At 37.3% G+C, this 142,689-nt stretch overlaps 3 protein-coding genes and 1 long non-coding RNA gene across 7 annotated transcripts; 3 read left to right on the top strand and 1 right to left on the bottom strand.

The window, feature by feature from the left end:
* The first annotated feature begins 19,308 nt into the window (after positions 1 to 19,308).
* ACSS2 (acyl-CoA synthetase short chain family member 2) lies at positions 19,309 to 75,691 on the top strand. Of its 2 annotated transcripts, XM_058175544.1 has the most exons (19): positions 19,309 to 19,562; positions 24,139 to 24,334; positions 38,126 to 38,217; positions 44,712 to 44,815; positions 45,806 to 45,878; positions 47,197 to 47,272; positions 48,204 to 48,318; positions 52,998 to 53,036; positions 58,667 to 58,804; positions 62,097 to 62,267; positions 62,665 to 62,798; positions 63,889 to 64,021; positions 64,539 to 64,595; positions 67,752 to 67,832; positions 69,087 to 69,195; positions 70,160 to 70,228; positions 71,254 to 71,430; positions 73,109 to 73,183; positions 73,803 to 75,691. In XM_058175544.1, exons 1-19 carry the CDS (start codon positions 19,433 to 19,435, stop codon positions 73,928 to 73,930), a joined length of 2,097 nt encoding a protein of 698 aa, XP_058031527.1. In that variant the 5' UTR covers positions 19,309 to 19,432; the 3' UTR covers positions 73,931 to 75,691. The 2 variants fall into 2 exon arrangements, with proteins under 2 accessions (XP_058031527.1, XP_058031528.1); XM_058175545.1 differs by lacking the exon at positions 52,998 to 53,036 and having other exon boundaries at positions 19,310 to 19,562.
* A 2,023-nt stretch (positions 75,692 to 77,714) lies between these two features.
* Positions 77,715 to 96,581, bottom strand: GSS (glutathione synthetase). Of its 2 annotated transcripts, none has more exons than XM_058175547.1 (13): positions 96,485 to 96,581; positions 94,081 to 94,217; positions 93,226 to 93,371; positions 91,871 to 91,946; positions 90,136 to 90,275; positions 88,633 to 88,749; positions 86,950 to 87,030; positions 85,268 to 85,345; positions 84,197 to 84,263; positions 83,115 to 83,309; positions 82,776 to 82,857; positions 81,156 to 81,345; positions 77,715 to 78,320 (listed from the first exon to the last, which is right to left on the bottom strand). In XM_058175547.1, exons 2-13 carry the CDS (start codon positions 94,207 to 94,209, stop codon positions 78,197 to 78,199), a joined length of 1,425 nt encoding a protein of 474 aa, XP_058031530.1. In that variant the 5' UTR covers positions 94,210 to 94,217; positions 96,485 to 96,581; the 3' UTR covers positions 77,715 to 78,196. The 2 variants fall into 2 exon arrangements, with proteins under 2 accessions (XP_058031530.1, XP_058031529.1); XM_058175546.1 differs by lacking the exon at positions 96,485 to 96,581 and adding an exon at positions 96,267 to 96,475.
* Positions 96,582 to 96,808: 227 nt separating this feature from the next.
* Positions 96,809 to 109,987, top strand: LOC131196036 (uncharacterized). Of its 2 annotated transcripts, none has more exons than XM_058178430.1 (4): positions 96,809 to 97,215; positions 101,401 to 101,496; positions 101,650 to 104,444; positions 108,062 to 109,987. In XM_058178430.1, the coding sequence occupies exons 2-4, from the start codon at positions 101,406 to 101,408 to the stop codon at positions 108,131 to 108,133; spliced, it is 2,958 nt and encodes a 985-aa protein (XP_058034413.1). In that variant the 5' UTR covers positions 96,809 to 97,215; positions 101,401 to 101,405; the 3' UTR covers positions 108,134 to 109,987. The 2 variants fall into 2 exon arrangements, with proteins under 2 accessions (XP_058034413.1, XP_058034412.1); XM_058178429.1 differs by having other exon boundaries at positions 96,809 to 97,104.
* Positions 109,988 to 138,604: 28,617 nt separating this feature from the next.
* LOC131196296 (uncharacterized) lies at positions 138,605 to 139,900 on the top strand. The gene is made up of 2 exons (XR_009154691.1): positions 138,605 to 138,735; positions 139,744 to 139,900. It is a non-coding gene; the product is annotated as an uncharacterized LOC131196296 (long non-coding RNA).
* The last annotated feature ends 2,789 nt before the right edge of the window (positions 139,901 to 142,689 follow it).

A 142,689-nucleotide genomic window follows, 5' to 3' on the forward strand; every position in this document is an offset into this window, starting at 1 on the left:
CCATAATAAGTCATTTTAGATTGAGTTCAGTCTTCCTTTTGCTTTAACAAATAGATTTGGAAAGGGCTACCTTACACATCATTCAGCTTAAATAGTTACTGTAGTTTGTTACATAGCCAACTATTTAAAGATTTTGGAGACCATAAAGCTCCTATTCATATTTATTTGAACTGATTTATTGCCTCCCGGCTGGAATATATGTAAGAAAGGCTTGTGCTAGACTAGGGAGGATTCCTTGATTACATGAATATATGCTTTCTTTCTTCTTTTGATTGATTATGACATAAGCCATCATGAGACCATGAGAAAGATGGGGAAGAAATGGGAGACAACATCTGGAAAACCTTCAGAGGCTGTACAAAACCTTGGAGGTTGTTTATTTATTTATTTATTTATTATTCAAATTTATATACCGCCCTATCTCCCAAAGGACTCAGGGCGGTTGTTGTATGGCCTGCAGGTCGTAACTTGTGCACTTTGATTTGAGCATCTTCTTGGGTGCATGCATTCCATGTACTCTAATTCAGTGCACAATAGGTTGTGTAGTTTAAGCTGCAAATGTACAATTTTATCATGTATTTTATAGGTACTATAAAAGTTTTATTTTCAGTGTTTATGCTACTTTCCTAAAAGAGACATATTTCATAATACATTCAATTAGATAAAAGTTATATACACCCCTAATTTTGTTCAGTAATTAGACTGTTTTCAAAGGCAAACAAATATTTTAACAGATCTTAGTGCAAGATAGGTGTGAAAGGCTTCCTTTGAAGCTACACCACAATCCACCAAACCTTTTGTCTTTCAATTAAAGGAAAGCAATACTGCAGGCTACTTCTGCTGCCTACTGGCTGCCTGCAATTTAACAGTTCGAATCTCACCAGGCTCAAGGTTGACTCAGCCTTCCATCCTTCTGAGGTCGGTAAAATGAGGACCCAGATTGTTGGGGGCAAATTCTGACTCTGTAAACCATTTAAAGAGGGCTGTAAAGCACTGTGAAGCAGTATATAAGTCTAAGTTTAAGTGCTATTCCTATTAGCTAAAGTATGCTTATATAAACAAGACCAGTACTTCTCAACTTGTCCTGTAGAGAACCTATCTATTCATTTAATTAACCTTTCCAAGTTTATTTATCTTTGGATATGTAGGATTAGAAGCTGCAGATTGGAAATTATGGGACACATATTTGAAAACTTGTGGAGACCACCAGGGTAAGGAAAACAGAATTACACATCATAGAAGCCTATCACAGTTTATTAAATCTGAATGTTCAAGTTTCACAAATAGTCACACATCGTCTTCATGCCAACTGATCATAAGTGAATATTCACTCTTTGGTGAAAACTATTTCAGTCCTGCCAGAAACTTGCCTCTCTGGTATTAAAGAATAGAATGGCTGGCTTTGCACATCAGGCTATTTTATAGGGGAGGGGAGAGTGGCTTTGAGTCACCCTTGACTCCTGGTGACTACATGCACAAATCTATGGACTTCTCTTGGCAACATTTTCAGAAGTGGCTTTCCGTTGCTTCCAAACTGAGAGAAAGTGACTGACCCAAAATCACCCAGTTGGGCTTTGTGTCTACGGTGTCAGGGTTCCAGAAAACCCCCTCCCCAAGTAAAAACTCCGAAGCAGGCATCTTTCAAAGTTCTTTTTACGAGGATAGATAAACTGGCATATCTGGGAAAATCCGAATCTGAGAGATCTGGGTTTTCCCTCAGGAAATCAAAACTCCAAAACCAACCCCTAACTTCTCTGCCAATCACATGCTCCAATCGCCAACTGTCTCATCTTGAGACATCACTCCGACCACTCCTTCTCCAGATGTAGGACCAGCCTGACCTTGACCGACAGGAAGAATGTTATAATGGGCCCCTCTTCTAAATCCCCCCACCCTCCTACTTTCCCACACATGAGAAAGTGGCAGCAGGGAAGCTTCTGGCCTAGTATGGCTTCCAAAGCTGACAGGCAGGACTACAAACTCTGTTTTCTAGTTTCCAGTCTGATGATTTTAATTACTGCACCAGACTGGTTCTTAAGTCATTGTTTGATCACATTTATTGAAATAAATCATAATAGGTGATGGGTACAAATAATATTCTAAGCCTTAAATAAGGATTTACAAACTATAATGCTTGGAATCATACAACGTACTACAGATAAGACATACAACATTTGAATCCAGTCAAACTATCAGTTGAACTACAAATGTGATTAAATAAACTTCCACCATCTAAATACAATATCAGAAAATAGTTTGAGAAGAAATGGTTGTTTTTCTATGCTACTCTCAGGGATAGAAGAAAAGAGACTGAATGTAGCACCCAACTATTCAGAGGGAAAAGGTAAAATCTCAGAGTACAGAGGAAAATGAATTCACCTGCTGGGTTTTTTCTGAGTGTGAGATGTTGCTTTGAGGGCTCACACACAAGTTCATTCAGTTCTATGACTAGAGATGCTACATCTGTATTTTTCCAGTCTCCCAGTTTTTTCTTCAGGTTCTAGAGACAAGAAGGTTGGGTTGTCAAAAACACACATTGTTAAATACTTTTCCTTCCTGGCCAATAAAATACCTCCCATTATATAGTTGGGTATCCTAGTCTGCCATTAGAAAAAATAATTCTAATAAGTTAATGAAGATACACAGCTGCACAAATGAGTAATTTGCCCAGAGCAAGCCATTTTTTAAAAATGGGAATATTAGTGCAATGAACCAGCCTAAGGAGTCCTTTGTTCAACTAAGTCTTTGATCATTTCTTAAGAGAAAAAGATTATGATTCATGTAACACTTCAATAATGCATTTTTCATTTCTGTGGTCATGATGTTTTCAAAGGCAACTTAAAATTGGAATCACTATATGAATTCTTAAGGATTAAAAGATTTGCGGATAATAACTTTTGAATATTAATTTGTTTCCATTTATTCAACCCTAAAGCTAGATTTCTGAATGTTATCAAAGTTTCTGTGTAAATACAGTATTACATGTGCATAAACTGTAGCGATGCTGAAAAGCTTGATTAACTTCTCAGATCCACTGACTTCAGCTCAATTGTTTGGTTTCAGGCTCTATGTTAGTAAACCAATACACAATAACGCGCTAGACAAATTTCTTATGAACTAATTCTGTATTTGTGTGGTATTTTGTACTGTCTGAATACAACTTGCATTTAGTGCATTTGTTATTGTTGTTAGTTGCGAAGTCATGTCCGACCCATTGCAACCCCATGGACAACGTTTCTCCAGGCCTTCCTATCCTCTACCAACCTCTGGAGTCCACTTAAGCTCACGCCTACTGCTTCAGTGACTCCATCCAGCCACCTCGTTCTCTGTCGTCTCGTTCTTCTTTTGCCCTCAATCTTTCCTAGCATTAGGTTCTTCTCCAGTGAGTCCTTTAGTGCATAGCCCAATCCATATTTTGCCATTTCCTCTACTGGGATTTTGTAAGGGGCTTTGCTAAAATCTACATATACTATCTGCTTTGTATTCCATTATTACTGTTTCACATTCCTAGAAATGTTGTAACCTGGTTGTGAATCTTTGCAGTCTCTCCTCCATCCCCCCCCCCCGCCACCCCTAATTTCATTGCTGTTTCCTCTTCATTTATTCCTAGCCATATGCTCTGGGCTGGATTTCTGTCCTCCATTTTCTTGACTTCTACGATACCATTTTTTCCTTCCTTTTGTCTGATCTATTCTTTTGCAAGATCTATTCTTTTGCAATAAGTTGTGCCCTTCAGCAGTTTCATTCCTTTCAGAAATTTTGCTTCACTAGATTTCAGTAATGCCTTTTAAATCATATATGGCAAACTCTCCTGCATTAAGACTTCTAGTTCTTCTTGCAACAAAAAATAGTAGAGTTGGAAGTGATCTCAAAGGTCATCTAGTACAATGTTCTACTTTACTATAGTAGTGAATTTATTGTAAGTTGGTGACTATTAATAAATAGATCCCCCCTTTTTTCTTAATAGGTTTTTTGGGGTGCTCTTGAGACTGCTTATGACTCCTGGTGATTGCCTGGACTTGTCCCTGAAATTTTCTTGACAAAGTTTTTTTGGAAGCAGTTTGCTATTGTCTCTTTCCTAAGACTGAGAGTCCAATATTCACCCAGTTGGCTTCATGCCAAGAAGTCATGTTCTCCTGTATTCTAGCCTGATGCCTTAACCACTACATTAAACTGTCTCTCTTTGTATTTTTAGTTTCTATTTTTTCCTTTAAGCTTAAAGATTGTTTAGTTAAAAATAATATTATAACTTTTTAAAAATCTAGTGCAATATCCTGCTCAGTGCAAGATTTGTTAAAGTACTTTCGATAGATGCTATCCAACTTCTCTTTGAAGACCTCCAATGAAGGGAAACCTAGCAACTTCTTCCACTGAATCACAGCTCTTACCATCAGGAAATTCCTCTTGAAGTGACCTCTCTGCTACTTTTCAAACCAATGGTTCTAGTTCTACTCTCCAAGATAACAGAAGCCTAATCCATTCACTCTTCTAAGTGATAGTCATACCGTTATTTGTACACTGCTATAGTATGTCATCTCAAATAATTTTTCTGTAGTCTAAATATATTGGGATGCTTTAATGTAGTTAATTTATTAATTAGTTTGATTTATATGGCTGCCCATCTCACTATAGTGACTCTAGGTGGCTTATATCAAATAAAAAAAATACAGTATAAAATAGCCAACAACCAAGAGCAAACCTAATCAACAAGATCAATCAGTGGAAGAGACCTTGGGAACCACAACTTCTGAAAGCAAGCTGTTCTATTGGTTAATTGTTCTCACTGTTAGGAAGTTTCTCCTCAATTCCAGGTTGCTTCTCTCCTTGATTAGTTTCCAGCTATTGTTTCTTGTCTTGCCTTCTGGTGATTTGGAAAATAAGTTGTCCTCCTCTTCTTTGTGGCAGCCCCTCAAATACTGGAATACTGCTACCATGTCACCCTAGTCCTTTTTTTCTCTAGACTGGCTATACCCAGTTCCTGGAACTATTCTTCATATGTTTTTTTGTCTCCAGGCCTTTAATCATCTTAATTGCTCTTCTTTGTACTTTTTCCAAAGTCTCAACATCTTTTTGTAATGTGGTGAACAAAACTGGATGCAGTATTCCAGGTGTGGTCTCACTAAGGCTTTATAAAGCGCTACTAATACTTCATGTGATTTTGACTCTATGCCTCTATTTATACAACCAAGGATTGTGTTAGCTTTTTTGGCTGCTACCACATCTCATGTTTATCATAAGGCTTGGTTTTCAGAAACCCACACCATTTTGGTACCCCTCTTCTAAATTATCTCCAATTTGTCACTATGCTTTTTGAATTAGAATAACCAGGGCAGAATAGATTGTGTTTTTGCAGCCCAGGTTACCTGTTTCTACATGAGTCTTTGCTTGTCAGACTACACGACTTTATGCTTATCTCTCTTTAAATTCATCTTGTTTATTCTTGCCTACTTTCTAAACTGTCTAGACATTTTTGAAACATACTGTGTACCAGTCTCTGGCATGTCACTATTCTCCTTCTAGTACAGGGTTCAGTTTTGAGAGGTTTCCAAAGAAACTTTCTAAATGCATTCTTCCCAGAAAATATATTCTTCTCCCAGCTCTTGCATTTTTCCTCAACACAATCCCATTTAGCTATCTGTCTGTACCTCCCCCACTGATTAATTTTCAAATCTGTCAAGGACCTTGGATTACTCATATCAAATGATCTAAGTGCCAAAGCCCACTGTAACAACATTGCCAAAAAGGCATTAAGAGTTGTAAACCTAATCTTGCGTAGCTTCTTCTCTGGTAATATTACAATACTAACCAGAGCATACAAAACATTTGCTAGACCAATTCTCGAATACAGCTCATCTGTCTGGAACCCACACTGCATAGCGGACATTAATACAATTGAGCGCGTCCAGAAATATTTCACAAGAAAAGTTCTCCACTCCTCTGCTCGCAACAAAATACCAGACAAACAAAATTCACCAGACTTAGAAAATTTAGAACTACGCTGCCTTCGGTATCACCTGAGCATAGCTCATAAAATCATCTGCTACAATGTCCTACCTGACAATGACTACTTCAGCTTCAATCACCACAATACACGAACGCACAATAGATTCAAACTTAAAGTAAACCTCTCCAAACTCGATTGCAGAAAATATGACTTCAGTAATAGAGTTGTTAATGCCTGGAATGCACTACCAGACTCTGTGGTCTCATCCCAAAACCCCCAAAACTTTAACCTAAGACTGTCAACTGTTGACCTCACCCCATTCCTAAGAGGTCTGTAAGGGGCGTGCATAAGAACATCCGCCTTCCTACCGTCTCTGTCCTAATGTTCCCTTTAATTGTATTCATTTTATTATTCAATTCATGCTTATACTTATATATATTACCTAATATGTACTCAACAAAAAAATAAAGAAAAGAAAGAAAAAGAAAAATCTCCAAACACTATCCCAACAGTCACACCAATGATAGCTGGGGGTGCAATTCACCATTAGCATTACAAGAGCTTTACTTTATGCATAATAAGAAATTGGAGAAACAAATGGCACTAACAGGAAATATTTCAGAAGAGCACTTGCCCCTCCTTGGAGTCATTGTTGCCTCAAAAGCACCCTTTATTTTTTTTAAAAAAAATAATTTTTATGAAACAGTTTGTCTTTAAAAACAACACAAAAACCAATCACACATATATAAAAACAAAACACATCAAGACATAACGTATTGAACATTACATAATATTAATGGTAATTTTACAGCATTCCTTTTCGACATACGTATTTTGCTTTTGTAGTTCTCTATTTTATCATTTCTATTTGCTACTCAATAGTAGGATAATCGCATTACTCCAACATATACCACCTTTTCTATTTAACATGGTATAGTCCTAGAAAATCTTCCGGTTCCAGAACTTGCCTGAAATACGATTCATTTCTTTAATAGTCATAACACACAGCTATAAAATCTTTATGTAAAAAAATATCTTTCATGAGCTCATGTCCTCTAAACCTGTTGACTACCATTTAAAATGTCCTCACATTGTTGGAACAGGAATCCATAAGCCATGCTAGACTACATCATACTGGGAGGAGGATCATCTACAACTTGTTGGGTAGGTGCTTACTGTGTATTTTGGCTTTTAGTCAACAGCCTGGCCTCTGCTAAGGTCCATGGATCAACAGAACAGCCACAATTGCCCAGCTGACAATACAGTAGTGACCCTTCTGAACTGATAGTCTCCCATACTATCCTTTTTTTCCCCAAGAGCCCAAAAGTTGAAAAAAAATATGACTACTGATGGAATACAATGCAAATGGATCTGGAAGGCAGGGCAGTGCTAAATTATATTCTGTATTATGCAGGAGTTGAACGGGCCATTCTTACCTTATGGGCAACATGCTGCTCCACCTTGATCCCTTCTTCTGCTTCTTCAAGGCTGTGATACTAATCTTTGGTAGCAATAATTTAGGATGGGCAATGTAGTTTTTCACTGAGTCCCAACAGGAAATAAATTAAATTGGTGTGTTCTGTTCTGGATCAGCTTAGGACAAGTAGAGCAGGTGTATGCGAGCAGAAATACAATCACCCAGAACTAGGAACATTGGTCCAGAACTAGGAACATTGACTTTATTTATTTATTTATTTTGTCACAACAGTATACACAAACATCGTCATAAATAAAAACAACACATCATGAAAGAAATATATATATATATACAGTATAAGTAAAAGTATGCAGCAGCTATGTTAATTTGATATAATGAAAGGAACAATAGGACAGGAACGGTAGGCACTTTTGTGCTCTTATGCACGCCTTATGACTTATGACTCTTATGACTTGTCCCTCAATATACATAATTATATGTAATTATGTCACCATCATAGCAATTTCATTCTTTGCCCTCTAAAAATTGTTAAAATTATAATTGTGTCTCTTTTCAGTGTGTAATGAACATTGTTAGACTGAAAAAGTTCCAAAATTAAATATGAATATTTATTTTCATTTAATGTGAACAGTCTTATCAATGTGCTATTCATTAATTTACTGTATCTTTTTTTTTATTTTGTCACAACAGTATACGCAAACATTGGCATAGAAACAACAACATATCATATAAACATATATATAGGCTAAAATATATATAAAATATAAAATAAAGGCTAAAATATGTATATATATAAACAAAAGTATTAATTTCATATAATGAAAGGGAACAATAGGATAGGAATGGTAGGCACTTTTGTGCTCTTATGCACGCCCCTTAGGAATGGGGTGAGGTCAATAGTAGACAGTTTTTGGTTGAAGATTTTGGGATTTTGAGAAGAGACCACAGAGTCAGGTAGTGAGTTCCAAGCGTTAACAACTCTGTTACAAAAGTCATATTTTCTGCAATCAAGATTGAAGCGGTTAACATTAAGTTTGAATCTATTGTATGCTCTTGTATTATTGCGATTGAAGCTGAAGTACTGAGGACCCAGATTGTTGGGGGCAATAAGTTGACTTTGTATATAAATATACAAATAGAATGAAGATTATTGCTAACATAGTGTAAGCCGCCCTGAGTCTTCGGAGAAGGGCGGGATATAAATGCAAATTAAAAAAAAGTAGTCTTTAACAGGAAGGACATTGCAATAGATGATTTTGTGTGTTAAACACAGGTCTTGTCGGAGTCGGCGGAGTTCTAAGTTTTCTAATCCCAGGATTTCAAGTCTGGTGGTATAAGGTATTTTGTTGTTTTTTGTTGAACTACTATTCAGAACGGATTAATTGCACCATTTCACTTATAACCTTATACTGAAAAAGAATATAGATTTGCACATGCAGGAGTCTGTCTGAGTTGCCTTCTCTGCCTTTTAAGAGAGAGACAACTCCTGCATGTGCAAATCTATATTCTATCTGAAAAGGGCCATTTTATATAAATGCTAGAAATATTGGCTTAGTGTCATTATCCAAATGTCCTTACATTACACAGTATCTCCTTATACTGCATCCTGGATTTCCACTTTGGAGGGATGCTCTGAGCATTCTGTATTCTGAGCATCCTTTCAGAATGCTCAGAGCATCCCTCCAAAGTGGAAATCCAGGATGCAGTATAAGGAGATACTGTGTAATGTAAGGACATTTGGATAATGACACTAAGCCAATATTTCTAGCATTTATATAAAATGGCCCTTTTCAGATACAGCCAGGCAAAATGTACAGCCCGGATATCCATCCGCAACTGTTGTCAGACTGTAATGCCCTTAAATAATCAGGTCACCTTATATTGCTTATTAGTGGTATCTGGCATCACAGCAGTTCATCAATTCATTCAGAGTTTTTGTCTACACTGTGGGTGGGAGTTATTCCAAAAGCTGGGACTCTGCAGGGGTTCTTCCTTCACGTCTGTTTCCATAGGAGCCACTAAATCTGTTTCCATGGAGATTGTGATGATTGTTTTGAGTTCAACTGTAGTGAACACAAATGAGGAAAGGAACCGAACTGAAAAGCCGTGTGAATGGGAAGCATGTAGCAGAGGCAAAACATTGGAAGAACCCAGGCCAGCCTGAGATAATAGTGCCACACTGGCGAGGTGCAAAGAAAGCCAAGGGAGCAGGGCCAATATCTTCCTGTTCCTTTGTCTCTTCCATCACGCCGAAGGGTTACAAACCGAACAGTAAATTGCTCATTTGTTGCGACTTCTTTGCAACATGATTTTAATCTGAAAAACAAAATAAACCTCCAGGCAATTGGGTAAAAAGGAAAAAAAAGCGGTCCCACTAAGACAAAGAGCTGAGATTCCACAAGGACAAAATAGCCACAAGCCTTGTAGAGAAGTATGATTTGGCAATAGAGAGGGCACATCAACCCAGCACGGATCTCGGAGGCACCTCTTTTATTTGCTTGCTTACTTCCTTGTTTTATAATTCTTGCTCTTGAACTCTGGGGTTTTCAACTGCAAGAAAGTACAGAAACAGAATAAAGCTTGAAATGTGCCCTTGATGTAAAACCAACGGCCACAAAAAAGATAAGGCTACAGACAGGAGGTGGACAGATTCTGCCAAAGTGTAATCCAGAAAAGGGCAGAAAGGGGTAACCAATCCAGATGCTATGACTTGGTGGCAAGGCAGATAACTATTTCCATGCTGTATTTTTGATCTTCCTGTTAGGTTGATGGGCATTTTGGTTGCTTGAATTGTTAGGATATAATTTTGCAGTCAACTAAAAATCTGTCTGCATTTAGAAGTGGGTATTTTGACTTACAGCCACTGTGTTTATTCTTCATAGTAAGGACACTGTCTGACAAAGAATTGAACAGCTGCAACCTGCAGCCCTGTGCACATCTGCTGCAGTATCCTAAGAAACCACACTCCACACTATTATTTTAACAGAAGTTGTTTTTAACTAATTCACCAGTTTAATAGATCTTGAAAGTTTCTTCATTAAAGAGAAATATTATAGGTCTGACTTCAGACAAGGCTTGGATGGAAATAGAAAATATACATGGAAATACTGACAGATAAAAAGGCTAATTGTGTTTTCACGTTATTTTCTTTTTAAGACATCCATTTGAAAAGAGCTACATACAAACCTGATCTCTAGCTCTATACTGCCCCCTGGTGCCCAAGGTTGTTTTGTGTTTTGGTTTTCTGAAGGTTGGCTAAATTCTATGAAGAATTGTAAAGACATTGTAATGTACATATGACCTCATGGAAAACACCTTGCTTATATTAATATCCACTCATGAAGTGAGCAGGCACAGACATACCATTACCTTACCATTACCAAAGACAACACATTTGCTTCAGGCAACATGTTTTCTGCATCTAATTTCTATCTTCTTAAAAATTAAAAAGCTACCCAGAGGAATGGATGTTTTTCAGTTTGCTTTTAAAATGTCTTTTTAAATATTTGACCATTTTTAGACTTTAGGGAGACAAAATTATTAAAGAAACAGAAAACAATAAAAACCTTCCATCTATGCTGAGAACATTCTTTCCTTTGTTCAGGTTTGAACAAATTTGTTCCAAATTTTGTTCCAAATCCAGCTATTATTGTTGCTTCAGCAAAATATGTTTGAACAATCATACCTGATTTGTCAGAGAATATACAGTGGACGTGCAGAGATGTCACAATTATTGCTTTGGAGAGACAGTGTAGGTAAAAAAGAGTGTCACTGCAGGAGAAGTGAAGTAATTTTATTCTAGCTTACTTCAAACTGATGGTCTCTGGATGCATTTGTCTGAAATTGTATAGTGTTTCCTGTCTGAGCAGGGGGTTGGACTAGAACAGGGGTCACCAATCTTTTGGACCTCAGGGACCACTAAATTCATAATTTTAAATCCCGCAGACCACTAATATGATTTTTAAAAAAAAGATAAATAATATTTAGTGCAATATAAAAAATGCAAATAATTTTTCTGTGGACCACCAACAATTTCTCACGGTTGGTGACCACTGGACTAGAAGGCTTCCAAGGTCCCTTCCAACTCTGTTATTCTGTTATTCATTGGGAGAGGCCATACTAAGTAGAACTTCTGGGATCAGTCATCTAGCATAGGGGTCTCCAACCTTGGCAGCTTTAAGCCTGGAGGACTTCAACTCCCAGAATTCCCCAGCCACCTTTGCTGGCTGGGGAATTCTGGGAGTTGAAGTCTTCCAGGCTTAGGGTTGCCAAGGTTGGAGACCCCTGTGCTAGCATATCTGGAAGCAGCTGAGGAAGGCAAGCTGGGCCCGTTGCCACACTTGAGATTTAATGGGTAATTCAGGTTTATATTATGGCTGCATAACATGCATCAAGCACAATTACTTTCTTTTGCATTCTTCTTTAAATTTCAGCCACATCTAAATAGCACAGAATAACTCTGAACTAATGTAGGCTTCATTCTGGAGAGGTTCCAGGGCTCATATTAACCTTACTGCTAATTAATCATTTTTGTTGCCTTATCAGAGGGCAGTAGAACATATTTTTGAATCAGCTGAATCAGCCTGATTCTTCTCACAGAGACATTATCTTTCTGCACACCTTTTTTGTGAGTTACTCTGCTTCCATGATAGCCATTCTATGACTATACCCACTTTTTAAAGTATTTTAGAGCCCCAATATTTAGGATTTCATTCTAGAGAATTAAGATCACAATATGTTTTCTCAAATGCTTTTCTGCTAAAGAGAAAGAATGGAAATTTACTAGAAGGGAGAGAATACAAGAGTTACATTTAACTAACCTTGGCAGTGTCCTTTTATCTTCACTATCCCAATGGTAAGTGGATACCATCTCAGAGAGACTCAGCTTGGCCTTTCAGTAGCTCATAACTGCCCAGTGTGCCAAGCATTGCTAATGTCAGCCTGAATTCCTTCCTCTTCCTTGGATATTTTTCATTTACTCATGTAGAATAGAATAGAATTCGTTATCGGTCAAATGTGATTGGACACACAAGGAATTTGTCTTGGTGCATACACTCTCAGTATACATAAAAGAAAAGATACATTTATCAAGAATCATAAGGTACAAACTTAATAATAGTCATAGAGAAACAGTCAATATAAATTTTAAAGATACCAACAAGGTTACAGTCATACAGTCATAAGTGGGAGGAGATGGGTGATAGGAACAATGAGAAGATTAATACTAATGCAGACTTAGTAACTAGTTTGACAGTGTTGGGGAATTATTTGTTTAGCAGAGTGATGGCGTTCGGGAAAAAACTGTTCTTGTGTCTAGTTGTTCTGGTGTGCAGTGTTCTATAGTGTCCTTTTGAGGGTAGGATTTGAAACAGTTTATGTCCAGGATGTGAGGGGTCTGTAAATATTTTCACAGCCCTCTTTATGACTCGTGCAGTATACAGGTCCTCAATGGAAGGCAGGTTGGTAGTCATTGTTTTTTAATGTGTGCTGCTTTCCCTGTGGTATTTGGGTTCAAAGTAGTATATTTCTTCATAACATGCAGTTTGTAGAGGTTCTTGTAGAATAGAACAGAACAGAATAGAATAGAATAGAATAGAATAGTATTGTATTGTATTGTAAGCATCTCATAGGCAGATTGAGGTCTACAGCAGATGTTCTGCCCGTTAAATATTGAAGTCATCTTTAAATAGTGTTTGCTAGTATCCAACATATTAAGTGACAGTTATTAGTGCAGGTTTTGCAGAAGAAAAAAGATCAGTGAAGTGACAAGCAGCAGCTTTCACATCAAAACCACAGAGACTGAAGACTCCAAAGACTACCTATTACAAAAAACTAAGGTATTTCCATTTGATGTTTTTTTAAAAAAATAATTATTTTTTTTATAATCTCCATAATAATCAATGTTGATGAAATAGCTTGCCAAAAATTTAAAATATTATAAAGCAATTGAGATGACAGAGTTTATTATAGATCAGCGCACAGGATTTCAAATCACAGACCTGCTCCCTAAAGGACGGTGCCACCCTTCTGAGAGTAACAGTGACACTAATAGAGAACCATGGTGTGCACACAGCATTCTTTCTTTGGTTCTGTCTCTGCGTGTTTTTCCCAGTTCCTAACAGCCACTAGAGGGTAGGACAAGACTGGTAGCATCTCCAGATGGGCCTGTGATGACAATATAAAGCTCAATATCAGCCTATTGGTGATATCTCACCTTTAATGATTGGACAATGTCTCCTAGGTATTTCGTGTACATATGAAACAATAAAGGACTGATCACTATGGCATCCAAAAAAGGAATAGTAATGGGGAAACCTTTTCTTTCCTATTAGAATAGCCCAATACTGTTCAGTAAGAATGAAACAATTATAGAACCATACCTTTGAATCTTCAACACACATGGGCAACCTAGAAAGATAACACAATCCATTGTATCTAAAGCTACTAAGATATCTGATAGGACCAAGAGAGATAGACTAACCTCATTTAGTTCCCAATACAAGTCATTCACTGCAGCACCTAATGCTACATTCACACCATGCTGAGGCAAAACCTTAATAGGTTCGTCTTATAAAGGCCTTGGACAGCAATTCTTAACTGGATCAGGCTACAGCTAGATATAATACCTCTATGTTAAGATCACCACACAATTTATCTAAGACAAACACAGGGTCTAACACAGGGGTGTCAAACTCGTGTCGTCACATCATTGTCACATGATGTATGATGTATGTATGTCCCCCTTAGCTAAACCGGGGAGTGAGGCATGTGACGCATCCTGCCCACAGGCTGTGAGTTTGATACCCCTGGTCTAACATATGATTAGCAGGATGTACTAAGCCAGAGAGGTTGCCAAAAAGGCAGTGAACACTTTAGCTTTCTCTGACTGACCTCCATAGACTCTATCACCAGCTGAAAACTAGCTGGTGAGTAGGTGGCCATAAAAAATGAATAAATAATGAAGAGCTCAAGTCAAGTTCAGGAAGCCTGAAGAAAAATACAAATGTGTAGCAGGATTGTTGCTACACTAGAAATATACTCTTTATCTCTAAAGCCCAACTTAACACAAGAGATATTCATATCCTGCCACCTTAGAAGTAGTGTCCCTGATAACAATTTTTTCCTTAAGATCAGTACCTCTTGCCCTTCTGACTTTAAGTTTATGATTGCTCCAAGATCCAAAACCCTGAAAAGAAAGATCTCCAGAAGATAATATCACTACTTTTACCCAACTAGATCTTGGTAATATATGATACAGATCATTAGGAATAGATCCAGTATTGCTACCACCAGGCTGAAAATAGAGTTCAACACCATGTTGCTGATCTCCCATCCCCTAGAACAGGGGTCTCCAATCTTGGCAACTTTAAGCCTGGCGGACTTCAACTCCCAGAATTCCCCAGCCAGCAAACCAAAGCTGGCTGAGGAATTCTGGGAGCTGAAGTGTGCCAGGCTTAAAGTTGTCAAGGTTGGAGACCCCTGCCCCAGAATGTCCCCTCTATCCTGTGACCAAATTTTGCTATTAATATAAACAGTCAAAATGTCAACAGCAAAACCTTTCATTTGGCCTGTATCCAATCCAGTGGTTTTAAATTTAAGGAATAAATCTGCTAAATAAGATAATAAATTCAGACAAATTTATGGGCTGATTTAAGCTTCATGGGAGAAAGTTCATTACAGTACATTCCCTCCCCAATCCTGAGGGAAGGATATTGCAAAATCCTCATTCCCACCCCACTCTGGGGCCAGCCAGAGTTGGTATTTGCCGTTTCTCCGAACTACTCAAAATTTCCACTACCGGTTCACCAAACTGCTCAAAAGTTCCGCTACCAGTTCTCCAGAACCTGTCAGAACCCCTGGTTCTATTTACCTTTACTATCGGTTTGCATCGTGCCCGCGCGCGATGCTTCTGAAGCTTCTGCACATGCACAGAAGAGTTTTGATGACATTTGGGTCAATAGGTGAAGTTTCCCGCCGGTTTTACTACCGGTTTTATAGAACCAGTCTGAACTGGGGGGCAACCCACCACTGATATGTATTAATAGACCATGGCTGATTAAATCATTTTCTGATCATCTGATACTGTGAGATGTAATGCTTGCTAATTAACTCTGTTCACATGTTCAATTTTCAGATAGCAACTGCAGAGCTATGAGACATGGAAACATCATGTGGTCTACCATGTCTGCATATACCATATTTTTTGGAGTATAAATTACACTCCCCACCCCAAAGTGGATGGAAATATCTGTGCATCTTATACACCAAGTGTTGCTGAAGCCCTGCCCACCTGCTGGCCCCCTCCCTTCGGCCGTTTTCATGTTTTCGGCCTCCACACACCCTGTTTTAGACCTGTTCCAGGCTGCAGGGATCACCAGAGCACATTGTTGCCAATCACTGCCTCTGGGTGTCGCGTTTTCGGCCTCTGCACACCCCATTTTTTGTCTCTGCATGTCGTGTTTTCGGCCAATCCCCGCTGCCTGGAACTGGCCGAAATTACGATGCGCAGAGGCTAAAAATGTGACATGTGGAGGCCAAAAATGTGACGTGTGGAGGCCAAAAACGTGATGTGCGAAGGCTCTTTTTATGCTATTCCAGTCTTTTTTGAGATACTATTAACAAATGCCTATTTGTATTTCTATTTGGAATTTTAGACAAGAAGTGATGGTTATGCACAAATAGGACCAGGAAATTTCTAGTTGTTGCATTCCTTCCCCATCACAATTTTTCAGGTTGATTTTTTTTACTGTAGCTTGATTTATTTTCCTGGGGGAAAAATGGGTTGTTTCTACAGCAGAATAATAGGGAGTTTAAAGAAATGTGTTTTTTTTGATATTGTTATCAATGTATTTTCCAGCTTGGCATTTATGAGCTGTGCTTATTTATTGGCCCTGATTTGTAAATGGGTTATGCTGATTAATATCTTATACTTGAATCAGGGAGACCTAAAGTCTGTTTCAATCCAACCATGTACTCATTGAGTGACTTTGTGCCAGTCACTTCCTCATAGCCCGAGGATTCTGGGGGAGACCCCATTGTGCACCCAGAGAAAGGCAGGATATAATTGCATTGCGCATGCGCAGTGAACCGGTAGCAGACCTCGGAGGATTTCATCACTGCATTATACCCACTATCTTTAACAGCCCCCAAACATGCTTTACTTTCCTGAATGTGTATGTGTATATGTGTATTGTTCAAAATCAAAACCCAACAATTTCAGTCTAGAGACAATTTATAATTTTATTTATTTAGCAAATTTATATAGCTGCCCACCTAGGATCATACATGACCCTAGGTGGCATACAACAAAACAGAATTAAAACAAGTATAAACCATTATTAAAAACAATTAAACAAATAGAACTATGACTATGGGAGAATGGATCAACATCCTTAACACAACATCCTACAGGCGCCCCAGGCTATTGGGGAAAAATGTTTTAAAAGCTTTCTGGAAGGCTAATAGGGACTGGGATCATTTCAGTTTGAGCGGAAAGATATTTCAGAATGTGAGAACCATGGTACAAAGGCTCATCTTGCAATTTATCAGTCTTTATGATTCCAAAATTATCTTTTTAATGCTCCTATCGTGAGCAATGGACTGAAACAATGGACACTATCAAATTAATATTCTTCAACTTTGGCAACTTTAACTTGTGGCCTTCAAGACCCAGAATTTCCCAGCCAGCATGGTGACTGGGAGATTCTGGGAGTTGACGTTTACAGGTCTTAAAGTTGCCAAGGTTGAGAAGAAACACTGATTCTAGCTCAAGAAGAAGGATTTACTAATTTTGCATTTTGATAGGGAGTGCCCTATCAAATCCTGCACTTGTTAATAGCGGTGTCCCCTAAGGCAGCCTTCTAGGACCAACACTCTTCATCTATACATAAATGACCTTTGTGATCATATAAGTAACTGTATTCTCTTCGCCAATGATGTAAAATGATTTAACACCATCAACAATGCTGCTACCCTTCAAAAAGACCTTGACTTTGTGTTAGAATGGTAAAAAAATTGGCAACGCCAAATCTCAACCAACAAATGCACTGTCTTACACATTGGCAAAAGGAATCAGAACACAAAATACAAACTGAGTGGACATGACCTTGTAGATGGCCTTCACTCTGTCAAGGACTTTGGAGTACTCATTTCAAATGATCTAAGTGCCAAAGCCGACTGTAACAACATCACCAAAAAGGCATTAAGGGTTGTTAACCTAATCTCGCGTAGCCTTTTCTCCGGTAATATTACACTACTAACCTGTTGTGCCTCACCCGCCCTCCTCTCCTCAGCTGGGCCCCTCCCATCTCCTGCTATCTGAGCCAGAGACTGATAGTGAAGAAAAATGGCCTGGCATGCCTCCAGCCCCCAGCCCTGGCACCATGCCTGGACAGACTGAGCAAACACACCTCCCTACAGCGTGTGAGCATGAAGCCAGCCACAAGCTAGAATTGCTGGCAGCTGAGCAGGAGGACGAAAAGTGGACAGATCCCCGCTTTCGGAGAATGGAGAGGCGACGTCAGCAAAAGGGAGGGGCAGGCCTGGATAAGTGCTGAGTCATGGAGCCACACCCTATGGCCTATATAAAGGATCTGCTTTTTGGCATTCCTTGAGTCAGGCAAAGTCTCATCTGGTTGCTGAAGTCACACCTTGGATTCCTGCCTGCCCTGAGAACTTTGACAGGAATTTGGCAAAGCTGCAGAGGCTTCGTGGCCATGCTTGATACAGACTTCCCAGACCCGGCCGTCAGAGGAGGAGTGGGACACGACATCACCATTTGCTAGACCAATTCTAGAGCATACAAAACATTTGCTAGACCAATTCTCAAATACAGCTCATCTGTCTGGAACCCGCACCGCATATCAGACATTAATACAATTGAATGTGTCCAGAAATATTTTACAAGAAGTGTCCTCCATTCCTCTGCTCACAACAAAATAGTTTATGCCACCAGACTTGAAATTTTGGGCTTAGAAAATTTAGAACTACGCTGCCTTCAGTATGACCTCAGCGTAACTCATAAAATTATCTGCTACAATATCCTACCTGTCAATGACTACTTCAGCTTCAACCATAACAATACACAAGTACACAATAGATACAAACTTAAAGTGAAACACTCCAAACTCGATTGCAGAAAACAGGACTTCAGCAACAGAGTTGTTAATACCTGGAATGCACTACCTGATTCTGTGGTTTCATCCCAAAACCCCCAAAAGACCTTAGACTGTTTACTGTTGAGCTCACCCCATTCCTAAGAGATCTGTAAAGGCGTAAGACAGTGGTGGGATTCAGCCAGTTCGCACCACTTCGGGAGAACCGGTTAACTTTCTGAGCAGTTTGGTGAACTGGTTGTTGGAAAAAATCATTAGGGCAAAGCACCGGTAGTTAAATTATTTGAATCCCACCACTGGCATAAGAGCACTAGCGTGCCTAATGTTCCCTTAATTGTATTTCGCAGACCATGACCCACTGACCCTCTGAGTCAGTGAAACGTCAAATCAGACTCTAACGCAAATGAGCAGGATTGGGCCGAGTAACCAAACTGGATCGAGATAAACTCAAGTGTGACTTTCTCTTGATTTGAGACCAAGGACTTCCCGGGCATAAATCCAGGGCTCCGTGGAGCAGAAAGACTAAGAGGAACGCCAAATGCCATCAGAGTTCAGTGAAGCAAGTGTGAAGTAACACGCGTTACCGCCTAAAGAGGACGGAGGCATTAAGTCCAGAGTCTAAAATTACCCAATTGCACCACCCATTAGGGGAAAAGAATAGGCGGCCGCGACGCGCTTGAGGGCCGCCGTAAGCGAGAAGAGGCGGCCGGGCCAGCCCAGCTCAAGCAGCCGCTCTTCCCTCCTATTCACCCAGCAGTGGCCTTAGGCCTGGGCGGAGCTTGGCCGGGTTTCCTCCCGCCCCGGCTCCTCCCAGAAGCCGGAGCCTGGTAAAGACAGCTCCGCCGGGGTGTTTCCTAGTTCAGCGCTCGCCACTCGCTCGCTGCTTGTCAGGCGCGGCTTAGCGTTCCGCTCCTTCTCGTGCTTGGAGCCCGGAGGATGGTGCTGCCCAAAGCAGAGCACGCCGCCAGGCTTTACCGGGCGCCGCCGGAGCTGGCGCGGGAGGCGCATGTGTCTTCCTTGGAAAAATACCGCGAGCTTTACCGCCGCTCGGTGGAGGAGCCCCAGGGTGAGTGCCAGGCCGTGGTGGGCGAGGTTGGCGCGCCTTTCCCTGTCAGCCTCGGGGCAAGCTTCCAGGCCGCTCGCGGTTGCCTGACTTCCTGACCGTGGCAGGCGGGATGGGAGGCGGACCGTGGCTGGGGCCGGAGGGCGCGAGAAGGACGCTTGGAAGCAAGAAGCCTCCGTCCCAAGGGCGCCACGATCCAGCTTCTCTCCTCTCCTCTGCTACCATGTGCTCGCATAGCTGTCCTCTTCCTGCTCCTCCTATAACAGGGTCGGATACTGGTGGTTGCCGATCCTTTCGATCGGATGCATCAGGGTCCCGAAGGCGAACCAGCCACTGCCCCGGAACCCATCCGTTAGCCGCAGGTGGGCAGTCCGGGCTTCGAAGCGGGTTTCTCTGTTCTAGTGTGTGTGAGCAACAAGTGTCTCCTAGCATCTCTGCTAGAATTACTTTGCTAGGTTGTATCGAGGAGGGGGTGTGTAGGGAGGGGACGATGCTTCCCGTGTCTGGCTCCAAGTTAAGTTTCTGAAGTTACAACCAGCTACATGCTAATTGTTTGTCCAAATAGAAGAAAAATAATCTCTTGTTGATCTAAAAAGTAAACACCACCTCACCAACCTAGACCATAAAAATACCCAACTCTCTATTGTTTAGCTTCTTATGCTAAAACAAAGAGAAGTTGAATAGTTCAATTAGACATGTATAAATGTGGGCTTACTGTAATCCACAAATGTGTTTTCTTCTGGGAATAGGTTATATCAGATTATGAAATGGGACCAGCACTTTGGAAGCTTCTATACTTGCGCATAGGTTTTTCCATGCACAATATTTAATACTAATCTCATTAGACTTCTCCCCCCATAATTTATAACAATAACGATAACAATTTATAACAATGGTCTCTTCTCATAATCCTAAAAGCTTTAACCAAAAACTTTCTACTATTGACCTCACCCCATTCCTAAGAGGACCATAAGGGGCGTGCATAAGTGCACAAACGTGCCTACCGTTCCTGTCCTATTGTTTTTCTTTTCTTCTTCCTATATATATATATATATGCTTATACCTCCTAATATTTACTCATATATGTGTTTATATGCTATATAATCTTTTTGTATGATACCTACATATATTGTGACAAAATAAATAAATAAATAAATAAATATGTAATTATGTGTCATTGGCTTTCTTACACAGTTGTTTATCTAAATGAGCATGAGTGTATTTATGTGCTAAATACACAAAACTGGATAGGAGAGGGATAATGTGATTAGATGATGTTGCATATTGAAGTAATATCCAAATGAAAGATGACAATACACTTTTAGCTGAGCAGCAGAAATGGGGGAAGGACTTCAGTCAATCTAGAGTATACCCTATATACATTAGTCCTCCAGTAGTTAGCTCAAAACCGTGCCTAGATTATACATTGTCAGTTCTAGGCTGTCAAAGATTTGGCTGAGGTTAGTAACATTCTCCTGGTTGTAGCAAGTTTTGCAGGAGTGTTTTTGAGTAAGTTTTTGACTCCTGTTTGCTGTTTGGACAAGTTCTTTCAGTTTTCTTGGCAAGGATTTTTGGAAATGATTTGCCATTGCTTGCTTCCTATGTCTGAGAGAAAGAATGCTCAAGGTCACCCAACAGGCTTTGTGCCTAAAATGGGACTAGAACTGACACTCTCCCAGTTTTTGTCTGAAGCCTTAATCACTATACTAAACTGACTTGTAGCAAGATACTGACTACAGTTGGGTGCCAACCTTTTAGCAATAGGTAAGCAGAGAAACCAAGCAGCCAGATTTTAATATTTAGATCAGTGTTTCTCAACCTTAGCAGGGTTTTTAAACCTTTTTAAGATTTGTGGGTTTTAACTGGAGGAGTTCTCCTGATCTATGGAAGCCCCCGCCCAAGATATTTTGTTGCACTGTTTCTACCATGTTGTCTATGAGGGCTGTGTTTGCAACAGGTAGTCCTTGTTTAGTGGCTGCTTCATTTAGCACCACTCACAGTTGTATGGTTTTGGACGAACATAAAGGGATGAACACAAATGAAGTTCATTGAGACTAGCAAGAGCTATAGGTCTGTAAAGTTATGTTTCTAAGTATGAGAGATATTTAAAGAAGATAACACATTCTTTATTATTTTATCATAAAATATACACTCATAATATGCTGTTCTACACCCCATTGGTACATAAGGAAGAGATTATATTAGACTTTTCTGCTTCCAGAAGAAGTTGTAAAATATAAGTTTATTGAATTCAACACCCATTATGTAGAAGGAAATAAGTAGCATCCAGAGAGAGATACAAGTGAAACACTTAACCTGACTAGGTGGCTCAGTGGTTAAGACACTGAACTTGTCAATCAGAAAGGCCGGCAGTTCGGCGGTTCGAATCCTAGTACAGGTCTCCTGCATGAGCAGGGGGTTGGACTAGATAACCTCGAAGGTCCCTTCCAACTCTCTTACTGTTAAATTAAAAAACTCATCCATATTACTTAACTCATTGTACCAAAAGAAATATTCAAAACTACTAACATACACTTCTCAATGAAGGACAAAAAAAATAAGCAGTAGCTAAAAACATTTGGTAGAAAATACTCTATTTCTTCCCTTCCAACCTCCCATTCTACCATGGTCCTCTGAACTTTTTCCCCTCCTCTGGCCCTGCTTTTTAATCTCCAAAAATGTCTTTGGGATTCATTTGAAGCCCAGTGGCATACTTGGAAATCAAGATGACTTTACAGACCACCATTTTTCATTTTCAGCATGTCAGCCTTTCAGCTGATTTGATTATAGTAATGTTTTTTATAGTCAGGAAGATGGCAGGGAGTTTGATAAGCTTCAAGGAAAAAATTGTGTTAAGGCTCCAAAATATATTGATTTTAACACTAGAATCCTGAAAGAAGCTGGTGGTCTGCGAGAAAATTTTGGTGGTCCGCAGAAAAATTATTTGCATTTTTTATATTGCACTAAATACTAGTTTTCTTTTAAAAAATTCATATTAGTGGTCCTCGAGATTTAAAATTATGAATTTAGTGGTCCCTGAGGTCCGAAAGGTTGGTGACCCCTGTTCTATAGAACATCACTTGAAGCTGAAAAGAGAGAATCTAAGGCACAGTTTTGCAGCAGTTGTAGGCCCTCTACAAAATGAACAGGGTGAATCTGGCAAATGATTTAAGGCATGCACTTATTGTTCTGTTGTATAGGGGCAGAAGTTGGTTTCAGCAGGTTCTGACCAGTTCTGGAAAACTGGTAGCAGAAATTTTGAGTAGTTTGGAGAACTGGTAGTAAAAATTCTGATTAGCCCTACCCACATCTATTCTCTGCCTCCCGAGTCCCAGCTGATCGGGAGGAAATGGGGATTTTGTAGTAACCTTCCCCTGGATTGGGGAGGGAATGGAGATTTTACAGTATCCTTCCCCTGCCACGCCCACCAAGCCATGCCCACCAAGCCACACCCACAGAACTGGTAAAGTTTTTTTGAAACCCATCACTGTATAGGGGGGAAAGCCTTTTAATTTCCATGACATTTATATTTCCTTTTTTATTGATTGGGAAAGTAGTTCACAATTTCAAAACAGTATAACTTAAAAGGACCATCAGTAATTCTAATCCCATTATAATTAAGATGCTGGTTTAGAGCAGTTATGTAGGACTGCTTTTCTGTGGAAAGGCTTAGGACACAGAACTGAAAACAAAGTATGCAATTAAGAATTAAATGAACATGATTTTGCCAACATGTTTATTGATATTAAACAGTAAACTTATGCATTGGTTTGGATTTGAAAGTAAAAAATTGCATTGGACTGTTTAAAGACCCAGACATAGAATTACAGAATGCAGGATTATTGGCAGCTGTGGGAAAAAAGCATGGCTACTTTAAGGAGTTGCTGACAAGTACTATATTGGCTCCCCTACAGTTTGAATCCAAAATACTGCAGAGCCAGTACAAATTACAGAACTAAGTATATAAAGTATAGCTAGTCCTCAACTTATAAACACAAGTGAGTAACATTTAATATTGTGTTAAATAAAAGGAAATTTAAACAATTTTTGTAATATTTAAAATTGGGAGAAAGAAGATAATTGGCTATATTATATAATTGGTGCATTTATGAACATATAATGTAGGTTCTACTCAATATATGGGCAGTATATATTTTCAGTTATAATGATAGTATGTAGTTAAGTAGGAAATTATGATTGAATTCAAAATATTAACTTCCTGCTTTCTGCTTGTGAATGTACCCAGAAAAACCAGATTAGTTGCTATGGAAAACAGGATGCTAGCTAGAAGAATTTTAATCTCTCTTTGCCAAATTCTCTTATCTTGCCTCTGAATAAATGGCACGTGAATGAAATTCTATAATAAAAAAAATCTTGCTTGTGGATCTTTTTTTTTTGCTAAGAATGACTGTTAATATAAGCTTCAGAATACAGCCAATATCTAGCAAAAATTAGACCTGCCTGCTTACTCCTTAGTAAGTATTCATAAAATTGCATGGTAGGCCTTTAGATACTGATATCTAACAGTATTTATGAATACCTTGTGTTTGAAAAGGTTTTTTTTTTTACTTTTTTGCAGAATTTTGGGGTGATATAGCCAAAGAATTTTACTGGAGAAACCAACACACTGGACCATTCCTGCAGTACAATTTTGATGTTACCAAAGGGAAAATCTTTATTGAATGGATGAAAGGAGCTACAACCAACATTTGCTACAATGTTTTGGACAGAAATGTTTACGAGAATAAACTTGGAGACAAGATAGCATTTTATTGGTAATGTTCTGCTTCTTACTTTGTTCTAGAGAGTTCCAATATAAATTTAATATTAAATTGTGGTTGTGAGATGAAATATTGGAGATGATGGTAAATGATGAATAAGTATTGTGTCTTTAGAAACTGTCTTGCAAGATGCATGAGAAAGTAAAGGGAATTAGCCTCAGATATTATGGATTTCTCAGTTTTCATGCTCTGTCTAAAATGCAAATTGCAAAAAACCCACTCTTCATTTAGTGATTACCTGTCAACCATTCACTAATACAACAGTAATGCAAAATTCATTTTCTGACCTATGCATGCATTTGCAACCATATTTTACTAAACAACACATGGGTATACTCTCTAAAGTATTTTTTAAATCTTTGTAATGCTGCTCTTATTTATTTTATTATTTCTGTTTAACAGGCTTCAGTTTGTTAAAACAATGCTTTATGGCAGGACTGTCAAACTCGCTGCCCGCGGGCCAAATGCATCACGTGCTGGCCACACCCATGCCCAGTTTAGCAAAGGGGGAAAAAGTCACGATACGTCACGTGACACCATTGTGACGCCATGAGTTAGACACCCCTGCTTTATAGTACTTTCAAACTATCACATTTCTTCCAGCTGTAGGCTAATCTTAGTCAAATGATAGAGCTTAAAAACAACAGTAAACTAAAGTTTGGCTGTGTGTAGTAGCCATAAAAGCAAATATTTTATGATACTTGTTGAAAAAACAAAGTTTATTACCATCTATCCATTAGCATATATTCCTTTTTCACAGTGATCTACATATGCAGTTTTGTTTTTTTTTTGCATATTTACCTATTTAAATATATGGCCTTCCCCTTGCTTCTGTAACCCTGAGTGAAAATCAATAAATTAAAACCATAACACTGAAAACCTAACATTTTAAAAAAGTAACTGCCATGTAATAGCATTGTTTCTTGTATTCAAGGATATTAATATCACTTATTTCCTCTTTCTGATAGCTCTAGTTTCTAGTTCCCTTTTGCTTTATGGAGCAAAAGAAGAATCAGGAAATGTGACACGAATCCTGTCAATGCTTAGTAGGACGTAAGTCCAACTGATTTCACTCAGGTTATATTCCTGAATGTTTCCATTTTTGCAGCTATAATAGTATTGGTGTTTATAAAGCTGACTTATTGTTAACATTTATTTAGCCAATTACTATAATTAAAAATAATTCCTACAGCAATGCAAATCGATAAAACCATATAAAGCTGCAAAAATTAAAACCATAAAACAACAGCAAATAAATGGCAATACTGTTGTTACAATATAGTAACTGGCACACCAATGCAAAGTAGCTTAAAGGTTGTATAAATAACCTGATAATAAGCTCATAATAAAAGTAAACTATGACAACCATAATTGTGAAAGGAATTCCACAAGTGCTCCACCACCTATATCTGGAATGATCTTTCTTTTGAGTGGCCATATACAGAAAATAATGTAAAATAATATGTTTATATTTTTATATTATTTTTAATAAAAATATATTTTTAATTAAAAAAATTAGGGACGCGGTGGCTTAGTGGGTAAGACGCTGAGCTTGTTGATCAAAAGGTCGGCAGTTCAGCAGTTCAAATCCCTAGTGCCGCGTAACGGGGTGAGCTCCCATTACTTGTCCCAGCTTCTCCTAACCTAGCAGTTCGAAAGCATGTAAAAAATGCAAGTAGAAAAATAGAGAACACCTTTGGTGGGAAGGTAACAGTGTTCCGTGCGCGTTTGGTGTTTAGTCATGCCGGCCACATGACCACAGAGATGTCTTCAGACAGCCCTGGCTCTTCGGCTTTGAAACGGAGATGAGCACTTCCCCCTAGAGTCGGGAACAACTAGCACGTATGTGTGAGGGGAACCTTTACTTTTACCTTATAGAGAAAATCTGGAAAATATGATATAACCGAGAGGGTATCCCTTCTTGATCCTTTGCTAGAGAAAACTGCCTATCAGATATCCAAATCCTAAACCATATAATAGAAATCTTGATTTTACTATATATTGCTTATAGAGATATAGAAATTATGTGCAGCAAAGGATTGGAATTTGCCATCATGATTGTATAGATAGAAGCTTTTGTACACTGAAGATTATATAAGAGTGTGCATTTTATTTTAGCTTGAGGGAAATTGTCCGTGAAAAGGGATGCTATTGGAATGAATTTTTTTTTTTTTTTAGCTAAGGAACAAAGCCATCCAGAGTCACAGGGGCGATAGATGGCATAAACATTCAATAAAATAAATAAATAAAAAATATTCTTAGTATATGAAATTGAAAGTTACTCTGCTCACAGCTTCTAATTTAGAAAGTCATTGGGTATTCTAGCTCAGCAAAGTGACTTTTATCTGTTTTCTCTGATCTGGTTTTAGGGCTTGATGTTTGCTCTGCAAACATGAAAAGATATTGCATACCTTTAAAGTAGAGTTTCCTTATGCTAAAGTTAGAAAATAATATGGACAAACCTCTCCCTTTCTGGACTTTAGAAATTCAGAGCTATCCTCCCTAAATTGCTTCCCTGCAGATGGGAGAAAAGATACTGTATTCATCAAGCAGTATAAGAAAAGCAGATTGAGAAAGGCCACTTTTCTTCTCATGTTTTTCCTTTGGGAAAAGTAGAATCCGCTCTTTTGCCTGGACTCCTATTCCCATGGATCTTTTAGTAGGCTTTTGGAGATAGCATTAGTGGTAGTTTAAAAAGGGTTGAGGAAAGGGAAAGAATATTTTATTGAGTATGCCTAATGTAGAGTCAGTCTTTTTATAATTCTCCTCCTTCATCCTTTAATCTTTCTGTTCTTTGTTGAAGTATGCATGTTTGAAACTCTATTCTCTAAAACAGGGGTCTCCAACCTTGGCAACTTTAAGACTTGTGAAACTTCAACTCCCAGAATCCCTCAGCCAGCAAAGCTAAGGTTGGAGACCCCTGCTCTAAAACAGTCCAACCTCAGTCCCTTTAAGACTTGTGGACTTCAACTCCCAGAGTTCCTGTGCTGTGCTGGCTGAGGGACTCTGAGAGTTGAAGTCCACAAGTCTTAAAGGGACCGAGGTTGGAGACCCCTGCTCTAAAATACATATGGATTCTATGTAAAATGGTGGGTGTGTAGGATTCCTTTATGTAGGGATTTTTTCTTAAGTTTGTTGGTGTTACTGAAAAAATGGATTTATGACTTATGACCATTTTTTCACATAACAGCTCCATGGTCACATGATCAGCTCCATGGTCACATGATCAAAATCAAATTCTTGGCAACTGACTCATATTTATGACAGTTACAGTGACCCAGAGTTATGTGAAAACCTTTTGTAACCTGACAAACAAAGTCAATGGGGAAGCCATGTTACTAACTTAACAACTTCAGTGATTCATTCAACAGCTGTGGCAGAAAATGTCTTAAAGGTTATAAAATGGGGCAAAAGTCACTTAACTTGTCTTGCTTAGCGACATAAATTTTGGGCTCAGTTATGATTGTAAGTCGAGGACTACCTGTATACTCATTCAGACTGCTTTTCCGTTTTGTAGATAGCTTTACATATTGCTCAGTGATTTGATAGTTTGGATTTAGTGTAGGGGATAAATTCAGTCTTGTGATTTTGTAGACCATAGTTTTATGGCTTGGCATAATCTATGAACCTCACCAATTGTGGTTTTATAGTAATTTATGGCTAAGCTAACCATGATTTAACAAGATAGGTAAAGCAGATTCATCTTATGATTTTTAAAGAAATGAAATAGTGTTGATATTGGGCTACTACCAAAGATCACAAAGAATGGTGTATTGCAGATTTGTGTTATTTTCAAATGTTAAGTATTAGGCTGAGGCCTCAGTCATCAGGTCTGCAAGGGCAAATAATGGTTATGCTCCTTTTCTTGCCATGGGGATATTGCAGAAGTTCATTGGAAAACGTCAAATTGATCCTTCTTTTTCTAGTTACTCTGCCATATGTCTCAAAAAGTTTCACCAACACTCTTCAACTCCTTTTCATATAAGAATTTTTAATGAACCATTTTTTCTGTATTAAGAATTAAGTGTATGTGTGTGCGCACATGTACAAATTACAAGATTTCTGTCTTAAAATAACATTTCTAATATACGTGCTTATTGAGAATTTTCTCTTTCTACTTGGCTGTGGTTATAGTTTTGCAAGACTTCATTTCAGAAATTGCATTTCACCAATGCTGGTACCTTGCCAGGATGGTAGTTGAGTAAGAAAACCAGATAGACAGATGCCATAATATCTGAAAGATGATTGCTCATACTCTATAATTACGCAGGAGGTATTGCTTAATGACTAGATATAAGAACTGCTGTTTGTGTAGAAACAAGCTATTGAACAATTTTCCTTAAATATACTTAATAATTTAAAATAATATTGACCGGATTTTTGATAATTCTGTTAATTCTATTAAAACATGCTTGGGCTGTAGTTTGCTTCAGATTCAAAGTCAGAAAGATGCTTTAGCATCTGATTCTTGAAACTCCTTAAAGCAAAAGTGCTTTAAACTCTAAACAAAACTCTTTAAGGAGGCAAAAAAATAAATAAATAAATCCATATTGTTTTCCTGCAAGAAAGATGACACAGTTACTGCATGCACTCTGATTTGGATGGTTTATATTCAAAACTGAAAGTGGTAGTGCTTAATAATGTTTCATATTTTTCAAATGTTCTTGGGATTGTCTCTTCAAGCTATGCTTATCTAAACTAAAATTATTAAAAGTAGGAACACATAGTAGGTTTTTCAAAGATTATGCAAATCTTTTGATTTTTAAAATTTAGAATATGAAAGAAAGCGGACTCATAATGCTACTTTAAAGGAATACTTTTTAGAGGAGATAGACTGATATAAATCTACTACTGTCACTCCTGTTTTTTGTCACAGTTGGTTTTGCATTAATCAGTACATTCAGTAGTTCGGGACTGGGCATAGAAAAGCTTTCTTAAATGTGCAAAAACATAACCTCTAGGATTTAAGTTCGAGTTGTTCTAGATTGGATGTAAGGAAGTGATGGATGCTGTTCACAATTGCCAATAAATGAACTCAATTGTGAGAATTGCTACTCAGCAACATTATATAATCAACCCCAGAATATATACCAATCAATTCCACAAGAAGACAAACTATTTTTTATTAAGATTGGTTATAATATAGAATCTTGCAAATCTGACTGTGATTTATCCCTTCTTACACTCCTGAGAATTAGGGAGGTGGCTTTCTGAGAGATTTTTACATACCTTCTGCATGACTTGCGCCTAGGCCATATTTTTCACCTTGTTGCTTTGATAACAAATTATGCTTATCTGTGCTAAGATCATCTTCTTTACTCTCTGCGTATCCGGAGGATCAGAAATGGTTTTATGTCATGGTAGAGGAACTCTTATGAAGAATTTCCTTGTCCATGTTTTGACTATCAGGAATTCTACTGGTATGGTGTCATATCTACCTATAGTTCAGGGGTCTCCAACCTTGGCAACTTTAAGACTTGTGGACTTCAGCTCTCAGAGTTCCTCAGCCAGCAAAACTCTGGGAGTTGAAGTCCACAAGTCTTAAAGTTGCCAAGGTTGGAGACCCCTACAGCAGGGGAGACAGCATCAGGAAAATCACTTTCTTATTTTCAGGGGACTTAATCAACAGTGTATATTGCTTGCTTTAGCTATTTTGAAATAAATTTGAAATTGCATAAGAATGAATTTAACCCTTAGATAACTCACATTACTCATTTCTAAATCTGCATAGGAAAGATTCTTAGTGTGATAGTTACTAGGTAGGTATTGTTAATATTAACAGATGCAGAACCATTAATTGCAGATAAAATAGAGGATTCCTTCCATGTCAATTAAGTAACAGTAACAGAGTTGGAAGGGACCTTGGAGGTCATCTAGTCCAACCCCCTGCTCACGCAGGAGACCTGTACTAGGGATTCGAATCGCCAAACTGCCGACCTTTCTGACTGAGAAGCTCAGTGTCTTAGCTACTGAGCCACGAGAAATAATACTTTTTATTATAAAAAATTAAAGATAAAATGTTACTTTTCACTATATGGTTATGATTGTGGAGTGGGGGAGACATACAGCTTTTCAAATGCTGGTGGGCTGCAACTCCCACATTCTTTACAGTTAGTTATAGTTGCTGAACTATAATCCTGACAGTAGCTGAATAACCTTAGTTTTTCCAACTCAGATTTAGACAGCACCCTTTTTTGTGAATTGTTTGTCTAAGATGAAAAGTGCATTCAGAATTCCATATGATAAACAATATTTCAAAATCAAAATCAATAGGTTACATGGGAAAATTGAAGAACAGGATTTGGTGGCCTGGATGAGAATGGAAGGAAAGCATGTCTATCCTAGTTTAATTTCAGAAAATACCATGTGCACATGGTCACTGATGTTTAAGACAGCATTATGGTGATATATAAATTTATACCTGTGCCATACTGCAGTTAATGAGATTTTATAATGCACAAATGGAGCCTGTGAGTATTCCTAACTCTCTTTATGACCTTGTGTACGTTTTTGAAGAGAAACTGGAAGAAATATAGAAAAAAACCTTTAGTTCTCTTTCAGTGATTAAATCAAATTTATGTTGCAGATAATACTTGAATTGCAAATTAATGAAAAGGAGGGAACTTTAATTTGTTTAAAAGCTTTAGGCGGCCTTTCCTGCCTGTAAGCTGTTACATTAATCCTGAATTGTTATTAATTAAGCTAACTGTGCGGGACTAATGGTGATGTCCTAAATCTTGATGCACAAAATGGATATTCATGCACATAGAGAAACAGTGTCTACTTTAAATTCCATTGTGATGATGGTAAAGTGTTGCTGAGAAATGGCAACATCACTAGGCCATTGAAAAATTATCATAAGTGGAGGACTACCTGTAGATTTTTACACGTACTACAAAACATTTTTTGTCAGCAATGTGTATTGGAACTCGCAATCTTGTAATGCTTTCTGATCAATGTGAAATTGTAAAGAAATGGACTTTTCAACATATGTTTCCTGTCTGTTCAAATTAAACAATTCTAGATTCAGTAGTCATGCGCTTACAACACTAGATGACTTTAAGGAGGCAGCACATGAACATGAACATTATTTAGGTGATATGTTTAGGTAAATAGGTTTCTTCATATATTTGCTTAATACGTCTACATGGGAGAGTCCATATACCAGGTGGATATGCTGAAATAGCCTTCTAATGACCTGCAGATTTAAAGCCATAAAGTTTATAGCTACCCGGAGATCAAAAACAGGTCTTTCTTCTACAACTGGAAAGAACTTTATTCTAAAAACACATTGTAAATTTCTCTTTTGTCTAATAAGAAATTATTGTCTATGGCATGTTGTTGCCTTTTAAACTGAGTTAAATTTCTACTAAATATTATTGGGTTCATTCTAAGAAAGCATGTAACTCTGGAAACTGAAAGCATACATATTTATTAATATTCCATTTTTTTATTATGGAAATTGAACTGGGTTCTGAACCTTAGTTTAACACTGAGCAAAATAGTTTTCTGCATACCATCAGAAAATTGGTGCAGCCAAGAAGAATTTCATACTTAATATTTTTAGTGGAAATCTGTACTGAAGGAAAAAATGGCCAGCAGCTTGTAGACATTTACTGTATGTTTTTAACTCTTGGGGAAGATGGGAATTTCTGCCAATGAGAAAATACGTTCCCTAGCTAAAAGTCAAACCTGCTTGAAGTTTGATTTTTGATGATTTCATGGAATATCCACAAGCCATTCCGTTCTTTTGGGATATTTTATCAGCTTTCCAGCCTACCTGAGAATTTAGGATTACTTGATGGTCTCCTATCCAAATATTAATTCTAGCCAAGTGCTGCAGGTGCATCGATTAAACAATGCCATCTATCAGGACTCTGGAAACATGCCTTCTCTGTAGTGGCACCTGCTCCCTGGAATCCTTGAGATTCGAATAGCTCCTGCCCTACTGGCATAGAGAAAGATGCCCTGAAGATGTGGCTATAGTATGCTCAGGCCTTTGGCGTGAGTGATTGTAGCCTGTTTTCTTCTTTTTCTGTGTTTCTGTCTGAATCTGTTTTCTCTGCCCTTTGTGTTATTTTGTGGTTTTTGTATTTTTCCTTTTTAAAATATTTTTATTGTAAACATTATTATGATTGATTGCACAATCAGCTAGATGTTCAGAATAGATTTGGTATTTTTTATCCACCAGTCCTACCCATGAACCTGGGATAGGCAGATGTTGATGTTTGATGGTGTTAGAAGTATCATTGCAGGATGTAAGCTGTTCTGAGTAAAGCTGCCTTTTGCAATTGACTATTGGTGAATTTGTCAATGCTGCTGGTGTTCAATTGATGCTCCAGTTGTATTTTGTGATTTCCTCCAGTTTTTTCTCTCTGTTCTGTTTTTTTTAGGTATTGCCACCTCCATTACTCATACTCATACTTGTCTTTCTTAACGATAGTTGTTAAGTCTGGCGTGTTATGTGGCAGTTGCTTGTCTGTCTGAATTCTGAAGTTCCAGAGTAGTTTGGTTTCTTCATTTTTTATGACTTTTCTCTATTTTATGGTCCCATCAGTTCTTGCTTGCAAACAAGCAAGCTATTTCTTGTAGTCTTCCACTGCACCATTGTTGCTACTTGTCATGATGTTATTTGTAGTCGGTATCTGCAGTCTTATTGTAGCATCTAACCAGGTTTATTATTATTGACCACATTTGATCCTGTTTAGTTTTTAAGGTGCAGCCACAGTTGGCTAGATGCTGCCCCATCACTGGGCCCTCAGAACAACAAGTAAACCTTCAATGATTTGTTGTAGAGCTGGTTGAACACCAGCAGATGCTTGCAAGTGAGCTGTTGTGAGATTGGAAGAGTCTGACACAAAGACCTCATGTGGAAGAGCTACAGATTTAATTTAATGGTCCTTATATGACAGTATCCTGAGATAATCCTCAATTCTAATTCTCACTATTTTTGAGAGTGTTTTGGCTGATACCGTATTTTTCCAGGAGATGTTCGAAAAGTATCATCATTTTTCATTGAAGTTTCATACTTTAAAATTGGTTTAAAATTGGTTTATAGATTTGAGCTTAAAATCGACTAGAGATGTTTCCTGCTTCTCATTTGTTTGTTGTGGTTTATACCAGGAGTTATGTTGCACTTAGTTTTGTGGGGGAAGTCAGAATGGATACTGTAGAAAGGCAAATTAGGTGCTGCTGAATATATTTGTTGGCAGCTTTACAATTTAAAAAAATTGGTTTGAAGAGGACTTTCTAGGGGATATTATAATCAATCACCTTTGATCAGTCTATGATTTCTGGGTGTTTTTCTTAAAATATTTTTTTAGCAATTAGAATAAATGATTCCCTAATGTCCCACAGAAAGATTTGAGGTTGCTTGTAGCCCTGGGATAGGTTTCAGGTTACCTTTCCTCTAATTAATGTTCAAATAACTATTGTATCAAGAACCTGCATTAGTTTTCCCTCAATATTTAATTTAAGCTTGCAGATAAAAAGAATGAAAGCAATTGTAATAATTGGACTGACATTAAGACCCAAAGGCAAACAATTTCTTTTTTATTTGCTTGTTTTTCTTGGGTCCTTGTTTTTCTAGTTCCTTCTTTGCATCCTCTTTCCATCGTTTCTAAATTCCATTACATCTTTTCATTCAAAAGGTGGAGCCTATATAAGCTTGCAGGTTTTGTATTTGTTTTTAATAAAAATCCACAATATGACCCCTACTTAATTAAAAAATAATGTTGGCTTTGCATTGAAGAAAATATGCAGTTTTTAAGATGAGGGATATGGAGATTGTTGCAGAAATTTTTGAAACTTCTTTTCCAGGGCTATTTACTAAGGGCATGTGTATAATTCAAAATGACCTGGAAGAAGTGCTTTGGATGATAGATAAATATAGCACCTCTTTGTTGTTTATTAAAACAGCCTCACTTTTTCCCCCAGAGTTTGGCACAAGACTGAGGAAAATACTCAGCTGCTTTAACAACCCCATTAAGTTTAAAGCAGTGGTAGTCAACCTGGTCCCTACCGCCCACTAGTGGGCGTTCCAGCTTTCATAGTGGGCGGTAGGGGTTTTGTCCGATACTGAAGCCTTTTCCTTTTTTTTAATTTAATTGACTTTTTTAAAAAAAATCATAGCATTATTTAAAAACACTTTCATTAGGTTTTCATAAAATTTCCCGTGACAATTTAAATTTCTGAAAATATACTATTTGTATCGCCTACGCATAAGTTTAGTTCATGTTATGTAAGTGAAACTAAGTGGCGCTATAGTGCGACCGCAAACAAAAGAGCCTCGTCCCAGAATAGCTCGTGCATCTCCCCCCACACCACCCAGTTGTAACAGACAAGCAGAGCTGGTAGCCGGCGCCCCCCCCCCCGGCAACCTAATCCGCGATGTGTGAGAGGCATGTGCAGACGATGATACATGAAAATTTTACTATGAGATACAAAAGTGGGCGGTAGGTATAAAAAGGTTGACTACCCCTGGTTTAAAGAGTCAACTCACTTTTGAATTCTACATAGTCCTTGTGATTATTGTGTAATGCACACATAATATGCTGCCTTGAACATTGGTTTTTCCAGTTCACCTTTTGGTTTGTAACAATTGTGAATAAATAAGAACAAATAAAAATTGTACATGTTTGTGTACAAATTCTAGTTCTGAGATACCTGATTGCAGTTTTAAAGAGTAGATAACAGAAAGAAATACAGAAAGTAACCATTCTTGTTCATGGGATATGTTGAAAACTTCTTGCAAAAGATTTTGTGAGTCAGATACCCTTTCAACATCTCTAACATTACTGGTGTAACTTTTTTTAAAACAGAGCTATTGCCATTCACATTTAATCATGTCTAGATTGTCACATTATTATTTAAATATATTAGCCACCCAGTTATACAGTAGTGGACTCTGAATGGTTGATTAATGTGTTTTTGTATTTATAGGTCCAAACATCAGAAAGATGTTTTTGTAAACCCATCCTATTATATTTAATAAGCAATCTCTCTGTCTATACATATATTGATACTCTCTATATTAATACTATAATGTGATATCTATATCTTGTTAATTAGTTTTGTGGGAAATAAAGTTTACAAAGAATATATTTGTGAAACGCATAATTGCTTCTTTCTTAACTGATCTTGCAGTGGCTGCTAGTACCAGAACTGCTTTTATTTTATTTTTTGGTTTTAGGATTACTTTTGCTATCTGTTGAAGAATGGTGGGACCAATTTTTCATGGTCTGTCTTCAGTCCTGAGCTTGTCTTGTCACCTTAGCTTTAAGTCAGGGGTGTCCAAACTTGGTCCCTTTAAGACTTTTGGACTTCAACTCCCAGAGTCCCTCAGCCAGTAAAGCTGGCTGAGGAACTCTGGGAGTTGAAGTCCAAAAGTCTTAAAGGGACCAAGTTTGGACACCCCTGCTTTAAGTAAATACATGGACATGAACTTGCTAATGTTGTATTGTGTGTAGGAGATCATAAGTGAAGGCCAAACCATTCTGAAATATTTCAGCTGTCTTTGTAGGTGTTATTAGGGATGTTCAGGCTTTCAAAATGCAATCATTATCCTTTGTCCATCTTGCCAACAGAGAATGTAGTAACCTCCAATTACTGTATGGTAAAGAGTCAGATTTGTCATATCATGTTCTGATTATTGTGCCATCATTTTTCACAACAGATGAAAGGTTGTTGGCTTCTAATAAATGATAGTTAAGCTAATTTTACATTTTATAAGTTGACTAGCTCTGGTCACTTTGTAAAACTAAATCAATGAAAAATGGAAAAAAAATGCATCATTTAGATTTGGGCTTTATTCAGAATTTTGTTTTTTCTTGTTCAGATTTATTTTGTGAATTCCGTATTTGAAAAACTATAACTTTAATTTATGCTCGGCTTAAGAGAACAGTTTGTATCATTGTAATTTTGACATACCCTTCAGTATTCTTAATAATTTATATCATGTGCCAAGTCTTTATCTGTAGGCAAGAAAGAATGAATACCTTTTTCTTTTTTTAATTTTAATTTATTGTTTTATCATAAAAAATAAAATACAAAACAATAAAACAAAGAATGAATACCTTTTTCAATTACATTCTACACTGCCCATATTATGCAAAATGATTTTAGTGCTTTCAAATGAAGGTAAACTTTTGAAATGTTATAGTTATAAATCTCTTGAGAAAAAAAATACTGTGGACGATTATTTTGAGCAAGTGCTCAATTAGGTTGGAATTTGTGTCAATTTTAAGTATTTGTGGATTTAAGCATTGAAACCATGGAACATATGTTGCTATTGTGTAATTTTTTTAATCTGTTGCAATTAGGATGATAGTGTCAGTCTCTACACATACATATATATTTTTAGTAATAAATTTGGCTTGGAAATGGGTAAGCTGTGAAAGGAAATTTCACAGTATGGTATTGAAAAATACATTTGTCTGACCAAAGCTCGATGACTGCTTTGCCTTCTCCAACTGTTTCTTATTTCTGTTAAAAATTGTAGGAACATAAAGACCTAATGCAGACAGGACATAAGCAGTTGATGAAGGGGTTTGACTTGGTCAAGAATTAATGAGTGATACCTATTACTACAAGTAATATTTAGTAAATGGAATAGTTTAAAAGCCCTAAATTTATGCATTAACAATCTGGCTGCATTCCATATTTTGCCAGTTGGCATGATCTTAGCTGTATCTGCAAAGTTGAAATCTTTGCCAGTTTAAATTACTGACTGCTGTTCCCTTTCTTCACTTTATAAGAGTCTGCATCCTTGCTCAAGTAACTGTGGCTATATTTGTTATTTTAGGGGCACTTGATATTTTGACTGAGTATGGTAGAAAGCTAAATGCCATCTTTCATATAAATTTATAAAAATCACAAAGATTCCTACTGTTGGTCACTTGCATGTAGGCAATCTGGAACAAAAAAATTGTGCTTGGCTGATAAATATTTTCTGCCATTCATTTAGAAAGCAATACTATTTTTCCACAGAAGAACAGTGGAATTTGTTTGGAAGGCTAAGCTAACATCTGCTACTATATAGGGCAGAATTATGCCTTTCCCATATGATTTAAAGTGCCAGCTTACTATTCCCAAATTAAGGGAAGATACCTTTACACAAAATAACAAAATAATCTTTTCACACGTTCTTATAGAAGGGCAGTCTTATAGGACTGTTTGTTTTCTTAAGAAATGTGCTTGCAATTCTTTGCATGGCTATTTGGAAATTCCCTCTTTGGTTTTACACAGGATTCCAGGTAAATATGTATAGGATTGTATTCGTTCACATTCAAATTGGTGTAATGTTAAAATATTCCTAGTCCTTTATCCAGGCATCTATGTCATCAGTACCAATACATTCTTTGCACAAACTTTGAACGTGAAAAGAAAGGGGGAAAAATGGCAAAGAAATTTTTCCTAAACATTTGACTTCTCGTATTTAGGAACTTGCCATTTGAAATCAGTGAACTAACATTTTGATAAATTGCAACCAGTCAGAAAACAGTAGCAAATCTTACATATGTCAGTGCAAATTGGAACAATGGTTCCCTAATTGTCTGTTGTTTTGAGGTCTTCTTCTATAGATAGGATTTGCTTTGTGTACTTTTTAACTGTATTTCAAAGCTGTGCTTTTTCCAAGGTGGCATAAACTATTCACTCTCTATGTCCATGTAAAGAACACCAAGCTGCTTTAAGCTATTTTATTAGTTTTTGGTTATAGCAAAACATGTGAAGTTTAAATTTGATATACATTTTTTGCATTTATATATCTTTTTTCTTTTCTTATAGGGAAGGAAATGAACCAGGAGATTCCATGAAAATTACATACAGTGAATTGCTGAGCAAAGTCTGCCAATTTGCCAATGTTCTTCGGGAACAAGGTATCTGATGTTGTAGGAATTCAAATGCTTTTTGTGAGACCTTGCTTTGGACCTTGACCAGGGTGATAGTCACTTGTTATCCCCAACTATGAATTGATGGTTTTCCTCCCCAGCTATGAGGAGCAGACATAACCTTTAAACAGCTATCATGATTTTTTGTTTGTATGTTTCCCATAAATCAGAAAAGAATTAAATTAGAATCATTAATTAAAGCAATATCATTAAAAAAACCACCAGGGAGAAGGAAAACAAATGAAGTCTATTAATCCACATTCTTACAGAGATGACTTGAGAGAAGTGATAAATCTTCAGTGCAACCAAAGGTATAGACACCTCTCTGGTTTTGGTGGATTAGGAAGATTTCAGAGTACAGGTACCATCACAGAAAATGGTTGCCTGTGAAAAACATGCATGATGACACACTGTCAGCTTTGGCACAAAAAAATCTAATCCTTTCCTGGTAATCTTAGTGAATGAAGAAGTGAAGACAATCTCTTAGGTATCTTGAACCCATGTTCTTATCCACATTTTCAGACCTGGAAAACTAAGAATTATTCCTTGAATTGTGTTCTCAAAATGCCCCACAAATTTGTCACAACATGTTGCCAAGGGCTTTAAGGTAAAAATTTTCCAGAGCAAATGGTAGTATTGTAAGTTCTTAACTGTGCTACTTGAAGATACAATGAACATTAAAAAATAGCAGCCTCACCTTCTAACTTTTGCTGCAGAGTCAGCAATTTGTGAACTAATGTGTATTGTGTCAGCATGTCCTGGATCTTACACTATTTGCACTCTATTAATCTCCTGACCCGTTTCATCATCCACAACTCTCCATAAAGCCAGGAAGAAAGCTTGATTTCACAATGGTGATTAGGAGACTTAAGTATAATCATGTCAGTGGCCAGTTTAACTTCTTTTCATAGGGGAGCTTTGGTTGGATCAATGGTTATGGATTCTTTAGTGCATTTTTCTAGCTCATTTGAAGAACTCATCATATTCTATACATTTTAGGAGATAACTTTTTTTAGGGCCTTCACCTGTTCCCAAGAGAGGTGATGACAAAAGTTTAACAAGTGATGGTTTGACCAGTAGAGCAGAATGACCCCAGTATCTAGGCTGTCATCCTTCTCATGTTGCAAAGCAAAAATTAAATTGAGAATATGTGCTGACCTAAGTTGTTATTTATTTGTGATTAAAGAGAGAACCATGATTGTCATAGAGGCTATGAAATCCCATACTTGTCTTACTAGAGTGGCAACAGTATCAATGTTGAAGTCCAAGATCAGAGTTTTCTAATACCATTCAGAGGCCATCTCAGAGTGTAATCAAGGAGAATTCCAGGATAGCAATGTGGGTGGTATATCAAGCAGCATTTCATCTGTCTTGTTAATTTAAAACTAGTAAAAGCCCCTCTGCTCTAGTTTGGAGAGAAGCAATTGGTATTTTTATCTTCTGGGTTAATATTATAGTGAAAAAGCTGGCTCAGGGACAGATTAGGGTAAAATCTATGTCATCCAGATTATTTACCATGGTCTAAGCCAGGGGTGTCAAACTCAAGGCCGTGGGCCGGATGCGGCCCATGTGGTGCTTAGATCTGGCCCATGGGCCTGGAAACAGCCTTTGGTCCTCTGCCAGTGAAAACGGGCTCCCAAGCTCTATTTTCGCTGGCAGAGCACTTGGGCCACCACAGGCGCCTCCTGACATAAATGACATTGAGATGGTCACACCCACTCTGGCAATGTCCCCCTGCTCCCCCGAGGTCAAACACAACCCTGATGCGGCCCTCAATGAAATTGAGTTTGATACCTGTGGTCTAAGCATTCAGCAGGAGGTCAGATTAGATGACTTCTGAGATTCACTGCAATTCCGTTATTCTACATGTTAGGTCAGTTGTCTCATCCACAATGAAATTATTATGTGTGATTTTGTTGTGCACTCAAAATTAACAATATTACCTGGGAAGAAAAATCAGAAGCTGTGCCACTAGGTTCCTGATCATATGAGAATGGACTAAAGGAGGTTATGTCCCATAGTTGTCTATGTTGTCTGGCCCGTAAATGTTATCTTCTAATCCTCACCATCCATAACTGATGATCATCTGAATTTGAATTGCATTTAACATATTTTAGAAGGTCATTTTGTGGGTGTATTGGAAATATCCTATGCTTAACAATCCAGATCATAATTTTTATTATGATGATTAGCCCTATTTTGATAGTTTTACAGCCATAATTAAGACTGTAATTTTTATAACCACCAGTAGCTCTCCTTCTCGTATATTGTTAAGTTAGAAAAAGTTTAGTATTAACTTCAACATTGCCACATTGTCTCAATTCTTTTGAGTCCACATTTGGAACAGGATTAACACTTCTTTTTGAATTCAGTCAGATAAGATTTTCCACATATTTGCAAGATACATAGGCTGGTAGCAGGGGTGAAGTCTACTTACCTTCCTTACCGGTTCAGAAATGAGTGCTTTGTGCGCACACGTGCATCACGTGCAATTTTGGACCTTCTGTGCATGCACAGAGGATAAAAAGGTTATTTCCTGGTTAAAACCAGGAAGTAATGACGACCAGGCCAGTGGTCGGAGCCTCGTGCTGCCGCTGCTACCATTCTCTGAACCACCCGCTGCTGCAACTACCGGTTTGGCCGAATCAGTCTGAACCGGTAGCATTTCACCCCTGGTTGGTAGGTAAGGAAAGGGTACACTTTTAAAAACGAAGATGGCTAACCATACCTTATTCCATATGCATATTTTAGTTTAGTTTTATTCAGTCATTATTTATCCTTAAAGTCAATAAGGTTATAGCACGCCTGTGGATCTTTATAGAACGTTCCACTCCTGAGATCAGCTGGTTTCCTGCATGCTCTTAATAAATTTATGCCATGAACAGTTTCCTGTATTTGTTGAGACTCTCCATTCCTGGTGTTTAGCTTGAAACATTTAAGAACCAGGAGTATAATTTTGATAGCAGTGTTTGAAGGGGAGATACCTGAATAGCGCTTCTTGTCAGCCATCTTTTCTGATTTTGTACACTTGTATATTTTGTACATTTGTACAAATTTTATAAATCAGAGTGTCTTCCCCTTCTGAGGTTTGATAAATATGACAGCCTACTATGAAAACATTATACATGTCGATCACTTTCCACCCTAAATGAAGACTAAAATTTCTGAAGCAGTACATTCCTAACCAGTTATACAAAAGTCCTCCTTTGGAATAGAATAGAAATATTCTGATGAGTAAGGCAGTATGCATGAACGCAGTAACTCTGTTTGAAATTATTACTGTCACCTGTTGTCTGCTTGATATCTGGCACAGAGCTAGCAAATATATGAAAATGTTTGTAGCCCAAACAATTATTTTTCAAAATGCAAGTGATTATAAGAATATTAGTAGTTGTACTGATATATGCAACGATTATAAAATAAAATTCTGTAGCATAAAATTTTAAAATTTAAAATTTGATCCTCATTTATTATCTCAGTATGATCAGACTGATAGTCCTCTTTCATGTTGGTCACTCATTGTTATATTCAATCCACATTGTTTCAACATTCATTGATTCTTGATTCTGCATCTTTTTGTTTTATCCCATTAACTTCTGGTTACTCCTTGAATTACTTAGCCCTCATTTTCATATAACATAGGCAGAAACACACTCATCACAGTTTTACTTCTTTCAGCATTCATTCCTCACAGAAGATCATTTTACTATTTATTACTGCCAACCTTTGCATATCAACATTTCCCTATCTTCAATAAATTGTTTGTGAAGGTAGACACTTTCATCTACTTGCTCTGTTTTTTTCATTTATGTAAAATATACAGTGGTTTACTCCATTTTCCTTTTCAAACACATTTAACTTGGTTTGGACACATCCATTTTCAGAGCCATACTTCTTACTGCATCATACAACCTAACATTCATTGCTTACAAAAATGCAAGTACATTCATTTCTCCAAGCGACACATCTCTCATATTACCATAAACATGACTTACACATTTATCCATAAATCTGATCCTTGTCCTGAATAGTAAGATTAGGGTTAATCATTCACTAATCATATTATTCCCACATTAGTCTACCTGCATCATACATATCCTGTTTCCCCCAAAAGAAGACACCCCCTGATAATGAGCCCATTTAAGCGCATGTGCTAAAATAAGCCTACCCCCCAAAATAAGCCCTCCCTGAAAATATTTAAACACAGAGCTGGAAATCAGGTAAGACAGCAAGAGGAGCCCCACCTTGCTCCACATGCCCCAAAATAATAAGACTTCCCAAAAATAAGGCCAAGTGCTTATTTCAGGGTTAAAAAAAAAATAAGACAGGGTCCTATTTTCAGGGAAACATGGTAGGTTCTGCTGCATTCCAACCTCATACCTGCACAAAACATTCCATAAATCAAATTTATTTTCCTTATCATGCACTTCCTTTAATCAATATATGTACAATAAACGGCCTCATTTATTTCTCAATGACATGTTGAAAAGCAAAGTTGAAAAGCTAATCTACAAACCCCATGCTTAGTATAAAGCCACAATCTCTTCCTGTGTTTCACTCATTATCACCCTTCAGGCAGAATTCTGCCAACATTCTGAGGCATGTATAATAAAGAAATCCTCCTGTGCATTTACATTAATTGTTGCTACATTTCTCTTCTTATAAGGCAGTAATTCTTTCAATTTTCAGTTATGGATGTAGTCTTCACACACGTTAAAGAAGTCACAGAACTACTCCACAAGCAAAACATACTCATATTTTAACATGTCTCAGTTATACCAACTACTTCTGTAGCTCAGCAATTTTCAATATTCTCACAGCAACTACAATTTTGATTTTGCCATTTTTTTCTTGGCAGTAATATTTATAGCATTAGTTTCAATTTCACTTTTTGACATATTACATGGCATATAAGCACTGCTTGACCAGGGTCCACAGCAGGGGTGGGTTTCACTTACCTTTGCTACTGGTTTGCTCGCTTGCACGTGCTCACTTTGCTCGGGCTCGCGCCACTTCTGCACATGCACAGATCATATTTAATGATGTCCGGGCAGGTGGGCAGAGCCTCCTACCACCGCTGCTACTGGTTCGCCCGAACCTGGGCAAATGGTAGCAACCCACCACTGGTCCACAGTATTGTCAGGCATGCTACACATTCTCTCCATTACCGATTTTCTTCGTTATCTTCTGGGAGGAGGCTTCGTGGTATCCAAAGCAGAATAACTGGATTCTGTAATAGCTTTGTATCATATAGTATCAACCTTGTTAACTGTCAAGACTCTGTTTTCTATTTTGTATTCGAAATGGACTGTGATTAATATATATGTATGCGAATATACATTTGTGTATGTACAGCATATGTATGTCTGTTTTTATGTATGGGTATGGGTACATATATGTATTCTTTTGTCAGCAGGCACCAGAATTTCATTTTTAATGTGTGCCAGTGTACAGAGAAAAAGTGACAATAAAGGTCATCTCGTATTACTGTCATTCCCATACCTATTTCCAAACCTTTCCTTCTAGACTTCCATTGTTTGAATTTTATCCCAAATAATTTCATTATTTCATTTTTAATCTAGTGTCTCTTTCTTTGGCCCTTTTTATCTGTTTCCAGTTTTCAAAGTTTCTATCACAATCATTCTGTATTTTCTGTAATCCTGTACTCTCGAACTGTTTTATGTTCTCCGACTTCATTCACTATATGTAATATTTCTCTTTCCTGTCATTTTTGCTACACCCATTGTCTTACGTGCAGTTTCCCTCATCTGCAGCTGCTTTCACTTCATCATTCCACCACGCCTCTTTTTTCATCTTTTATTGGTAAAATTCCACATACTATTAATAAAATTCCTCATACATGTAATTCTTTTTATTCTATTGAAAGCTGCTTTATTTACCCTCTTTATTTACTTCTACTTTCCAGTCATTCTCTTGGAAAATTAATCTACCTTCAAATTCATTTAACACTTGTATTTTAACTTCCTGCAGTGTATATGCTTCTTCCACTTCCTTTTCTTTGATACCAGTTTTCTCAGTAATTTATAGAGCCAATTTGGGCTAGTGGTTAAGACACCAGGGTAGAAACTGGGAGACTGTCAGTTTTAGTCCTGTTTTAGGCGTGAAAACCAGCTGGATAATTTTGAATCAGTCACCTGCTCTCACTCCAACCCACCTCACCAAGTTGTTGAGGGGAAATAACCTTGAGTTTTTATAAAAACAATAAAAGCAAGAAATAAAACAGTGAAAACAGTTATGCATTTTAATTCCTTTTTGAGGAGTGTGTTGACCATTTCTTTATTTCATCATGATGCTGGCTTAGATCAAATCAGAGCAAAGATTCCTTCTCTAACTCTGGGATCCTTAATTTAACCAATGTCTATTTGCTCTATAAGTTTGTTTGATTTTTCAGGTATTATTTGTGTGGTTGTCTGGAAAAATTGTTGTAGCTGGCTGATCTGAGATTTTTTTCTTCTTCACAGGCGTGAAGAAAGGAGACAGAGTTTCCATCTACATGCCAATGATAATTGAGCTGGTGGTTGCTATGTTAGCTTGTGCCAGAATTGGAGCACTTCATTCTATTGTGGTAGGAATATTTATTCAACAAAAACATTTATTGAATTATAGCCTTGAAGGTTATGAGTTAGTAATTGAAATTAGGGCTATTGTGTGTGGTCTGCAAATCCAAATGAACAGCAAATGATACAAAAAGTTCTTACTGCCAACTAATGTTTATCTGCATTTTGCAGATCAGGTACTGTACAATAAAACCTAATTGAAATGAACTATGACATAGATAGCAATTTAAACTAAGCTAGCTTTTTACCTCCTGTGATTTTAAATTACTTTCTCAAGTAGGTGAGTATGCCATTATGCACTTTTTGACTAAGCAGATGCTGATTAATCACTTTATTTTCCAAAGAAGGCTTAAATAATTTAATAATAATAAAAAAAATCTCCCTACATTTTTAAGGAGTTTAAGCCAAAACATTGCATTAAATAGTTCAACAGAATACTGACAAATTGCAAAGTGTCGGTCCATAGCAGTCCATATTTGCTGTGATGTTTTGCATTAAAGGTTTGCAGTATTTGGAATTGAATTAGGCAAAGGTCTTCTAATCCAGCATGGGTGCTGTTGCTGTACTTGTTGGTTTCTTCTGAAAGGAGCCATGCCTTTTTCTGGACTCATTCAGTAGTCAGCCAGCAATCTCCTTTCCTCAGTTCAAGAGGCATAGTGGAAGCACCATATCCTTAAACCTTCTTAACTCAATAGTATGTTTATACATTAGGAAAAAGGCAGCAATTTTGATCAAGCTAGGTTTCAATGAAACATGTCTACAATTTGTGATTATAATTATCTGCAATGCGTTTCTCACTGATTGTAACAAAGATTTTCTTCTAAGGAGTTCTGTTGTATTATGAAACAGAATTTTCAACTGCCTTTTAACTAATTAGATAAAAACATTTATATCTGCATTATTCCTACTCACAGTCAGAAATCCTAGTCAAAATAGTTCAAGTTGGCACTGTTGTGGCTTCTGCTGTTTGGTAGTTAAATTTGTGATTATGACTTCAGTTTGCAGGCTTTTCAGCAGAATCTCTTTGTGAGAGGATTCTAGATTCCAACTGCTCGCTTCTCATAACTGCAGGTAAATAGATTTTTGATAACCTGTAGGTTCTTTAGTATATAATCAGCATAACCTAACTGGGTTTATAGTTAATGATAACTTTATACTCTTCATCTTTGAAATAAAAGAAGGAGCTATTTCTGAGTTAAAACACATAGGAATATGTTTGATCAATCTATTGTCAATATAACAGTGTTCTGGAATTATAAACATTTTAATTCATAACTTTTGTTGCTATGATCCAAAGTATTTTTAAAAAAGAATTTAATTTTCTTAGCTGTCATAAAGCAGGAAAATGTTCTAGTAAAAAAAGCAGGCCTTACATTTGAAAAGCCATGGGTTGCTCAATTAATGCTTTTTATTAGATGATCCTTCTCTAATAAAATAAATAGATTTCAGATTTATAAGATCTACGTTCATTTAACTGTTAGACCCGTTATGTTTTATAAATGAAGGCAAATATACATGTGCCAGGATAATGTTGCATATCCAATCTGAGTTGGTCACCGGGACCAGAGATTTAGTCTTCCAAGCTTTTGGACTCGTGCTGGAGCCCATCCTGAGGAAACTTTTCTCTCTTTCCAGAAAGTGTGCACTGGGCTGTTCTATGCATAATATTTGTAGTATTTATGTGTTGCCCGGTTACGTGTGACTTTTAGTTGTTATTTGAGGGGTTGATGGCCAGCTATTAAGTTGTTGGTTCTTTCCTTGTGTTACAGAACATCCCAATTAACTAAAAAACCACACACAATCACACACCACATAAATACTACATATACAACACCCCAATGTACATATTTGGAAAGAAAAGCATTCCCTGAAGATGGGCTCCAGCACAAGTCTAAAAGCTTAGAAGACTAAACCTCTGGTCTCAGTGTCCAACTCAGAATGGATCCTGCAACATTATGTTTTAATGTGCAACAAAAAAAATCAGCTATTCAAGGTATTCAAGAAGCTTTTAAGTCGAGTTTGGACAACCACTTGCCTGGAATGGTACAAGGTCTCCTGTTTGAGCAGGGAGTTGGACTAGAAGACTTCCAACTTTGTTATTCTGTTAAGTCCTGTTAATTCTGTCATGAAATAATGAGGATGCCAATAACAGAACTAAGATATGACAAAGGTCATCCAGTTTGCTTTGATTGATCCCCAATCTAACCCTAACCCAGATCTTTTCAAATTCCCTGAATTTTGAAGAAACTGGTGCTGTTACTGCATTGTCCTTTCCATTGTTCTCTCTTTCTTTTACTTTAAACTATTTCGTCCCTCCTTTATGATGGATAACCTTCAAGGGCCTGGCCTGTTCTGATGCGCCACTTTAATGACTTACTTGTTGTTTTAGATGCCTTTTATAGAGGTGATAAGCTGATTAACTTGAAGCAGATAGCTGATGAAGCCTTACAGAAGTGTAAAGCTAAGTAAGTAAGTTCAAAGATTCTTTTCAATGAAGGGAATTTGTGATATATTTGTTTCCTTAGTAATAAGCATGGACTCTAGCTTTAAAAATACCCTAGCATTCCAGACAGAAGATCAAGGAAGCAAGAATTGCACAAATTTCAGTAGGATAGTTTTAATGCTAGCCTTGGGTAAATGCAGCATCTTGAAAACTTCTAAAAGAACTTCCAATCTCATTTATTGTGAGTTCATTAAGGGAAAGTCTTTTGGAATGATTTGAATGCTTCTTTCAGGTTTCTTGGAATCTGAGTTGAAATGGCATTTATAAGAAACTGCCCTACTTTCCTTTCAATTACCTTCTCAGCCTCCTCCATAATTTCTTACATCATCTGTGAGGAAATATATAGATGTGTATGTAAAAATGTATTCCCAAAGTAATAGAAAGAAATGACAATAAAAGTCAGTCATGATCTTGTCATGTTATGGGTTGGCTTCATAGGGCAGCCACCCCAAAAATGATTTGGAATCTGTGAAAGGTCACTCAAGGGAACTAAGACCTGTTATTAAAATTCATTAATTCTCCCCTTTAATATGAGACTGGATACAATTTTAACCAAGTATTTGGTAGTAGAACGCTACTGTTTGTTTAAATATTACTATTTATTGTTGTGATCCATATAAACCATTCTACCTATTTAATATAGAATAGAATAGAATAGAATAGAATAGAATAGAATAGAATAGAATAGAATAGAATAGAATTTTTTATTGGCCAAGTATGATTGGACAGACAAGGAATTTGTCTTGGTGCATATGTTCTCAGTGTACATTAAAGAAAAGATACGTTCATCAAGAATATTTAATTTAGCTTGTTTACTGAACTTAAATATCAGGAATATTCAAGATTTTCTTCAAGTGATTCATATTCATGGATTCATCTTTCTTCTATTTTAGGGGTAACCCTCTGGAAAGATGTATTGTGGTTAAGCATCTAGGAAGAGAAGAACTAGTTCAAGATGGGTCAAGCAGCAAGTCTCCACCTCTGAAAAGAATCTGTCAGAATGTGCAAGTGAGTTATTGTGTGATGGATCTATAGGGCTTGAGCTGGCATTTTTATTGTAGATAAAGAAAAGTGATTGCATATCCTAACTATCAAGCTGGAGGGAATTTAGATTTTTGCCCTCAAGGTTGTGCTTCATTATACTGGGCAATTAAGGAGCAATTCAGTATTGCAGATAGCTGGGTTGGGGAGATAATCTTTCTGTTGCCAGTGGGATATATTTGTGATAATGAATGGTGCTGATGCTGTTATTGATCACAAAAGGCAATATTTGTCTTTTCATTTTTATATAGTCTTTTCAAGGTAAGTACATGTTGTCTGTAACATACAACAAAAATGGTTAACATAAGTTAAAGTTACTTTTGTTTTTCTCCTCTCCTCTCCTTTCTAGTTCTGGAACTCTTTAAAATTAATTTATCACCATAACATGTATAGAAAACCACTTTTACTAAATATCTAAAAACATGTTACATTTATTTCCTGGTTTTTTTTAAAACAGCAAGAATTCACCAACTTATTTGTATGATAAAATTAAAGTCTGTGAACATTCTCCCAGGGTACTTTAGATCTAGACTGGGAGACTGGCTATTTTCATCAACACACTTAGGTTTGCAGATGGCAAGCTGCAATTACTAGTTTATGTACTTTATTCCTTTTAGGGTATTTCCCTTTTTAATCAAGGAAAGTCATTTCCCCAAGTTTAAGGTAAAAAAGTACAATGGTATGTGAATCGTAATTCAGAATCTCTTCTGTTTATGTTTGCACGGAGTTTTTGCTACTATTGGAAATATTTTAAAATCAGCATCCAAAAATCCATTAAACCAAGCATTCCCCTAATCTAGTCCTAAAACTCCCAAAATTGCCATGCTGGCTAGGAACTCTGTGGTTAAAATTCCACCATATCTGTCAAACATATTAGTTAGTATAACCATTGACAAAGTAATCCTTTATTTGCCTTTTTGATATCTTTGAGGACTTACCTCTGCTTGCTCTCAAACATATATCATATAAATATATTCTTATGTCCTCCTATAGACTAATCAATTTATCTGTTTACTACCATTCTTGATCTTGTGCTGCTTTATTAATAAATAGTAACTAGTTGCTCCTGTCACATCTCCACAGTAGTAAAAGAGTTGTCTGTTTCCTAGAAAGTTTCTATGAATTTAAAGCTACTTTCTCTGTTGGAGACATTGCTTACCCAATTAAATAACCACAATCTTTTACCCTAGTCTTGCAATTAGTGTCTTATTTTAAACATGACATTATGAACTTTTATATTTCACAGTTTAATGAGAAGTTTTGTTGTTGACTTCTACCTATTTCTCACTAAGCTAATAAGTATTTGGATTGTACTTGTTTCACAATTCGTTAGTGGTGGAGGAGATCACATAACTGAATATTCCTCAAACCTAAATGTTGATTTAGGTTTGGTTGGTAAAGAGGACTGTGTAATTTTCTCCTTAATGCATTGGTTTCATAAATGCAGGAATGGAAGATGCCTTCTATTATGTGAGCCCCTACTTGCAGACTGAAGTGTATTGGGTAGATAGGGATGTACCATCTCACTGAGTTTTTGCTGCTCATCAAATATAGACCCTATTTTTAGCACATTACAAGTCTCATATCCATTAATAGCAAATGCTTGTCATTGCCTTTATCACTACATATCTCCATGACATTTTACATGGACCAGAAGAGATCAGGATTGGCAGCCAGGTGTATGCATTTATTGACCATGCCAAACTAGTACCAATTTTTAAAGGTCAGAACAGTAGAAACAGAAGAGGCATCTCTGAGCTTTGATTGTAAATTCTGATAGACACTATTGATAGAAATGTACGTCTGCTATATTAGGTTCTTCAGATAAGCTGTCGGTCACAATCCTTTGCCAATATCCTCTTCCTTATTGGGCAGGGAGAGAAAATCTATCTGTAGCAAATAAATAAGCTGTTTCTCTGAACTCTTTGCGTATTTCTTATATTAATGTATCTGTTGTTAACAGGAAAATTAAGTGACTGACCACCTGCTGTCCTTAAGAATTCCTAAAATATCAATTTTTCACATAATGCTTGATTTTTAAAATTGTGCCATCAACACACCACACAATCTTTAATGTAGCCCTTAGCGCCCCTCTTTAATTTTATATATTCATTTTAGGAACACTTTATTCCAGACTGTTAAGTTACATGCATATTCCAATATGGTGATGCTTAACTTTGTAGCTATTGGATTGGTATATAGCCTAATTGGATGTCTTCCAGATTAATTGGACTACGTTTCCCATAATCTTTCAAAAGTGATGAGAAACATTGTCTGGTGCATCAGGAGAATACAGGAGAAGGCTGGGAAGAAATGTATATCCAATAGATAAAGCCTTTGCCATTCTGTAGCCATTTTAACTCTTGTAGTATAGATTGTTGCATCAGTTCTGATGATAAAGCAAATGAAGAAATGTGAACAAGATTCAGATGTTTGCTACCTATTTCTTCAAGTGATTCTGGTAAGAAGGAAGCTAAACTAGAATTGCAGAATCACTTTCTAGTTTTGTGTACATCAAAGAAAATACATCAAGATTCTAAAGTGATTTAGATTGTAAAATCCTACTGATTAGTATCACTTTATGGTAAGACCACATTTGGAATACTGCAACCAGTTTTGGTCACCATGATAAAAAAGATGTTGAGACTCTAAAAAGAATGCAGAGAAGAGCAACAAAGATGATTAGGGGACTGGAGGGTAAAACATATGAAGAACGGTTGCAGGAATTGGTTATGCCTACCCTAGTGAAAAGAAGGACTAGGGGTAATAGGATAGCAGTGTTCCAATATCTAAGGGACTACCACAAAGAAGAGGGGTTCAACCTTTTCTCCAAAGCACCTGAAGGCAAGACAAGAAACAATTGATGGAAACTTATCAAGGAGACGACCAATCTAGAAATAAGGAGAAATAGTTAGAACAATTAATCAGTGGAACGGCTTGTCTTCATTAGTTGTGGGTGCTCTATTACTGGTGGTTTTTAAGAAGAGATTGGACAATCACTTGTCAGAAATGGTTTATGGTCTCCTGCATGAGCAGGGGATTGGACTAGAAAACCTCCAAGGTTTCTTCCAACTCTGTTACTCTTTTATTAGCACCACTCTTTCCTTTAGAATGGCAAACTTTCCTTATTGTTATTAGAACATTGAGGTTCATCAAATTGATTAGGTAGGAAATAGTGAAATATGGGTATGTGTTTGCCTAGCAGAGGCATTTGCTTTCACTTCTCAGACTAATCTCACTATCCTTTATACATGGCGCTTCAGAAAAAGCAATCCCTGCTGCATTGGTCTATGAAAAAACACCACCAACCACTGGATAATATTTTTATTTCAAAGAAATAAAGTTTCCTTCATGTTTAATTCATGCTAACTAACTACGTAGTTTTCTTATAAAAAAATATAGTAGTGGGTTGCCGTTAATCTTATTCCAGGATTCATTTTACTTTCTTGTCCAAGCCTAGAGCTCTGAAATTTCTTGGTGGTCTCCTATCCAAGTGCTAACCAGCTTACGTTCTGGCCAAGTCTTTCAAGATTAGCCAGGGTAGTATCAGCCAAAATGCCAAAAAAGTTCAACTCCTCCAACATTCTTCATCAAGAAGGTGTTAACAAAATCCAGGAGATAAGGAAGAAACAAGACACGTACACCCCACCACTGTTAGCCGGGAAGTATGCATGTCAAAATCATACATTTCAATTTTCCAAACTTTATAACTTTATTTCTAAACCTAGCAGTAACAAAGTTGGAAGGGACCTTGGAGGTCATCTAGTCCAACCCCCCTGCTCACGCAGGAGACCTGTACTAGGGATTCGAACCGCCCGAACTGCTGACAAACTCAGTGTCTTAGCCACTGAGCCACCTAGTCAGCCCCACCCCCTACCCCCTATATATATATATATATATATATATATATATATATATATATATATATATATATATATATATAAATATATATATACTTAACTAGAAAAAAAAGAGGGGAAGGGGAGAAAAAGCATTTTGTTGCTGTCACACAATTGGAAAATCAGAAACCCTTGCAGATCCATTTCAGGATCTATCAATCTCACAACTTGTTCCTTCTCTAGGATAAGAGAATTTATATGGCTGGGATTTAATCAAGAGCCATCAAACTATGGCAAAGTGATTGCCTTGGCATGGCAACACATTAGTTGGCTGTTTGGCTATGTTTGGAGAAACAGACTTCACGATGGGAAGCTTAATAGCTTAATTGATAGATCCTGTAATATACACCTTAAATAAATAGGAATAACGCTTCATGGATTTTTACATTCCTTGCCAACCAGCAGTTTTGCTCTAGCATAGGAATTGCCAGTTAGGAATGGATGGGCTTTACACAAAACACAGACTCTGGACTAGAGGGCCAACCAGTTACATGGAAGAGCCCTGTTTCTTATGGAGGGAAAAATGCTTTTTGAAATGAAATTGGCTAATCAGACACTGATAGGTTATCAGATCCCTTGTGTGCAATTTTTCCTTTTTTTTGTTTTTTAAAAGCACTTTATTCCATGGTATTCAGCTTTCTAATTATACAACCCATCTTTGCTATCATGGCATTTACAGATGATAAGTGGCCAAGTTCAGTTTGACTGCTTCTCAAACGTTATATCTTCTTTGTGAATTTTTGGCAGGAAAAAAAGACTCAGAGCTCAAAGAAAGTCCAGCCAAAGGTATTTACTGTGTGTAGCAGAAGTTTTTTTCACGGCATCCTTCTGCTCTGCTTACCACGTCCAGCACACCTCTTCTCTTGTCTGCTCTTTTGCTCTCTCACTGCAATGTGTGGCCTTTTAACCTCATTCCAGCACCTGCATGGTTGTTGGGGGCGTCACTGTCACAACGGGTTGAAGGGAATTTGTAGTCACATTTCAACAACCTGGGATTAGGGGGTAGGGAAAATAACCGTTTTGTAGTGCTATTGTTATTTTTTCTTAAAATGTAAATGGGATTTATTTTTGTATTGAGACCATAAGGGAATCTGTATCCTTAAAGGTTGAATGTTTCCTTAGAAATAAATTCAGTTGCAACTGTCAGCTCATATCCTGGATTCAATTATACTGAGATAGTGCAGAATGGTTTCATTCAGATTACCTCCATGACTCAATTTTGCTTTCACAAACAGCATACAAACTGCACATTCCTATTTGAAAGAGGTCAAAAATTGACCCTGAAATTCTTGATTGATTGTTTTTCATCACTGACTAGCAAAAACTTACCGTAATTGAAGTATTAGTGTTGATAAGTTGTGTAAAAGATCATTTCACATTTATCATCAGCTGTGAAAAATTGTTATTTTCTAAAGAAAAATTCTGGAAAACTAGTTCTGGGTTTGAAAAATGGAAAGAGTATTGCTAATGGAATTGTATAATTACAGAGCTCTGTGATATCAATGCTAGTAAATGAAGCAACTGGTTGATTACAAGCAGATAACAGGCATAATTTACAACTGTATTAAAGCCTAGGGTTTATGGATTACAGTCAATTTGCATTGATTATACATCTGAAGACAATTGTTCTGAAACAGCCTTTAACCAAATTCCTTGAAATCTTCTATTTTTAGGTATGTGGCCTCTAAAATATTTTTAGCAGATTTTCATATTCTTTGCAATCATTTTCAGCAAATCATCAGGGTAGTTACAAAGTGCAATGAGGTGGAGGGGGTGATAAAAACAAGAGAGGAAAGCTTTGAAGAAATTCAGCATTTTTGGAGAAGTTGATTATGATATTTAGAAGAGATGAGTAAGAGACAACATGACAGTCTTCTTCATTGATTTGAAGAGTTGCCATATAGATAGTGGGGAGGAGAAGAGAGGGAATCTATAATTTGGAAAACATAGGGAAGCTTTCTAATAATGCATACATATCAAACAATTTTATTCTGTCTTTAAAAAGATCACCTGATGGGTTTTTCTCCTGATAGATTTCCTGCATTAAGAGTTTAGATGAGCCAGATTATTTTTGAAGTATTTTCCAGTGGTGACTAGATTCTCACGTTCCACTAAGCCATGGTTAGACTGACATGGTTTTGGCAGAGCATTGGGGAAATCAACCATTAGAGTTTGCAAAGTGTGATTTTAACAATGTGATGTGTCATTGGGGCTTGTATAAAAGCTATGGTTAGAGTATACAGTGGATTGATTAAATGGGTAAACTCAGGCTATAATTATATTCTCAAGTAACAAAAAATATTGCCAGTCAGGGGTTGCAAACTTACAGAAGAGGGTGGGAATATATATGAGGAAGGGATGATGGTGGTGAATACAAAGTTTTCTCATTCTTTGGCATCATGATATTGTTATAAAATGATTTGTTTAGATATTGGCAAACTATATAGGGCCATGGTAGCTCAGGCTGGTAAGAAGCCTGTTATTAGAACACAGCAGCCTGCAATTACTGCAGGTTCAAGCCCGGCCCAAGGTTGACTCAGCCTTCCATCCTTTATAAGGTAGGTAAAATGAGGACCCAGATTGTTGGGGGGGCAATAAGTTGACTTTGTAAATATACAAATAGAATGAGACTATTGCCTTATACACTGTAAGCCGCCCTGAGTCTTCGGAGAAGGGCGGGATATAAATGTAAATAAAAAAAACCCCTCTTTTTTTTCAGAAATTCAGAATCTCTGAAATGGCTTTCTGATCCCAATTTGAAGGTGCTTGTGCAAACTGTTTTTTTTTACACCTGATATTGGAAAGGGATTATTTGGTGGAATGGGATAATTCATAAAGAAATTGTACAAAGAGTGAAAAAGCTACATTAGATCTATTAAATTGCTTCCTTTCTATCATAGTAATTTTATGCCTTTTTTCAGTGAATCTTAGACTGTGTAAAGAAGATGAAATAGTATTGAATAAAAATATTCAGGTTCTGGTAGTACAAATACTGTTGCTGCTTATATAGGTTTTCATGCCAGCCTTTTTGAATAGCCAACTTTGTATTTTTTCAGCTACCTGGATTACAATGTTCAAAGACCATTTTTTAAAATTCAGTTGGAACTGGATACATAATCCTGCATTTGTTTCCTTTTGAGAAGACTACAGTTAACTTTAATATTTTAAATGAACATGGCTGCCTTAAATAAAACCCAGCTTCAGAAATAAAGCTGGCACGAATAAGCCAAATAAATCAAGTTTATTTTGACTTTAAAAAAAAATCTAGCACTTATAATTAATTCAGATGTTCAGTAATTAGAATATCTTCAATTTAAATACATCCTCATATATTCAGTTTGTTTGATTGGCTATATCAGTTGCCTTATTATCTGCTGGACTAATATACAATCTGTTATGTAGTACAATTATTACAGTAAAGTATTTAAGATGAGCCTATACATCCTAAAAATTTGAATATCCAATTGAGTCTCATTTGACTGCTACTATATCAGCTTCTACTACGAATGTTTGTTTCTGTTACTTTTTTGCAGGGTGTGGGGTGGGAGAATTGGATTATTCAGTGTTATCCAGTTTGGGTTGCATGTTGAATTTCTGCAGAGGTCACTGCCTAGATTTAACTCATTCTGGCAAAACCATATCTGACAGCCATGGAAAAACAGAACAATTCAAGGTTTTTTTTCTTTTACATTTTGTACATTTTACATTTACATTTTGAATCAGTAGAAAGACAGTGCTTCCAGTTTTGATTTTTTTAAAACTGTGCTCTCAGCTCTGGAAAATACTGGTTTGATTCTTGTGTCAAATAATAATGAATGTCTTGATCATGAGTTGTTGCCAAGCAGTGACAGTTTGCTTAGCTCTATACTGTCTGCTGCCTGAGCATCTCCTGAGCATCTCCATCCAAACTTTTGCTAATTGATGCTATAACACTCAATGGTTCTTCATTCAAAACACTTCATTTGGAATCAAGAAAGCTAATGTTATTAAAAACATTTTTACACTTTTTAATACAAGAACTTCACACAGAACTATGTTGGGCATTTCTTGTGTAATTAAGGATAGCGTTTTTTTCTTATTATATATAAATTTAAAAAGATAACAACATGGAGGAGTTTTGCTGATGCTTCCTTCAAAGACATTACCTTTTGAGATGCTGCCAGCCATTGTCATAAGGGGGAAATAGATCTATCATAGTAAAATAATTTATCTGACTATAGGGAATTACAGTGGAAATATACGGTAATAGAGAGATTTAATTTACATGTCTGAATTGCATAGAAAAAACCCAAGGCATTTGTTGATTAGTGTAATTTGCTAAAACTACTAATAAACTTACTGCATGGATTGTCAATTTTTTGTGGCTCAACTTTTGATGGCTGTTCTTGGAATGGCTGTAACTTGAATGTTGGACCAGGACTATGTTGCAAATCCAGAAGTACCCTCTCCTGTGGATTTATCAGAAATGTTGGAACTCAGGGTGCCTGGGCATTCGGAAAGTTGTACTTCAACATATTTGGAGGGAGCTGACTTTCATTGGGTTGCTCATATCAATGCAAAATACTGCCTGTTAGCCTCAGCATGCTCTTCTCTCAGTAGAAAGATGGGACACTATGACATGCTGCTTGGATTGTTCTATTTGTTTCAAATATTTCTATCACTTTTATGCCACAGCTGGCTCCTTGAAACAAAGCAGAACTAATAGACAATCTTTCATTATGTGTAACACTAACAGAAATATTCTGCATGCAAAGTTCTTCTGACTCTTTCTAAAATTGTGTTGTCTTCTGATACCTCCTGTGCTCCACAGGTGAAGATTGTTCTACCTAAAAGGGCACATTGCTAGAGAGAAGAGTCAAAATGCATGTTGTGTCAGATTTGCATGTTTTCAAAGCATTTTTTAGGTTTTCTTGACTACCATAAGGATAATGCACTATTGGAGGCTTACATGAATAAAGTAGAAAAAGAGTACTACTGTAAAGTGATGTAAAAGTTTTGAGTGGATAGAAGGGATTGATCAAGATCTGAGGATCATTCAAAGACCAAGATTAAAATTAAAATTAATTCTGCCCTTAAAAAAACTAAAAACCATTTTTACGTTTAATATGGAATTGGATACAAGCTTAAAAATGATTCAAGCGGTCGAAAAGAAACAACAAAAGCATGAAGCTTGTTATAATGATTATAGTGAAATCACTTGTGAGTAGTGTGCATCAAAATGTTTGGATGCCCACAAGATGACAAGAAAGATGCCACCTAGTGGATGTCTGGATTTTTGGTACTATATGGTAATCCAGAGGTTCCCAATCTTTTTCGCCCGCGGCTCCCCCGGAAATCCGACCTGCAACTGCGCATGCGCACCAGACGCGCCCGCGGCTCCCCGGAAATCCGACCTGCAACTGCGCATGCGCACCAGACGCCCCAGAAATGGCGCATCAGCGCCGGACCCAGCGGGCGCAGATATTCCGCGGCGCCCCCATGACGATAGCGCGGCTCCCTGGGGAGCCGCGGCTCACAGTTTGGGAATCACTGTGGTAATCCCTGGCTATATGATTTTTCTAGTGTATCATAATTCCATTATGTTCACTAAAGACAAATTACAAGTCCAATGAGGAATATCATTAATATAATCTTAACAAGTTTTCACTTCCGATGCTAACTCTTTAAGCTTAAACAGATTTGTAAGTCAGACCCATTCTACATTTATACACCCACATTTTAAAAATATTGGCTCACCTCACTGGATTAATGTGATGGATACAGAGCTTGCAAAGCATATTTTTAGAAATATTGACTACTAGAGTAGCATATGTCTTTTTCTTTTATCAATATCTTGTGTTCTGATTCCAGTGATACATTAATTTTAGTAATAAAGCTAGGAACTTGCCTTACATCTGGAAAAACCATTATTTATGAGCCATGGTGATGCAGTGGTTAGAGTGCAGTATTGCAGACTACTTTTGCTGGCTGCTGGCTGCCTGAAATTTGGCAGTCCAAATCTCACTAGGCTCAAGGTTGACTCAACCTTCCATCCTTCTGAGGTGGGTAAAATGAGGACCCAGATTGTTGGCGGCGATATGCTGACTCTGTAAACTGCTTAGAGAGGGCTGTAAAGCACTGTAAAGCGGTATATAAGTCTAGTGCTATTGCTATTTTCAAGAAAAACAAATGCAGCATTAAAGAGTCTCTTAGTAGCTATAGCAAATATGTTGAATTCAAGTAGGAAATAAAATTGTCCACAGGTTTAAGCAAGTGTTATTGTGTCATGAAGCTTTGTTACAAATAACAAGGGTTAGAAATAGTAAAACAGGACTTTTCAGCTACTGTGGAATAATTTTTCGTTCAGCTGCAAGAGTGCATTTGTTTTTTTCCTGGTAAGACTGCATTTAAGTATTATGATATGTGGTTTCCTTCAGACTCCTTGGGATCCAGAAGTTGATCTTTGGTGGCATGACATCATGAAAAATGCTAGCAAGGAGTGTGAGCCTGTCTGGTGTGATGCAGAAGATGAATTGTTTATTCTCTACACCAGTGGATCAACAGGGAAACCGAAGGTATGTTAACATTTTCCTGGTATGTTAAGTAGAAAGTTATAGTACTGCTTTTGTCAAATCATACTCTTTTATTACTTTTGGTCCAATGTCTACACTTCGTTTTTAAACTTCATTTGTTTATAGTTCTACTTGAGATAGAGTACTGAATAAAGGATAATTATAATAATGAAATCAAAGAATGCCATGTTTTCTGCCCGTTCTGTTCCATTAATTTGCAGAGCTCCAAAAACTCTGGAGCTGACACCTTCTAACACAGAAGAGAATCTTTCTCAAAGTTGAACAGTGGGGTCTTTAGTTCTTAGTCCTTAAAAGGGAATGGAGATTTTGCAAACTTCACTCTCTTGTAGCACTGATGTTGATACTTAGTTTGGTAATGAAATGACTGCAAGAAAACAGCAAAGCTGAGAGAGCACCAAAGACCACACCTAATACACTGCTCAAGAATGGTATATTGAATATTGGGGCTGGTTTTGTTTTGGTTTTTACTATAAAACCTGCATAGCAGGGGTGAAATGCTACCGGTTCACACCAGTACGGGTGAACTGGAAATAATAAAAGCTATCGGTTCAGGCCAACCAGTAGTAAAAAAAAAAGCTACCGTTTTGTCCAAACCGGTATTTCTGACGATCAGCTGTGCTGCACGATTTATATTTGCTAGAAAAGAAGGAAATCCTGCTTTCTAGTGAATCTAAATCATGTGGCACAGTTGTTTCCTCCCCCTGCTGTTCTACTTATCTTCAAAAGGTTCATTTTTCCACACGAAGCGCACGTTTGATGTGTACTGCGCATGCATATGCAGCATGCCTTTGGCACACACCGCGCATGCGCGGGTAGTGAACTGGTGGCAACTCACAGAGGATTTCACCACTGCTGCATAGGATGCTATAATTCTAAATGTTCTGTATTGGGAAGGAAAATCAGTAGCGTGATTTATCTACTGTGGAATTCTTGGAAGGTGGCAGAGTACAAATAAGAGGCTTGTGTGGGCCACAGGATACATGCACGTTTTCAGGAAGAATTAATTGTGGAGTGATTGATAAAACTAAAGGAAACATTTCAGAAGAATTATTTATTTATTTGGAAACTTTATAGAGAGGCTTATCATAAGCAAATAACCCTGGGCAAAAACAGTACAAAACCAAAATAAAATACAAATATGCAGTTAAAAATAAATAAGTACAAAAGCCAAGATGTCTATGATAAAATTCAGTATTCCAAATGAATATGTATGCAGTATTGCTAAAAATATATCCCTAACATCTGAAGGAAAAACCAAGTTTTCATGGCTTCATTTCATATTTTTCTGAAAAATCTGATCATACTAGATAAAGTAGAAAAATGTGGGTTAGACAGCACCACCACCAGATGGATTCGTAACTGGCTGACCAACCGCACTCAACGTGTAGTCCTCAATTGAATTACATCCACATGGAGGGAAGTATGCAGTGGAGTACCCCAAGGCTCTGTTTTAGGCCCAGTACTCTTCAACATCTTCATCAATGACTTGGACGAGGGGATAGATGGGGAACTCATCAAATTTGCAGATGACACCAAGCTGGCAGGAATAGCCAACACTCCAGAAAATAGGCTCAAGATACAGAAGGATCTTGACAGACTTGAACATTGGGCACTATCTAACAAAATGAAATTCAACAGTGAAAAAAGTAAGGTTTAGGCAAAAAAACAAAAACAAAATGCACAGGTACCGTATATGTGGTACCTTGCTCAATAGTAGTAACTGTGAGAGGGATCTTGGAGTCCTAATGGACAACCATTTAGATATGAGCCAGCAGTGTGCAGCAGCTGCCAAAAAAACCAACACAGTTCTGGGCTGCATAAACAGAGGGATAAAATCAAGATCACATGAAGTGTTAGTGCCACTTTATTATTATTATTATTATTATTTATTAAATTTTTATACCGCCCTTCTCCCGAAGGACTCAGGGCGGTGTACAGCCAAAGATAAAACACAATACATATACAATTAAAACCAACAATTAAAACCTAGCAAATTACAAAAGACTGATAATTAAAAGTTTAAATTTAAAATTATAAAAAAATTAAAAAACCCAATAAAAAACCCCAATTTAAGATTAAAACTATTAAAACCATTATGCCAGTCCCGCTTGAATAAATAAATATGTTTTTAGCTCACGACGGAAGGTCCGAAGATCAGGCACTTGACGTAAGCCAGGGGGAAGTTCATTCCAGAGCGTCGATGCTCCAACAGAGAAGGCCCTACTCCTGGGGGCCGCCAGCCGACACTGTTTGGCGGACGGCACCCTGAGGAGACCTTCTCTGTGAGCGTCTGGTCGGTGGGAGGCATAGGGTAACAGCAGGCGGTCTCGTAAGTACCCGGGTCCTAAGCCATGGAGCGCTTTGAAGGTGGTAACCAAAATCTTGAAGCGCACCCGAAAGACCACAGGAAGCCAGTGCAGACTATGCAGCAGTGATGTTACATGGGAGCCGCAAGCGGCTCCTGTTACTACTCGCGCAGCCGCATTCTGGACTAACTGTAGCCTCCGGGTGCACCTCAAGGGCAGCCCCAAGTAGAGAGCATTGCAGTAATCCAACCGAGACGTGACCAGAGCGATCACTCTTTATAATGCCTTGGTAAGGCCACACTTGGAATACTGCATTCAGTTTTGGTCGCCGCGATGTAAAAAAGATGCTGAGACTCTAGAAAGAGTGCAGAGAAGAGCAACAAAGATGATTAGGGGACTGGAGGCTAAAGCATATGAAGAACGGTTGCAGGAACTGGGTATGTCTAGTTTAATAAAAAGAAGGACTAGGGGAGACATGATAGCAGTGTTCCAATATCTCAGGGGTTGCCACAACGAAGAGGGAGTCAGGCTGTTCTCCAAAGCACCTGAAGGTAGAACAAGAAGCAATAGGTGGAAACTGATCAAAGAAAGAAGCAACTTAGAACTAAGGAGAAATTTCCTGACAGTTAGAACAATTAATCAGTGGAACGACTTGCCTGCAGAAGTTGTAAATGCTCCAACACTGGAAATTTTTAAGAAAATGTTGGATAACCATCTGTCTGAGATGGTGTAGGGTTTCCTGCCTGGGCAGGGGGTTGGACTAGAAGGCCTCCAAGGTCCCTTCCAACTCTGTTGTTATTATTATTAAGATGTGCACTGGAATATGATAAATTCAGCAAATTAAAACTAATTTCCTGCTGGTTGTTATAGTTAAATACATTTTTGGCAATGCTGCAATTCGTGGCCAACAAGAACGAATTTATATTTAAAGGTTCCTTTGCATGGATATTCTGTGTTCTATATTTTAGGGTGTTGTACACACAATAGCTGGATATATGCTTTTCACGGCTGCTACTTTTAAATATGTGTTTGATCATCATCCTGAGGATATTTACTGGTGCACAGCTGATATTGGATGGATAACTGGCCATTCCTATCTCACGTATGGACCCTTGGCAAATGGGGCAACCAGTGTCTTAGTAAGTATGACAAAGTCTGACTGTATGGAAACATCAAGTCTCAGTACCTTTGTAGAATGAATGGCATCAACTTTACAATTTTCTTAACAGCAATGAGCGAGGACGCAATTAAGGTAATTGAAAAATATAGCTCCCTAAATCATATTTTGACCTATATTCTGATCTGATGCTGATATAAAAGAAGAAAGAGTTTTTCGTTGTTTTGACAGGCTTAAAGGAAAGTTTCATGGAGTTTTGACATGCTTAAAGGAAAGTTTCATGGAGTTTCTTCTCCACTCTCTGCTTTAGTGTTATGGAGGTTTTCCTCTGCTGAGCCATATTTCCTGAACTTTGAGAGCATAATAGGCTGTAAAATGTAGGTCCATTTGCTGAATTGTTAATTGCTATCTCTTTTCAGTTTGAAGGGCTCCCTATTTACCCAGATGTTAGCCGTATGTGGAACATCATTGACAAGTACAAGGTGACCAAGTTCTACACAGCACCCACTGCTATTCGCCTCCTCATGAAATATGGAGATGAACCTGTCAAGAAGTAAGCATAACTTTAAGGAAAACAATAAGGCGGATTGCCTGTAATTTCCAGGAATGTCCTTTGGAAATACATATATAGCATTGGTTTAGAGCACTAGAGCAAAGTAAACTACTCCAGTCAAATCCCTAGGCGTCTGTGTTTTGGATACATGTTTATACTTAACTTTTGTCCTGAATGTCAAAGCCAGGGGAAAGGGGAATACATGTGGGTAGATTTGTTTAAAGTGAAATGTCTTGGAAACATGGAAGAAAATAGGCACAGGGCACTGCAGATTAGATCCCAGCCTCTCTGAGAATAGGACTAGAAAATATCCAGATTAGGGCCACATGATATTTTTCAGGCCACTTGCGATGCTTGCATTCATATCAGGGCTGAACTCCAAGGGACACTTCATGGCAGGACAAAGAACCATGTATGATCAAGAAAAAGGCTAAATTTAAATAATATATTTCACTATTGTTGTAATAAAACTTATGGTTCAGTTTTAGAGAACCTGGGGGCTGCTTGTAAGACTGCAGGGACTAAATGTAACCTGAGACCTCAAATTGTACATACTGCAACTAGACTAAATTAAATGTGCTAAATATCTTTATTTTTAATAAGTTTTGTTGAATGTTGTGGTAGCTGCTTCATACATAAACCAGTTCGTGATTTTAAAAAACCACAATGGCTGTGTCCATGTAACACATGGAACCAAACCTAAGCAGGCTCCCTCATGTATTAGTGCAGTTTGTGAACTCTGCTTTTATTGTACAACCATCTGAAAGGGAATAATGTTCAGGATAGACACTCATCAGATCACATCAGTGAAACTGTCCAAATGTTTTGGATTTCAGTTTTTCTCAGCCTCAGGCAGCATGCCATTAGCATACAATTATAGGAATTTACAAGACATTAGAATTAAATTGCTTATGTGAGGGATAGTTAATGTGTTTCTGCTTTATTTGTGACCAAATAAAGGCGATGTAAATTTCTGAAAATGTTCTTGTTTATTCAGTAATGGTAAATGGCTAGCTTTGAAATCAAATCGTAAAATAAGTTTTCTTTCTAGAACAATTTTCTTTTTAAAATTCATATCCTATTTATTCAGATACAGCAGGAAATCCCTGAAAGTGCTAGGAACAGTTGGAGAACCCATAAACCCAGAAGCTTGGTTGTGGTTTTATAGGGTAGTTGGTGAAGAACGATGCCCTATAGTGGATACCTTCTGGCAAACGGAAACCGTGAGTTCTTTATATTCAGCTTTCTTATTACCCTGTGAATTATTTGGTTATTTCTGTGATTCCTTGTTCTCCAAGGCCTGGATTTCAAACTTTTACCTGCCAACTCATTACGGAATGTCATAATTTAGATGCTGTTCCTTTGCTGTGTATTTGTAGTCGCTTCCCGAAGCAGTTACAAGCTTCTCCTTATCATCGAGGTTTCCAAATTCCTACTAGAATCCCTCAAGATTCTAAATCCTATTAGAACTTGGTTTTTCTCTTTCTTTCACTACTCAAGGTCTTCCTCTGCTGTGCTAAGCAAGAACTACTACTTGTAGAGCCTCCATGGCGCTTTTTGTGCTTTCTTGATTGAAGTATAATAAAATAGACATGAATGTTTTAACAATAAAAATTGAAATGATGATGATAGCAATGTCTGGAATAAACCTCTGTGTGTTCATTCACTTCAGGCTCTGAAAATATGGCATTTTTCACTGGTTTAACTGTTTCCGTTGCTGCTTTTGGTTTCTTCCTGCAGGGTGGTCATGTGCTGACTCCTCTCCCCTATGCCACACCTATGAAGCCAGGCTCAGCTGTAAGTATAGTTTTGGCATATTCTTTTTGTATGCAGGCGGGTTATTAAAAGAGGCTGTGGTGAGATCCCTCCTCAAGAAGCCTTCCCTGGACCCAGCTATCATCTGGTCTCCAACCTTCGCTTTGTGGCGAAGGTTGTTGAGAGTGTGGTGGCGCAGCAGCTCCCTCAGTACCTGGATGAAACTGTCTATCTGGACCTGTTCGGTTTCCAGCCTGGGTACAGCACGGAGACGGCATTGGTCGTATTGGTGGATGATCTTTGGAGGGCCCGGGACAGGGGTTGTTCCTCTGCCCTAGTCCTATTAGATCTCTCAGCGGCTTTTGATACCATCAACCATGGTATCTTGCTGCGATGGCTGGAGGGGTTAGGAGTGGGGGGCACCGTTTTTCGGTGGTTCTCCTCCTTCCTTTCCGACCGGTCGCAGACGGTGTTGGCGGGAGGGCAGAGATCGGCCGCGAGGCGTCTCTTATGTGGGGTGCCACAGGGGTCAGTTCTCTCGCCTCTCCTATTCAACATCTATATGAAGCCGCTGGGTGAGATCATCCGTGGTTTTGGGGTGCGGTGTCATCTGTACGCTGATGATATGCAGCTGTACATTTCCACCCCTAACCACCCCAGCGAAGCCGTTGAAGTGATGTCCCGGTTCCTGGAGGCCGTGCGGGTTTGGATGGGGAAAAACAGGCTCCAACTCAACCCTTCCAAGACCGAGTGGCTGTGGATGCCGGTATCCCGGTACAATCAGCTGATTCCATCGTTGACTGTAGGGGGTGAGTCATTGGCCCCCACGGAGAAGGTCCGCAATCTAGGCGTCCTTCTGGATGCATGGCTGTCGTTAGAAGTTAGAAGAGCATATGAGAGCCGTTGCCAGAGGAGCTTTTTATCAGGTTCGCCTGATACGCCAGTTGCCTCCCTTCTTGGACCGGGATTCCCTATGCACAGTCACTCATGCCCTCGTCACTTCCCACCTGGACTACTGCAACACTCTCTACATGGGGGTCCCCTTGAAGAGTACCCGGAGGCTCCAACTGGTTCAGAATGCGGCCGCGCGGGTGATAGAGGGAGCAACTCGACGCTCCCATATAACACCTATCCTGCGCAGGCTGCACTGGCTTCTGGTGGTCTTCTGGGTGCAATTCAAGGTGTTAGTTACCACCTTTAAAGCGCTTCATGGCATAGGACCGGGTTATTTACGGGACCGCCTGCTGCTACTGGTGGCCTCCCATCGACCAGTGCGCTCCCATAGGGAGGGTCTCCTCAGGGTGCCATTGGCCAGACAATGTTGACTGGCGACCCCCAGGGGGAGGGCCTTCTCTGTGGGGGCCCCAGCCCTCTGGAACGAGCTACCTCCAGGGATGCGCCAACTCCTTGACCTCCGGACTCTTTTATTCCATCGCGCAGGACTGGCCTAATAGTTTTTAACGGGGTTTTTATTAGTTTTTAGAATTTTCAGCCAATTTCGAATCAGTCTTTTAAATCTGTTTTTTAATTTTTGTATCTGTTGTTTTTATCAAGCTGTAAACCGCCCTGAGTCCTTTGGGAGAAGGGCGGTATAGAAATTGAAATAATAAATAAATAAATAAATAAATAAATAAATAAATAAATAAATAAATAAATAAATAAATAAATAAATAAATAAATAAATAAATAAATAAATAAATAAATAAATAAATATTGCACAGCTTTATGTGGTGTACCAATTGTGCCCCTATCTGGACCATCATATACACAATCATTCATATATATATGATGGTGGCTGGCCCCCATCTATGGACCCTCCCAATCCCCTCTATGCTTGTTTTACCCTAGCCCATGCCTGTCAAACTGGCGGCCCACGAGTCGGTTGGGCCCGTGTTGGCCATGCCCACCCTGGCTCTGCAAAGGCAAAAAAAAAATTCCAATACATCACAATATGCCCTGTGATGTGATTGGGTTTACACCCTTGCTTTGGCCAGTCACATACCCCTGTATGCCCTCCTTAACGTCACCTCTCTGCACCCTTGTTTTGCCTATCTGAATGTTACTGCATTTCCATTGTAACCTCACACACCTCCCTGCACCCTCACATGCATTTCCAAATCTCACCACGTACGCCTATGCCCCCATGTGCCTACTTCTCTTGCACCCTCCCTGACCTTGCCAAATCTTCCTCATCCCCTGCACACTCCCACTGAGCCTTGTTCTGCCCCCCCCGCCCCTTGCACACACCCTTGTGCTCTTCCAACTTGACAGCAGCCACTTTGATTTGCCAGCCTGTTTGTGAGCCACCAGGGACTTGCAATTTCCTGCTGGCTTCCCCATTGACTTGTGGGAAAGTCAATGGGAAAGCTGCCTCACAATGTGGGATTCAGTTAATCATGACATAGTTAATCATACAACTGGGATGCATTGTTAGGCAATGCAGTTGTGCTTCATTTGCTTAGAGTTGGAATTTCAGGTCCTAATTGCTATCATGAGTTGAGGGCTACCTATAAAATATTTCATGGGTTGCTTAAGGGACCATCTTTTTTCAGTTGTCTTTACCTATGTGGTCAGTTAGTTGACCACAAGTGGATCGGTTGCTGGTTTTCTCATTTGCCATAGCATGTTTGTCTCATGTTTTATTTGTTTCTTGGTCCTTTGGTTGTATAGTTTTTAAATTTTTTGGGCCACCTGTGGCCACATTTGCAAAATGGCCAGTCATATAAATCAATTAAGTGAATGAGTAGTCTTTAAAGAAAAAAGGTTTAATTCCTGAAACCCACCCTGAAATCTGAACTTAACGCTAAAGCTACAGAAGTTTTTTAAAAAGAAATCCTTGGAAATCTGTTTATATAATTGTACAAATAGGCTGTAAACCATCTTTAGCTTACTTGGTGTTTCCAGCTCTCTTTTCTGTAGCAAACTTCTGCAAGACTCAAGCACCTAGTTTTCTCTTTAAACTCCCTTCAACCACATTTTTTTTAAAAAAATACTGAATATCTTTAATTCATCTGTTTTGGCTTCACATTCCAGCAATCTCTTTTGCAGCCTCCAGATTGAACAAGGTTGCCATTCCTTTGTATAAAGAGATTGGAAATGTCTTCAGTTCTGAGTTGAAATTCCCTTCAAGTCTAGCTGCCATCTGTCCGTATATTTAGATTTGATCTTTAAAATATTTCTAAAAATATTTCTGGACAGACTTTTCCTTTCTTTGGAGTGGTCCCTGCAGTGTTGGATGAATCCGGGGAAGAGTTAGAAGGAGACGCTGAAGGTTACCTGGTAAGAGAACATTATGATGACAGATAGCATGATTTAATCACTAAATGGAGTTTCATGGCTCAAATTCCAAGTTAATGACAAGTTTTGCCTGGACTGTTTGTGCTTAACTCAGTTTCCTTACTGCATTTTGAGATCCTGAATGGATGCTGGTGAGAAAACTCTACATTTGGTTCTGGTTTTTTTTAAAAAAATACATGTTATAAGCAGTCGTGTAATGAAGACTGTTTTGCTTCAAATTGTCCCTCATAAACTTCTGTACTTTCCCATTTATCAGGATTAATAACTGTTTTATTATAGGATAAATTACGGGAAGATTTCAGTGAGGAAATAAGTATAGAAGACATCACCTCTTCTTCTTCCAGTGTTTGAGCACAGCATTTATTTAAACAAACCAATCAATAATAATCCATCCAGTTATGGGATTCTGTACCAAAATATCTGTTTTGGCTCTGTTCAGCAGTTTTGAGGGAGGGTTTGGGAAGTTCAGATTGCTTTCTAAAAGTGGACACAGTACACTTTGTCTACTTATCTTGGGTTAATTTGCATGACTTTTTACCCATACTTTTTATCAAGAGTAGGGGATAATGGATATGCCTGCAGAATAGACTGGTGCCCAGTGGCTGAAAAATAACAGGGTGAGATTGGAGGACAAAGTTGCTTGGGAGCTACCCAAACTATCCAGCCTCTGAATCTGATTACCACATTTCTGTTTATCTGATATGATATCATTCTGTTTCTGAAATTAGTTATTAGTTTGACTTTGGAGCAGATTAGTCCTTATTGTTTGTGTTAATATTTATTCATTTTGCCATCACCTAAAATTATAAAGTAATACATTTCTAAAAATCAGGTGGGGACAATATGAAACTTTTCAAGGCCTGTCACTGCTACGTTCCTGAACACTGAAATATTTGTCGGTATATTGTATTGTTTTGTTTGTTTTAATTCTGTGCTTTGACATTAAGCAGAGTTCTGTCCAAGTGCTTTCTTAATATAATGACATGTAGTTGGGAACTTGGGCTATTCTTTTTATCATACCAAAAATATGGTATGTGGAACAAACTACAGTTGTGTGGCTCACTTTAGCACAGTTGTGTGCTAAAACAGTAACCATGATTTTCAACTCAACTGTTTGGGTTCATACATAATACCATATCTGAATCATATAAATCACATTAGACTTCGTATTTTGCTTGAATTTAGCCAGTGAAGTTTTCTACTTTCCTCACATTTCTCACCTATAATCATCTTTAGGTTTTTAAGCAACCCTGGCCTGGAATAATGCGCACAGTGTACAAAAACCACCAGCGGTTTGAGGCAACCTACTTCCAAAAATTTCCTGGTTATTATGTGACTGGCGATGGTAAGTCTTCACAAAGGAACTTCGACTCAAAAATATTATCTTATGAAACTTACTTCCTGCTTAATTTGGAAATATTTAAGCGTGTTAGAAGTTCTCATAAATGTACTTTTCTACTATGACCTCATCAGTTTCCAGCAGTTACAACTCAACTCTTCTAAAGTAGAACTCTTTTATAGATCTCAGCTTTTAAAATATACTATTCACAGCTATGAAATGAAGCACATTTTCTCATGCATGTAATCACTTGACTAGCTTTTCAAGTTTCTTCAAGCAGAGTTCCCAGCCTTTCCCCTCATAATCTTTACTGTTTCACCTCTCACACTACTGGTGAGATCCTCTTGGGTCGGCTTCCATAATCCACTTCTTGATAAAGTCAATTCTTTGCCCACTTACTCAGAAGGAAGGGTATAAACTTCTGGTTTCATCTTCCTTACCCTTTTCAAGCTTATTAGAGCAGCCAAGAAATACTGAATGTGAATACTAATTCCAGAAGATAATACATGATGTACATTAAAGTTAATAAATTAATTGAATAGTAAATGAAGGAAAGGAAAAAAGAAAAACTATCATGAATCATGCAGGTTTTACTTAGTGGCTGTTATTTTGGGTAGCAGTACACCTACGATCAATATTACACACACACACACACACACACAAATGCACACTCTCTAACTAGTGCCAATTAGAACTTTTGTTTCAAAGACACAATTCAGCTCAACCCATGAAATAACCAAAGGAGTTTATATCTCAGAATTTTTTTTTTTAGAATTTGATTTTCCCAAGCTCTGGACGATTAAATAGTATGAATGATTTAGGTTTGATTATAAATTCTTCTAGGTCCGAACCTGTTGGGTGGGATTTCTTCACATTCATTACAGACCCAGGTATAAGGGCAGAAAAATTGAGGGGCAAAGATTGAGAGGAACTTTAAGTCTACAGGCCTTTAATTTTGCTTCTCTTCCAGGCTGTAAGAGAGATAAAGATGGTTATTACTGGATCACAGGTCGAATTGATGACATGCTGAATGTTTCTGGTAAGCCAAATTCTTGTGGAAGGATAAAAGTTGCTTGTTAACATAATAAGATTTTTAACATCTTTAGACCTTGGCCTTGGTTCTTCACCCCAGAGATGATGCATTTTTTTTTCAAATAAGAAAGAAGAAATGTGTTTGGAACTGTGCTTGGTCATTGCTGGAGAATACCACCCATGATAAAAGAGAAAAATATCCAGTATTCACCCTTTGTCCTACCAGAAAAACTAAATCAAGACATGAACAAATTTAAGTAATTTCATGTTGCTAGTTTTAATGGGACATCAACAAGTCTTTAGAAAATTAAAATGGCAAGAAATAAATGCTTATGTCCTTAAAATTGTGTCTATGCTTTTAGCAAAGGAAAAGTGAACCAATAAAGAGCTTTTTTTACCTATATGTCTACAGCACACAACTATACATTGGCTACAGCATTATTTGTACATAATTTATATATTTATATTTATATCCTAATATTATTTGAGATATTTTTTATTTCCTCTAAGAAGCTTAAAGGTTATCCTTTATTTGTACCTCACAAATACAAATATGAAGGAAGTTGGCATATAATATATTAAAATTATAATCATACAATTAATATTACATATTTAAAAATAAAATCCTAGCAAGCCGTGTCGTGCATTAAGAAGCTATGGATTATCTTAATGGCAGACTATTAAACACTTTGGGAGAAATGGAAGCCTTAAGTACCTACTAATATTGCTAACTTTTATTGGGTACTGTACAACTATAAATTCTCATTTTCTATAAAATTGGCTTTTCTAAACTCTTTTGTGTCAACATTTTTTAATCTCAAATTTTATTTTTCAACTTTTACAGTATGATTATTTCCTAAAGAATAAAGAAATTAAAGCAAAGGAATTAATAAAAAAATGTGACTAGCTTTATGCTTTACATTCTGATCTATAGCTTGATTCAATAATATATTGGTTTTATATAAAAATAGAATGGTGGGGCAAGACCAATTTTAGAAAAACCCTGTTTCTTTTTCTTTTTTCTTTTTGCAGGGCATTTACTGAGCACAGCAGAGGTTGAATCGGCACTTGTGGAGCATGCATCTATCTCAGAGGCAGCCGTAGTTAGCCACCCACACCCTGTAAAGGGAGAATGCCTCTACTGTTTTGTGACTCTGAAGGATGGACATGATTTCACAAACAAACTGATTGATGAGCTGAAGAAACAAGGTAATTGTATTGATTGATGTCAGAGAAGCACGCTGAAAGTTGTACTTCAATCCAGATAGACTTTAAAAAAACTATTAGATTGTGGGAAATAGGACCCAAGAATCCTGAATATAGAATGTAGGAAGCAGGAATGAGCAATTTGGTCCTACTGATCTTGCAGAAATTAATTTGCAGCAGCCCCTGTGAAAATGGGGTTGGTAATGGAGAAGGTTGGGATTTATATTCTACGGTATGCCCATCTTTGCATTCAAGTCTGTCTGAGCGTAATCTAGATAATTACTAGAGTTTCTCCTGGTTAAAGATAATTGTCCCAAATCTAGCAATTCCAGATTTTTCAAGGCTGCAGGTTCCTAGCCAGCATGGTCAGATTTGGGGTTTTGCCAGAATTCTGGGTCCCACGCTTGAACAAAACTGTATCAGTTTATTAAAAGAATAAATCGAATATCATATGGGACCTTTGATATGTAAATTATGCAATCTCAGTCTGATATTTTATGGAATCAAATGTCTTCCCCATTAGTGGAGCTGATACAGCATCAACATGTTTAGCAAAAGGGAAGTCCTGTAATGGATGTAGTGGTCTCTGTCCCATGATTACACATGACCTTTGTTGTGGCTTTTCTGGGAAAAATCCATGTCTATCAGAATGCCTTGTTGCTCAGTCTGGTTGAAAGTCTTTCAAATCAAAAGGACACCCTTTGGTTCTGGCAAAACTAAATTTAGTCCTTGCCTTTCAAGATATGCCCTTGCTGCCAGGTGGCATCCACTTTCAGTACTTAAGAGCACACTATACACCCATGGACACGGTGGGAATTCTGCAAAAATGTGTACATAGCGATTCTCCAACTGTCAGCAAGTAAAGAATGCATTGGCATCCTTTGTGTTTATCTGGCCCAGGCCTTTTACATAATTCTGCTATTTCTTAATATGCAGAGAGAAAGAATTGCTAGCATTTCTTTTTCCTATAATAATCTTTTGGGGATAAGTAACTACTGAGTAGTCCCTTTCCAGTTAAAAATAACTTCTGAAGAATCCTTGTGCCTTTTGAAAGCATTTTAATGGGGAAGATTTTCCTAGGAAAACATTTGCAGTTGGATTTCTAAGATTTTTAATCTTGCATTGGTAAAATTGTGAGAGTGGGAGTATCCAAGGTTATTCTGTTAGTTCATATAGGAAGAGGCTTAGCCAGGCTCCAGGGGAACTATCATCAGATGTAAACACCTCCACCTCCCAATTTCTATACAACACATAGGGATTCCATAACATACATTATTATAGTTGTAATGGGAGCAGATATGTATAACTCAGAGGTGGCATGTTGCCTTGCTTGAGTTTTTTGAACTTGGTTTTTGGGTTATAGAGATGTAATTCTAATACTTAAGGGGCTGCCACAAAGAAGCCAGGCAACATGCCACCTCTGAATCACACATATTTGCTCCCATTATAATTATAATAACGTAGGTTATAGAATCCCTATGTGTTGTATAGAAGAATATGTATCATCCTCTAGTGGCAGATTGCAATTCTGAGACTGAACATACCTAAACAGAGACGAGATCCCAATTATCAGCCATTGGATAGAAGAGGTCAAATGACTTTTCTGAACATGACTTTAAAAAAAAATTATACTCAGTTTTTTTGTTCATAGGAACTAAAACAGTTGTTTCCTTATTTGCAGTAAGAGAAAAGATTGGTCCTATTGCAACTCCAGATTATATCCAGAATGCTCCTGGCCTGCCCAAAACCCGCTCAGGTATGTTTTGATTTTGATACCTGTATGTTGCAGGCTCTTGCTAGTTACTAAATGCTATATTTGTTGTGCGTCAGGAATCAGTGTGAGAATTTAAGTCTTTAGAAATTAATGGGCAACTAATCTGTAAGTATACAGCTTGTAAATTAGACAATCATTTTTTTTGCACACATACACACTTACTGAACTAAAGGCACATGTATTGCAAGCTATGTGTAGGTATGTATATTCATTTTAGGATGAGGCCAAACTTGCTTTGGCCAGAGTATATCTTTTTACAACAATGATTACTCTTTTGGTAAAACATCTTTGTACAACAAGGCCCATAAAAATTCAAACTGGTATCTCAATTTAGAATCTCATTATTTTAAGATCCAGGGTCCCTGGGTGTATCCATTATGTGTCAGATTTGATTTATGAATGTATTTTAATTGTCTAGAATCCTACATTTTGCACAGCTGCATAAATCTTACTGTTTTGCAGATCATTTGACTTTAGCTTCTTTGCATGACAGATTTAGATTTAGGGCCATATAAATTATTATCTGTACAGGATTAATAATTAATTTCCTCATTTATTTCTCATAATCAAAGTTAACTTAAATAGTGTACTTTCTTTGTAGGTAAAATTATGCGACGGGTATTAAGGAAGATTGCAAAAAATGACCGGGAACTGGGCGATACCTCAACAGTTGCAGATCCAGCAGTTATAAACCATCTTTTCAGTAACAGGTGTGAGACAATAATGTAGCGGGGCTATCCTACTAAAACAGCAGAAATTACAAGAATTTGATGAGAATATGGCCCCTGAGAGACAATGACTTGAGATGGGAAATTGGTATGTGCTGCTCTGAATATAAGATCCTGAAGAGAAGACAAACTGGTGCTCCAACTTCCAGTCCTTTCGTGTTGTAAATCTAGCTTTGTGCCTCTAGCACTATGTGTGTTATTTTATAGTCCAATACTCCACATAAAAAATTTCAGCTTCATTCATGCAATATTTCAATTATTTTTATTTTTACACTTAACATGCTATAATTGGTGGAGCTTAGAACATGCAGATAATGGTATGAAGAGGCCCTTCCTCCTGAGCTGTAGTTATGAGCCTTTAAAAGGCTTGAGAACTAATAGATTAAGCAGTAATCCTCATGTTGAGGCAGTATTACTGAAATACATATTTTAACAATTTAAGCATTTGTTTTAACAAAAATTATCCCGAGTACCCCAGCATAGGAAATGAGACATTTTAAAGAAAACTGTCAAATCTGAATCTGTGTAAAATTATTTTTCCAGTGTTCTCTCTGTTGAAATGTAGACTGGAAAGGATTATTATACTTTTTTGTTCCCCCAAAGGGATAACACTATCTACAGATTCTAATTTCCAATAATGCTTGTGTGCTTGAATGCACACATTTGAATTTTTGCAGTATATTGTTCCATGATGGATGCAACCTCAGCTGTTCTAGTCATTAAAGCTGTGCTGTATGCCTAGATATTCTGTAGAGGGAGGTCCTTTTTTTTTTTTTTTGGCTAGAAATATTTGGTGCAATGTCAGCGCCAGTTGAATCTGGGGAGATATATCTATTATTTTCATTAACTGATGAGCAGCAGATGCTATAAATATTAAAGGAAGCCATTGTGTGATCAGCTTGTGTTCCACAATCACGTAAAGGAAATGAATAAATAAATATATTCAGAGATTTCGGAATGTGTCTGGTTACACTGAGGAAATGTCTTCCAGATATACTTAAATGTACTCAAATGGATCCTCATTTCTCCATGTGATCATTGTGTAGATCATGTGTATGACCAAAGTCAAGCTGCTGTGCTTATGAAAGACAAAAAATAGGCCACCAAACAGCAGAGACACATTTTCTTCAGTTAGATGACTTTACTCATAGTTCATTAATCTTGCTTCTTCTTGAAATTAGGGTGGTTCCCATTGAAAGAGCAAAGGCAAAATCAAATTTAGTTTTCGATCTGATATCAGTACTTAGATGAGGAAAACACAAACCCTTTAATCCTTGCAGATCAATAAATGTATAAGATGGCAAAGGTTTGTTTCAAATTTGCCAAGGCATGACAGCACTTAGTGCTATTCACCTTGGAATGTCTTTGTATTAGAAACGGCTATTTACTATCTGAAACATTTTTTTTGCCTGTGATAACTATGTTGTTGTATTCCTGAAGATATCTGCATTATCCATAGAACAACTTACAACTGTATGCCCTCATACTGTGTATTTGACTACTGTGACAATTGCTTTATCTTTGCTCATGGGTATATTTCTCATTTTTTAATCTGCTGGTGGTAGTCTAAATGTACTTGTGTGTGATCTGCAACATTGATATGCATATGTTCTACAGCACCGATAGTAGGCCAGTGGCTTACTAAATGCTGTTGATACAAATTCCTCTTATTTTTGGACACAGAATGATATAAATATGGCTGGGAAATGGGGAAAAAATGTTTTAATTGGAATAAATTAAAAAGATAAAACCTATAACACAATACTAGTGGGTGTTTTATGTTCCTTGTTTTGAATGATAAACCAGGACTCTCGCCTGTTTTGCTTAACATTTCTGGTATTGTTTCTTCTTTCTGCATTTGTTTATAAAGTAGTAAACCTAACAGTTACAGGGTCTACTAGAGGCCCCAACATAACTGGTTCTGTAAAGTAAATATCCTATTAAACTCTTTACAGATAAGTCTTCAACGTACGACCACAATTGAGCCCAAAATTTTTGTTGCTAAGCAAGACAGTTAAGTGAGTTTTGCTCCATTTTATGCTCTTTCTTGCCACAGTTGTGAATCACTGCAGTTGTTAATTTAGTAACAGGGTTGTGTAAATCTTGCTTCCCCACTGATTTTTCAGAAGGTAGCAAAAGGTGATCACATGACCCCAAGATGCTGCAGCTGTCATATGACTAAAAGGCCAAGTGGCTGAATCACATAACCATGGAGATGGTGGAATGGTTGTAACTGTGAAAAATGGTCATAAGTCATTTTTTTCAATGCTGTTGTAACTTTGAACAATCACTAAACAAACTGTTTTAAGTCGAGGACTACCTGTTTTCAAATTGGGACTTATTAGAGCTGCACATTGCTTTGGATTCAGAGGCAAACAGGAGCATGATTCGGAGCATGTACCAGCACCTGGCTGCATCTTCCTAAATCAAGTACATCTTTTTCTAGGCGTGTGTTGCAGTTGCAGACATCAACCATGCAATCCCAAGAAGAAGTGGCTGCATTAAAGTATTGTAAAGCTGTGTTGTGTAAATGTCCCTGTGCACCAGAGCATGCCTTTTCCTTTGAATCCAAAGCAATGTATATCCTTGTTGTGGTATCGATTATTACTTGGTTGCAGTAAACTTTTATCAACAAGGGTAGATAAAAGCACATAATAAAATGTGATCCATTGATTTCATTTGCTTCAAGTCTAGTGAATATGATCTACTAGTTTGCAGTTGAATCTAAATTTTGTAATAAAGCTAAAAGAAAATGCAGACGAACAATCAGTAACATTTCTTCTGCATTATGGAAGAGTTCTACTGGTAGATTATTAATTTGTCTACTCAAACCTTCAGATTTGAGGTCCGCTTATCCTTCTTCAAATTGTGGCTATACAAATTTACAGTTTATACTTACTAAGGCCATACATGGCTATATATTCATACCAAATTGCTGTCTCCCATATATGCTGATGACAGTAACTGGACTCTGCTGGTTTGTTAAAATGTAGGATTTAACATCATAGCATATCAAATATACCATAAAATATTTCCAACTTTACAAATATAATAGTTTGCAATTGGTAAACGTGTCAGAACTTCATGACCCACCAAAAAAAAATCCAAAACAAAACCCCACCGGTCCTATGCTAGAACTTTAGGAGGAAAAGCGGGGGTGGCAGACACATAATAGTTACCAATTATTTTTCAGAATATTTTCCAATCAATATCAAGTATATTATTTAGAAAATTATACTACTTATGTCCTCATCCCCATCCATTAATTCTCTAAGCCTGTCCTCTAAAATGCATTGAGTAAGACTGTAGTCAAGATATCCACGTGTACGTTTATAGAGATGTTATCTTTCTAAAGTGATAAGGTGTGAAAGGCTGAAAAGATAGTATACCGTCAATGCTATTAGAAGAAGAATATTCTGTTTTCGGCAACAAGACAAATTCCATTGTTTCACAGTGTTTGGAGATTTAAGAATCTCAGTTAAAAACAAACAAACTATACTAACACATATGTTCCTCATATCAGTAATTCTGATTACACATTTGCTACCTTTTTCAAGAAATATTGACACATTTTTTTTGTAACCTGTTTCTCAGACATGAGATAGTCAGAACTGATGAGTCTTTCACTACTATTTTTAGCTCAAATTAGTTCTAGCAAGCCTGGCTGCTACTGACATTGCATGTTAGAGTTGGTCTTGAAATAATTTCTTACTAAACACATCTTTCACCTTTTTCTTAGGTTTGTTGCCTTATAAAACACGGATGGGTGCAGGGAATCACTGAAACGATGTTATGCTTTTTATTATGTCCCTTTACCCAATGCTAGTATTTGTGCATCTTTCAAAGGAGCTTATCAAAAGCACCATAAAAACCAACTTGAATACACAATTATTTGTTCTCAGGTCATTTTCAGACAGAAATAGGAAGTTTTCCAAAAGTCTGTATTCTGGAAGAATTTAATTCCTTAATGCTACTTTGAGAAAAATAGAATTACATCTTGAATATGTAGAAAGTTATTAAGAATATTTTCTGCTATCAGCAATCCACATGCTCTTTTAGGAGACGTTTATCAGCGAGTTGACCATGATTGTTTAAAACACATTAAGTCCGTGAGGTGCATCTTTGACAGAATATTGCAGAAAATTTCAGTGTAGGTAATTTAGAGTCCTCTATTTTCTGATAGGACTGCAAATTATTAAAGAATTGTTATAAGTCTGATTACGAAGTCTGCTATTTGGCAATTGTGCCTTAAAAATGTGTCCTTTTTTTATATCACATAGGGAGTATCCAAGACAGCTACACCAGCTGCTACTCCACCATCTGCATGTTCCATAGCCTTTGTTCTCAAGAGATGACCCACATGCTTGTTCATCACAAACTTTTGACCATGTCTGCAAGGGAAAAAAAAGTATATATAACATTGCTCAAGATCTATAATCTTGCTAAAGTTCCATTTATTCCTTGATTCTAAGCAGATCATTTGTTAATGTACACTTGCTCAACAAATCTGCAGTGGCAAGCCAAAACACTTTACTGATGTTATAATATCATTGAAAATATTTCAGTTGTAAGCAATGGAAGAATTTATTTATTTAAAGTATATGGCTGCCCATATCATGGCACACAACTGTGGACAGCTATTAATGACTAAAAAAACAAAATCATTTTTAAAAAGTCAAGAAAAAGCAGTTATCCACATCATCATCTACATCACTGATCTATGCAGCCTTTTGGCTCCAACATTATTATCCCAACACCTGGATGGAAAACCAGTTCTGGAGTTTTAGAGCATGATACTGTTGTTGTAGTCCATCAGAAATCTAACAACCAGTATAGCTTAATAGTAATACTCAAGCACAGAGCATCCAGAACCATGCCTTTTTTCTTTCTATTGTACTTTTATTGGAAGTAGCAGTGTCAGGAGATGGCAGATAGGATTACTTTCTTCTAAAACTGATTTATTCTGCATTCCCCTATTAAGTGGTTTCATTAAACATAGCAAGGTAGCGTATTAAATCGACTAGTTGTGCTGAGGATTGGGCAAATATTCCTATATGTACATGATAAATTTAATGCAACATCTAGTGACTCCTAGAACCTAGTTCATCTTTATAGGCAGTAAGTTGAATTGGTTCACTAGTTTATTTAACTTGGTTTTGTCTATTGTGAACAATTCTTGAGACTCTAGCATAATACTTTAAGCCACAGCTTCAGATGCCAAGAACTGAAACATGTGACTATTTGCATAAAAAGTATGCTCTACCACCAAATATTTTATTAGAATGCTAAATTAAATTTCAGTTCAATATATATACACACACACACACATACACATACACACACACACACACATACATACACACACACACATATATATACACAGTTAGGTACTTGGCACATGATTTAGAGTATCATACTATCAATAAACAATCCATAATCTATCTATGGAAGAAAAATATAATGAACAAATAATTTAAAAAAAGAACAAAAACTTAAGGACATAAAGTCCTAGGAAAAATTCAACTAACAGAATCATGCTACTCCTTGACCCATGATTGGGAAAAGGAGAGATGTTTAATACTTTTCAAAGACAGGCAGTCTGGGCCAATGAATCTCAGGGGGCTGATTTTCCATCCTCATTAGAGGATATGGTCTAAATAGGAATTGAACACACCAACCCTTTTTTTTTTTTAAATTTACATTTATATCCCGCCCTTCTCCGAAGACTCAGGGCGGCTTACACTATGTTAGCAATAGTCTTCATTCTATTTGTATATTTATATACAAAGTCAACTTATTGCCCCCAACAATCTGGGTCCTCATTTTACCTACCTTATAAAGGATGGAAGGCTGAGTCAACCTTGGGCCTGGTGGGACTAGAACCTGCAGTAATTGCAGTAATTGCAGGCAGCTGCTGTTAATAACAGACTGCATTAGCAGCCTGAGCCACAGAGGCCCGTAGGATCTTATAGCTGAGCAGAAATAATTCAAGATAACCTGGCCCATAGCCATGAAGGGTTTTACAGATAAGAATCAGTACCTTCAATTGCAACTGGAAGCTCACTGCTAAATAGCAGTGATAATAATTATTGAGGGTAGCCCCTTGTAACGCACATGGTAGTAATCTCTCTGAGATGGCCAATGCATGAGTGGTCATAATCAGGAACTCTTGATCCAGAAGCAGATGCAACTGGCACACAAGGTGGAATTGTGTGTAGGGCCTTTGAGTCACAACTGCTCTTCAAGCAGGAGCTATAAAGAAGGACCCATATATCGTGCACTACTAGTTTTACTTGAAGAGGTGTGATCCTGTCCCGGAAATCTCTGGATCTAGGGAGTACTACAGTCACTAGATCTTATGAGGGTAGAGTCTGTTTTCCCCTAGCCAAATCCCTATGGCTTTCCACAATAGTATCACAGGAAGGTTTGCAGTGGAGATATACAACTGTCATCAACATCTGTGCTGATGTATGACTCAGCCAGCAGTCCGGAAACAGAAGTGGGAAGAGAACTCAGATATTCCACAGAACAAGGGTCTTGGGCTAGAACTTTCTCTCTCTTCATTAATGCTAACTGAACTCCAGAGGAAGGAGGAGTACCACCTCAATACCATGCCTCCCATTCCCAAATCCCTGAGGTGGTTCGAGAAGGATATTTTATCAAATGCCACCAGATTAATAGAATGGATGCACCAATCTCATTCTGGTTTTCCCACAAGTCATCACCAAATGTGATAAATGTTGCCTTCATATCATGTTCAGATAGGAAACCCAACTGAAAGGGATCCAGATAATTAACTATGCCTCAGCCAGAGCCCTTTGAAACTGTAGCCTGACCATGTTCTCAACAAGGAGGCAGCCAGAGTTGAATCCAGCAATGAGACTTATGAGAAGGTGACAGACCTGATTCATTCTGAAGTGCAGGTAGGCCCATATCCTCTCAAGGAAGAATTCTCCATTGCTTGGACCCAATCTCATGCTACCTCCTGGGAGGTCTTACATGAAACAGGAGGGCTATGGATCTAACATACAGGTGGATGCACTCACAACACCCAGGACCTGTCCATTTCTTCAGGGACAACAGGAACAAACACTTCCCAGATAATCATTATTCCTCATGAACTTAATGTGCAGATTTTATCCAAAGTATTAGCAAAAAACTATATATTTTTTACAAATAGGAATGTAAAATTTTAATATCTCTAGGAATTACAGCCTGTTTCTCACCTGATATAGACTCCAAAGATTCCCAATTCAGACACACATTCTGATATTTTCAGTGGACAATGAGCCCTCAATAAGTAATTTAGTGTTGGGGGAGCCTTTATCTTATCCATGAGAATATAAGAAGTCCTCTCAGAACTGTCCTTAATTTTCTCCAGAACTTGCTTAAGCTCATCTCCATAGAGATTATTCCCTGTCAATGCAATAGAAGTTAATATTAGACAAAACAAAGGTGCTAATTTATATGTTACGTTCTTATCCCATCCCGCAATATCAAATAATGAAGAACAAGTGGAAAGGATAAATAAAGAGAAACAATTTCCTATAATTAGCAACATTTTACATGGGCAGATTTACATTTCTCCCCAAAACTATACAGCACAGCATGTTGATCTGATAAAGAACATTTTTTGCACGATTTGTGGAAGGTAACTTCATAGAGGAATGCCTCTTTATTGCTTAGTTAATGCTAGATTTGCTGCAGTTTAATAAATGATATTAACTATTTTAGACAGACTGCAGATAAGCAATGATTATGGAATAACTAAATTCTTCCAGCATTATAGCAATTATTTTTTACTTAAACTATCAGCAAGCAACATTCTCATTCTTTAGAAGTTTTTAGAATCACCAAGTCAGATATAATTGTGACTGTTAAGTATTATAAAATATTAAAAATTGATAAATTATTCAATATTTTTGGGCCTCTGTGGCTCAGACTGGTAAGACAGTCTGTTATTAACAGAGCTGCCTGCAATTACTGCAGGTTCTAGTCCCACCAGGCCCAAGGTTGACTCAGCCTTCCATCCTTTATAAGGTAGGTAAAATGAGGACCCAGATTGTTGGGGGCAATAAGTTGACTTTGTATATAAATATACAAATAGGATGAAGACTATTGCTAACATAGTGTAAGCCGCCCTGAGTCTTCGGAGAAGGGCGGAATATAAATGCAAATAATATATATATATATATTCTACTTAATATTAGCCCTATTCAGGAGTTTAATTAACTGAAATTGTACAAATAAATTCTAATTTTAAAAAAAACTATACAAATAGACTGTATTTAACAATTAACAGACAATGGAAACTGATATCTGTACCCTCGTTATTGGTTTGCTGAAAGAGATGTGCATATAATGAACTTTTCTGCATACCGAGGGGAATGCATGCAATCTCAAACTATCAGAGTTATAAACTGCACAGACATTTCTACATATTTAGTTGTATAAGTGAAGGCTCTCTTCTCTGCAGATATTATATGCACACTGAGTACAGAACAGGTTCTATATTAAACATGGTATAAATGAAGTTCATAAGTTTATGTAATTTTTAAGCAGAACGCCTAAATAGCTCTACTGTTCTGCTATTGTAGAATTCATGTGTCTGAAAGTGATTCTGTTTCAGACTTTTCTTACTTGCAATGAAGGTATTACAGATTTTGAAAATGAATTATTAGATTCTGGAACTGAAATTCTGATTCTGAACATATTTAAACCACTACTGTATAACTCTTAACTTAGTTATCTGATGATTTAAGTGGCTAAGTGGTTTTAGAACCAAAATTTTATGATTAAAAATAAATTATTAGAACTTTCATTATAAAAGCCCAGCAAATTATTACCTCCTCCTTCCCTTTGTGGTTTTAACACAAATCGGTCTGGGTCAGCAATAGCAATGGCAACCATCTTATCACCCTCTTCATCCTTGAGGAAAAGAAGACTATTGCAAAGTAGTCATAGCAAATGCTTAAGTTTGGCTTTTAACAACAAAATTTCTAGTATATATTAAACATACATAATAGCCCTAGACAAAAATTAAGATTCACAATTTACCAAAAGATTTTATTAATGATATATACTTTATACAGTATGTATTATTGCTACTGTGCTCTCCAATTTTGTACTGCATTATAGCACTGCATATATTCAATGTCCATTTCCCACAACGCATTGCTATTTACCATTTCCAAGGAGTAGAGACCTGTGAATGTTGCTCTCAATCGAGCCACTGCTTCTGGTTCATTTGGCAAGAATCTTTCCAGGACTCCTGGTCGGCTGAGCTCCTGCTGAACTTTTTTGGTTCCAACAAGCTGTGTAGCTATATCAGGACACTTAACTGCTCTGGACTTTTCCAGCAATAACCGTGCCTCCCAGTTCTTAAAACAAACAAAATATCTCATTGCAGATGCTTTTGTAACATACAGTATTTAAGATATTGTACAATTGTTGTATGTCATGCAGCTGAGGAAACTTGTATGTTCCTTCTCCCCCTTGCATCTGCATCTCCTGCAATACACTTACTAAATAAAAATTTAGTAAGAAAACTGCATGACAGAAGAAAAATTAGCACATCTCTACAGAATCTTTTAGTATAAAAACTGATAAAATTATGTATATATCACTACTGTTTAATCAGATGAAAAGAAACCCACATAACCCTCTGGGTACCTGAATATTAGCAAAAGATATACACAAAAATATCTTTGCAATAGTCACAAATATCTGTAGCTTGGGTGTAGGATGAGGGTGGAGGTTCGTTCTCCAAGCTCATGAGAATGAACCTTCACCCTCATAAAAGTATCTCTAGCCACTGAAACAACCAACCTGTATTTGACATGGCAGCCAAAAGTACCACTGCTATTAAACTTACAAAGTAAATTCCTTCCCCCTCTTCCAATTGAAATCACTTCAGAACGTTGTCCTTGTTTTCTGAATAATTTAGAAAGGAAGTCATATGAGCATCTTAGCATTTTTTTTGAAATGGCAATGAACTATTATTAAAATTAATTCAGAGAAAGACAGCCAACTATCATAGGAAGAACTGAATAATTTTCAGTGAATTTATTTCACAGTTCATGGATCCAACTCTATTTAGAATAATTTCATTTTAAACGTATACAAGATTTCTGCATTACTTCTATTTAATTATTATATGATTGAGATTGTTGTAGTTCATCCTGAAATATGTGATAATTGTCTAAATGGTCCGTAACATAAATTATATACCTTATGCCTAGCTGCCAAAGATCATTATGGTACTAACCTGTTCATTATAACTTCTTGGCATATAGCCTTCTCTGTAATATACCACTGCTACTTCCTCCCCATCTCTGAAACAGAGAGCAAATATGTAAGCACTTTTCTCCATTTCTCAAGCCTTTTCTCCCCTACCCTCTCTCTCACACATACACAAACCGTGCAGTATCTTCCATTACTGCAAAGTAGATTTCTATTAATTTTGAATGCTTTGATTACATTTCCAAAAACATTACATTCAATTACTGAAATACTGTAAAATCAGCATTATCAAACAGATCATTCTTTTATAGTTCTGCTGTTAATTAAATATAATAACTGATTTCCAACCTTTCAGTGAATTAGGACACAACTAGATGTATTAAGGACTGAAACTGTTTTAATAGTAACCAGGATGTCATTCACTTAAATCCTTGAATAAACTCTACTTCCAACAGTACTAATTTAGCCATTTATTAGCTACTTATTTAAAAATGTATTTCACATATCCAGTTAAAAATGATTTTTGATTTATAATCTGGTAGTCGTGAACATTTCCAAATATCTGATACTATTTAACAAATGCAACACAAATATTTTTTAGTGCGCAAACACTATAGATATATGAAAATTAAGCTCACATATGAACTATCCATGCCCTAATAATCTAAAATTATTTTAGTTTAATCCTCATTTAACAAAAACTCTTGTTTAATCCTTTCTATTCTATGTTGCTGCAAGATTTGTAAGAAATAATTGTGAAATTACCATCTGTTCCTATGAGTATACCATTAAACATTTTATCTGGCTGATAGTTACTGCTCTGTGCCAACTGCAAAAACTGCTTTCCATGTTGAGGAAAGATCTTTGGAAGTTGAGAGACACTGCAAAGAAACCTGGCCTTTCCATGCTATGGAAAACGTTAGTTAAAAACAGGCTAATATGTTGTGGCAGAATTACTGTCTTGATTCAACAAAGCTTTTCTAAAATGACATTAGAGGCTGGATGTAGGTAAGATAATTTTCCACCTAAGATAATTAATATATAGTATTACTAGGGTTTAACAAAATTCAATGACAGACCTATGGACACTACTTACATATACAGTTTCTTTTCACTGTCCAAAGATGCTTTTTCAAACACATCTTTAAAACTTTTTCGGATCACCTTGATATTCCTTAGGGTGCAAGAAAGACAAGAAGAATTGGAATTTTAAATAGAAACCAAGTGCTTTCAATTAAAAAAGGGCTTCCATTTTATGTGGAAAAGATAACATGTTTTCCTCAACTAAAAAGCAAGATTGCTGATGAAGAATCAGAACAGCTTCTGTAAAGGTAAATCTGACTCCATTTATCTTTTAGAATTAATGGGACATAGGGCGAACATCAAAGACAAGACATTTGTGTAATGAGGAGGGACAGAGTGCCTCCTCATAACACAAATCTATTATCTAAATCTAATAATCTATTGATTATTAATATGCTCCATTTGATAACATATAGATATACCTAATATTGGATTAAGTTTCATTTGGCCTGCATTAATGAGTTTTTCCTTGGCCAGAGTTCACAGTCTTTTTATTTACTTGGAAAGATTTCACATAGGATCAGGATGAGCTTGGTTGGGAAAGTGATAGCATGGCAGCTCTAGCAGTGTGAGTTGACTCCAACATGTTGATCATAACATTAGTTGACAATGTTATCTTAAGATGTAGAACACTGATATGCTTTTCTCTTAAACTTCAGATGACTATTATTTTCTGTAGTAGACATCCAATGTAAATTGGACTAACATAAAACAATGTTTTGGTTAAGCCCTGAGCCACAACTGCTGAGGAGGAAGTTACGTGGCCATGTGGCACCACTGGTGTCCCAAGGGCTATGTTCAGCTACTATATTTGATTGTGGAGGTCCTGGTAGCTGAGAAGTATCATAAAATGTCATCTCCCTTTCTTTATTAATAAAATCTATATGGTATATGCCTTAGCATCACAAACCATACATTTTTTGTAGTTTTGAAACAGGAAAAAAAATAAAAAGCTTTGCAGAGAAAAAACAAATGGCATAGTTAGCAGAATTCAAGCTGGAAAATTAAACTGTTCTTTGCAATGAAGTGAGAAGCTCCCAGAATAGAAAACAGTTAAAATTCTGGAACTGCATATCAACTCCACATTCCAAAATCAAGGAAGAAGATGAGAGCAAACCATGTTTGTATTTTTCACAAGAAAATGAATGGGCAGCAGAGAACTGTTACGTATAAGATGTTAAGTTATTAAAATGAATGTGCCTGAAATTTTGGAAGAGATGAATATTGGCTTATTTTTTTTTAAGTTTGTTTACCTAGCGGCTTATTTCCCTCATTTTATAGCATAATTCCTGGAGCTACCAAAAAAAATGGTTTAGAAGTTGCATGAAGCTATGAGTTTCTCAGCCTTGTTTTAATAGTTTTAAAATTTGTATTTATCTTCAAAATATATTTTAAGGAACCAAATGTTAATGATGTAAGCTCTCATGGAATGAATTTAATCGCAAAGATATATATAAATATTCAGATTTGAAATATACCACTTCAGTTGCAAAAAGCATTCCCACCTTAAATGTAAAACAGCTGTTTCAAGTACAAAAGCAGGACTGTTTGGGGAATTTAAAAAAGTTTCTAGATCAGAAAAAGGAATTCTGTTTCAAACTCAAAACACTTATTTCAAATTTGAAACATTTAGCTTAAGATATTTGCCCAGCACTACTGAACAGCATGCTGATCCTAATTATATGAAACTGTTACCTTATCCATAGTTCATTTTCTATACAACGTTGGTCAAAAATATTTCTCTGAGCCTCTTCAACCAGAAACATCACCACTGCTCTGAAATAAAAATACATTATGTAGTAATTGCATTAATTAAAGCATTATAATTTTGAAACACATTATTCAGTGTTTATTTTATAACATCCAGAAATAGGGATTGGCAATCTGCAAGAATACAAAGGCAAAATGTGCGTCTACAAATCCACTGCTATGTTCCTAGGAATAGTGCAATTTTTATGCTCTCTTAAAAAAAAGTGAATATAAGAAAACAGACGTATTAAAGCTGAGCTAGACATAATACATTAATTTTCCTTAAATAATGGGTCTCATTCTCCCAGTATTATCAGTCTCACATTTCGTCTAGTCCTCAATCTTTGAAATTGTTTTTGCCATTCATAAAAAGCACACTACAAAAATAATCTCCACTTTGTACTTATATATACATAATCTCAATCTTTATGCAATCCTATAGGGCAGAGGTGTCAAACTCAATTTCACTGAGGACCACATCAGGGTTGTGTTTGACCTTGGAGGGCCAGGGTGTGTGTGGCCAGGGGTGGGCATGGCCATGGTGGGCGTTTGACACAGGCTCAAGATGCATTTTTTCCCCTTCTTTTCTTTCTTTCCACAGTTCTTTACTATAATGATTTTCCCATCTCTTCTACCAGATATTATTGGCAAACATTTATTACTTATTCTTCATACACCACTAAACTTTTATTTCTAAATTTATACCCTATTGTTTAATAGTAAACTGCTTTTCCAAGCAGAAAAGCTATTTATACTATTGTATTTTTATCATTCAACTAATAATAAAAATACATTGTATAAATAACATGATAATTGAAGATCTAACAGCAGAGATAAATTTTCAGGAGAGTAAATAGAAATAGCTGTCAATTATAGATTTTTGACTGTAGATTAAATGGACCTACAGCAGTCTGCTGTTTTTGGCTGGCAGAGTGCTTCAGGAGGCCAGGGAGGCCAAAAATGGGCCCTGTGGGGACCACACACGGCCAGCCCAGCCCTGTGGGCCAGATTTAAGTATCCCACAGGCTGCATCCAGCCAGTTTGACACCCCTGCTCTAGGGTGTTTGGTCTCCTATTCGTCTCTTTGCTTACTATATGGTTGTCCATCCTTTACATACAATAAATACTGCATGGCCTCACTCCACTTCTTGCTTATTTCCACTGATTTTTTTGAAGCTGCAGTCATAGTCTTCTGTTACTGTTCTACTAATATTCTACTTGGTGTCTTTAGATCTTATTGCCTTCAATCATGGTTTCAAAGATCACTACTACTACTATTCATCGATTATTTAAATGCATCCTAAACGGGGCTGCCCCGAAGACCACATGGAGGCTACAGATGGTCCAAAATATGGCAAAGTCAGCAGTAATTAGTATGCTATGATACACCCAAAGCAGTTGACATTTACTGCTTTGCAAACTGCACTGGTTACTAGATGGTTTTCAGGGGCTTCCAGGTACAATTCGAGATTGCATGCCATAGGGCTAGGTTATTTGAGAAGCTGCCAATTCCTTCAATTCTTTCTGCCCATAAACTTAGGAAACATGGCTTCTCTGTCACAGAGTATCACTTATTCATAAAAATAAAATGCACAACTATGCAGATATTTTATAGGCTGCTTATCTTACCTATCTGAGCCGTAGAGTTCCCAAGCTCTTGCAATGCCCATAGCAATTCCTTTCGATGGATTATTGGAAAGCAATTTTGAGGCTTCCTTTGATTTCCCCAAAACATTCAGCACATGCCTATGATTAGGATACATAGATACAGAAGTCATAAAAGATTGAGAATACACAACTGCTAGGACAAAGCTATTAGAGACATAAAAGACCTAATCATTTCTGAAACACACCCTAAAAATCCCTCATGAGTAATGCACATATATACAAAACATTTTCACTTGCAAAATTAAATCAAGCATGGAAAGATTATCATTGCCATATATTTTGTGGTCAAAGCATCAATTTATTCAAGGGTGCCATTAATAAATGTCATTATAAAATACATTCTAAACTTGGCAACAGTTTTAACAAGGAGAAAACCACAACCCATCAAAATGGCAGGGCAAGCTACAATATATAAACAGAAAACAAACTCCTCACTCATTCACACTGTTACCTAGTTGGACAATGAAACATTTAGAAGCATAAAACCAACTTCAGAGAGCACTAAGGACTCCATAGTTCAAGAGTAAGCTAATTATACTCCATTGTATCGAAACTGTCTTTTATAACTGCACCTTACAAAAACACAGCAACAATAATTCAAGGCAAAATTCAGATGAAGAATTTTGAAGAAACTCATCTATCTTTCTTTTTTAATAAAACAAGTAAGCATAGAGAATCAATTTATGATATTGATCGTTAGAAGGATTCATAATTTTATGCTGATGCCTTTGCACTTGCAGTGGGAATATACCAAGAGAAAGTACTTCTGCCATGGTGCTTAACTGGATGAGCAATGAGCTGACAAGTACGTTATTGCATAGATGAGAAGGTGGCAGCTTTGGATTCAAGTTTTATTTATTTATTAAATTAATATACCACTCATCTCTCTGTCAAGTGATTCTGGATAGCTCACAATATTAAAAAGCAAGTACAAAACATTAAAACATTAAACACATAGATTAACTAAAAAACAAATTTCAATGGGGGGGTGGGATCTTCTTCTTCGTCTACTAACCACCTCCAGCATGGAACACCCTCTTCAGAGCCCCAGGCCAAATGGCAGAGCCAGGTTTTGAGGCTCTTTCGAGGCCAAGAAAATGGGAGTGGATCTCATTTTGAGGAGCATGATGATTCAGAGGATGGATATAGGCAGCCTACATTATCAGATGGACCTTGACTAAGGCATTTCAACTATCCTTTTCCCATGCACTTCTGCTCTATCTGAGCCAAAATCTTAGTGAAGTATGATATTTTTAAGTAGCCTTAAAATAAGAATTGAAAACTTGCTGGATGAAATCACAAACGGTGAAGGGCAAATCTTCAGCATTTAACATAGCTTTAAGCCATCCTTATTACAGAATAGAAACAGCACTGAATAAACAATCACAAGCAAGCAAAGCAAAGTGGAATTCCAGTCAACTTTCATACACAGTGAAAGAATGCAATTTTGCATGGCAACCTTACCGGTGTACTGTAGTGGTTCGAGATGTGAGGCCTCCAAAGCTTGCAGCAATGGTATTTATCTCCACTTGTTTTAGAGCTGGAGAACCATCTGCACCATAGTCAAACATGTAATCAGAGCGATTGATTCCTAAAACCAATGACTAAGTAAGACAGAAACAGAAGTAAGACAGAAATTATAGCAGAAGCTATAGTGGCAAGTATTCCAAAAAGACATTTACTCTGCATTATTATTCATCAAACATCAATTTGTTCATCAGTTTATTTATTGCACTGAGCACTTAACCATAATATAATCCACATGACAGCAGTTCTGGTACTAGGTTCATGTTTCCATAAGGACTGACTGGCAAGGAAGTTTTAAAGGAGAACTTTTCTATTGGCACTAGGATGAAGGTTTAGGGTTAGGTGCCCATGGGATTGGCTGATATAAACGGTTACACTGCTTTGTACAGCACATTACAATAATCCATACAGGAGTTGACTAGTGCACGAGCAACTGTGAGACTGTGAATTTTAGATCACTTGGGCACTGCTTTGATAGGAAAACCGGATCGGGTGTGTAACCACTGTCTTGTGTCAGGTTCTGGATCACCTGGGATAATCCAAGACTGGCATGGATGCCAGAAACTTCTGAGCCACATCAGACCATCTCCCAAGAAATGCAGACTGAAACCACCAGGATAACAAGCCATTTATCATTTGTTGAAGTCTTAGATTAGTCTCTGATTCAGCATGTATGTTAGTTAGTCTTATTATAAGTATTTAGGGTAAATGGTAGTCTTAGAATTATATAGGATAACCTGTTTCAATAACTTATGGTTCAGATGATCTTCGGTTAACAACCACTTGTTCAGTGAGCAAATTTATGACAGTGCTGAACGAATGTTACTTATGATTGGTCCTTGAAAGTTCTAGCCATCGCAGCATTCCCATGATCATTTGACTGCATTTTGGAACCATCCCTGCTGGCTTCTCACAAGCAAAGTCCTTGGGGAAGTTGGTGGGAAATCAGAAGTTGCAATCTTATGAGCTCCTCATTTAATTGTCTGTGATTCACTTAATGCTAATTGGGAACAGACAGAACTGCAATCACTACATGGCATAGTCATGTAAGGTCATGCTTTATGACTGCATAACTTTGCAGCAGGAATTACTATTGTTAAGCGAGGATTACCTGCCCTCTATTATGATAGGGATTGCCTGACAAGGTAACGCTTAGGGTACTTTCCCCTAGTATTAGGGTTAGGTTTCTTTTTGCTTTACACTTACATTGAATGTGAAGGTTACTTTTTGAGTGAATGTTTACCATTAATACCGTGTTTCTCCAAAAACACAACCCACCCCAATAATAAACCCAACCCTAATTTTTTGGGGGATGGGCCTAATATTACCCCTACCCCGAAAATAAGCCCTGGGGGATGGGTGTGGCCAGCACCAGTGGCAGTTTGGGAGGGGCAACTGTCTGGTTGCAGCTCACTGGCCCCTTGGGGCAACGCAAATACTGCTTTTGCTCTTTTCTTTCTGGGTGTAGCGCTTCTGCTTGTTGGGACACGGTAAAAGCATTACAGTTATGTTTTAGAAACTGCTTACTAGTAAAATTTTTAGGTTAAAATTCTCCTGCCTGCCATCCTTCCCTCAGTCTGCATTAAGCTGGAGGAATAGATGGCAGGCAGGAGTCTTATAAGGATGATGTATTAGACATAAATCAACAGCTTTAGCAGCTTTTATGAAATACCTGAGCAATTCCTTCATCCAAAACCTGCTTATAAATTTTAAACAGTTGAGCTGTAAAATCATCCACTTTAAGGATACTAGGAAGAAGTAGAAAACAGAGATCATATGTAGAATTCAGACATACTGTAAAAATACAAGAACCACTTTAAAAAAGACACAAAGTAACATTGAAACTTTCAGTTCCCTAGAATTTTTCACAAGTTAAGGAATTATAAAAATACAAGGGTCAGAGAAATCCAAATATTAGATCAAATATTTTAGAGTGATGTTTATTCTTCCGTACTTTTTTCTAATATATTTGCGGAGGAAAGTTGCTCATTATATAAAATACCTTAGCAGGAAAAGATCTTGAATGAGCCTACATTTTTAAAGAATTTATACCATATTAGGATAACAATATTTATTACAAGGAAGATATTTTTTCATCAGTTTTTCCTCGGTTTACTGCATAATACGGCTGTTATTTATCTTAAAAATCCAGTTCTTCATATTTCTGATGCTATTTGAACCTCCAGCAACAATTTATGTGGAAAAAAAATCTCAAAATGTATACATGAATTTTCAGCAAACACATAATGCCTGGGAATTCACATTATGTATTTCCAACTGTCATGTAACCACAAGAATCACAAGACCATTCAGATGACAAAGTATATCAATCTTGGAATCTATTATATATATAATGCTTAAACATAAGAAAACATGAAATGGGGATGCTGGTTGATATTATTTACTTAGAAATACATTCATAACATCTTTCCTTAGTTTTCCAGTCATTTGCAAACAATTAGACAAATATCACTTGAATATAATAGGCACAGAGAGTAGCCTGATGTGAACAACGAGGAAGAATGTATGAATGTTCCTTCCACATTCTACTAAATCAATTTTAATAGGAGTTGTCCTCACTTAATGACCATAATTGGGACCCACAAATGAGTTGCTAAGCAACATAGTCATTAAGTGAAACATCACCTGACTGTGCCTGACTTATGAGATCAGTTCCACTGCAGTTTTTAAGCAATTCACCTGCAATCATTAAAAATGATACCATGTGATCATGACTTGCAACTTACTGCTGGCTTCTCTACTGATTTTGCTTCTCAGAAGTTGGCAGTGAAGCTCTCAAATGGTAAACACTTGTCAGTTTAAAAGCACCTGAATCACAATCACATGACCATGGGGCGCTGCAACTATTGTAAGTTCAAGGACTAGATGTAAAGCTACTTTTTCAGTACTCGTAAATTTAAAAAGTCATTATACAGGGAAGTTGTTAACTGAGGATTACCCATCCAGCAATTATGAAAATTGCAACTGCAATACTTTTTTTTCTTAATATGCAATAGACAGACATACCTGGCAAGAGTGACTTCTAGAAATTCTGTATCCTGGCTAACTTTATCCACTAGTAGGTTAAAATCTTGTTGAATGGAATAGGCTTGTTCAAGCAGACTTTTTGGTACTGGAGATGGGAACAGTGTAAAAGGTGCAAAATTCACAACCTGTTAAAACAAGGAAAAGCAATGGATATGCTGTTTTTGAACCCTTTGAACAAGTAATGAAATGAAGCTCTTTCAAATCTTGAAAGCATACTGGAAGGGGAGGCAACTTAATAGCATTATAGCAGAATTATATTGACAACATTATGTACTTTCAGAAGCTGAGCTTTAATGGAAACAAGTGTTCCATAAATGATGTAGCTACAAAGGAAAGGCAAATGGGAGCAAATAAAAGAAACAAAGCTTTCCATGTATATTGTGTCACTTTGGCCTGCTTGCTCGCATTGGATCATTACATGCAGCCAGATACGTTAACGGTACCATACATGAAAAAAATTATCACATGGAGACAAATTACTGAGAACTTTGCTTTACATGCAGATAATTGTCAGCTATCTTCACTGACCAGTATATGAATGAATTTATCTACCCAGTAAGGTTTGAAAGTATATAAAATGTTAATGGAAAATGAGCAGTACATATAACAAATATAAAATAGACATGTTTTCTATTGAACAAACATGTAAAAATCAATTCAGGAATAAAGGACATATAATTAATAAAGTTGTAGGGGGTATAGATGTAGTTAAATAACTGCTGAGTAATACTACAATATTGCTATACAATAACATAAGTACTTGTTTTAAGATCTATCAGGTAGGTATATGGTGCTACAAAGATTTTGCAACATGAATTCTAGTTTTGAACTTACATCAGAAGCATTGGGGTCATCTTTAGTCCTCATTAGAACACCTTCAAGTAGTGCTACATCTATTGCAATGGGAGCCACATATTGAATGAGCTGCACATTTTGCAAAATATCTTTCCAAAGCGTAGTCATTGCAAAGACTGAAAAAGATACAATAAAATTCTAAAAATATTATTTTATACACACATACACCACCAAGATGATGTGCAGAAGAAATATAAGATTCAATATCCATTAAAAATACCATACTGCAATAAATTAAAAAATACAGGATGAAATCATGTAATATTAAATTGTATAACACATTTAAAAAGTTCAGAAGCTCAATATTTAACAATCCAAATAGTTAGCAAAAGGCAGATTGAAACAATCAAATTTTAAAGATTGGTTTAAAATTTGCACAATGTGTTGAATGAATTTCTATAAGTTTGAGCCACCACTAAGAAGTTGATCTTATTCATAGATATAATTATGTAACTTAGTCCTAAAAACACACCATCTATCTAATATATACCTGGGAATACATCCCACAAAAATATAGTGGTACTTTATACAGTAGAATCTAAATTTTTTTAGTGAACTTCACACTTGACCAAAGACATGAGAGTACATATCTAATTCTTAGATCCAAGATATAAGTTCACAAAGAGTTAAGAGACTGATCTTTAAATCTGATTATTTTTACTGAAGTAAATATACAAACAAATGAATTACAAAATGCATGGGTGGCATAGATAGCAATTTTCCTTCCAATTAGACACAGGCACATACACTCACAGGGGAAACATTGTTTTACAGAAATATACTGAATGATTCCTAAATACATAGTTATGAAGCACCTCAAAATGAAATGGTATTGTAGATAAAATCAGATTTTCATGACCACTAGACAACAGAATGTGTGAAATACACTATTGAAGTATCATTATATTCTGTCCATCCCCAGAACTTTCCTCTTTGTTAGTATAGATTTCACATAGTCATCAATTTATGCTGCCTTTTGTAACAATGCCTGTGTCTATGTAACCCGCGTCTGAGCTCCAACAATACATTTTTTCATGTATCTCTATTTGTGAGATACAGAAATATCCTATTAACAATCATGCTAGAAAAAATACACTAACTAACTGAATATATTTGTTATTACAGGAATTCCCTGATTTCTTATTATTTTTAGTGTAATAACAAAGTTCATCTGGCAGTTTTACCTCTGGGCAAAGCAGTAACCTATTAACAATAATTATGATACATATCTCCATGAGCCAAGAAGTACAATAATGAATCCCTATAGATATAAATCTTGACAACTTATGTCAGAACAGCAATTACAATCTTTTGCATTGCAAAATTATAATTGACAACTTATGTCAGAACAGCAATTATACAGAAACCCAGGCTAATGGAAGTAGTTTGTTCAAAGGAAACTTTATGCTAAATAATGTAACCAAACTCATTAATATTAATAATGAGTTACTTTAGAAAGAATTTAAATTATTTACTTGAACAAATATAAACAACTTTATCAGGTTCAGGCTATTGTAACTTGCAACCTTATGCCTTATTGGAAGAAATCTGGATAACTACACACACTGCAATAATTCATTTTCATTCTGTTACAAAGGAAGTGTGAAAAAAATACAAGACCAATTCAATTTATTAACATAATATCAAATATCTATCACTGAAACCATAGAAGAAAAAATTCATTTTTTTCTAAAACAGGCTAGTATTGCTTTAACACCTATTAAAATAAAAGAAAGGAAACAAAGGAGGGGGGAAAAATCTCAACTGTCGGTAGACAAATGCTGACTCATCTATGGCCTGTCTCTAGTTAATAAGTGTTTTTAATCACTCTTTTTTCCCTCACTTTCTGTAAACGACAGCATCTTTTAGAATAGGTCTCAGTCCGGAACCTGTGGACATGAAGGACCTTCTTTCCCATCATAAAATGAATTGACAGTTCCGTTATAATAGTTTTTAAAGAATGTATAGTCATGTTTGTCTCTCAGGATTGACCTCTGCATCCCAGATATTGGTTAGCTTTGGTCCCGGACCGGTCCACTTCCCCAACCCTCTCGGCAGCGGCTTAACTCTTCAGAACACCCACCCATCCCATTCGTTGTTAGTTAGGACAGACGATGCTCTGCGTCCTTCTGCCCTGAATAGTCCCGCACCCCGCTTTTTTTCACCTGAGAAAAGCTTTGAGTTAATGGGCACCACTGGGTCCTCCCATTTCTCCCTTCCAGTGAGTGAGGAAAGGCGTCGGCTCCTACATCCTCGGCTCAGAGCACTGATACTCACTAACACACCTCGCCCTTTCCTCGGATTTAAATTTCTATGCAACCATTGAAAAACAGAAGACATATATATTCCCGCCGCCCAGGCGCCCACTCGCCCACCCCGGTACCTGAGACCACTCTGACGGGAATCTACAACTATGTCCGCTCAGCTAGGCCCCTCGCAGATTGGCTACTCTTTCAGCCTATCCACGAACACTTAGTGCCCTTTGCACTGATTGACAGGAGTGTAATCATATCGGAAAAGTGCGCACAAAAAAAAGGCGAATGCCGAGGAGAAAGGCGGAGCCTATGCAAATATACGGAGGCGGGTCCCGGCGCCTTCCCCTCCTGCTCTTTACCTGATGCATGTTTCTCCACTAGGGGGTCCCCCCCTCCTACGCTTGCGGGAGTGGGCGCCATATTTGAACGTGAATGGTGGCCAATCCGGAGGAAGGGACTGGAATCTGGAGCTGAAATCAAGATAACGAAAGAGAGAAAATGGTATTAGAGGGCATTTTTTACAAGCAGGAAGCGGTCTATGGAAGCTGCTGCAAGGACGGCTGTATGTTGGGAAAGGTGACCTCACCATGAAGGGGTTCGGTCACAGAGGGGTGCAGAGGTCACGCGTCAGACTTGTGAGCGTCTTTGACGTCACGTTTTACTGCCTTGGGGTGAAAACAACAACAGCAACAACAACAACCCTGCATGGATGAACTGCTGTAAGACCTGCGAAGGGGACACCCTGCGGGTGAGAGGAGACGCGTCCGTCGTGGAACGAGATGGCCGCTGAGGAAAGGAGGGAGGGCGAACAGGAGTAAACCTTCCAAGGGGGCGTTCATGGGTCCTCCAAACGGTTGAGGTGAAGTTCAAAAGTCGGAACGGAGAGCCGCTTTTCTGGAACAGTATATATGCCCTCAGGCTCTTTCTTTTTTTTACTATCCAAGGAAGCATTCATTCCTACAATCCTCTTTAATTATCCATATTACAAATGTACCTATGTGTGAAAATAGCTCTCACTTAGAAAGTCCTTGTTTCTCCTTCCCCCTTCCCCCTTTCTTCTTGTCCTCTTTTTAATACTGTTTCAGATACTTTCAGAAACAAACAATTCCATAGTTTCCCACCTGTTGGGTTTCCCTGGCAGCGTCTTATCCAGGTAGGAGTAGGCATGACCCTACCTAGCTAAGAGAAGCTCAGCCTGATATTGACACCTAATTTTATTTATTTATTTATTTTGTCACAACAGTATATATAAGCATAAGCATGAAAGTAACTATGTAATATATAAGCATATATATAAGCATACGTATGTAATAACTATATTAATTGGATATAATGAAAGGAAACAATAGGACAGGAATGGTAGGCATCTTTGTGCCCTTATGCATGCCCCTTACAGACCTCTTAGGAATGGGATGAGGTCAATAGTAGACAGTTTTTGGTTAAATCTTTGGGGATTTTGAGATTTTATTTATTTATTTATTTATTTATTTGGGATTTTATTTCTTGCTTCTTCTGTGTAAAATTTGAATTATACAGTCTGTGGGGCAAGGACGTTTTATAAGCAGAAAGGCATCCTGCAAAGAGTTGTTAACTTACACTTGGTAGTGATATCGGAATTGAGAGACTCAGTATTTCTCAATTTTTATTGAACCATGGCACAGCAGCATCTTTTTTTTCTCTCCTGTTACCTATTATGACTAGCCAATCAACAAGGCAATCTTAAATTATTTTTAATTCACCCAAATTAAACTCTATAGACACTAATGTGTATTACAGTACCTTTGTCATCCTTTATTTGTAGAAGAGAAGACTATATAATTTCAGACTATATAAGGAGGATAGGGATCAATAATAGCAGATGTCATGTTTGTGTTTTTGTCAGTTGAAGAATGAGTCATTAACACAATTTAACTAGATAGGGCATTCATTTAATGTAATTAACAAGCGAAGTTTGTGGGGCATGTTAAGATCAATGCAATCTTATCATTTTTTCCAAACCTTTTACTTATTATTTTCTAATAGGCATGCAAAAAAGTAGATTCCTGGTAAATTGAGAATAACTTGGCTCATTAGCAGATAGCAGTATTTCAAATGCAGTTTGTTTTGGACTTTAATGTTCAAATTGATATAGTAAGTGCTATCAAAAAGTAGCAACTTTTGTTAGATCACTTTAGGTTGATGAAATCTTGCATATTAGTTTATTGATTTAAATTGGTCCAATAAAATAGAATAGAATAGAATAGAATTTTATTGGCCAAGTGTGATTGGACACACAAGGAATTTGTCTTGGTGCATATGCTCTCAGTGTACATAAAAGAAAAGATACGTTCATCAAGGTACAACATTTACAACACAATTGATGATCAATATATCAATATAAATCATAAGGATTGCCAGCAACAAGTTATAGTCATACAGTCATAAGTGGAAAGAGATTGGTGATGGGAACTATGAAACGATTAATAGTAGTGCAGATTCAGTAAATAGTCTGACAGTGTTGAGGGAATTATTTGTTTAGCAGAGTGATGGCCTTCGGGAAAAAACTGTTCTTGTGTCTAGTTGTTCTGGTGTGCAGTGCTCTATAGCGTCGTTTTGAGGGTAGGAGTTGAAACAGTTTATGTCCAGGATGCGAGGGATCTGCAAATATTTTCACGGCTCTCTTCTTGATTCGTGCAGTATACAGGTCCTCAATGGAAGGCAAGTTGGTAGCAATTATTTTTTCTGCAGTTCTAATTATCCTCTGAAGTCTGTGTTTTTCTTGTTGGGTTGCAGAACCGAACCAGACAGTTATAGAGGTGCAAATGACAGACTCAATAATTCCTCTGTAGAACTGGATCAGCAGCTCCTTGGGCAGTTTGAGCTTACTGAGTTGGCGCAGAAAGAACATTCTTTGTTGTCCTTTTTTAATGATGTTTTAATATATATTTTAAAATATATTTTGCTTACTTATTTTAAATATTTAAGTATTTAAATAATTTAGTTAATAGTGTGATCCTATACATATCTAGTCAAAAGTAAGCATTATTTCTATGAACTTTAGTCCTAGGGAAGTGTATATAATTACAACATAATTTTAGGTTCACCAATACCAATCTGCAATTATTAAGTAAACACTCCACCCCAGGTTAAGAAAGAAATAGCAACCTACTCCAGTATTCTGCCAAGAAAACCAAAAAGATACTCTCAGCCAGGATAAAGTTGACATGATACTGAAATTCAACACTCCCCACCCCCAGTCTGGAAGATATCCAAAAAGTTATTGGGGGAGAAGACAGAGCAAGTATGAAAAGCACTAGTGCTTTTAATGTGGCAGGATTAAAACTGAAAGAACATCCAGCCGCTGTTGTAGCCAGAGACAAAAGGGGACTTAAATACAATACTGCTAATATAGATGTATATCATTGGTATGTGGAATGTCAAATCCAGGAAATAAGACAAACTTGGTGTGATCAAAGCAGAAATGTCAAGAGGAACATTAACATTCTAGGTATCAGCAATTAAAATGGAACGGAATGGATCATGTCACATCAGAAATGCATCAGTTTTTCTGCAGACCAAGGAAATAGAGTATTCATTACTACTAACAAAAGGATGCCAAAGTGTGTGCTTGGATACATCCCCAAAACTGATAGACTGATCTCAGTTCAAATCCATTACAATATTACAGTTATTTGAGTCTATACTCCAACCACAGAGGGGGTGAAACTGAACGCTCTATGATGGCTTGTGATGCAGTGTTGATATTACAATATCAACCAACAATGTCACATTTATTATGGACTGAATGCAAATATAAAATAGCATTTTGAATAATTAATACGTTTGGCCTAGGTATCTGAAACTAGACAGTTGAAAGCTAAATAAAAAATGATTATAGGATATAATAGTTCATCTCAGCAAAATAAAAAATGATTTTTGATTATTTATGTTCCACAAATGAAGATAGAGACTGCAGCTTGGATCCCAAACATCTTGCAAAATTATCGCTTAACTAAAGAAAACAAAGTCATGAAACCAATAAGATACAACAGCAGTGTTTTATATAGTTATGCAGTGAAAATTACAGATGAAATGAATTAGATTAGATTTGATAAATAGAATACCTAAAAAGCACCAGACTGAATTTTGCAACATTAAAGTTCCCAATGTTCCTAAAATGCAAAAAGCAAAAGAGGGAAAAGGGATGCTCACTGATATCCTGAAAATGACTAAATCAAGACAAAAAGCAAAAGACAACAGGCAGAGGAAAATTTGTTGAATTAAACACTGAATTTCAGAGAACAGCAAGACGAGACAAGATGTAAATAATTGCACAAAGATATAAGGATGACAATTGACTAGAAAAAGCAAGAGTTGCAGGTAGGACTTGAAATCATAAGGAGTGACACTCATGTTGATATCTAAAGAAACACTGAAGTATTTGTCATGCGAAATAATTGTGGAAGACATGAAAATCTCAAAGATCAAATCTGAAATATTTAAAAATCGTCTATGATATTCAAAGTGGTTTCTTTTTCAGAAAATAAATTTACATATGAAGCATCAGAAAAGCAGTTAAAAGAACAAGAAAGAATGCTTTAGAAAATGTAGGATGTATTCTAATTTGTTGCTTCTTAGAGAGATTAGCATATATAGATAATATATAGATTCAAATCCTTCTATATGGTATAAACATAAATAAACATAAATCACATAGTACCATATATTCCTATGTTATAAACCTACATGTGGTATTAACATAAATAGGATATTTCTATCTTTTAAAATATTTTATTATTAACTGCTGATTCTGTTTATATATAAGGAACATAACTAAATTTATATATTGCATTATGTATGGTAAGTAAATTAATTATATGAGTTCATTACACCCAATCTATTGATTTATGTGAATAAATAAAAAATATAAATAGGACAATAGATACTAAAAATTAATTTTTTGCAATATTGAGATGTGATTTTAGTATGGAAATACTGTCAGATACATTTTAAATTTTATTTTGATTTCTAATAAAATGTATATCATACTATATTCCTGTTTCAGATGCTATGTCCAGCAAAAACCTGGCAGATTGTGACACAGAAAGTGAATGTGATTTTTATTCTGACTGTTGGGAACAAAGTGTTACAGATAACAAAGGTAAAGATGCCAGTCAACAAGGAAACTCTTTGGTATTTACTAAATCTATTGTTTTTAGCATAAGCTGTTTACATTTTTGTTGTAATGCTGAATTTTGTAAACATTAACAATTGGAAAGCAAACGTTTCTGGTTTTTTCCTTTATTTTTCCTAGATTTGACTGACTCTAGCACTGAAAATTACTTCTGTTTTGATTCATGCAGCTTGTTTGAAAAAGAAAAAGGGAAAAAGAAATTGCATGGCATAGTGCTTATATTGGAAAATAGCCAGGTAGACAGTACAAGTTTCTGCAAAGACAATCCTTTGCTGCAAGGAGAAAAAGTAGAGTGCACTAGTAAATTGCAAGAAGATTTATCACTGGAATCTATATTGTTTTTCAAGTGTAAGAACTATAATACAAATGGCCAGTCACTGAAATCTTTTTCAAGCAAAATAGTTCCATTCATATACAGTAATTCTTATGGAGACCACTTGTGTTTAAATAAAGCAATCCCTCAACTGATCCTTACTGAAAATTCCTCTGAAGGACAAATCATTTATACAGTGAAAGAATCTTGTGCTTTTGATAAATTCTATCAGAAGCAGTCATCAGATGGTAACCCTCTACCTTCAAAGCAAAACAAAGCCGTGCAAGTTTCTTCTACAGAAATAAAAACAGAGGACAATATTTGCTATAAATGTTTCAAACGATCACCAATATCTACTGCGATAAATAAAGACCCGAAGAAACCTAAAAACTTTCACAGTTTTGAAAGTCATTTAGTAAGTAGCCATTCAGAATACTCCTCAGAATATTCTTATCAAATTAACAACCAAATTACTGAGCAGATCTGCTCACATTCCAGCTCAGAAGAGCCTATTTCTTTGATGCTGAAAGCAACCTATGTATATCCAGATGATTCATTAGCAAGCAATTCTGAACTTTCAGATGTGAGTGAGGATGAAGATTCCCAGAGGCATGCTTTAGCTTTTCAGTTTAAAGACTCTGAACATAACCAACTGTTTAAGAAGTTGCATCTTCTTATAGTGCCACGAAAACAAGCCACGCATTTTAAAAAGCAGGGAGAACTTTCTCAAATTCAAATTGATGAAGCCAATTACCTTCTAGGAACTAACTCAGATCCACCAGAATCTAGTTCTTCCAATAAATATTCTGATCAAGCATTACCTACATCAAATCTTTGGTCCTCATATTCATGTTTCCCACCCTTCAAATATTCACAGGCAAATCAGTTGCCTCACTTTTTTCTTCAGTCATCACCCCAAAATCCAGTTAAATTTACTTTTCAAAAAAGAAAACTAAAAGTGTCCAAACCTGTAAAATCTGTTGTGTTTACCAAACAGAAAACATTGCAAAGAGACCAAAAATATAAAAATAAGCCATCTATATTCTCCAAATTTCATTCATTTAAAACATCGGACTTTGAACCTATAGACAAAAATAAAAGAGTAAAAGAACAATATGTGTCTTTAAATCAGACATCTAAATGCCACTGCAGCCCATTGCTTGACTTAACTGTTGATCTGCATTCTGAAGACAAAAATTCTGAAAAGTTTCTAACTCTTCACAGAAGTTCTCACAAACAAACTCGAGTTGGCAAAGTCATTCATAGATTTTCATCTTGTTATTTGCTAAATCCTAAAAACAGTTTTGAAAGGCTTCACTATATTTCTCCAATTAGAAAAAAAAATCATTTGAAGATGCAAAACATACTGAATTATTTTTTAGGTTGGACTGGCAGAGAGAATAGAGTTGAAAAATATAAAGAAGATATTTCTCCCACTTCACAGATACGAGCAAATGAGACTTTTATTTCACATATGCCAATTGACAAAAGGAGTTCAACTGTTCCACTTCATCCACATTCAAATAATTATTCTGTTCCATTTCCTACAACATTGCCTTTTGTAGATGAGATGGGACATTCACAAGTTCCTTCTTCGCAAACAGAGAGGAGGAGTCCTAGAGCATTGTATATTTTTCCAAATGAATGTAAGAATTCATCTGCTCCCTATGTGGAAATGGAGAGGAATCCTTGGAATCCTGCGGAATCTTATGGTAAATACATCACCTGCCATTCCCCTTGCTGTGCAAATTCTAAAACACGACAGCTACCAAATAAATTAAATATGTGTAATAATAGAAGTATGGAAAAACTGAATTCTGGAACTAGTCAGATAGCAGATGGAGGCTTGGTCCTGAAGAAGTTTTCAGTGTGCTCCTGTGGAACTATGTCACAAAGTGGTTTGTTTCCTAACAACTATATTTCAGAGTCAGGTAGAAGGAAAACTAGACCAACCCCAGATAGTAATTGGAAAGCCAATAAGACTGCCTCAAACAGATGGAATTCAACTGCAGGAAACTTCAACACAGAGAAAGTGTGCTGTGGTTGTCAGCATGTCTGTCCAACATGTCACAATCTATGTCACAATCTATGCAAACACAAAGAAACCAAGAACCAAACTGGTCAAAGAAACCAGGTTACTGAAGTAGCATCTTTATTTGAAAATGGATTTTCCGTAAGGAATTTGAAAGAGAATGTAGAAAAAAGTGAAACCATGAAAATAGGTGAAAGAAAAGTCAAATTTTATCTAGGTTCAGATGCTTTACAAGACACTGACCTTTTAACCACACACATTTCATCACCAACTAATGAATGTCATCAAATACCAAAACATTTTATTTCTCAACCAGAATGTTCATGCTGCCAGACTGCTGTTAAAGAACACCTCAGCACATCAAAAGTATCTAATTGTTTTGGTTCAGAAAACCAGGTGCCAAAGAACTACCTCAACAGAGAGAGTATATTTCTAGTGGATCCTAATCGGCAAATTAAAAGCCAGTGTAAATGTTCCCATGAAATCTCTCTCTTCAAGCTTGAGCAAACTGATGTATATTCAGGAAACAGACCTGAGATTTCAAAGAGGAAGGATCCGAAACTTATCCAGGTTTGTATTTTATTTATTTATTTATTTATTATTTAGATTTTTATACCGCCCTTCTCCCGAAGGACTCAGGGCGGTGTACAGCCAGAATAAAAACAGTACAATGTACAAATTAAGACAAAAGTTAAAATAACATATTCTATAAATGGCCGAAAATTTAAAACTGTCAAATTTGACCCATAAAATTCATAAAAATACCCCAATTACAATTATTAAAATTCAAAAAGTTTAAAAATTAAGACAGTCCCGCTTGGATAAACAAGTGCGTTTTCAATTCACGGCGAAAGGTCCGAAGGTCAGGTAATTGACGCAAACCAGGGGGAAGTTCGTTCCAGAGGGTAGGTGCTCCAACAGAGAAGGCCCTTCCCCTGGGGGCCGCCAGCCGACATTGCTTGGCGGACGGCACCCTGAGAAGACCCTCTCTGTGTGAGCGTATGGGTCGGTGGGAGGCATAAGGTAACAGCAGGTGGTCCCGTAAGTACCTGGGCCCTAAGCCATGGAGCGCTTTAAAGGTGGTAACCAACACCTTGAAGCGCACCCGAAAGACGACAGGTAGCCAGTGCAGACTGCGCAGGAGCGGTGTTACACGGGAGCAATGTGTGGCTCCCTCAATCACCCGCGCAGCTGCATTCTGAACTAACTAAAGCCTCCAAGTGCACTTCAGGGGTAGCCCCATGTAGAGAGCATTGCAATAATTTGTCAAGTAAACACACACACACACGTTTAATTTGACTTAATTTGGAATATTAATGCTGCAGGACAGTGTGTGTTTACTTAGGAATTAGCCCATTTTTTAAGTTAATGCATAAACTTTTAGAAGAAAAATACTTATTTAACTTTTAATTCTGAGAAAAGCAACTTGTACTTTTAGATGTTTTCTTTATTTAAATTAATGTGTTCTTGACAAGTAAAACAATAGTCACAATGCATTATAACATAGATTCTCTAAATCTTAAATACTAGTGCCCCAAAAGATTTCACATATATATTGAGAAAATGCTTTTCTAAAATATGTTGCTGTTGTCAATAAAAGGTTTCTCTGCTAGCTTCCTGGCTACTGCATTTTGTAGCAACTGCAGATTCTAGAATCTAGATTATTTTCAAAGGCAGCTCCACTAAGACTACTTCTGTTGCATAATAATAAAGGCCTGAGTTACTATCACTGATTCTTCTTGGTTCAGATAGGGCTATAACCCATCTGGAGCAACTAATATATACTCCTGGGGTTATAACCCATCTGGAACAACTAATGTATACTCCTGGAAGACCTTGATGTTTACCACTGTTTTGGTAGGGTATAATCTGAACCTGTTTCCATTCATTTCTACTTGGCATCCAGGCACTGGTTCAATATTTAAACTGCATCTCTAATCTGATGTATTACACTTGGAGACCATTATCATATTTATGATACCTTACTATAAAACAATAGCTAATATCTCCCAACTGTTTCAAATAAATTTTAAACAATATAGGATAGAAGACTGAATCCTAGGTTACTCCATATTGGAGCAACCAAATATTTGAATACTATTCCATCATAATTCAACTAAATCACCAACTTGGGGAGAAGCAAAACTATTGTAGAGTAGTGACCCCATTGCTTGTGGACACTCCAGTAGTTAAATGCTGCCAAGAAGTCTCAGAAGGAATACACTGGACCTACAAGTCCTGATGCAGCTCATTGACCAGAATGGCTGGTACTGTTTCTTTTGCATGTCCAGGCCTAAAGCATGAATGAAAGGGACCTAGATGGTTTGTTTATTCCATAATCTTAAAATGATTCCCTTTTCAAGAAACCTTTCTCATATGGGAAGGCTGAAGACAGGTGGAAGTTATTCAATACATTGAGATTTAAAAATGGCTTCTTCAAAAAGACGCACATCGCTGCCTTTTTCTAAGTAGTACACCCTCCCTTAGAGTCTCATTAGCTACACTGAGTCACTCATATTCTGCCAGAAGCACCAGCACAGACCCAATCCTCAGGAGCACAACTTACAGGTATATTACAGAGCTGTAAAGTTTTGAATAGTTCCAAAGTATCCTAGGTCAGAATGCAAAATGTCACAGCAGTTACTTCACATGATTGCTCAGAGCTAAACCCAGCCTTGAGCAAAAATGAGCCTGCCAAAACTTGTAAAATCATCAATTTGTTCTTCAGGCACTATATCTTTCCTGTCCTGCCTTAAAAGAAACTGGACTATTCTGAACAGGTTTACCAAACAATCTGCACAATAAGTCACAATAAGAGCAGAGGTGTACACTTGTCATTATTACAGCTGCTATTTAGCTTGAACTACTAGATAATTATATTCACTTTTTATTTGGTGACATCTTTATAGGGCAATTTTTCACTTCATCTTTGGAAATTAGGAGGCAGTCTTCTGTGTCTGGTAACCTTTTCTCACAAACACCGACCAGTGTCGCATCAGGTGTCTGGACCATCCTAAATAGTCCTTTGGACAGATGCAGGCTCTTTAGGATCCATATCCTAACCAGAGAGCTTTGATCAAAGAAAAAGATATCCTACCTGTCCATGTTACTTATCTGTTCTTAAATAAAAGCCAGATCCAGTATATGCCTACCTTCGTAAGTCATGGCTGAAAGTTTTAGGCTATGCCCCAGATTCCAAGCCAAAGAAAAGTATTTCAATACGTCTAGAAGATATTTGCATATTGATTCCTTTAAAATATTGTTACTTAAAGGAACTTAAAATATTTTTAAATTCCTTTAATTTATTTTAATTTAAAGTAAAGCAATTATTTTGCTTACCTTAGTTTAAATAGTGTAATGTATTGAATATTTTATCTATATCATTTATATTTGCTGACTAGTGTTAAATGAGTTATGAGCCACCTTCAGTCCCTTATTGAAACTGAAAGGCTTTCTGCTTGTTTATTGTCTGTTGTGGGAAAAATAAGAGGAGCAAGGAGTATTATGTATGTTCACCATCTGAAGTTATTTATAAAAATAATGAAGGTGGGATAAAAAAATAATAAAATATTTAGTAAATTAAATGCTATAGTTATGCAATCAAATTTACTGTGTTCAACATACCAGGTAAAGTACAAGCTAGAATCAAAGCAAAATAAATTTTGCATAACATTGCCTTTTCCATTTGGTTTTGCTTGTTTTTGGACCGGACATAAATGCTAATTTTTTTGTTGTTATTTTTCATACAAAAAATATACTATTTTTTTTGTATAACCAGAAAAGCAAGTCCTGCTTTTTTTCTTTCTTTGCCTTCTGATCAAAGAAAAACTTGCAGCCAGTTGTGTAAACATAATTAAATTAATAATAATGTAATATATATTATTTCCATTGCTTTTGTATTAAATATTTGGATAATGTAGATTATATTTGTATAATAATGTGCATTGTAGTCATGTGTCTATAAAGTCACACTAAAATATATTATTTTTAAAATACAAAATATAGTATTTTTAAATACTATATTTTAAAATACTAAATATATTAGTTTTAGAGATGATTGAATAAACTAAGCTCTAATTTTTGATACATTTTGCAAAATCATAAAGTAACAGTGCAGCTCAAAATGAAGCAAGTAATCTGTATTTTACGGTAGTCTTTCATTATTGACATGTTTTTATTTTTCTTAGGAGTCTTCAAAGTTTAATCATGGTTGGAAGAAACCTGAACAATGTAAATACTGCCAAGAAAAAAATCAATAGTCATTTGCAGTAAGAAAAAGATGATTTAAAAATAATGAAATATTGGTAGATCTTGATATGAACTTCAGAGAAAACCCATTGAAGTACCACAAAAAACAGTTGGGGGCGTAAACAGATATAATTTCACTGAGGAAGAATATACATTCTACTCCAAAGTATAAAGGATGAGAAGATAAAAGCTTCCTGCAGAGATATGTTCCATTACACTCAGTTGAACTTATTTCTAAATAAATATGCATAGAATTAAGTTCTTAATAATGTATACTAAATAGAAAATGTCTATGATAAATTTCAGAGGGGTAGATAACATTGGCCTCTTACAGCAAAAATAATAAAAAGTATCCCGAACTAGCATAATAATAAGAGTTTACCTTTTCATAGGTACCTTTAGATCTCCCAAAATCAGGTATTTTGTGCTGTAAATCAAACTGGCAATTAATTTTAAAGCAGATTCGGTCATCATCGCATATACAAATAGTCCTCGCTTAATGACCATTCATACAAATTATACAAGTGCTGTCAGGTGCAAGCAATCAAAACTGCTCGGTGAATAGGTCTTAATAAATACTTTATTGCTGATCAATAAAGAACAAAAATCTCACCAAATGCTCTTGAGAAACAGCAGACATAAGTTTAAGGGGTTTGACCTTAGCGATTTCCTCCACCAAACCAACTCCAAGCTGGAATGTCTCCTTATTCTTTCTAAAGGATCCCTCTTTCTTTCAGCCATTAATTCCATGCCACGTACTGAGTGAATGATAATCACAATCAGTTGTCAAAGTTCCAGCTGTTGCAACACTCCTGTAGTCACAGCCAGGCCAGGAAGGAGGCAACAGAGTGATGCTTGTGGAGGAGGCAAGATGACAGCGTAGACATAAGAACCTTGTCTTGTGCTGCCAGCACAAGGAATGATAGTTTGCAAACTGCAGAGTGCAAAATATAGCAAAATCATAACTGCAAAGAATAGTATAGACGGGAAATAACTATGGACATGGCAATAAAACAAGATATAGTAACATTCAGTTGACTGTAAATACAAGACAAAAATTCACAATCTTTCAATAGTTGGGAGCCCCTTATCTTCAGCAGCTACAGATTATTCTGCCAAGCATACAGCACCTTTCCTAGTTTTTCAAAGATATATAATTACTTACTCTCTTAATTTCATATGTTTATATTTTGTGGTTTGATAGTTATCAAAATTAAGAACACCAGCTCATCCATTCTGCTTTCCCAGGCAGGTGGCTGTACTTGGTAAAGAACTTAAACTAGCCTCACAAACACACCAAAAAAGGCCATTTTACACAAAGTAAAAAAATGAGGCACACCATTTATACCTCTTACAGTAATCCACAGTATTTGTTGCTGCCCTACTATTTATGTCTCCGTCTTCTGCTAGAATTTATTTCAGCAGATTTAGTCGGAAAGAGAGAGAGATGCTGCCCCCACATGGTGATGAAAAAAGTGGTAAAAATTGGGGTGGGTGGGTGTTAAACCATACATTCATATAACTTGTAATGCTGGGCATACAGACACCTGAGATGTGATGCATCATCCCCCTCTTTTTCAAGTTTTTCTCCTATGATCCCCATTATTAAAACACAGCAGCCTGCAATTACTGCAGGTTCAAGCCCGGCCCAAGGTTGACTCAGCCTTCCATCCTTTATAAGGTAGGTAAAATGAGGACCCAGATTGTTGGGGGGGCAATAAGTTGACTTTGTAAATATACAAATAGAATGAGACTATTGCCTTATACACTGTAAGCCGCCCTGAGTCTTCGGAGAAGGGCGGGATATAAATGTAAAATAAATAAATAAAATAAAATTATCCATAGTCCTGTAGACAGCTTATACACCGTCACCATTATATTCCATGGGGGTGGGGTGGGGTGGAAACTTGGATTTTTACAGGGGAGAAGGGAATTACCAAGGCTCCCTCTGACTTTTACCTGTAACTTAGCCAAGCAGGGAGGTATGCTAAAAAATATCTTTCATGATGAAAGTGCTGATTTCTTTACCAAATCAGTGCTTTCATCGTGAAAGATATTCTTTAGCACGGGTTTCCAACCTTGGTAACTTTAAGACTTGTGGACTTCCAACTCCCAGAATTCCTCAGCCAGCTTTGAGGAATTCTGGGAGTTGAAGTCCACAAGTCTTAAAGTTGCCAAGGTTGGAGACCCCTGCTTTAGCATACCTCCCTTCTTGGCTAAGTTACAGGAAAAAGTATCAGGGTTAAGGATTTACTGGGGGTGAAAGACTTAAAGAAAAGGAAATACAGGTTATCCTCTAGTTACAACCATTTGTTTAGTAACTGAAGTTAGAATGGCATTAAATAAAGTGACTCATGACTGTTTTTCACACTTACGACTGTTGCAGCATCCCATGGTCATATGACCAAAATATGAACGCTTGGCACCTAGCGTGTATTTATGACCATTGCATTGTCCCGGGATCATGTGATCACCATCTGTAACCTTCCCAGTCAGCTTCTAACAAGAAAATTCATTGAGGGAAGCTGGATTCATTTAACAACTCTGTGATTCACTTAATAACTGGCAAAAAAGATCTTAAGTGGGGCAAAACTCATTTAACAACTACCTTGCTTTGCAGTGGAAATTTCGAGGTCAATTAAACAGGCTTTTCCTATTAGTTGTTCCTTCAGACAGGATTATACCCATATGCCCAACAAGTCAAATTTCCAATAGCTCAGGTTATTTCATAAAGTCTAGAATCCTAATCCAATTGTTTACATGTGATGCTTTCCTTACATAGTTGGTTTGGTTATCTTAGAGATCTTGGTGGAGAATGGGCAATACTAGTTGAATCAGCCAATGGCAACCCTTGTAGGTCATCTCAGGTTTATTTCATAAAATCTTAAATCACTTTAACAATAGTATTAACAATAATACCAGAGTAACAAGGTGCTTCAGGAGAAAGAGACAGTATTGTGTTAATTCTGTTAAAATGTGACAGTGGAATTCCATGCACCTGAAAATCTATCCAGACAGACTTCCGGTTTGGCACCGTAGGTGATGGCGGTGATCTTTACGATCACCAACCTCTGGATTATGTGGAATCGCTAGGACAGCTTAAATCTGCTGTCCAGCGGTTCGGAAAACCCCCTCTTCGGGAGAAGGAGAAGGGGTGAGCTGAGGGCAGAGGTTGAATTTCCCTAAAGCCCCTGAGAAAAAAGGGGTTTGAAGGGTTAAGTTCCCTCCAGTAACCCGAAGTGCTCCAGATCCGAGGATTCTTCTGCTTTGGCGGAACCAATCACCACGACCAAACGCCGAGATTTATTTTGGACAATAAAGGATTATACCGGACAGAACGAAAGTGGGAGAACTTTAAGCAAGTAGCCAAGCCGGTTCCCGATACTTTGTAACAAGCTTGAAAACAGCAAGAAAATGGGCGAATTGTTAACAAGTTAACGAGTGGAAGCGAAAGTGATACTTTCAGCGTGTGCCTCTGCAGTTGGTAATTTGCATGTTACTTGCTGCTTTAACTCTTTGCTGCCTGCTGATAGAATCTAGGGAGATTTTTTAAATACTGCTTTAAAAGACTGTGTTTTTCAGAAGTTAAGAAGATTTAAAGTGAATATTAAGTTGGAAATAAATAAATAAATAATTTTATAGAAGATGGCAGCCAAACAATTAAAGTCTACTGTAACAAAGAGCTCTGGAACTTTATCAGCTGGTGCCTCTCCAGCTCATACAGCAGAGACTAGAACATTGAATTTAGAGGCGTTACAAGAGAACTTAAAAGGCTTTATAGAAGAAAAATTTAAAGTAATAACTGATGAGATGTCTGAAATGAAAGAGCAGATATCAGAAATTCAAGTGGGAAATAAAGAAGTTAAAGAAGGATTTGTAATGGCAGTACAAAGTTTGGCAACGAATGTGATTTTATTAGAAGAGGAGGTTGAAGTAATTAAGCAATGTAATTTAAAATTAGAAAATAAAATGGCTGAATTTCAAAGTAAAATAGAAAAGACAGATGATGAAATAGTTTTGATACAATACAGAAATATGGAATTTGCTCTAAGAATTCGTGGTCTGAAAGAGAATAAAGAAGAGGATTTAAGGAAATTTTTCTGAAGTATTTGCTGAGATACTAGCAGCTCGTCCAGCAGATGTGGCTTATCAAATTGATAAAATATATCGTGTGAATTCTTGGATAGCAAGGCAAAAAAAGTTGCCAAGGGATGTTGTTATTTATTTTACAAATAGAACAGTGAGAAATCAGATTTTGCAAGCCTCATATAAGGGGAGAAGATTCAGATTGCTGGTCAGGATATTTTAATATTAAAGGAAATTCCACCAAAATGTTAAGAGCTAGAAAGGAATTTGCCTTCCTGGTGAATGAACTTAAAAAACGTCAGATTGAATATAGATGGGATATTCCAACTGGTATAATAGTATATTATGCAGGGAAAGTACATCGTCTCAATACAGTTGGAAAAGCGAGAGAATTTTATGTTGAGGCATTAAAGTTGGAAGTCTTTCTCCAGTGGATGCTAGAAGAAAGGAGACTGAAGTGAAGGAAAGAGAAGTGAAGCAGGTTCAAGAACAGATTGCCATGGAAGAAGATTTATTACAAGTGTTGGAAGTACCTTTGACGGGTCCAGATTCAAAAGAACAAAGACTGACAAGAGCTGCTGCTAAGCACAAGGAACAAGAGATGAAGGCACAACAACAACTGGCAACTACTACAACGGAAACAGTGGGAGGAGCAAGGCCTAAAGCAAAATGTGATTTGCGGCTAGTGTTCCAAAAGTTTCCTTTGGCCGATAATGGCAATTAAACTATTATCTTGGAATGTTAATGGTTTGAATTCACCAGAAGAGAAGGAATGTATTTCATTATTTGAAACAATTTAAAAATGACATTACTTGTTTACAAGAAACACATATTAGATCTTTAGACCAGAAATATTTGATAAATTCAAAACTGGGAGTACATTTTGTTGCCTCCTCTTTGGAGAAAAAAAATGGTTTAGTTATATATATAAAGAAGGATATATCAGCAAAATTAATTGAGGTGGATAAGCAAGGAAGATACATTGCTATTGAACTCTTGTTGGAGGGAAAGAAGACATTATTAATAGGAGTTTATGCTCCAAATCAACAACAAGAAAATTTTTTCAAGTTTTTACATAAAAGAATAGTATTTTGGGATTATAAATCATATATATTAATGGGTGATTGGAATGGTGTGTTGGATACTCAAAAAGACAAAAAAAGCTTAAGGAAGATATCAAGCCGGGCGAAATTACCAAAGGCTTTTTTTGATATGATGGAGGACTTGGAATTAAGAGATATTTGGAGAGAACATAATACAGAAGAGAGGGATTTTACCTTCTTTTCTGATAGGCACCAATCATTTTCGAGGATTGATTTTATTTTGATTACTAATGATTTGTATTCTAGAGTGAAGAAGACGAAGATTTGTTCAAGAACTTTATCTGATCATAGTCCAGTTTGGATTGAATTTGATCGGGAAAAGGAGGCTAGGAGATCATGGAGGTTGAATGAGAATTTGTTTAAATATGAACAAAATGTAAATGAATGTAAAAAACAAATGAAAGAATTTTTTATTATGAATATGAAAAAAGAGACATCTATAGAGATGATTTGGGACTCCAGTAAGGCTTATATGAGAGGAAATCTTATACAAATGAATATTAAATACAAAAATAAATTGCAGAAAAAGAAAAAGGAACTGGAAGAGGAAATTAAAAGAAAGAACAATTATTGATAAATAGCCCAGGAAATAGTAAAATAAAAGAATCAATAAATATATTGAGAGGTCAGTTTAATATGTTGATGGCAGATCAAGTAGCAATTAATTTACAATATGTAAAACATAATCGTTTAATAATGCCAATAAGCCAGGAAGATGGCTTGCCTATTTAATAAGGAAAAACAGAAATCACGAACGATTGATAAAATAGAATATAGGGGTAAGGAAGTTTATCAAAAGAACTTGATTAAAAAGCATTTTAGAGTATTATAGTAAGTTATATTCTAGGGATATGGTTGATGATACAGAGATAGAAAGATATTTACAACAACAAAATATTTGTGAGCTTACAGAAAATCAAAGAAGAATTGAATCAATTAATTACTTCAGAGGAAATTTTCTTAGCAATTAAACAACTTAAAATCGGTAAAGCACCAGGAACAGATGGTTTAACAGCTGTTTATTATAAAATTTACAAAATGAGATGGTTGAACCACTTAAAGAGTTATTTAATAAAATTCAAATGGGAGGAGATGTTCCCCCTTCATGGAGGACAGCCTTTATTTCGTTAATACCGAAGGAAGATCGAGATGGTATTAAAGCAGAGAATTATAGGCCTATATCACTTTTAAATACTGATTACAAGATATTTACCAAGATATTGGCTAATAGATTAATGCCAGTGATGAATCAAATAATTCATAATGATCAGTCAGGATTTATTAAGGGTAGGCAGATGAGATATAATGTGAGGCAAATCGTAAATTTACTTGAATATTTGGAACGAAACAACCAAGTATTAGCGGCATTCCTTTTTTTGGATGCTGAAAAAGCTTTTGATAGATTGGATTGGCAGTTTTTGTTTAAAGTAATAGAAAAAATGCAATTTGGGGATTATTTTATTCGTGCAATTAAAGCAATATATCAGAAGCAAACAGCACAAATAATAGTAAATGGTGGGTTAACAGAAACTTTTAAAATTGAGAAAGGGACGAGACAGGGATGTCCCTTGTCCCCATTACTTTTTATTTTAACTTTAGAAATTCTTCTGAATAACATACGTGGTTCCGATCGAATAAAGGGAATTAGAGTTAAACATCAAGATTATAGATTAAGAGCTTTTGCAGATGACCTGGTTGTTACTGTATCTCAACCAATATACTCAGTAACTGGTTTAAAAGATATAATTGGTCAGTATGGTAAAGTATCTGGATTTAAGGTGAATCAGCAAAAGACAAAGATGATAACTAAAAATATGAATATACAACAAAAAGAAGAGTTAGAAAGAACTTCAGGTTTTGAAATCGTTAAAAAGGTTAAATATTTAGGAATATATATTACAGCTTCAAATGTTAAATTATACAAAAATAATTATGAGGTATTGTGGCAGAAGGTATGGAAAGAAATGGAGAGTTGGAAGAAGTTACAACTATCTTTGCTGGGAAGAATAGCGGCTATAAAAATGAATGTTTTGCCCAGGTTTTTGTTTTTGTTTCAAATGATACCGTGTTTAAGAATGATATTAAATTACAGGAATGGCAAAAGGGATTAGTAAATTTGTATGGATGGGCAAAAACCAAGAATAAAATTAAAAGTAATGCAGGATATAAGGAAAGGGGGTCTTAAAATGCCTAATTTAAAATTGTATTATGAAGCAGTTGTTTTATCATTAATTACTGATTGGATTAATTTAACTGAGGAAAGAGTTCTGAATATAGAAGGTTATGGTTTGTTATATGGGTGGCATGCCTATTTATTATATGATAAGAAAGTTGATAAAATATTTAAAAATAATATAATTAGAAATGCATTATTGAGGGTTTGGAGGAAATATCAATACAAATTAGATGGAAAGATTCCAATATGGGCAAACCGAGACACATGATAGAAAATATAAATATATATCAAAAGATGGAGGTAGTTACTTATAAAGAACTTCTTTGTATGGAAAAGGGGGAGTTACAATTAAAATCTAGAGAAAAGATGGGGGAAGAAGGGAAAAATTATACATGGTTCCAATATGGACAACTACAAGCTAGATGGAAATTAGATCAAAAAATAGGTGTTAAGCAAATTGAGGATAATTTGTTAAAACAAATGAGAGATCAAGGTCAACAGCATATTAAGAGGTTGTATAATGTATTAGTAGAAATAGATTCAGAGACTGATTTGGTTAAGGATTGTATGATTAAGTGGGCACAAAATTTTCAGCAACCAATAATGTTGGAAACTTGGGAAAGAATTTGGGTGAGGAATGTTAAATTTACACAAGCGCAAAATATGAGAGAAAATTTTATAAGATGTTTTATAGATGGCATTTAGACCCCAAAAAATTGTCATGTATGTATCCTAATGTACAGGCTAAATGCTGGAGATGTGATTGTGAAGATGCTACTTATTATCATATATGGTGGACTTGCAAAAAAGTTAAAGCATTTTGGATTAAAGTATGGTGGATCATGCAGAATATTTTGAAAAAGAAGATTAAGTTTACCCCGCAGTTCTTTTTACTAGGAATAATTATGGATTGTACAGCTATAGAGACTAAATTGATTCTGAACTTAATAACAGCATAAGACTTTTGATTGCTCAATATTGGAAGAAAGAAGAATTACCTACAATTGAAGAATGGACTCTTAAAGTATCAAATCTGGCAGAAATGGCAAAATTTCTGCTTACTTGAAAGACTATACACAAGAAAAATATATTTTAGAATGGAAAATGTGGATTGATTATATTCAAAATAAGTATCAGATAAAAAAATATCAAATAGCATATGAGTAAATTTAGGAAATAATTTGTATTAGATATATTTTTGAAGGAGAGGGGAATTGAGAGTGTGAATAAGCGTGGAGAGACTAGAGATTATAATTTAGGAATTATTTTAGATTATGATTGTTAGTTTTGATACCCTGCATTTTGTTCTGGGAAGTCGGGGTGGGGGTGGGGGTAAAGGGAAGGGAATTGGGGTTGAGGTTAGTGATGGAGTGATGGTTAATGTACAGGGATTATTGAAGATGTATAAATATAATTAATGTAGGGTCGGGTCTGACCAGTTGCCATTTTAGAACGGTGGGGAGGGAAAAAAGAGAGAGTAGGAGGTAGGAAAGAGGAGAAGAGGAAGAAAGAGGGGTAGAAGAGGGAGAAGAGTGTAGGGTGGAGGGAGGAGAGGAGGTAGATAAGAGAAGGAGAGGAAGGTTTGGAAAGTAAAAGAAGGTAGAAGAGGGAAGAAGGTTAAAAAGGGGGGTGGTGACTGGGCAGGCCCGACTAATTGTATATAACTGTACATTGGATGAATTATTTGATAAGATTGTAAAAATAAAACTTTTTTATAAAAAAAAAAAAAAAAAAGAAAATCTATCCAGACAAGCCAGAAATTTATGATGAACTTGCTTGAAGAAATAGGTGCCATTATTATTGGGAGAGTTGTAGCATTTCAACAGTCTAAGTGTGAATTCAAAACAATTCAGGAGCCAACTTTTGGGATAGGGCGACTTTGTGTCAGATTATTTAATAAATGGTCACAAAGCTACTGTTTACAGTACAGTACAGTACAGCTACTGTACTGTTTATAGCAGGGGGTCTCCAACCTTGGCAATTTTAAGATATGTGGACTTCAGCTCCCAGAGTTGAATTCTGAGGCTGAGGAATTCTGGGAGTTGAAGTCCACAAGTCTTAAAGTTGCCAAGGTTGGAGACCCCTGGTTTATAGGAATCCTGCTATCTTAAAATCTCAAACCAATATAAAATCTGCTCCAGATAATTCAAAAGTAAAACTTTAGCTTGGCTATATATTCCTTAAAGCAGGGGTCCCCAACCTTTCGGACCTCAGGAACCACTAAATTCATAATTTTAAATCCCGTGGACCACTAATATGATCTGCCTAATGACCAGCTGGGTGGGTGTGGCTAGGTAGTCATGTGACTGGGTGGGCATGACCAACTTGATGTCACTCACGTTGAGGAGCGCCTTGCTGGCCTCTACTCACCCCTCCCCTCCTACCCAGTCCTCCCCTACCTGCCTGGGCTCCTTAGGGCCCCAACAGAAAGCAGTTGTTGGAGCTAAGCAGCCACCACGAGAAAGAGTTGGCAAAACAGCTGGCTCAGTTCAAATTGGATCTGACCGAGAAGGAGGCTCAGCAGAAGCACCTCACTGTGGACTAGGAGCATAGGCTTTCCAAGCAGAGGGAAGACCTGCAGGAGTGCAAGGCCAGGTACTGGCGCCTGGAGGCTCAGCGGGCTGAGATGGTCAGCCAGTTCTAGGCCATGATGCACTCCCACTGGAATAGGGTCCTCCGGCTCTTCACCACCAGCAGCACTTCCCCCCAGCCTTCGCCAAAGCCCCACACCAGGAGGCTGAAGCAGACTCCAACCCACACAAAAAGACCCTGAAGGGAAAGACTCTGCAGCAACACAAGCGTTCATTGCACGTATCCAGTCCAGGGGCCATAGTTTGAGGACCCCTGATTTAGTGCAATATAAAAAATGCAAATAATTTTTCTGGGGGCCACCAAAACTTTCTCACGGACCACCAGTGGTGACTGCTGCCTTAAAGGACCAGTGAGTGAAAAACTCAGGGTCTCCAACAAAAGATTCAACATGTTTGTAAGATTAATGTTCTTTCATTAATTCATGAATCCCTAAATGTGATAATTTTTTTCATAAAGTCTGTGAAATAAATGTGTTTTCTATTTAAACAGCCACACGATGGCAGTATTTTATGGCAAGACATTTTCTACTGCAGAATGTGGTTTGCAGAAAATGTTACTTAGAAGTTCAGGAAAATTCAGATTTGCTGGAATAATTATGAAAGTTTAACAATACAAGACAAAAAAAGTGACACTGTTCTTTTTATGCTTTGAAGGTCACAATTTTTTCAGAAGGATGCCGCTTTTACAATGGTCAGCGTTGATCATTTTCTTTATTCACATTAAGTGTTATATCCTACATCTTAATGCATTTCTATGTTAGACTGAATTTTTAAAGTTTGGATTCATATCCATAAAATAATCTTGTTTGGTTTACATAATTACAGAAGTTTAAATACACTTGACAATTTATAAATTAGTTTTCTGTCAAATTATAAAATAGCCTGTGGCTGGCACTTAAAAACCTCTGGATAGTTACATTTCTTTCTCATCCAGCTGTTAAAATTTATCATTTGATGAACCTTTACTGATAAGCAACTGAGCACAGTGTCATTTCTCTGAAAATTGCCTGTTGGCTCTGTGCCCCAAAATAGAAACTTAAATCTAGAGTTGTCTTCTATACAGCAGAGGCTGACTGATCAGATTTTAATATTTAGATGTATTTATAAATAAAGCTGTTAGAGATATATTTTATGGACACAGTAATAAGATTAATATGTCAGAACAAAATAAGTTTATAATCTTTGGAAGAGCAAGTGTACAGAAGTTCAAATCAAAACTAAAAAGCATGTTAATTATGGCAAAACCTGGGATTTAATGTTGGCAGAAATTATGGCAGAAGTTGGGATTTAATGTTCTAGTTCACTACTTTGAGAACAAAAATTCTATCTATAGTTAATTTTTCTCCTCCACTTGTTTGGGGGAAACATGGCCAAAGTTTTGAGAATGGGGAAAAATGTATAAGCATAAGCATATTAATGTAAAGGAATTCTGCATAGGGACTTTTGTTCATAGCACAAGGAACTGCCCATCCAGAACTTGCATTTTTATTAATTTTAAAAAACTATTGATGGTTTTTCAACCATAAGTAAATGAGATTTGAATATCTATATTTAATCAGTTGCTTAGCTCTTAAATCATAAAATTAGTGCACACTGATGTCGCCAACTAATTACCATATGTTTAAAAGAAAATACAAATTATTTCTTTAATTAATACTGAAATTATAAATACACGGATGGCAAGGAAATTAATGGGAAAGGCATTTCTTATTTTGTATAAGATAGTACCTACTGTGAAGTATGAAATCCTTAAATGCACATTTTTGCAGATTTCACTAATTAAATGTGATTATTCAGCTGAAATTTTTCAGAGGCAGCAGTATTTTCAGTTTGAAATCATTTCTTGGAGCGAGATCACTTTATAATTCCTGTTAAATGGTAAAGTTTTCCCCCTCCTTTTATAAAGTACTAAAGAGTCTATTTAAATCATTAGATAGATTTTTTTTATTGGCCAAGTGTGATTGGACACACAAGGAATTTGTCTTGGTGCATATGCTCTCAGTGTACACAAAAGAAAAGAAAATTGTTCTGTGCTTTTAATTATATCACATAAGCCTTTGGAGTTTGAGATTCCTGAAAACATTCTAAGCATCCTAAGCAGAACATATTGAAGTGATTTATGTTTATAAATATTTGTGGACCTAGCGATAGAACTGCATTCATTTTGATTTAGTAGAAATCCAATCCCTGATAGCAAAGCTTTTTAGAAAAAAAGTATGTGATATAACAGGATTTCCAGGGGATAACATTCACATTTATTTTGCTTCACTGTTGCTTCAGTTCATTAAAGGTGTGCCAAGTTTTGAAGCCTAAAAAATTAGCTCAGATACAGACATAGTAATACCTGATTAGTGTAATCCTGTTGAAATTAATGGGAATTAACTTGCATTGCTAATAAGCCCATTGATTTATATGCTTTTGGTATGCAGTGTCTGGATCTGGTCCATTGTAAACAGGATTAATAATAGAATCATGAGTAAAAAAATCCCCGTGTGTAGGAAACAGTCTGCATCTATTACTTTAAACTTTGATATAGCAGGTAGTATATTTAATAACTGCATTAACTTGAATAATGGAAATGTAAATTAGGTTTGAGTTTCAAGTAAAAAGCTTCATTGATGGAATAAGCTTCATTGTGGGGCTTTGTATATAGGTTTTTTAATAAGGGTTTTTTAAAGGGGGGGAGGGTAGTGTCGGGTGGGGGGAAGAACCCGTCAGGGAGGGCAGGTCTAGTCCCGGAAACTGTTCCCGGCGTTTATCCATTAGGTCCGAGGGAGGGGGGTGAGGGGTACGTTCCAGAGGTGGAAGTTGGTTCCATCTGTACGGTAAGTGGGAGGGGCAGATATGGCGGAAGCAAGGGGCCATATCACTTTCTGGGAGCTCGTGCTCGCTGTTTAAAAGCGATCACGTGCTCCAGCCCCCCATTCTTTTCCCGTTCCCCGGTAGGCCAGGATCCTCAGAGCCCGGGCCTCCGGCTGATGTTATGTAATGCCCGGTCCGTGGTTAATAAAGCCCCCCTGATTTGTGACCTTATTCAGGGGGAATCCACGGACTTTATGGGCATTATGGAGACCTGGTTGGGCGCAGAAGGGGGTGTGCCCCTAGTTGAACTGTGCCCTCCAGGTTTCCGAGCATTCCATCAACCGAGGGCCCAGGGTAGGGGTGGAGGGGTAGCGGTTGTTATGAAAGAGGGTCTGGAGCTGAGAGAGACCACTGTTCCTCAGATAGCCGGCTGCGAATCCCTTCTTGTGAAGTGGGGCCATAATAATCAGATGGGTCTGCTGATCGCGTACCTGGCTCCTTGCTACGTGACTACAGCCCTGCCTGAGCTGCTGGAGGTGCTAGCCGGGGTGGCGGTGGAGATCCCCAGACTCTTGGTCATGGGTGACTTCAACTTGCCATCGGCCGGCTTGTCGTCGTCAGTGGTTCAGGAGTTCCAGGCTTCCATGACGGCCTTGGACCTGGTTCAAATAACTGATGGCCCTACCCACACGGGGGGATCCGCGCTGGACCTGATCTATATCTCTGGACAGTGGTTTAATGATCTGGTAGTAAGAGATTTAGTGACGTTACCGGTGTCATGGTCAGATCATTTTCTCCTCCGCCTAGACTTTCAGACCGCTACTCACCACCGCAGGGAGACGGAACCAATACGTTGGTTCCGTCCCAGGCGCCTGATGGACCCTGAGAGGTTCCAGACGGAGCTTGGGCCGTTTCCTGAGGATCTTGCCCACGGCACGACCGAAGAACTAGTTGCGGCCTGGGAACAGGCCGCGGCTGGGGCTTTGGACCGTGTCGTGCCTTTGCAGCCTCTGACCCGGCGCAGATCTCAATTAGCTCCTTGGTTCTCTGAGGAGCTGAGAGAGATGAAACGCCGGAGAAGACGCCTAGAGAGCGTTTGGAGGTCCAGCCGTTCCGAAGCTGATCGGACACTAGGTCTTTTTCAAGGACCTATCTAGTGGCACTGAGGGTGGCGAGGCGCTCCTACGCTTCCTCCCTCATTGCGTCGGCAGATAACCGCCCGGCCGCCCTGTTTCGGGTAACCCGTTCCCTCCTTCACCAGGGGGAGCGGGATGACCCCTTACAGGGACGTGCCGAGGAGTTTAATGGTTATCTATACGATAAAATCGCTCAGCTCCGGGATAGCTTGGACCAAGATTGCGATGATCCGGATGAGATGACTGAGGTGCGTCTTGTTGATACCGTTTGGGATGAGTTCGATTCTGTGACTCCCGAGGACGTGGACAGGCTGCTGGGGAGGCTGCATGCCACTACATGTTTACTGGACCCGTGCCCCTCCTGGCTGGTGCTGGCCACTCAGGAGGTGACACGAGGCTGGCTCCAGGGGATTATAAATGCTTCTTTGATGGAGGGGATCTTCCCCGCCGCCTTGAAAGAGGTGGTGGTGAGACCCCTCCTCAAGAAGCCTTCCCTGGACCCAGCTATTTTGGGTAATTACCGTCCAGTCTCCAACCTTCGCTTTATTGCGAAGGTTGTAGAGAGTGTGGTGGCGTGGCAGTTTCCTCAGTACCTGGAGGAAGCTGTCTATCTAGACCCGTTCCAGTCCGGCTTCCGGCCCGGGCACAGCACGGAGACAGCTTTGGTCGCGTTGGTGGATGACCTCTGGAGGGCCAGGGACAGGGGTTGCTCCTCTGCCTTGGTCCTGTTAGATCTCTCATCGGCTTTTGATACCATCGACCATGGTATCTTGCTGCGCCGGTTGGAGGGGTTGGGAGTGGGAGGCACTGTTTATCGGTGGTTTTCCTCCTACCTCTCTGACCGGTCGCAGACGGTGTTGACAGGAGGGCAGAGATCGACCGCGAGGCACCTCACTTGTGGGGTGCCGCAGGGGTCGATTCTCTCGCCTCTCCTGTTCAACATCTATATGAAGCCGTTGGGCGAGGTCATCAGTGGCTTTGGGGTGAGCTATCATCTGTACGCTGATGATACTCAGCTGTACTTGTCCACCCCAGGCCACCCCAGCGAAGCTGTCGAAGTGCTGTCCCGTTGTTTGGAGGCCGTACGGGTCTGGATGGGGAGAAACAGACTCAGACTCAATCCATCCAAGACGGAGTGGCTGTGGATGCCGGCATCTCGGTACAGTCAGCTGCAACCGCAGCTGACTGTTGGGGGTGAGTCATTGGCCCCGACGGAAGGGGTGCGCAACTTGGGCGTTCTCCTGGATGGACGGCTGTCGTTTGAAGACCATGTGGCGGCCGTCTCCAGGAGAGCTTTTTACCAGGTTCGCCTGGTTCACCAGTTGCGCCCCTTTCTGGACCGGGATGCCTTATGCACGGTCACTCATGCTCTCGTCACTTCTCGCCTGGATTATTGCAATGCTCTCTACATGGGGCTACCCCTGAGGTGCACCCGGAGACTTCAGCTAGTCTAGAATGCAGCTGCGCGGGTGATTGAGGGAGCACCACGTTGCTCCCGGGTAACACCGCTCCTGCGCAGTCTGCACTGGCTACCTGTGGTCTTTCGGGTGCGCTTCAAGGTTCTGGTTACCACCTTTAAAGCGCTCCATGGCTTAGGGCCCGGGTACTTACGGGACCGCCTGCTGTTACCTTATGCCTCCCATCGACCCGTACGCTCTCACAGAGAGGGTCTTCTCAGGGTGCCGTCCGCCAAGCAATGCCGGCTGGCGGCCCCAGGAAGGGCCTTCTGTTGGAGCTCCTACTCTGGAACGACCTTCCCCGGTTTCGCCAAATATCTGACCTTCGGACCTTTCGTCGGGAATTAAAAACTTATTTATTCATCCAAGCGGGACTGGACTGATTTTTTAGATTTTTTAAATTTCTAAATTTTAAATTTTAAATTTTTAAATTTTCTGTAATTTTATATGGGGTATTTTAGGTTGGTCAATTTGACGGTTTTAATTCGGCCACTATTGAATAGGTATTTTAAATTGATTTTTAACTTTGTATACTTACTGCTTTTTATCTTGGCTGTACACCGCCCTGAGTCCTTCGGGAGAAGGGCGGTATAAAAGTTTAATTAATAAATAAATAAATAAATAAATAAGATCTTTACTATAAGTAATTCTGGAAAAAATGAGTTATCTACTTATCAGCTCAAATGTTGAATTTATGAATCCTATTAATTTGTAAATTAATTTTTTATTTGTGATTAATGCTGGAACTGTAGTGTTCCTTTGTAGAAATAAATATCCCTAATACATATAATTTTAATAGAAGGATATATGTAAGTCTGACTGTATTTTCACAAGTTGATAATGATGTCCTCTGATATGTTACCTAGGAGTAAACAAAAAATATCAAATATATGGAGGTACCCTATTTTTTTAAAAAAAACAAATTGACATGTGGTAGTCCATTTCTAATTTCTACTTCTGTTTCAAAATCCAGGAAATTTGAATATAAGAAAGACTTGATAATTCATGCTACATGAGTAATAAGATCAGTAACCTGTATCCAATGCCTTTAGATTAAAGTGCACAACTTTCTATAGCTAGCTGTAGGTGGTTTGTGGTGGAACTGGATATATGCCTCGATTTTTATGCTTCTTGATCTCTCCGTGGCTTTTGATGCTCTTGATTATGATATCCTTCTGCATTGGCTCTAGAGTCTAGGGGTTAGAAATTGGGTGCACCTTTTTAGGGTGGTTCTTATCTTTCCTGCAGGGCTGATTCCAATCAGTGTTGGTTGGGGGAGAGAGGTCACTCCCCAGACCCTGCCTCAGGGCTTGACTCCTGTTCAGTAACTACAAATACTGGCCAAAGTATTGGTACATTCCCACTTTCTCCCAAAGAACCCCACTTTGGCTATGAAATAAATTGAAACTGGAATAGGTCAGTGGTATCCACAATTTTTCATTCCATATCCATGGTGCAGAGACCAGACTAAAAAGAAACATACCAATATACCATCCACAGGAACACTGCATCCAGGGTTGGGAAATTACAATGGTAATCAGGAGGCTAGTAGGGAATTCTGGGAGTGAAGTCCCTGCATCTTAAAAGTTGCCAAACTTGAAAATCACTGATTTACAATTGAGCCTTTGCTCAATTTCAAGCAATAACTATTTACTCAACTGCATCATTAAAAAAAGCTTGTCCGGCTTCCACTTTAACATATAACATAACATAACATCAGAGTTGGAAGGGACCTTGGAGGCCTTCTAGTCCAACCCCCTGCCCAGGCAGGAAACCCTACACCATCTCAGTCAGATGGTTATCCAACATTTTCTTAAAAATTTGCAGTGTTGGAGCATTCACAACTTCTGCAGGCAAGTCGTTCCACTGATTAATTGTTCTAACTGTCAGGAAATTTCTCCTTAGTTCTAAGTTGCTTCTTTCCTTGATCAGTTTCCACCCATTGCTTCTTGTTCTACCCTCAGGTGCTCTGGAGAACAGCCCAACTCCCACTTCTCTGTGGCAGCCCCTGAGATATTGGAACACTGCTATCATGTCTCCCCTAGTCCTTCTTTTTGTTAAACTAGACATACCCAGTTCCTGCAACCGTTCTTCATATGTTTTATCCTCCAGTCCCCTAATCATCTTTGTTGCTCTTCTCTGCACTCTTTCTAGAGTCTCAACATCTTTTTTACATCGTGGCGACCAAAACTGGATGCAATATTCCAAGTGTGGCCTTACCAAGGCATTATAAAGTGGTACTAGCACTTCACGTGATCTTGATTCTATCCCTCTGTTTATGCAGCCCAGTTTCCTTGAACACAATGCTTTATACACTGTTGTAAGTCGAGGATTACCTGTATAACGCTCAAACATATTATAAAGGTAAAAAAGCATTTTCACTTGTTTATCCCTGGTTTCTGATATTTATAGGTGCATTTCATTTGGATTCCTATACTATTGATTGGTTGTTCTTGATTACACAAATGTTCACATTATCCTTTTACTAACTCTTAATTTAGATAAATGAAGTTACAAGTTACAATAAAATTAAATGATATATCAAAGTAGAAATGTTGCTTAATATGGAACTCTTTATATTATTATAATCCTGTGAGAAGAGTTCATTAATGAAGACCATTCCCATCTCTATTACACTCTGAGAGGCTTGCCACACAGCTTAGTGAAGGTTAGATGGTCTTTAAAAATGGCAGTCATGGTAAGCATTTGGCACATATATGCTACGAGATGAACAAGACCAACTGTGACATTATCTTTGTTTGCCAAAAATAGCATCCTGGAAAGTTAAAGAAAAGCTTATTATGCTTGGTAACCTCTCCTGTGTCTGCTGCAGAATCCATCAAAGAAAGACTCTGTGGCATTAGGATGCAGCTTCCCCTTTCAAGGTCTGCCTAAAGCTCAGACAATTGAAACTCAATACACAGTCAGCAACAAAAGGGAAGGAATAAATAGCTTTGACATGGCCCTGACTGAGGTGGTATTGAAACCTGGTCCTATGCACATGTACTCGCCCTGCAAAAAATAAAGTACTCAGCAAAACTAAACTGCTTTCATAAGCAGCCTCCCCGCCCTCTTGTTTTTCATATATGGCAGAATAAGTAAGGAGGACGTACTAAAGCACTAGGTGGAGGCTATACAATACCACCATTGCAGTGGTGGGTTGCTACTGGTTCACCACAGATTGGGCGAACCGGTAGCGGCAATGGCGGGAGGCTCTGCCCACCCACCCAGACATCTCTGTGCATGTGCAGAGCGTGCACGCATCCATGAGCGAACCAGTAGCGACGGGATTTGAAACGCACTACTGCCCCATTGGCTATTGAACTAACCCATTCTTTATATTTGCACAATACATTGGACCCTAAACTAATAGACTCGGTTTGTGCAGCATACTAAGACACAAAACTTAAAGTTAAAGTTAAACTGAGCATATAACATGATCTGAAATATGTAAACATCTGATTAGGTATGTTGTGTGAATACAGCTTAAGAAAATCAATTAATCCATTAGCTTCATATTGCCACTCTGGGCCCAGCAGAAAAGGCTTCCAGACCTTAGTCCCAGACAGTGCTTGAAGGCTGTTGGGTCTGGTAGTTGGAATGAAATAGGCTAAAGGTTAAAGTTGAAGCCAAGCAAGACCAAATTGCTCAGTTTATGAGCTTCAGCACTGCCTCTGAGGGAGCAGGCCCATACCATGGGGGTTCTCTTGGACTCCTGGCTGCTGCTAGATGGTCAGATGGAGGGTGTGACCAGGAAACATTTGCTTACCAATTGCAGCTCTTCCTCGAGTAAAAGAATTTGGCTGCAGTGACTCATGTCCATATCATTGTATGGTTAGATTCCTGCACTGCACACTGTAGTTGGTATAAAAAACAAAAGCCTGCTTGGTGACTGCACTAGTTGCTATAATCCGTTACATATATCTCTCAGATCCTGCATCTCAGATCCAATAGCCTCTGAGAGCAATTTAAAGTACTAGTTCTGATGAACAATGTGACTTTCCAGAACTACATATTACATATATCCAAGCAATTTCATCAGTCTGAGGGGGTCTTCATAACAGTCATGCCTATTATTGTGAATGAAGGTGACTAAGGTGCTTAGGCTATGGAATAGGTTATTGTATCTTCAATATTTTGTTGTTTTTTTGGGTTTGATTCTAAACTTCTGATGTTACTAGGGTTGCAAGTTCATTTTATTTTATTTCATTTGATTACATAGTATCTGTTTTTGTAATTGTTTTTATTATGGACATTTTATTGTATTTTATTTAGTAAACTGTATTACCGTATATACTCGAGTATAAGCCGAGTTTTTCAGCACGTTTTTTGTGCTGAAAAACGTCCCCTCGGCTTATACTCGAGTATATACGGCTTATACTCGAGTTTTTTTTTTTCTTCTTTTTTTCACATTATACCGGATGGTGCAAACTTGGCGGGCTTTTGCATTAGCGCGGGGAAGCCCTGCCGGTGCAGTGAGAGGCGGGCGGGGAGCCGCCAGCCTTCTCGGCTGAGGGAGGGAGGCTTTCCCTGACCGGTAGCTGCCTCATTTCCCTCCCTCGGCTTATACTCAAGTCCCCAGTTTACCCCAGTTTTTTGGGGTAAAATTGGGGACCTCGGCTTATACTCGGATCGGCTTATATTCGAGTATATACGGTACTTTTTTAAAAAACAAAATGAAATATATTTTAATAAGAAGATTACTAATATTCAGACTTTGTTTTTAATGGTCACTCATATTTAAAAGCTACTGCAAGCAGGAAACCCATAGTTTTCTTTTTTTTAAAAAAAGTGAAGGATCATCTTTTTTAAAAAACTGTGTGTGTTATTTCCAGTCCATAACAATGCAGCTGCAATAGCAGAGAACCAACCTTTATAGTAAAGCTGGCTTGCAGGTTTGCCTATTATTGTTATAGATCATCTTGGCTTGGCACCTCTTTAAAGGTTAATAACTTTTTTTTTAATTTTATACACTTCAGTGATATGGACATCCAGGTTCCCCTGATATACAGTAGTTAATAAGGCATTGATAAAATTAGTATAAATGAAAGGAACAAAATAACATATAGGGCAATCCACAGATAGAATAGTATATAATTATTTATTGGCCAAGTGTGATTGGACACACAAGGAATTTGTATTTGGTGCATATTCTCTCACTGTACATAAAGAAAAATAAAATATATTCATCAAGAATTACAAGATACAACAATTAGTGATAGTCATAGGTTACTAAAAATGGACAATTGGGATCATAGCGTCTGATTTAGCTAGTTCCCTCTTATAATTTTCCAAATCTGATTAACCCTTTGGAGCTGCTATTGTTTGTCCCTAGAACAAAATATATAATTCCTGGTAAGAGAGAACAACATATACAGCATTTAATAACTATAGCAGAATTAAAATGAAATATATATGGGAGAATCGGCCTTTGCAGGTAAAACACTGCAGAATTTCATATTCTTTTTGTTCTCAAGTGGATTCATTTGTGCATTCAGTTGCAAGTTACCAAATTTGAAAATATTTACAGATCCCTTACATCCTGGACATAAAATGTTTCAACTCCTACCATCAAAACGACGCTACAGAGCATTGCACACCAGAACAACTAGACACAAGAACAGTTTTTTCCCCGAAGGGCATCACTCTGCTAAACAAATAATTCCCTCAACATTGTCAAACTATTTACTAAATCTACACTACTATTAATCTTCTCATCATTTTCATCACCAATCTCTTTCCACTTATAACTGTATGACTGTAACTTTTTGTTGCTATCATTAAGGGTTAAATTGCAACCTATGACCATCATTTGTGTTGTAAACATTGTACCTTTGATGTATTTTTTTTCTTTTTTCTTTTTCTTTTATATACACTGAGAGCATATGCACTAAAACAAATTCCTTGTGTGTCCAATCACACTTGGCCAATAAAAATTCTATGAAAAAAATTTGGAATTGTTAAATGAGATACATCATGAATATATGAAATTGCACTGATGTGCCAGGTATCACATTGTGTTATAATTCTTTGATGTTTTAATGAGGTAGCCTTTTACTATTCTAAGAGGTATAATTGAGAACCAACCAATCAAAGTTGGAACAAAATTTCAAATAATGTATTTGATTGTGTTCAAGTTACATATGTTACGTGTTAACTATAGACTGAGACGAATTCATCCTAGGGCTTTGCAACCCATTAATGTTGACTGTAACAAGTGGGGATTTGTTTCAAATGCATTGAAATGGCCCATCTAATATGAGGTGATGATGTCATTGCTTAAAGATAGCTAAATAAAGATAAAGCAATTGTTCTATTTTTAAGAAAGAGATTTTATATCCCTACACTTGAGCATCCTGGAACTATTTAGATTGAAACACAGAAGAAAATAACACCTAGCAGCCGTTGAATTCAAAATTTCCCTGTGGTTACCAGCTTCAAGAAAAATATAAAAGACAAATAAACTCCATTATCTCTAGTTTATTTTCAGTAAGAAATGCTGCAGTTAAAGCCAGCAAAGCTAACCCCCCTAATGCATCCATCTATTGTTCAAAGTACAGGACAACAATTGGAGGGTGTTCTGGCTGACTAAAAATAGAAAGGCAGCTGCTGTTGTCGGTTTCTGAGTAACTGAGAATAAAACAATGCTCAAGTATTGTCTGCATTACTGGAGTAGTGACATTGGAATCACTTCCAAAGGACCCAAGGGATGGATCAGCAAGTTATTTATAAATGGATGTCATTTTTTCCCCCAAAGTCATTCTACTTCCTTAGAATTCTTCATTGTTCTTTTTTTAATCCATTATTTTCCAAAAAATTTGGTGGTGGTCATGATGGCCAAATATATAATGAATGAGGTGAGATTAAAAAGGCAACCATTTCAAATTAGAAATAAACCAGTGGATTTAAGAGAACTCTCAAGTCATTTCTGTCTTGTGGGGAAATCATGAACATGTTCATGTATTTTACGAGAACAGTACAAAAATGGTTATGCCTTTGCCTTCTTCCAGAAAGTGTGTTCAATTTCCTAGACTAACCTGCTACTCTGGGCTTTCCTGATAGTCTCTCTAATCCAAGCAAATATTAAACAGATCTAACCCTGCCTAATCTTTTTTAAAGCCAGCCCCTTTCTGCTTTCTGAAATACAGGTACTCCTCAATTTACAACAGTTCATTTAGTGAGCATTCAAAGTTATACTACTGAAAAAATGACTTATGACCTTCTTTCACACTTACGACCATCGTGGCATTACCATGGTCATGTGATTGAAAATTCAGATGCTTGGCATCTGACTCATATTTATGACAGTTGCAGGGTCCTAGCGTCAGGTGATCACCTTTTGCAATCTTCTAAAGAGCAAAGTCAATGGGGAAGTCAGATTCACTTAACAACCATGTTATTGATGTAACAACTACAGGGATTCACTTCACTGTGGAAAGAAAGGTCATAAAATGGGGCAAAATTCACTTAACAAACCTCACTTACTAACATAAATTTTGGCTCAATTGTGACCATAAGTCGAGGACTGTCTGTATTGTCACATCCCCAGAGAATTCCAAATGAATCACTTTAGGAAGACTGAAAAAAATCAAATAAATAACATCAAGCACAAAAATTCAATAGTTCAAATTGTCTGAATAGTTAAAATGAGGTTTGGATTATTCATGTATGGTACCCATTACTTCTGGGGGTGGCACGGTGGCTCAACGGTTAGGATGCTGGGCTTGTTTGTGGGAAAGCTGACAACCCAGGTTTGAGACCTAAGTGCCTTATGACACCTGATCTTGATGTTATCCCTCTGTTGATGCAGCCCAAGACTGCATTGGCTTTTTTTGGTAGCTGCAGCACATTGCTGGCTCATACTTAAGTGATGGTCTACCACTCTACCTAGATTTTTACAAAGAGTTAGTCTCACATATTCTGTACCTATGCATTTGGCTTTTCCTACCTACATGTAAGGCCTTACTTTTCACACCACTGAACTGCATCTTGTTGGATTAGGGTTAGGGTTAAGGTCATAGCCTTCCAATACAAATACAAAAGAAATGAAAAGAAAAGAAATCCCTATCCCCGGTTAAATATGTGTAGAAACATGGTTTCTCCTTGATTTAACATTGTACCATGTTGATCGTTGAACTTAACCACAAATTGTTAAAAGCTGGAAATTTAGGAATCTTTCGTTGTGTTTGCATATCCCAGTCAGGATAATAGTTTCATCCTGTATGTCTTTCTAGAAACAAGTAAAGTCAGCTTAGAAAAAAGCCAGTCTGTGAGAATTGTTTGGGGGAGGTGAGGTATAAGTTCAGAGCAAATAGCAAAAAGAAATTTGGGTTCATTGTGCCTTGTGTTTGCCCAGAGGTTAAACTGCTCATAAACCAATACGTCGTGTTCTGGCATTGCATGCATGATAATCTACAGCAACTGTATGTTTTATACGGGTGACACCCAGCTGCACGCCTGGAATTTGACACGTGCTGCTATTCAAAATAGCATTTAAGAAAAAAGACCTTAGAATAACTGCGGTTCTTTAGAACAAGCAGTAGTGCTAGCTACAAGTGTCTAGTATACAACAAAGGCCTTAATTACACTGTCCAGAAAGGACTTTAAAAATTCTTAGCTGCCATCTTTTTTGCAAATGAATTAAGAACTTTAGCAGCTAACTTTCACGGAGAAGCCCCTGCTTGAAGTCAATTGTCCCCACTAAACAGAATTCCAATGATCCCCTGCAATGTAGCTAAGAAAAGACTTTCTTCTATGTCTCTTTCTGGTTTACTGTACATTCCTTTGGAAAAAGATAATATATTTGGCAAATGCAGCTCATCTCTCAAAATATTTATTTATTTTTATTTATTTATTAAATTTTTATACCGCCCTTCTCCCGAGGGACTCAGGGCGGTGTACAGCCAAAAGATAAAAAACATAAAAAATATACAATTAAAACAACAATTTAAAACCGAGCATATTAGAAAAAAGGCCAATTAAAAGATTTAAAATTTAAAATTACAGACCCTAAAATGATAAAACCCCAGTTAAAATATTTAAAAATATTTTAAAATATTAAAAATATTAAGTCAGTCCTGCTTGAATAAATAAATGCGTTTTCAGCTCACGGCAAAAGGTCCGAAGATCAGGCAATTGACGCAATCCAGGGGGAAGTTCGTTCCAGAGCGTAGGAGCTCCCACAGAGAAGGCCCTTCCCCTGGGGGCCGCCAGCTGACATTGTTTGGCGGACGGCACCCTGAGAAGACCCTCTCTGTGTGAGCGTACGGGTCGGTGGGAGGCATGAGGTAACAGCAGGCAGTCCCGTAAGTACCCGGGCCCTAAGCCATGGAGCGCTTTGAAGGTGGTAACTAAAACCTTAAAGCGCACCCAAAAGACCACAGGAAGCCAGTGCAAGCCGCGCAGGATCGGTGTTACATGGGAGCAGCGAGATGCTCCCACTATTACCCGCGCAGCTGCATTCTGGACTAGCTGCAGCCTCCGGGTGCACTTCAAGGGCAGCCCCATGTAGAGAGCATTGCAATAATCCAAACGGGAAGTGACAAGAGCGTGAGTGACCGTGCATAAGGCATCCCGGTCAAGGAAGGGGCGCAACTGGCGAACCAAGCGTACTTGGTAAAAAGCCCTCCTGGAGACGGCCGCCAAGTGATCGTCAAACGACAGCCTCCCATCCAGGAGGATGCCCAAATTGCGCACCCTTTCCATTGGGGCCAATAACTCGCCCCCGACAGCCAGCTGCGGCTGCAGCTGGCTGTACCGGGGTGCCAGCATCCACAGCCACTCCGTCTTGGAGGGATTGAGCTTGAGTCTGTTTCTCCCCATCCAGACCCGTACGGCCTCCAGACACCGGGACAGCACTTCGACAGCTTCGTTGGGGTGGTCCGGGGTGGAAAAGTACAGCTGCGTATCATCAGCGTACAGATGGTAACTCACCCCGAAACCACTGATGACCTCACCCAACGGCTTCATATAGATGTTGAACAGGAGAGGCGAGAGAATCGACCCCTGCGGCACCCCACAAGTGAGGCACCTCGCGGTCGATCTCTGCCCCCCTCCTATAAGCTGGAGAGATGCTAGTTATAGCTAACATTCATCTGTTTTCAATACAATAATTTATTTTGTTTTATTTTGGATGCAATAGTTTTTTGGACCAATAATATTGACAGGATGTCAGAAAGTTCATTTGAATTATCCCACCTTTGGAATATGTAACAGAAAATCTGGCCATAACAAATAAATGATTAATCATCTAAATCGTATTAGTCTCTTTCTCTTGGCAAAGCCTACACATTTAAACAAGGGCAAGCTTTTCTTTGGCATCCTTTTCAAAATGGATGTAGAATGTAGCTAAATTGAGGCATAGAATAAATAAGATAATGAAAGATATGATTGCATGATCTTCTTCATTTAATTTTTTCCCCTAATAATAATAAGGTATTTAATTTGTATGCTGCCTGACTCCTAATGACTCTGGATGGCTCACAACAATCAAACCAAGAAATTACAACACTGTAAAATAAATAAAAGCTAAAGAAATAAAATGGTCAAAGCCTGGATAAAGAACCAGGGCTTTTCTACCCTTCTATTCAGATTTCAAGGGAACCTCATTTCTGAGCATTGGAAAATTACTAGGGCTCTGTTTAATTTCATAAAGATGCTTTGAAATACAATGGTGCATATATAGACAACTTTTTTTAACTAGCTGTGACTTTTCCCAGAACTTGTGGTAACAGTGGAGGGTAGCCACTTGGAAAAGTTTCTGACAAGTGCGACATTCGTGCTCAGAAAAATGTTTCGGAATCAAATATGTAGAGTTGCACAACTCTAGAAAACATCAAAGTACACTGTATATATGCTAATTAGCTGTCAAAATTCGGAATGATCTCTGTTAACTTATTCTAATTTCACTTATCTTGCCTGGAGAATGTTAAAGTATCTATTTTAAATCAACGAGACCTCAGTGTGATTATTTTCCTGGGCTGTGCTTGAGGAATTTTAAAACACTTAAGGTTATCATCAGAAATAGCTTCCAAAATGTGAAACCTTGCTGTAACAGGAAGCAAAACTGGGTCTGGTACAATGTATAATACCAAGTAATACTATCTGCTGCCATCAGAAATCAAAATCTAATTTCACCTAGGGAAATGTGCTCTGATAATAATAAATTGAGGTAAAATCACGAACAGTAATGTAATTTGAAATGCCGAATGGTCAAACCAGTGGGAGCCATCAAGATGAAGCCTACAAGTATCTGAGCGTTTTTCAATTGGATAAGTTCAAGCATGGATAAGTTAAAACGGTGATTAATGAAGAATATACAATCTACATAAATGCCACTATTTAAATAATGCTTAGGTCATTTGAATTAGATTAGGTCATTTGAATTATCCATCTCCTATAGTTGTCTCATACATTCCAAAATATTCTCCTTTCAATCCAAATCAGGATAATTTTATAATTGTAAACATTTTTCAATTTATCCTTTTCTTATAACTATGATTAAAAAAATCTTCCGTTTCTTTCCATTTTTCTTCAACATTATCTTCATCAGCATAACATTTAGCAAATTATCAGGTCAAGCCAAGTCACTTTGTTACCTGAAACCACAAGCAAATTGGCATATCTCCACATCCATGGAAGTTGAATCTTGCTTGTGCCAGGACAGCATCCTCCGTACAACCAAAGAGTAGTTTAGGGAGTGAAAAAGAAATTCATGTAGTCTATAAGGACATGTCCTCCAATGGAGAAGAATTGTTGAGGGGGTTCAGGATGGTGTGTAGGATTCCTGACCTTCCAAAAAGAGGTCAAAACATGATTCTGCAGCCTTGTGTGGAGAACCCAAAGGAATATGCAGTCATGGAGCTGGTTGGTGCCATAAGAGCCTTCCCTTGGTCTTCATAAATCAATTTTAACAGGATTAAAATTGCCTCAAATATTTTCTTACCTCTTCAAAAAAATTTTTTATAATTGTATAATTTTTTTTAAAAAAATAAATTTTAAATTATTTTAATTCTCATATACTGTTTTATATTTTTATATTGTATTGTGTATCACCCAGTGTCCCTCTTTGAAGAAAATGGGTGTTTCAGAAATGCCAAAATATAAATAAATATAAATATTGCAATTACCCATCCCATCCCCCTCCCATCCCCCTCCCATCCCCCAGAATCTGCTACCTGAGCATAAAATACTACAGAGTCATAAAGGAGTCATAGTTGTTCTTGGTACCATTAATATGGCCCCAGGGTTGGGGGGTGAGGAAAGGATGAAAGGATGTGAGATCTCTGAACACTGCTGGATAAGTGTCCAGTCTTACAAAATGGAAACATGCTTGAAATAGCTTCTCCATAGATTGCCACTATCTAATCTCTGAGTTAGCCTCCTTGCTCCAGTCACTTCTCACAGCAGCTGATAGACAAGATCTGTTGAGTGCAGAACCTTTCAGCAAATGACCCAACAGCTTGCAGTTGTCTCACTTCCTGCATCTAATCAGAGCTTCTTAACGGAGAAATATTTCTTCAGAGGGGTGTCTGGTAATTAGCAATAGCATAACAGTCCTCCTTGGGATTTCATACAACCCATGTAACCTGAGATGGAATTCTCCATCCATAAAAGCCTTACAAACCTTTGTTTCCCACCTGGTATGCTGGCTTCTTTAAAGAAGATGTAACTGCTGTGGTTTTAAGGTGCTATATTTAATTTGTGTATTACCGGTATTTATTAGATACATTGTATTTATATCCAGCCTTCCTGTTGAGAGCTCAAGGTCATTTATATAGATTTTTCTCTAATTTGATCCTCATTACAATAATCTTGTGAGCTATGTTGGGAAATAATGACTGCCTCAAAATCACTGAGTGAGGTCCATGATAAAGTGGGGACTAGAACCAGTCTCCCAAGTTGTAAATGGAATACCTTAACTAGCACTGCATATTTAGTATGCATAGGTATAGTATACATGTGTCGTTCTCTCTATACATACCCGATTACCTTAAAGTTTTGTAAAGTTTTTGGATTTCTCAGATCAACTATCTGCTGATGTTTATGCCACTGCTAATATAGAGACAGATGTAAAATGTAGAATAGAGCAAATATATCAAAGGATATATTCCTAACATATTATCCTCAGAAAAGATATAAAATTGGCATTATCTGAGATGAAATATTTAAAGTTAATCATGGATCCTATATATGCTAAATGCATTCATTTATTTGCTTGGCTATCTTTATATTACTTTAAAGTTTAAATCCATTATTAATTTACATATATACTCATACAGTATATAAGCCCATCTGCAGATAAACTGAACCTGATTTGTTAGGTACATTTTGGCACCTAAAATTCCTGGCTTATTCACAACTTTATAAAAATAAAAACCCCAGGAGATTTTGAAGGCCCATTTCCACAATCATTTAACTCAATGAAATTAAAAGACTATATACTGTAACTCTCCAATTCCTATTCAAGTTTCACCCCAACTGGAACATTAATTATGGCTTTATTTGATTTTCAAACAACACTATCTGCTACCATAATACCTTAACAATTTAACAAAGGCCATATATTTTATTTTATTAAATGCAGAGCCAATCAATCCCTATGACCCTGGACATACAATAGAAGCAAAAGGCCATTCACTGTTTCAAGTCTTGTCAACATTGTCCAATGTCAAACAAGTAGCCATGATGAATATTAAGCCAATGTGCTTATCTCAATGTTGTTGGCTGCCACTAATTCATTTTGTCATTTAAAATATAGCAGCAGTAGTGTCAAATTCACTTACTGGGAAATATTTTCTTTTGTTCAACTCTCCAAAAGGGAGAACAAAGTGCAATCTCAAGATTGTTTGCAGGTCACCTATCAGAAATCAAATCTTACTGGGGTCTCTGCTAGACAAAGGTCTACTCTAAATAATAATACATTTTCATATTCACCCAACTGGGAATGTTTCAAGAGTATGTTCCCCTCCCCTCATTCAATTGTGTCTGATGCTTTGAGAAATCCTCGACAAGTCCCTATAGTTTTCTTGGCAAGGTTTTTCAGAAGTGGTTTGCCATTGCCTCTTTCCTAGGGCCAAGACAAAGTGACTAACTCAAGGTCACCCATCTGGCTTCAGGCCCAAGGAAGAACTAGAACTCACAGTTTCCTAGTTTCTGGTCTGATGTCTTCACCACTACACCATAGTGGTTTTCTAGAAGATGTTTAAGTTTAAAGGGAAAAGAGTTTTTTCAGTAGTCTCATGTGTATTAGTTTATACATACTCACTAATGCTATCCAAATATATTAAGGAATTATCTAGAGTGTGTACCTTCCATTTATAAATTTGTTAATTTACCTACAAATTAAAAGGTGGAATTAATACCATTGGTTGAATGCCAAAAAGTACTTCATTTTTCCATCTGCACATCCCTTTTCCTTTGACACAGAACTTTCTTGGTAGCAGCTAGTAGAGTTTAGCAATTCCCAAACCATAGTGCAAAGCCATCCTTCAGCAAAATACAATTCCTGTTAAAACTCTGCATCACGGCATTGTCATTATTTTATCCTATGCTCTAGATCTGCTTATCTCTTTGCCTATCTTTTGGCATTTAGATAACCTGAAAACTCATAATATATGCTTTGTTGGACTAGAAAAGAGGCAAATATTTTCCATTGTAATGAACACTGCTTTGTAAATCAGCAACTTTATCCTAATATTTAGTCTCTCTCTCTCTCTCTCTCTCTCTCTCTCTCTCTCTCCCTCCCTCCCTCCCTCCCTCCCTCCCTCTCCCTACCATGAAAAATCAGAACCACAGCTACAGTATGGTTGGGTTTGTATCTGGACCTTGAGATTGCCAGAGGCATTGGCTGAAGAAAAATATCACTGTGGGATCCTTTTCAAAAAACTACCTTCTTGATAGGTATTGAGGCTTGCCAGAGGTTGAAAGACTGATAAAGGTAGATGAACAGAAGGTTCTCATTTAACCCATTTTTAAAGAATGGCTTGGAACTCAAAGTCTTGTGCTGCCTCAAGAGTGTCTCTCTCCCTGCCTTTGTGATTGTCTGACAATATGGGGTAAAAATAACCAGCCTGCATCGGCAGAGAGATAAAAGTTTGCCTTTTGTGTCTCTATGGGCAGTAGGATAGCAGCACCAATGGAGCTGTGTGGATATGACACATGGGAATTTCTGACATATCTCTCCCTATCCTGACCTTGACAGGCACAATAAAAAGGGGCCTCACGGCACACACACACAGAGTCACTCAGCCCCATAGCCCAGGTTGGTAATAAAAAGCATGTCTGTGTTGCACGTCTGTCCTGTCCTGAAGCCCTGCTTTCCTTAGTGCATTCTTTTTTTTTTTTTTTACAAAAAGGGAAGTAGAGGAACATGAACTATTGTCTGGAAGACAAACTTGGGATTCATAATATGGCTAATGGGACTATGACAAGACTGTACACTTACAATGTGTGGAAAGTCATGGGTGGAAGCAGGTGTAATTGAAATTGTGATTGTTTCAGTATGAATGTGTGGATGTGAAGATATTATCTGTTGCTATAGCAAGGCTTAGTAACAATAGCACTAGTTGGGGCTTATAAAATGAGTGATGTTAATAATCTTCTTGCAGTCACCATAAATTTATCTTAATAGTTCTGGGGTGTGTGTGATAGAACAGATGCTTAGGCTTTAAATAATACCTTGTAGTATTACTTGCCACTGTTGTAACCTATCACACAGGATGCTAACTCAGACAAATTCCTTTGAGGTGTAAGCTGGCAGAGAAATGAAACTAAGTTAATTTACAGCCTATTGGTGGGGTGCTCATTAAATACAACTTGACCAACGAGTAATTTTTTTCTGGGATGCGGGTTGTCTTTCAAATAAACCTAAAGTAGTTGCATCTTGGTCTGATTTTTGAAATTATACAATGGGCATACATTCTTGATTATTTAATATAATCTCTCTATGCTTTCTGATTTTATATAGTTAAAAAGTAAATGGAGTAATGATAGGAATAAAAAAAATGTATTATATAATTAAAATTAGCACATATATGTAGCTAGATTTATAATTTGGAAATCTAAATAAATGCAGTGTATAAATATTAGAACACTATTTTTAATTTATAGAATACATAAGTTTGCATGCTTTCATATCATCCAGTTTTCATATCATCCAGCAATTAAAAGATTGGTGAACCATTACAGGAGAGATTAATGTGGTTTGGCTGTATTATTGTCTAAAATGTATCTTGCTTTTGTTTTTTTGTTTTGTCTTTTTATACTCTAGGGTATTTGGCTGATCTGTTTGCTGCTGACTAGACTTTATCCTTCCAGTAGTCAATATGAGTAGGATGGACAGGGATGAATTAGGGGAGGCTGCCGAGTACCTCCGGAAAAGTTATGAGGAGATGATGAAGTATCAGACTATGGCATTTGATGGTAAGGCCACCTTTTTTGCATGGAAAGGACTTCAACCCCATGATCCATTTCAATATTGCTTCCTGGGTAGAGGAATTCTGCACCTTTTTTGTTTATCCATTTAAAATGTTGAAGCTGATTATGGCCATAGAGATTGAGACAACTAGATTAATAGTTAAACAATTCTGCTTAAACAGCTTCTTCTTTAGTCATTTTGGTTGTAATGGAGAGTGCAGTAAAATGATTGTAGCTCCATCTTTATGCTATGTTGATGATCTGTCTGTTCCTATGCTATAATTATGTGAATTGTGAAGTGTTTGGTTTAGCATTTACTTGCTTTTAATTATATTTAGGAAAACATTTATTTATTTATTTATATTTATATACCGCCCTATCTCCCAAAGGACTCAGGGCGGTTTACAGGCATTTAAAAAGTAAATGGAGTAATGATAGGAATAAATTAAACATAAACAAATATTCAAATCACAGCATTTCCCCATTCAGTAACTGAAGAATTAAAGGAACAAGAACAATGCTATGCAAAATATTTCTAGATCTTGTAAAATAATTATGTAGGGCACCTGCATTATCTGAATCTAATATCTATTTGTACAACTTTTTAAAAAAATGGTTTATGTTCTTCTTGTCTCTTTTGGGATTCATAATATGGCTAATGGGACTATGACAAGACTGTACACTTACAATGTGTGGAAAGTCATGGGTGGAAGCAGGTGTAATTGAAATTGTGATTGTTTCAGTATGAATGTGTGGATGTGAAGATATTATCTGTTGCTATAGCAAGGCTTAGTAACAATAGCACTAGTTGGGGCTTATAAAATGAGTGATGTTAATAATCTTCTTGCAGTCACCATAAATTTATCTTAATAGTTCTGGGGTGTGTGTGATAGAACAGATGCTTAGGCTTTAAATAATACCTTGTAGTATTACTTGCCACTGTTGTAACCTATCACACAGGATGCTAACTCAGGCAAATTCCTTTGAGGTGTAAGCTGGCAGAGAAATGAAACTAAGTTAATTTACAGCCTATTGGTGGGGTGCTCATTAAATACAACTTGACCAACGAGTAATTTTTTTCTGGGATGCTGGTTGTCTTTCAAATAAACCTAAAGTAGTTGCATCTTGGTCTGATTTTTGAAATTATACAATGGGCATACATTCTTGATTATTTAATATAATCTCTCTATGCTTTCTGATTTTATATAGTTAAAAAGTAAATGGAGTAATGATAGGAATAAAAAAATTGTATTATATAATTAAAATTAGCACATATATGTAGCTAGATTTATAATTTGGAAATCTAAATAAATGCAGTGTATAAATATTAGAACACTATTTTTAATTTATAGAATACATAAGTTTGCATGCTTTCATATCATCCAGCAATTAAAAGATTGGTGAACCATTACAGGAGAGATTAATGTGGTTTGGCTGTATTATTGTCTAAAATGTATCTTGCTTTTGTTTTTTTGTTTTGTCTTTTTATACTCTAGGGTATTTGGCTGATCTGTTTGCTGCTGACTAGACTTTATCCTTCCAGTAGTCAATATGAGTAGGATGGACAGGGATGAATTAGGGGAGGCTGCCGAGTACCTCCGGAAAAGTTATGAGGAGATGATGAAGTATCAGACTATGGCATTTGATGGTAAGGCCACCTTTTTTGCATGGAAAGGACTTCAACCCCATGATCCATTTCAATATTGCTTCCTGGGTAGAGGAATTCTGCACCTTTTTTGTTTATCCATTTAAAATGTTGAAGCTGATTATGGCCATAGAGATTGAGACAACTAGATTAATAGTTAAACAATTCTGCTTAAACAGCTTCTTCTTTAGTCATTTTGGTTGTAATGGAGAGTGCAGTAAAATGATTGTAGCTCCATCTTTATGCTATGTTGATGATCTGTCTGTTCCTATGCTATAATTATGTGAATTGTGAAGTGTTTGGTTTAGCATTTACTTGCTTTTAATTATATTTAGGAAAACATTCATTTAGGATGGTTTATAAACAGGTTTATAATTGCCACGAATGAGTTCAAAAAAAAGTTCAAAGCCGCGGTGTGGCTCAGGCTGTAAGAAGCCTGTTATTAAACACAGCTGCTTGCAATTACTGCAGGTTCTAGTCCCACCAGGCCCAAGGTTGACTCAGCCTTCCACCCTTTATAAGGTAGGTAAAATGAGGACCCAGATTGTTGGGGGGGCAATAAGTTGACTTTGTATATAAATATACAAATAGGATGAGACTATTGCCTTATACAATGTAAGCCGCCCTGAGTCTTTGGAGAAGGGCGGGATATAAATGTAAATTTAAAAAAATCAACCGTTCAGAAAAATGTACCTGTGATTTGCATTTATCACAGCAACTACAGGACAACTGAAATGTATATAACAAGCAAGTGCACAAAGTATGAAATGGAATTTCTTGCTTCCTAAAATATTGAAAATATTCAATGAAATTGAGAATCATATAATCAAAGAATTGGAGCCTTCAAATTCAATTTGTATACATGATACAGGAATCCAAATGAAGCATCCCTTTTGATAGTTGTTTAGTCTCAAAATATACTGCTAAGGAAGTTGTTAGACAGCCAACAGATAACAATTTATAGTAGGGATGGACACAGAGGTGGATTTCAGCAGGTTCTGACCAGTTCTGGAGAACCGGTAATAAAAATTCTGACTGATCCTGCCCCCATCTATTCCTCCTGAGTCCCAGCTGATCAGGAGGAAATGAGGATTTTGCAATAACCTCCCACTGGATTGGGGAGGGAATGGAGATTTTACAGTATCCTTCCCCTGC

The sequence above is a fragment of the Ahaetulla prasina genome, chromosome 3 (genome assembly GCF_028640845.1).
Source record: "Ahaetulla prasina isolate Xishuangbanna chromosome 3, ASM2864084v1, whole genome shotgun sequence".
Classification (NCBI taxonomy): Eukaryota; Metazoa; Chordata; class Lepidosauria; order Squamata; family Colubridae; genus Ahaetulla; species Ahaetulla prasina.

Coding starts and splice junctions, on each gene's coding strand:
- ACSS2 (XM_058175544.1), top strand. CDS start 19,433: ATGGTGCTGCCCAAAGCAGAGCACGCCGCCAGGCTTTACCGGGCGCCG. Junction 48,319..52,997: donor GAATCTGTCAGAATGTGCAA/GTGAGTTATTGT, acceptor AATTTTTGGCAG/GAAAAAAAGACTCAGAGCTC. Junction 62,268..62,664: donor ATGGGGCAACCAGTGTCTTA/GTAAGTATGACA, acceptor ATCTCTTTTCAG/TTTGAAGGGCTCCCTATTTA.
- GSS (XM_058175546.1), bottom strand. CDS start 96,441: ATGTCTTCTGTTTTTCAATGGTTGCATAGAAATTTAAATCCGAGGAAA. Junction 85,346..86,949: donor GAAAATGAACTATGGATAAG/GTAACAGTTTCA, acceptor TTGCACCCTAAG/GAATATCAAGGTGATCCGAA. Junction 81,346..82,775: donor ACCACAAAGGGAAGGAGGAG/GTAATAATTTGC, acceptor TTGCATTGACAG/GGAATAATCTCTATGGAGAT.
- LOC131196036 (XM_058178430.1), top strand. CDS start 101,406: ATGTCCAGCAAAAACCTGGCAGATTGTGACACAGAAAGTGAATGTGAT. Junction 101,497..101,649: donor AAGTGTTACAGATAACAAAG/GTAAAGATGCCA, acceptor TATTTTTCCTAG/ATTTGACTGACTCTAGCACT. Junction 104,445..108,061: donor AGGATCCGAAACTTATCCAG/GTTTGTATTTTA, acceptor TATTTTTCTTAG/GAGTCTTCAAAGTTTAATCA.